We start from the raw sequence: 144,179 nt of genomic DNA on the forward strand, positions 1-144,179 counted from the left end.
AGGACATTCCTGGGCAAGAGAAGTCTTTAAGTAGCAAACAAAGGCCTCTTTCTGAGGAAGAAATTTCTTAAAATGTGCATTTGGAGCACAGCATTGTATGTGTAAGCTTTCTATAAAAATAGTCTGTCTATGAGTAAACGGAATATATTCATTTTAAAAATTTTATTCTCATGTAACACGTGCTGTAGGTATAGTGTACAGTTGCTGAATAAAACTAACCGTTGGTTAGCCGCAGGTATCGTGGAAGGCCCCCGGAGTAGACATTCCATTAGAACTACTTACAGCCTTGGGAGAGCCAGTCCTGACAAAACTCTACCATCTGGTGAACAAGACGTACGAGTCAGGCGAAATACTCTCAGACTTCAAGAAGAATATAATAATTCCAATCCAAAAGAAATGAGGTGTTGACAGATGTGAAAATTACCGAATTATCAGTTTAATAAGTCACAGCTGCAAAATACTGACGCGAATTCTTTACAGACGAATGGAAAAACTGATAGAAGCCGACCTCGGGTAAGATCAGTTTGGATTCCGTAGAAATGTTGGAACACGTGAGGCAATGCTGACCCTACGACTTGTCTTACAAGAAAAATTAAGGAAAGGCAAACCTACGTTTCTAGCATTTGTATACTTAGAGAAAGCTTTTGCAAATGTTGAGTGGAATACTATCTTTCAAATTCTGAAAGTGGCAGGGGTAAAATACAGGGAGCGAAAGGCTATTTACAATTTGTACAGAAAAGAGATGGTACTTATGAGAGTCGAGGGACATGAAAGGGAAGCAGTGGTTGGGAAGGGAGTGAGACAGGATTATAGCCTCTCCCCGATGCTATTCAATCTATATAATGAGCAAGCAGTAAAGGAAACAAAAGAAAAATCGGAGTAGGTATTAAAATCCATGGAGAAGAAATAAAAACTTTGGGGTTCGCCGATGACATTGTAATTGTGTCAGAGACAACAAAGGACTTGAAAGAGCAGTTGAACGGAATGGACAGTGTCTTGACAGGAGGGTATAAGATGAACATCAACAAAAGCAAAACGAGGATAATGGAATGTAGTCGAATTAAGTCGGGTGATGCTGAGGGAATTAGATTAGAAAATGAGACACTTACAGTAGTAAAGGAGTTTTGCTATTTGGGGAGCAAAATAACTGACGATGGTCGAAGTAGAGACGATATAAAGTGTAGACTGGCAATGGTAAGGAAAGCGCTACTGCTTGCTCAATATACAGATTGAACAACATCGGGGAGAGGCTACACCCCTATCTCACTCCCTTCCCAACCACTGCTTGCCTTTCATGTCCCTCGACTCTTATAACTGCCACCTGGTTTCTGTGCAAATTGTAAATAGCCTTTCGCTCCCTGTACTTTACCCTGCCACCTTCAGAATCTGAAAGAGAATATTCCAGTCAATATTGTCAAAAGCTTTCTCCAAGTCTACAAATGCTAGAAACGTAGGTTTGCCTTTTCTTAATGTACCTTCTAAGATAAGTCGTAGGGTCAGTATTGCCTCACGTGTTCCAACATTTCTACGGAATCTAAACTGATCTTCCCCGAGGTCGGCTCCTACCAGTTTTTCCATTCGTCTGTAAAGAATTCGTGTTAGTATTTTGCAGCTGTGACTTATAAAAATTACCGAACTATCAGTTTAATATCTGTCAACGCCTGCTTTCTTTGCTATTGGAATTATTACATTCCTCTTGAAGCCTGAAGGTATTTTGTCTGTGTCATACATTTTGGTCACCAGATGGTTGAGTTTTGTCAGGACTGGCTCTCCCAAGGCTGCCAGTAGTTCTAATGGAATGTTGTCTACTCCAGGGGCCCTGTTTCGACTTAGGTCTTTCAGTGCTCTATCAAATTCTCCACGTAGTATCATATCTCCCATTTCATCTTCATCTACATCCTCTTCCCCTTCTATAACATTGCCCTCAAGTACATCGCCCTTTTACAGTCCCTCTATATACTCCTTCCACCTTTCTGCTTTCCCTCCTTTGCTTAGAACTGGGTTACCATCTGAGCTCTCCATATTCATACAAGTGATTCTCTTTTCTCCAAAGGTCTCTTTAATTTTCCTGTAGGCAGTATCTATCTTACCCCTAGTGAGATAAGCCTCTACATCCTTACATTTGTCCTCTAGCCATCCCTGCTTAGCCATTTTGCACTTCCTGTCGATCTCATTTTTGAGACCTTTGTATTCCTTTTTGCCTGCTTCATTTACTGAAATTTTTATTCTCCTTTCATGAATTAAATTCAGTATTTCTTCTGTCACCCAAGGATTTCTACTAGCCCTCGTCTTTTTACCTACTTGATCCTCTGCTGCCTTCACTACTTCATCCCTCAAAGCTACCCATTCTTCTTCTAGTGCATTTGGTATGTACTGTGAAGTCTACCTACGATTATTTGCACTTAGCGATTGGGGGCCTTTTTCTCGTACAAGCAGTGTTGCAGAGTTCAATATTCAACTAGTCACAAAGATGAGTAAATCTTGACTGTTATTAATTTATTTGAGTGTTGTACGACCTTCATTCTCCTATCCTGTTACCTAACCCTGGGGCATAGCTGTGTAATAGCGGCTGGGAGAAATTGCCTTAGCTGTGTACTTCACCAGAAGCCGTTTCACGAACCCACAATCCCGGCCTGCCGTAACAACAGTGGCAACTCGCCCTCCACAGCAGTAGCGACGAGGCCTTCACAAAACTGACGACGAGGATTTATAAAACTTACCTCTTGCTCAGTTTCTGTGTCTGGAGCACCGAAGCTCTACAACGCAAATACCAATCAGCAGGTGCAGCAACTTGAGGTAAATAATCTACTCTAATTTATTTTCCTTGTCAGAATCAATCTGTGACTTCGTGTGGCGTAAGTTGCAATACACATACGACAAAATCATCACAACTTTACTACGAATCAGGACGTGGAAAAGAATCGTTCCTGAGAAACCAAACTCCAGTTATTTACACAAAGACGGCATAACATAAGAAGACTCTAACAATTACAAAATTTTCTTATCACAAAAATTGCAGACACCACAGTGAGTTGCATAATTTGTGACATAACGAAAAACAAAGAGATCGTGTTAACACTAATCATGACAGTTATTAGCTATCTGAGACACAAAGATTTACTGCAGTTAATAGTTCTGAAGTTCTGACAAACATTTCATTCGCTCCAAAGTGTTTTCTATTATTACAAATAACGAGAATGTATTATAAATGAGTTCTGATTTGATAATAAAGTATTCAAAATAGTTCTTATTCTCTGAAAAACTCAACTGTTCGCTGCTACGCTTCAAATAAGAATGGCCTAGGGCTGCACGAGGGGCTGACTAACGAATCAACCACAGGCAAAACTAAACAGAGTCAAGGATCTGATTCACTAATCGTACAGAGCGCTCATTCATCTTTGTCCCAGTGCAGTAAAGGTGACTTATTTACAACGGCACAAAAGATATGTGGACTTTACATATGAAGGGCTTATTTCAGTAGTGGTACAAGTGCATTTTTGTTTATATTGAGATACAGACTCCTAAAATGAGCGCAGAAAAATCTGCAGTTGAGATAGCAGAAATATACAAGCATATCGCTTCTTCTCGAGATGAACCTTTGTTACTGTTTGTTTGGTTCGTTAATTTCAGAGGCATTATAGACAGAAAAGTGAAGGTAATGCGCTTGTACCACTAGTGAAATAAGCCCTTCATATGATAGTGAATGGAAAAACTGGTAGAAACTGACCTCGGGGAAGATCAGTTTGGGTTCCGTAGAAATGTTGGAAGACATGAGGCAATACTGACCCTACGACTTATCTTAGAAGAAAGATTAAGGAAAGGCGAACCTACGTTTATAGTATTTGTAGACTTAGAGAAAGCTTTTGACAATGTTGACTGGAATACTCTCTTTCAAATTCTGAAGGAGGCAGGGGTGAAATACAGGGAGCGGAAGGCTATTTACAATTTGTACAGAAACCAAATGGCAGTTATAGGAGTCGAGGGACATGAAAGGGAAGCAGTGGTTGGGAAGGGAGTGAGACAGGGTTGTAGCCTCCCCCCGATGCTATTCAATGTGTATATTGAGCAAGCGGTAAAGGAAACAAAAGAAAAGTTCGGAGTAGGTATTAAAATCCATGAAGAAGAAATAAAAACTGTGAGGTTCGCCGATGACATTGTAATTCTGTCAGAGACAGCAAAGGACTTGGAAGAGCAGTTGAACGGAATGGACAGTGTCTTGAAAGGAGGGTATAAGATGAACATCAACAAAAGCAAAACGAGGATGATGGAATGTAGTCGAATTAAATCGGGTGATGCTGAGGGTTTAAATTAGGAAATGAGACACTTAAAGTAGTAAAGGAGTTTTGCTATTTGGGGAGCAAAATAACTGATGATGGTCGAAGTAGAGAGGATATAAAATGTAGACTGGCAATGGCAAGGAAAGCGTTTCTGAAGAAGAGAAATTTGTTAACATCGAGTATTGATTTAAGCGTCAGGAAGTCGTTTCCGAAAGTATTTCTATGTAGTGTAGCCATGTATGGAAGTGAAACATGGACGATAAACAGTTTGGAGAGGAAGAGAATAGAAGCTTTCGAAATGTGGTGCTACAGAAGAATGCTGAAGATTAGATGGGTAGATCACATAACTAATGAGGAGCTATTGAATAGAATTTGGGAGAAGAGGTGTTTGTGGCACAACTTGACGAGAAGAAGAGATCGGTTGGTAGGACATGTTCTGAGGCATCAAGCGATCACCAATTTAGTACTGGAGGGTGGCGTGGAGGGTAAAAACCGTAGAGGGAGACCAAGAGATGAATACACTAAGCAGATTCAGAAGGATGTAGGGTGCAGTAAGTACTGGGAGATGAAGAAGCTTGCACAGGATAGAGTAACATGGAGAGCTGCAGCAAACCAGTCTCAGGACTGAAGACCACAACAACAATGATAGTGAAACAAGGTCTGTGGGAAACCCCGAACAGCAGAGAAAAGAAGCATTTGATATGTGGTGCTACAGACGAATGTTGAAAATTAGGTGGACTGGTACTGTAAGGAATGAGGAGGTTCTCGGCTGAATCGACGAGGAAAGGAACGTATGGAAAACACTGGTAAGGAGGGACAGGGTGATAGAACATCTATTTAGACACCAAGGAATGACTTCCATGGTGCTAGAGTGGGCTGTAGGAGGTAAAAACTGTAGGGGAAGACAGAGATTGGAATACATCCAGCAAATAATTGAGGACGCAGGTTGCAAGTGCTACTCTGACACGAAGGGGTTGGCACAGGAGAGAAATTCGTGGCGGGCCGCAAAAAAGCAGTCAGAAGACTGATTACTCAAAATAACAAAAAAAAGTGCTGCCGGAGGAATCTGTGAGTGTCGCTCTGTGTTTGGTCCTTCGTACCGTTGACGCTATCAGAATTTTCTTTGGTCTAATAATTCCATGTCCCACACTGCCTAATGACACGCAACATTGCGCGTTCGTTACGTATTTACGACATCTGAAGGCTTTCTGTGTAATACGTTGCGTTTTCCTAGAATTTTACTCCTTCCAGAAACATTATCTTTTCACACAATGTAAGTGGGAAGTTTTACTCCTTCACTCTGGTTTTAGGGAATATTGTGCTCAATTTCGCACAGCCAGTAAAACGTCGCGTAATACGTCTACTGCCATACTGGCCGCACCGTCAGTAAATTTCTGTCCAGTTTATCGCTTGTTTCCTTATCTTTCAACTTTATCCACCCGACAGTATACTTAGAAAAGCCTACTGTTGCACTTTTTGCTCAAATATACACTTCTGAGAATAGCTCCCTACTTTGTTGATGGCTCGACTAGATGACCATTGACTAGATAAACTTTTTGTTTTGGCAGCCAAGTCCCAACTATGACGTCTTTACAGTCTGAATGGATACTTGTGCACTTTCTCAAGAGTTTTTGGGGTTTTTATCACGCTGTCTTTTCTGACTGAAATGAAAGTGATAAAACGTGCCAGCGAAGACTAGGAGAATAAGACTATAATCAGTTTTACTAGATTCACTTCTACATCTAACACTTCGTGGTTCGAATAACACTGAAATGCAACTACCTTACAGTTTGTGCAAAGGGAACTTGCGGTACCACTTTCTTCCGTCCTCAAATCAGAACTCAGTTTGCCTCTTTCTCACATGATGCCTGCGTATCATGTACGAGTATAAAGGGCAAGAAGCAGAGTCCAGATTCCTAGGTTTCCAGAAAGCCTGCAGACTGTTAACGAAGGTACGAGCATACGGAGTAGGTTCCCAGACATGAGAGTAGCTGAATGACTGCTTAAATAATACTAGGGCAGTTCAATAAGTAATGCAACACATTTTTTTCTGAAACAGGGGTTGTTTTATTCAGCATTGAAATACACCAGGTTATTCCCCAATCTTTTAGCTACACAACACTATTTTTCAACGTAATCTCCATTCATGCTACGGCCTTACGCCACCTTGAGATGAGGGCCTGTATGCCTGCACGGTACCATTCCACTGGTCGATGTCGGAGCCAACGTCGTACTGCATCAATAACTTCATCATCAGCGTAGTGCCTCCCACGGATTGCGTCCTTCATTGGGCCAAACATATGGAAATCCGACGGTGCGAGATCGGGGCTGTAGGGTGCATGAGGAAGAACAGTCCACTGAAGTTTTGTGAGCTCCTCTCGGGTGCGAAGACTTGTGTGAGGTCTTGCGTTGTCATGAAGAAGGAGAAGTTCGTTCAGATTTTTGTGCCTACGAACACGCTGAAGTCGTTTCTTCAATTTCTGAAGAGTAGCACAATACACTTCAGAGTTGATCGTTTGACCATGGGGAAGGACATCGAACAGAATAACCCCATCAGCATCCCAGAAGACTGTAACCATGACTTTACCGGCTGAGGGTATGACTTTAAACTTTTTCTTGGTAGGGGAGTGGGTGTGGCGCCACTCCATTGATTGCCGTTTTATTTCAGGTTCGAAGTGATGAACCCATGTTTCATCGCCTGTAGCAATCTTTGACAAGAAATTGTCACCCTCAGCCACATGACGAGCAAGCAATTCCGCACAGATGGTTCTCCTTTGCTCTTTATGGTGTTCGGTTAGACAACGAGGGACCCAGCGGGAACAAACCCTTGAATATCCCAACTGGTGAACAATTGTGACAGCACTACCAACAGAGATGTCAAGTTGAGCACTGAGTTGTTTGATGGTGATCCGTCGATCATCTCGAACGAGTGTGTTCGCACGCTCCGCCATTGCAGGAGTCACAGCTGTGCACGGCCGGCCCGCACGCGGGAGATCAGACAGTCTTGCTTGACCTTGCGGCGATGATGACACACGCTTTGCCCAACGACTCACCGTGCTTTTGTCCACTGCCAGATCACCGTAGACATTCTGCAAGCGCCTATGAATATCTGAGATGCCCTGGTTTTCCGCCAAAAGAAACTCGATCACTGCCCGTTGTTTGAAACGCACATCCGTTACAGACGCCATTTTAACAGCTCCGTACAGGGCTGCCACCTGTCGGAAGTCAATGAAACTATACGAGACGAAGCGGGAATGTTTGAAAATATTCCACAAGAAATTTCCGGTTTTTTCAACCAAAATTGGCCGAGAAAAAAAATGTGTTGCATTACTTATTGAACTGCCCTCGTAAAACCCTGTATGTTGTTCTCCATAGACAGGTATACGTGGAGGGAAGACCACATTCTTTTTCACAAAACACTACAGAAAAAAATCTGAAACTGGCTGCAGATACATCCTACTGCACCAACACACATTCGGCGAAAGTATCACGGAGATTAAAAAAAGAAAAAAACGGCCTCATACGGAGGCATACATATATTCGTATGCCTTGATTCACTACATTTGTGTGTTTTAGGTGCTCCTCTGGCTCACCTAGTTCTACATGTGATATCAGAGAAACACATACTAACCGTTTCTCCCATGTGTTACGGTACCTACAACTTTTGATACATCTCCTAAATGGCTAATGTATGATTAACGTAGTCAATTAATAGAGCATAATCAAATACAACCTCACCAAAGTCCACCCACGTTCCACAACTACACGTACTGCTCTCTGTTTGCCGTACAGCCTTTAACTGACGCCGTCGGTGTGAGTCTTCAAGCGTTTTTGAAGCTCCGAGCCCCGCGCCGTTCTGCGTCTAATATGCGACAGGCTTGTGACTGTTCTAATGTCTCTGTAGCTCTCAAGTTCTGGAGGACGTGAGATTTGTTTGTTGGATTCGAGTAACAGTCGTAGCTAAATCAGACGTTTGCATGGTTTATAGTAATAGTTTTAACTATGGTTCTCGGGCTTTTATTTTTGTGTCCTCACCAAAACTTAGTCTATGTCATTTGGTGTGGGAACTCAATATCAGCAACCACGCCCACAATAACACAGGAATAGCACTGTTGTTGTTGTTGTGGTCTTCAGTCTTGAGACTGGTTTGATGCAGCTCTCCATGCTACTCTATCCTGTGCAAGCCTCTTCATCTCCCAGTACCTACTGCAACCTACATCCTTCTGAATCTGCTTAGTGTATGCATCTCTTGGTCTCCCTCTAAGATTTTTACCCTCCACGCTACCCTCCAGTACTAAATTGGTGATCCCTTGATGCCTCAGAACATGTCCTACGACCCGGTCCCTTCTTCTTGTCAAGTTGTGCCACAAAGTCCTGTTCTTCCCAATTCTACTCAATACCTTCTCATTAGTTATGTGATCTACCAATCTAATCTTCAGCATTCTTCTGTAACATCACATTTCGAAAGCCTCTATTCTCTTCTTGTCCAAACTATTTATCGCCCATGTTTCACTTCCATACATGGCTACACTCCATACAAATGCTTTCATAAACCACTTCCTGACACTTAAATCTATACTAGATGTTAACAAATTTCTCTTCTTCAGAAACGCTTTCCTTGCCATTGCCAGTCTACATTTTATATCCTCTCTACTTCGACCATCATCTGTTATTTTGCTCCCCAAATAGCAAAACTCCTTTACTACTTTAAGTGCCTCATTTCCTAATCTAATTCCCTCAGCGTCACCCGACTTAATTCGACTACATTACATTATCCTCGTTTTGCTTTTGTTGATGTTCATCTTATACCCTCCTTTCAAGACACTGTCCATTCCGTTCAACTGCTCTTCCAAGTCCTTTGCTGTCTGTGACAGAATTACAATGTCTTCGGCGAACCTCAAAGTTTTTATTTCTTCTCCATGGATTTTAATACCAACTCCGAACTTTTCTTTTGTTCCCTTTACTGCTTGCTCAATATACAGATTGAACAACATCGGGGAGAGGCTACAACCCTGTCTCACTCCCTTCCCAACCACTGCTTCCCTTTCATGTCCGTCGACTCTTATAACTGCCATCTGGTTTCTGTACAAATTGTAAATAGCCTTTCGCTCCCTGTATTTTACCCCTGCCACCTTTAGAATTTGAAAGAGTATTCCAGTCAACATTGTCAAAAGTATCTCTAAGTCTACAAATGCTAGAAACGTAGGTTTGCCTTTCCTTAATAGCAGTGTCACGGAGTAATACGTAGACACAAAGAGCCGCCGATCATCGCTCCAGAATCGCGCGCACGCCACTCACGTACACCATATGCAAAAATGTTAGTAACACTCGAAGAGATACAGCTTTCTAAAGCACCATGTGGTGTTCCTCAGGGTACAAACTATCTGCATACCAAGGACCATCGGAATTGGTTCAGAGGTAGAGTGGTCAAAACGTAACAGAGTGAGTTACTTTCGCATTTAATAATAGCAGTGTTAGTATGAAAGTACAGTCCGCCCCCGGTAGCTGAGTGGTCAGCGCGGCAGACTGTAAATCCGAAGGGCCCGGGTTCGATTCCCGGCTGGATCGGAGATTTTCTCCGCTCAGGGACTGGGTGTTATGTTGTCCTAATCATCATCATTTCATCCCCATCGACGCGCAAGTCGCCGAAGTGGCGTCAAATCGAAAGACTTGCACCCGGCGTACTGTCTACCCGACGGGAGGCCCTCGTCACACGACATTTCATTTCATGGATGTATAGATTATACACGTTGAGATTGAACCTACATCTACATCTACATATATACTCTGCAAATCACATTTAAGTGCCTGTCAGAGGGTTCATCGAACCACCTCCTCAATTCTCTATTATTCCAATCTCGTATAGCGCGCGGAAATAGTGAAGACCTCTACCTTTCCGTACGAGCTCTGATTTCCCTTATTTTATCATGGTGATCGTTTCTCCCTATGTGGGTCGGTGTCAACAAAATATTTTCGCATTCGGAGGAGAAAGTTCGTGATTGGAATTTCGTGAGAAGATTCCGTGGCAATGGGAAATCTCCTTTGTATTAATGATGTCCATCCCAAATCCTCTATCATTTCTGTGACACTCTCTCCCATATTTCGCGATAATAGAAAAGTGCTACCTTTCTTTCAACTTTTTCGTATATTCCGCCAGTCCTGTCTGGCAAGGAACCCACACCGCGCAGCAGTATTCTAAAAGAGGACGGACAAGAGTAGTGTAGGCAGTCTCCTTAGTAGATCCGTTACATTTTCTAAGTGTCCTACCTTTGGTTGACCTTCCCCACAACATCTTATATGTGTTCCTTCCAAATTAAGTTGTTCGTAACTGTAATTCCTTGGTATTTAGTTGAATTTACTTCCTTTAGATTTGACTGACTTATCACGTAACCGAAGTTTAACGGATTCCTTTTAGCACTAATGTGGATGACCTCACACTTTTCGTTATTTAGGGTCAACTGCCAATTTTCGCACCATTTAGATATCTTTTCTAAATCGTTTTGCAATTTGTTTTGATTTTCTGATGACTTCATTAGTCGATAAACGACAGCGCCATCTGCAAACAACCTAAGACGGCTGCTCAGGTTGTCTTCCAAATCGTAACGAACAGCAAAGGACATATAACGCTACCTTGTGGAACGCCAGAAATCACTTCTGTTTCACTCGATGACTTTCCGTCAATTACTACGAACTGTGACCTCTCTGACAGAAAATCACAAATCGAGTCACATAACTGAGACTATATTCCATAGCACGCAATTTCACTAATAGCCGCTTGTGTGGTACAGTGTCAAGAGCCTTCCGGAGATCCAGAAATACGGAATCAATCTGAAATCCCCTGTCAATAGCACTCACCACTTCATGCGAATAAAGAGCTAGTTGTGTTTCACAGGAACGATGTTTTCTAAAACCACGTCGACTGTGTGTCAATAGACCGTTTTCTTCGAGGTAGTTCATAATGTTTGAGCACAATATATGTTCCAAAATCCTGCTGTAATTCGACGTTAACGATATGGACCTGTAATTTAGTGGATTACTCCTACTACCTTTCTTGAATATTGGTGTGCCCTGTGCAACTTTCCAGTCTTTGGGTACGGATCTTTCGTCGAGCGAACGGTTCTTTGTGATTGTTAAGTATGGAGCTAATGCATCAGCATACTCTGAAAGGAACCTAATTGATATACAGTCTGGACTAGAAGACTTGCTTTTATTAAGTGAGCCGGCCGAAGTGGCCGTGCGGTTAAAGGCGCTGCAGTCTGGAACCGCAAGACCGCTACGGTCGCAGGTTCGAATCCTGCCTCGGGCATGGATGTTTGTGATGTCCTTAGGTTAGTTAGGTTTAACTAGTTCTAAGTTCTAGGGGACTAATGACCTCAGAAGTTGAGTCCCATAGTGCTCAGAGCCATTTTTTTATTAAGTGATTTAAGCTGATTCACTACTATATTTACTTCGTCTTCTTTTGTGAAGGCATTTCGGAAGGCTGTGTTTAGAAACTCTGCTTTGCCAGCACTGTCTTCGATAGTATCTCCATTGCTACCGCGCAGATAATGCATTGATTGTTTCTATCCGCTGACAACCTCCACATACGACCAGCATCTCTTTGGATTTTCTGCGAGGTTTCGAGACAAAGTTTCGTCGTGGAAATTACTACAAGCATCTCGCATGGAAATCCACTAATCTTGGGGATTTTGCGTCTGTTTTAAATTTGGCATGTTTGTTCCGTTGTTTCTGTAACAGTGTTCTGACACATTTTTTGTACCAAAATCCGCATTGCATTGCTTACACTGAATCATATTACGTGGAATATATCAACCAATAATAGCATTTTCACAATTATGATACAGTACAGAAGTGCAAGAGTAAATAGCTTTATCAAAGAGTAAATATTTTCCCTTAATTTGCGTAATATTCATCAAATCAATAAATGACTTGTACTACACACTTTGTGAAGTAGCCTATCTTCTTCATCAGGGTTGATTGGTTGTTTTGGGGGAGGGGGTCAAACAGCAAGGTTGTCGATCCCATCGGATAAGGGAAGGATGGCGAAGGAATTCTGGCGTGCCCTTTCAAAGGAACCATCCCGACATTAGGATTCAAGCTATCTCACGCCATATTTCATGGACAGAAGTTCAGCGGTTTAGTCGTGAAAACAAAGCAGATTTTCGCATTTGTGATATTAGTATCCAAGTATGGCTCAAATGGCTCTGAGCAGTATGGGACTTAACTTCTGAGATCATCAGTCCCCTAGAACGTAGAACTACTTAAACCTAACTACGGAGTTTATACCTTGACCAAGAAGCCAGGGTGAGAACTATGTATGGAACAACGAAATGGATAAAGATTCAGAAAGGGGTCCGGCAAGGCTGCATACTGTCACCGTACATAATGTTGACTGGAATACTCTCTTTCAAATTCTGAAGGTGGCAGGGGTAAAATACAGGGAGCGAAAGGCTATTTACAATTTGTACAGAAACCAGATGGCAGTTATAAGAGTCGAGGGACACGAAAGGGAAGCAGTGGTTGGGAAGGGAGTGAGACAGGGTTGCAGCCTCTCCCCGATGTTATTCAATCTGTATATTGAGCAAGCAGTGAAGGAAACAAAAGAAAAATTCGGAGTAGGTATTAAAATCCGCGGAGAAGAAATAAAAACTTTGAGGTTTGCCGATGATATTGTAATTCTGTCAGAGACAGGAAAGGACTTGGAAGAGCAGTTGAACGGAATGGATGGTGTCTTGAAGGGAGGATATAAGATGAACATCAACAAAAGCAAAACGAGGTTAATGGAATGTAGTCGAATTAAGTCGGGTGATGCTGAGGGAATTATATTAGGAAATGAGAGACTTAAAATTGTAAAGGAGTTTTGGTATTTGGGGAGCAAAATAACTGATGGTCGAAGTAGAGAGGATATAAAATGTAGACTGGCAATGGCAAGGAAAGCGTTTCTGAAGAAGAGAAATTTGTTAACATCGAGTATAGATTTAAGTGTCAGGAAGTGGTTTCTGAAAGTATTTGTATGGAGTGTAGCAATGTATGGAAGTGAAGCATGGACGATAAATAGTTTAGACAAGAAGAGAATAGAAGCTTTCGAAATGTGGTGCTACAGAAGAATGCTGAAGATTAGATGGGTAGATCATATAACTAATGAGGAGGTATTGAACAGAATTGGGGAGAAGAGGAGTTTGTGGCACAACTTGACTAGAAGAAGGGATCGGTTGGTAGGACATGTTCTGAGGCATCAAGGGATTATCAGTTTGGTACTGGAGGGCAGCGTGGAGGGTAAAAATCGTAGAGGGAGACCAAGAGATGAATATACTAAGCAGATTCAGAAGGATGTAGGTTGCAGTAGGTTCTGGGAGATAAAGAAACTTGCACAGGATAGAGTAGCATGGAGAGCTGCATCAAACCAGTGTCAGGACTGAAGACCACAACAACAACAACTTATTCAATCTGTATGCAGAACATGTTATGAGGAATGCGAGCCTAGATAAAGGAGAAACAGGAATTAAAATAGCTGGAATAAATGTAAACAACCTCAGGTACGCGGATGATACGATCCTGCTGGCAGAAAGTGAAGAAGAATTGGGAACACTCTTACTGAAGGTGAAAGACGAAATTGAAAAGGCCGGTCTTATGCTGAATGTGAAGAAAACGAAAATTATGGCAACTACACCTACCAATTCGTGGGATATAGCAGGAGAAACCATGGAGGTAGTAAACACATTCAGTTATCTCGGTTCCCAGATCTCTGCTGATGGCGACTGCAGCCATGAAATCCGGAGACGCCTGTTGCTCGGTAGACAGGCGATGTCAAACCTTGACAAGGTTATAAGGTCCAGAGATATAACACTAGCAACAAAGATCCGTATTGTGAGGGCTATGGTCTTTCCAGTTGTGATGTATGGATATGAGACCTGGACCGTTAGAAAGGCTGAACGGCGTAGAATTGACTTCTTCGAGTTGTGGTGTTGCAGGAAACTTCTTAGAGTTCCATGGACTGCAAAGAGAACCAACAGATCAATATTGGAGCCAATAAAACCAGATTTCTCCCTGGAATGTCTAATGTTAAAACAAAAGCTGACCTACTTTGGACACACAATGCGAAGGCATGCCTCGCTGGAAAAAACATTAATGCTGGGGAAGATTGAAGGAACTAGAAGAAGAGGACGTCAGAGGATGAGATGGATCGATGGCATCACAGAAGCAATGTGTTCCAACCTGGAAGGTCTGCGGGAGAAAGTGCAAGACAGGAAAAAGTGGCGTGATTTGGTTCATGGGGTCACGAAGAGTCGGAACCGACTAAACGAATAGAGAGAGAGAGAGAGAGAGAAACCTAACTAACCTAAGGACATCACACACATCCATGCCCGAGGCAGGATTCGAACCTGCGACCGTAGCGGTCGCGCGGTTCCAAACTTTAGCGCCTAGAACCGCTCGGCCACCCTGGCCGGCATTCAAGTATGGATTGGTATGAATTAAACACATTCAAGATTGTACAAGCAGTGTATTGTAGTTGCCAACCAGCACTCGCGTACCAGTAAAGTGAAATGAAGTGTGCGCATAGCTTTATTGGCGGGGAGACCCCGGTGAGGATGCTCGGAAGCTTGGGGCAAGTCTTTTTATTTTTGACGTCGAATCGGCGAGTTGCACGACAGTGATGATAAAAGGATGATGAGGACAATGCACCCACCCAGACGCGAGCAAAAGAAAGAGGAAATGGCCCGGGTAGGAACTGAACCGAGGATCGGAGAACCGCAACGCTGATCGCATGACCACAAGCTAAGAATTTGTAAGAGACACACGACGCTCAGTGGCTAAAATGTGACGGGTTTGTGACTGATGTTAGTGTTGTGTTGGCAGAACAGCCAACACCGCGTTACTAGCGGAGGCCGAAATGCACCCGTATAAGCTCACGCAGGCTGGCGTGAGAAGGGAAGGACTATACTGACGTTAGGTCTGGAACATGACAAGGAATTAGAATTCAGAAAGCGGACGTAATTAGTTTGATACTTAGCTTTAATCCATTAATGATGAACGTCGCTCTTGACGGTACATTTCACAATATTATCTGTTCAGAATACATTCATAGTAAATGAATATGGCGCCTTGCTTGCTCGTAGCAAATGACGTAACTGAAGGCTATGCTAAACTGTCGTCTTTGCAAATGAGAGCGTATGTAGACAGTGAACCATCGCTAGCAAAGTCAGCTGTACAACTGGGGCGAGTGCTAGGGAGTCTCTCTAGACTAGACCTGCCGTCTGACGGCGCTCGGTCTACAATTACTGATAGTGGCGATACGCGGGTCCGACGTATACTAACGGACCGCGGCCGATTTAAAGGCTACCACCTAGCAAGTGTGGTGTCTGGCGGTGACACCCCAGTTAGTATCAAATGATTGTATTAACATTGGATTCATTAGGTTGAATCGTATTATGTAGAGAATATCAGACAATAAAAGCATTTTGACAAATATAATAGAGTTCAAAAGTCAAACAGTAAATACCTTTTTCAAAGAGTAATTATTACTCCATATTTCGCGTTATATTGTTCAAATCAATAAATATGTTATACCACACACTTTCTAAAGTCACGTATGTTCTTCCGCGGCGCTCAAGCTATATGCATGCCAAATTTTATCAAATTCACATCAGCGGTTTAGTCGTGAAAGCGTAACAGAGTTACTTTTGCATTTATAACATTAGTATGGATCCCATTTATAAGATTATTATGGATCATGGCGATGATCGGAAAACTGTGGCCTCTGCTGACAGCGCCCTGACAACTGAAGGAAATTCAGTGAAATTACGTTACACAGACTTCCACTGTCACTTATATTTTCTCGTGTAAATCTCGAAAACTACTGCCGCAGTTCCTCCAACGGGGTATGTGGGAGTAGCACCGGTGAGGAAACCGATTTAACTGTGTTACTCATACGTACCCCATGGGAGAATCTTCGGCTGCAGTGTTTAGCAGTAATAGTAGGAAACATGAGTGACAATGAAAGATCGATTCAAGACTAGAGGTGACGTCGGAGGGCCTAAATATTTAAGCGACTGCTCACGTTAGTCCTTGACCCCGGTTCGAGTCCCGGCATGGCGTAAGTGTCCCGCCATTTTCAACTAGGTGACAGTTTCCCATTTTAATTCGAGTTGCTAGGTCAGAGACGACACATTCTCACATTTTACATCACCGCTGTTACACGGGAGCAGGGCTGTGCAGAAGAATTATTCAACAGGTCAAAGTGACAGCGTGTTATTGGCCACTAAAAAATGGATTCTCCAGCGGAACTGCAGAACTATACTTCCACGGAAAACATGGTCGACCACAGGAATTTTTTCGAAAATTGACAAGATTCAAACCTTTTGATGTTATGTCTCCATACACGTCTTGCTTCAGCAAGATAATGGTCGCCCGCACACGGTGAGAATTTTTTTCTGCTTATCTTCGTGCTTACCTTCGTGCTTACCTTATCTTCGTGCAAAGCTTGGAGCAGTGTGGCCCGCCAACCAGTTGGGGATTTTGACAGTCTATCGCGCAGATTGGACAGAAGTTACCACGATATCCGTCAGGAGGGCATCAAATCTATTCCAAATTCGGGTAACTGCTTGCATAACGGCTAGAGTGGGCAATCATGTCATAGTAGTAGTAGCTTTATTCATCCGTAGATATCTTTTTACAACGATATAGCACACGCCAAAGTATTTACAAGTTTAGAACAATTTAAAATAAGCTAATTCCTATAACTTACATCTACAGATCTCTACACTACTGACCATTAAAATTGCTACACCAAGAAGAAATGATAAACGGGTATTCATTGGACAAATATACTAGAACTGACATGTGATTACGTTTTCACGCAATTCGGGTGCATAGATCCTGAGAAATCAGTACCCAGAACAACCACCTCTGACCGTAATAACGGCCTCGATACGACTGGACGTTGAGTCAAACAGAGCTTGGATGGCGCGTACAGCTTCAACACGATACCACAGTTCATCAAGAGTAGTGACTGGCGTATTGTGACGAGCCAGTTGCTCGGCCACCATTGACCAGACGTTTTCAATTGGTGAGAGATCTGGAGAATGTGCTGGCCAGAGCAGCAGTCGAACATTTTCTGTATCCAGAAAGGCCCGTACAGGACCTGCAACATGCGGTCGTGCATTATCCTGCTGAGGTGTAGGGTTTCGCAGGAATCGAATGAAGCGTAGAGCCACGGGTCGTGACACATCTGAAATGTAACGTCCACTGTTCAAAGTGCCGTCAATGCGGACAAGAGGTGACCGAGACGTGTAACCAATGGCACCCCAAACCATCGCGCCGGGTGATACGCCAGTAAGGCGATTACGAATACACGCTTCAAGTGTGCGTTCACCGCGATGTCGCCAAACACGGATGCGACCATCATGATACTGTAAACAGAACCTGGATTCATCCGAAAAAATGACGTTTTGCCATTCGTGCACCCAGGTTCGTCGTTGAGTACACCATCGCAGGCGCTCCTGTCTGTGATGCAGCGTCAAGGGTAACCGCAGCCATGGTCTCCGAGCTGATAGTCCATGCTGCTGCAAACGTCGTCGAACTGTTCGTGCAGATGGTTGTTGTCTTGCAAACGTCCCCATCTGTTAACTAAGGGATCGAGACGTTGCTGCACGATCCGTTACAGCTATGCGGATAAGGTCCCTGTCATCTCGACTGCTAGTGATACGAGGCCGTTGGGATCCAGCACGGCGTTCCGTATTACCCTCCTGAACCCACCGATTCCGTATTCTGCTAACAGTCATTGGATCTCGACCAACGCGAGCAGCAATGTCGCGATACGATAAACCGCAATCGCGATAGACTACAATCCGACCTTCATCAAAGTCGGATACGTGATGGTATGCATTTCTCCTCCTTGCACGGGGCATCACAACAAAGTTTCACCAGGAAACGCCGGTCAACTGCTGTTTGTGTATGAGAAATCGGTTGGAAACGTTGTAGGTGTCGCCACCGGCGCCAGCCTTGTGTGAATGCTCTGGAAAGCTAATCATTTGCATATCACAGCATCTTCTTCCTGTAGGTTAAATTTCGCGTCTGTAGCACGTCATCTCTGTGGTGTAGCAATTTTAATGGCAAGTAGTTTAAAACGAATATCGTACTAGACTAATTTGGTACCCCTCTACTGAATGGGTATGTAAAATACTCCTGGTATACAACACCTTTTTTACAAATAATTTATTAAGTGATGTAATGCCACACTGTTCACTCATATCTCACTGCCAGTCACTGCACACACTATACACACATTGTTTCACAACACTTCATTCACTACACATCCAAAAACACACAAACTGGTGATCTCTGGGCCTTTTTCCGTACCACACCTTCCCATTTGCTATCCTGAAAATCTGAAACAGCATGCCTCTATTATGAGTGAGATGTTGAGCTCATAAAGAGGAACAGCTGTTAGTATTGTACAATGCATAGTTTTGGGGTATGCTAGAAAAGGAAAAAAATAAGGAAAAAAATAGTGTGAAGGAGTTATGTGGAATGTTGGATGTTTTATAATCATTATTATTATTTATTTGTATAACTTTTTGTTACTAACTTGCTCAGTTTGTGAAGTTCTTTTTCTTGAATAAATCATCCAATTTTTTCTGAATTGTTTGTCTGTAAATGAACATCACATCTACCGACTTCCGTTCCATTCAGGTAATTTCTTCCTGGTGACTCATCTCTTATCGTCTTAGAGTGTATATGATTAATGCGAATGTGGATGCAACCTATTTGATTCAACAAGGTGAAGTTACATTGTCGTGTAATTAAATCTAGGTTATCTAACGAATTATGAAAGAAACAAAATATTCATGAAAATAATTTGCACTTACTTCCTTTAACGTTGCGATTCAAATTTAAAATTTCAACTAGACAATGAAGTCAGATTATTACAGACGATCCCGCTGGATATCAACAAAACTATCGCATGAAGACTTCTCCAAGTGCCGAAACAGGCACCAAATATTGATATAAGCTTATTCAACGCCGATTCCATCTACAAGACTTCGTTTGCTCATAAAACACCGGTGCTGTTCACGTTAATGGATTTATTGTATTACTGTCATGATGTCTGGTTCTTTAGTGGCAACGAGCATGGCTGAACTAGTACAAAATGTGTTTTGAAAGCTACATTTTTTTGCGTCGGTAAGATAAAGTGTAGCCCAGGGCCAATCTGTGAGGAGATGAATCTGGGAAAACTCCCCAAAACCATCCTTATATTCGGCAGTAGAATTAGCTTTTAGCGACCTAGAACTGCATCAAGGTAATATACGTCTCTCCAGTTCGTCACAGTATTGTGCGCCATGCCGACTGGAATGCAGAATTCGTAACTTCGAGACAGCACGTGGCACTCTTTTGCTGCCATAGACTTTGAGAAAGTCGCAGTCTGACGTCCCTTTCCGACTGGAAGATTTCTCTCCCTTCCCTCTCTTCTAGTCGGTGTGCTGACCACACGCCCCTCCTATCCGCATCCTCAACTGAGGATGAAACGGCGGTCGGATGGTCCCGATGGGCCACTTGTGGCCTGAAGACGGAGTGAGTGCCTCTCTTCTAGTGCTGAGAACTATACTTTCTTTTTTCGTATAATGTGTTTGGGGGTTGGTATAGGTGCACACACCTACACTATACCGGGTGGTTGTAATACCTTATACTGCAGGTGCAGTGTGGGTTGTAACTATCGTACATCGGCCAAACGTGCTAGATACGCTAATAAGTTACGCTGAAAAAAAATTTGTTTCAGTTGTGGAAGCCAGGGCCAAATCTGGCGCAGTAAAGCATCTCGTTGTTGTTCTTGTGGTCTTCAATCCTGACACTGGTTTGATGCAGCTTTCCATGCTACTATATCCTGTGCAAGCTTCTTTATTTCCCAGTACGTACTGCAATCTACATCCTTCTGAATCTGCTTAGTGTATTCATCTCTTGGTCTCCCTCTACGATTTTTACCCTTCACGCTAAATTGGTGGTCCCTCGACGTCTCAAAACATGTCCTACCAATCGATCCCTTCTTCTAGCCAAGTTGTGCCACAAACTCCTCTTCTCCCCAATCCTATTCAATACCTCCTCATTAGTTATGTTTATCTACCCATCTAATCTTCAGCATTCTTCTGTAGCACCACATTTCGAAAGCCTCTATTCTCTTCTTGTCCAAACTATTTATCGTCCATGTTTCACTTCCATACATGGCTACACTACATACAAATACTTTCAGAAATGACTTCCTGACACTTAAATCTATACTCGATGTTAACAAATTTCTCTTCTTCAGAAACTCTTTCCTTGCCATTGCCAGTCTACATTTTATATCCTCTCTACTTCGACCATCATCAGTTATTTTGCTCCCCAAATAGCAAAACTCCTTTACTGCTTTAAGTGTCTCATTTCCTAATCTAATTCCCTCAGCATCACCCGACTTAATTCGAATAAATCCCATTATCCTCGTTTGCTTTTGTTGATGTTCATCTTATACCCTCCTTTCAAGACACTGTCCATTCCGTTAAACTGCTCTTCCAATTCCTTTGCTGTCTATGACAGAATTACAATGTCATCGGCGAACCTCAAAGCTTTTATTTCTTCTCCATGGATTTTAATACCAACTCCGAATTTTTCTTTTGTTTCCTTTACAGCTTGCTCAATATACAGATTGAACAACAGCGGGGAGAGGCTACAATCCTGTCTCACTCCCTTCCCAACCACTGCTTCCCTTTCATGTCCCTCGACTCTTATGCCATCTGGTTTCTGTACAAATTGTAAATAGCCTTTCGCTCCCTGTATTTTACCCCTGCCACCTTCAGAATTTGAAAGAGAGTATTCCAGTCAACATTGTCAAGCTTTCTCCAAGTCTACAAATGCTAGAAACGTAGGTTTGTCTTTTCTTAGTCTAGCTTCTAAGATAAGTCGTAGGGTCAGTATTACCTCACGTGTTCCTACATTTCTACGGAATCCAAACTGATCTTCCCCGAGGTCGGCGTCTACCAGTTTTTCCATTCGTCTGTAAAGAATTCGCGTTAGTATTTTGCAGCCGTGACTTATTAAACTGATTGTTCGGTATTTTTCACATCTTTCAACACCTTTCTTTGGGATTGGAATTATTATATTCTTCTTGAAGTCTGGCGGTATTTCGCCTGTCTCGTACATCTTGCTCACCAGATGGTAGAGTTTTGTCAGGACTGCCTCTCCCAAGGCCGTCAGTAGTTCTAATGCAATGTTGTCTACTCCCGGGGCCTTGTTTCGACTCAGGTCTTTCAGTGCTCTGTCAAACTCTTCACGCAGTATCCTATCTCATCTTCATCTACATCCTGTTCCATTTCCATACTATTGTCCTCAAGTACATCGCCCTTGTATAGACCCTCTATATACTCCTTCCACCTATCTGCTTTCGCTTCTACGCATCTCGTATCTCGTCGATGTCGCCAGTCACCATTCTGAACAAACTGCATAACACTAAAATGAACATTATTCCTTTCTCACTTGTTTTATCTTCTGTTCTCACATCTCGTTCTTAATCCATTACATATGGAAACATTTCTATAGCTCTTTCTTGCATTCACAGCGCTAGAATTGCACTTGGTGGCCAAAATTAGGAAGAAATTTTTTCCGGCGTAACTCGGTTTCGCATTAATGCATTAGAACATCTACCCAAGTTTCATCGCCGTATGATAATTACGGCCCTCGCTGGACTTTTGTGAGTAGTCGCACTTTAATTATGACCACCCGGTAGCTACATTCTTCCGAATGTACTATAATAGCTCTGTCCCTTAAAATTGCACCCAAAATCTGCAAGGCATCAAAAGTTCTTTTTTTTTTTGCCATTGACAAATTGTAAATTACTGTAAAACCTTCCCGTCTCCTCTATACCTCTTTTGTTAATGATAACCTCCCCTTTTACAATAACCTATGTAACCTTCCCTTAGGAGTTCTACCTCTTGCTTAATAATAACAAATGAAATCTTCCCTTTGAAATTTATTCTCTTTCTCAATCTTCACATACAAATTTAATTGCTGCTTATTAAAAGTGATTTTCTGATTATTTCGACGAAACATAGAATGTGTCGTCGTCGTGGCCCTCAGTCGTTTTCTGCAATAACCCAAAACTCTACCTTACCTTTTGTACTGTTACTGGATCGCCATCTGACTGCTACATCGAACTGCGACATGAATATACTTACTCTGTTTTACTATACTCCATTAGCTGCTGATGGGCTGTCATAGTAAGTGGCTGTATTTATTACCAAAGCTGACGTTATTCTTTAATTAATTTGACTGAAGTTACGTAATTCATAGTTACACTTTTTCTTGACAACAATAAAAATTTTTTCAAAGTTTTATGTTGATGGTTTTTGGGATGGATTATAATCAGTAATGCGACATTGCTGGCAAAAATTAATTATATTATGAAAACGCTTCAAATATTTACTGTTGGCAATGAAAAGATTTTACAAACGTTCAAATGGGACTTACTTTTTACAATAATCTTACAACTAGCATTGCGCAAACATACCTTCAGTAGTCTTGAGTTTCGCAAAGAAAATAATTCAATAATATTAGTTCCTCTTATGATAATAGTTAGTTGATGTCTCTGTACTACTCCTCTCAACCTCTCGCTTCAGACCTGCTACCAACTCGCTTCACATCTCGCTTACAACTGACTTCCTACGAACGCTAAAGTGCGGTCTCTCCTGCCAACAATGCTTTCTGGTGCAGACAGTCCCTGCTACCATTACAAAATGTATCGATGCGCGGTCTATCCCGCTCTTTTCTTAAAATGTATCCATACGCGGTCTCTCCCGCCCTTTCTAAAATTATATCAATTTGCGGTCTCTCTTGCCAACAATACTTTGGTGCAGGCATTCCCTGCTACCACAATTATTTTCAACATGACAAATATTACTTATTCCTACTTAATCCTATTAATAAAATATAAACATCTTTCATAAATTGAGGTTTGACAATAGACAATAGAAATACACACGTCTTACAACTGTTTCGATGTGAATCAAGGGGAGTGGGAGTCCTTATGGAGGAAAAAAATAACGGTACGGCAGTTTAGGTTGGGAGAGCCCGTGTGAGACTCTTCGGCGACTTGCGAGTCTTTTTGTCATTATGATGACACGAAATGATTGGGGCAACTCAAATACCAGTCACCGACAGCAGAAAATCTCCGACTCGCAGGGAATCGAACCCAGGTCTCCGGGATACAGAGGTGGCGACGCAGACGACTAGACCACGAACTGCTGACCCCGTGTAGGAACTGGGGAATCAAGACTGGTATGCATATTACTGCCACGTTCGTGTGTTGGGAACTGGCGACGGAATACGTGCTACAGGGTGTCAGACCGCGTCCTATCCGCAGCTCGGTAAGAGCTGAAAGAGAAAGCGGCAGAAAAAGATGGAAGACGATATTAGGGCACACTTCTGTATCCATCTTTCACTGCACGTGAGAACCAAAACCGCAGCTGCACCAAGGAAGTGGCACAATCAGCGCTGATTTTCTGGAAAAAAGGTTATGTGGTACTCTGAGTGACCTATTGCCGAAGTCCAAAGCGTGCAAATTATTGCTGTAAGAAATTATACTTTTAACACGTACCACAAAGTAAATAAATAGCTTGGATTTATATATTCGGAGTAGGTATTAAAATCCATGGAAAAGAAATAAAAACTTTGAGGTTCGCCGATGACATTGTAATTCTGTCAGAGACAGCAAAGGACTTGGAAGAGCAGTTGAACGGAATGGATAGTGTCTTGAAAGGAGGATATAAGATGAACATCAACAAAAGCAAAACGAGGATAATGGAATGTAGTCGAATTAAGTCGGGTGATGCTGAGGGAATTAGATTAGGAAATGAGACACTTAATGTAGTAAATGAGTTTTGCTATTTGAGGAGCAAAATAACTGATGATGGTCGAAGTAGAGAGGACATAAAATGTAGACTGGCAATGGCAAGGAAAGCGTTTCTGGAGAAGAGAAATTTGTTAACATCGAGTATAGATTTCAGTGTCAGGAAGTCGTTTCCGAAAGTATTTGTATGGAGTGTAGCCATGTATGGAAGTGAAACGTGGGCGATAAATGGTTTGGACAAGAAGAAAATAGAAGCTTTCGAAATATGGTGCTACAAACGAATGGTGAAGATTAGATGGGTAGATCACATAACTAATGAGGAGGTATTGAATAGGATTGGGGAGAAGAGAAGTTTGTGGCACAACTTGACTAGAAGAAGGGACCGGTTGGTAGGACATGTTCTGAGGCATCAAGGGATCACCAATTTAGTATTGGAGGGCAGAATGGAAGGTAAAAATCGTAGAGTGAGACCGAGAGATGACTACATTAAGCAGATTCAGAAGGATGTAGGTTGCAGTAGGTACTGGGAGATGAAGAAGCTTGCACAGGTTAGAGTAGCGTGGAGAGCTGCATCAAACCAGTCTCAGGACTGAAGACCAAAACAACAACATCTAATATCTAGAATTAAGGTTAAATAAGGTACCTTACAGATGAACGTGATTCATTAAAGCAGGTTCCAAATAGGTACATTATGTGATCAAATGTGTCCGTACACCTGGCTGAAAATGACTTATAAATTCGTGGCGCCCTCCATCGCTAATGGTGGAATTCAGTATGGTGTTGGCCCACCCTTAGCCTTCATGACAGCATCCACTCTCGCAGGCATACGTTCAACCAGGTGCTGAAAGTTTTCTTGGGAATGGCAGCCCATTCTTCACGGAGTGCTGCACTGAGGAGAGGTATCGGAGTCGGTCGGTGGGGCCTGGCATGAAGTCGGCGTTCCAAAACATCGCAAAGGTGTTCCATAGGATTCAGGTCAGGACTCTGTGCAGACCAGTCCATTATTGCAGCGTAACCAACCCGCCTCAGGCCGTGCATTATGAACAGGTGCTCGATCGTGTTGAAAGATGCAATCGACATCCCGGAATTGCTCTTCAACAGTGGGAAGCAAGAATGTGCTTAAAATATCAAAGTAGGCCTGTTCTGTGATAGTGCCACGCAAAACAACAAGGGGTGCAAGCCACATCATAACACCACTGCCTCCGAATTTTACTGTTGACACTACACACGCTGGCAGATGACGTTCACCGCAAATTTGTCATAACCACACACTGCCATCGGATCGCCACATTGTGTACCATGATTCGTCACTCTACACAACGTTTTTCCACTGTTCAATCGTCCAATGTCTACGCTCCTTACGCCAGGCGAGGCGTCGTTTGGCATTTACCGGCGTGATGTGTGGCCAATGAGCAGCCGCTCGATGCTGAAATCCAAGTATTCTCACCTCCCGCCTAACTGTCATAGTACTTGCAGTGGATCCTGATGCAGTTTGGATTTCCTGTGTGATGGTCTGGATAGATGTCTGCCTATTACATATTACGACCCTCTTCAACTGTCGGTGGCCTCTGTCAGTCAACAGACGAGGTCGGCTTGTACGCTTCTGAGCTGCACGTGTCCCTTCACGTTTCCACAGCACTATCACATGGGAAACAGTGATCCTAGGTATGTTTAAAAGTGTGGAAATCTCTTGTACAGACGTATGACCCAAGTGACACCCAATCACCCGACCACGTTCAAAGTCAGTGAGTTACGTGGAGCGCCCCATTCTGCTCTCTCACGATGTCTAATGACTACTGAGGTCGCTGATATGGAGTACCTGGCAGTAGGTGGCAGCACAATGGACCTAATATGAAAAACGTATGTTTTTGGGTGTGTCCGAATACTTTTGATCACAAAGGTATCTTTCTGGTTATACATTTTCCTTCGCGGTGATGTCAGTCTCAAAAGCATGACACTGAAATTGTTGACCACTGTTGCGAAATATTCAATCATTGTTTATTTATTTCTGTCCCAGTGTCCCAACTTTTGTACGTTTTGTTCAGAAGTAGGCCCGCTCGTCAGTGACACATTTTCAGCACACACGACTCCATATCCACTGTTTTTGCTACTTTCATCACCTCTGTCATTCTCAAAGTTTTTATTCGCTGGGTATGAGAAACGCTGCAAAATATTAAGATTCATTTCGACTTTAAAAGTCTAATGGAATTTCTCACTTCACCTAAACGTCTTCACCGAGAACAGAAGTGAACAAAGCCCGTCACGACATCACTGCATAACAGTGAAAGCTGTGCCTTCTTGAAATATATTATAACATGTGACCGCATGAAACTATTATCAATTTCCGTGGTTCTTAACATTTACACGTGGAACGATATCAAAAATTTTATCCAGACACATATTCTCATCACGTTTCGAAAAGATTGTGAGATTGTTTGCTACCAATCGTTCCACATCTTTACGATTTATCGTGCAAAATGATACATCGAACATGAAATTTACTAAGTGACTATATAATCTGGAAGGAATATCAGTATACAAATGCTCCAGATATAGACGAAATTTAATATCATTATCTGCTTTTGCTAATAACGTCACTGATGTACGATTTTTCTATCTTTTGATATAAATTAAATATAACGTCTTCCCACTCTGAAGATTCAAAATGCTAAAAGGGACGCATCCACGAACGTACCCTAGCTAGCTCAGCACCGAGCATAATTTCCCCGCGAACAGAGCGACAACTAACAAAACTCAGCAGCGCGGTTTGAGGCGCCATGTCACGGATTGCGCGGCCCCTCCCGCCGGAGGTTCGAGTCCTCCCTCGGGCATGGGCATGTGTGTTGTTCTTAGCATAAATTAGTTTAAGTTAGTTTAAGTAGTGTGTAAGTCTAGGGATAGATGACCTCAGCAGTTTGGTCCCTCAGGCATTCACAAACACTTATTTGAATAAGAAAACGCAATATATACACTGTGTTCAGAGACAGCCTGAAAACCTGTAGGCTCTGCTGACAAATAACTGTTAACAAAAAAAATTCGATTTGTTGCGCCATTTCCGTTTTAATTATCACTGAAGTTATCGAATCAGTTAGTTGTGCGGACAAATTGGAGCAGCCTGCCAGGTAGTGTCGCCAAACATATTTTTCGCTTTGGTTCCCGACTTCTGACTTCCGAAAAAGGAACATTTATGCTGGTAATGACCGTTTCAAACAAGTGGTAACTCACGCACACGCAGACGTCTCTCCATTACCGCATTATAGTGCGCCCAAGTGTTTCAATTTACACCTGATTGGCTAACTTCAGTGCCAAATAATTCGGAAACGGAACAACGTATCGAATTATTTTCTTAACATTTATGTCTCCGTATAATCTCCCCTGCTACAACCTTACAAGCTTTCCAGACTGTTTCTGACCACCATGTATAGTGATTGCTAAAACTCAAGTATTTCTCGTTACTATCCGCATTGTTAAATCTACGGGTTAATGCGGTCGCAGTTAATGATTGCTAGAAGTTAGAGAGAATTCTGTAACGAAAAGAAGCGCTGCACCCATATTCCAGCAGTGCTCGAACTTGTTGCTGGACCTCCACCCTTCCCCGTCATTCTCTTGCGGCTATGATGGGAAGCAACGTCTAGTAACTAAAACAGAGCTAATCCGATGCTCCCAGGCAGACATTTCCAGTATAGAGGCAGATAAATCCGGCCCAAGGATTTTCTAACAGTTTCATCATTGTACCATTCCTCCGACAGAAAATAATCTATTGATTTCTGAATGTCATCTCGGAAAAGATACGATGAATACGGCAATGTCATTGTCACCGCCACTTTTTCGGCGCTTGTTTCAGTTCGGTCCTTTAGCGCCAGATATGGCTCGTTGAAGCACTGACAGTTAATCTAGAAAGGTTATCGAAGTAGTTCGTTTACGCTACAGAGGGTGCGATAGCATTACCGCACGGAGATAACCCCAGACTGACGAGGCATTTTTTGCTCATCAACTTTTAAATGCTGATAATGAAATAAGAAAGTAGTATTTTTTTGTCCGCGTGTGCAGATGTGAACTTTCCGCTAATGATGTCTCTTATTCGTTCGATTGGGCTGTTGTAGCTCCGCCCCTAGGCATGAGGCGGAGGGAAATTCACGCTCGTGAGAATATTTAAATAAAACGCTTCTGTGTCGCTTTGGGCACATATCGGTTTTTACTGTGATCGGTTCTGAACGTCCTGCACTTCATAATGGAGGTAAGAAACCTGTTTCTATTATCACTTCACTAAGAACAATAATTCATGTTTATTTTCAAAAAATGGGATGGCTCAGTGCCGTATGTGCTGTAACGCAATTGAACCCATAAAAATACATAATATGCAGCGTCAGTATACAGGCCTCCGATAAAAATGTGGTAACAATGCGAGGAAAGTATGCTTGAAAATAAACGCAAGTACTAGCCAAGTCTCCAGGTTGTGCTGTTGTATTTGACCACGAACGCCACCTGTGTGATATCCTCGATACGTTGTAAAAGTCAACCGGAGTCACAACAGTATTCTGTGTCGTCGCGTGTGCATTACGACGGAGCCAATTCCAAAGTGGGTAAATTGTTTGTCCCCGTACGGTGAGTGATTCCCTAGCCAAGGAAGGCTAAATGTTTAGTGTTTCAAAAAAATGGCTCTGAGCACTATGGGACTTAACTACGGAGGTCATCAGTCCCCTAGAACTTAGAACTACTTAAACCTAACTAACCTAAGGACATCACACACACCCGTGCCCGAGGCAGGATTCGAACCTGCGACCGTAGCAGTCACGCGGTTCCAAACTGAAGCGCTTAGAACCGCACGGCCACACCGGCCGGCGTTTAGTGTTTCAAGAAGCACCGTATGCAAGATTTGTACCGCATAGAAAAAAAAGTGAAAAAATATCACCAGCTAAGTCACAGCGCGAGCGAAAGTATATGTTGAGTGATCCCGACAGACGGTCATTGAAGAGGACTGTGCCGAAAAATAAGAGCAGCTGCAAAAGTGGCGAGCGGTCTAAGGCGTTGCAGTAATGGACTGTGCGGCTGGTCCCGGCGGAGATTAGAGTCCTCCTTCGGGCATGGGTGTGTGTGTTTGTCCTTAGGATAATTTGCGTTAAGTAGTGTGTAAGCTTAGGGACTGATGACCTTAGCAGTTCTCAGAGTACCTGACGTCTCAATACAAAAGTTTTGTCTCAAGTACAGATAGTGTTGAGGATCAGTGGACAAAGTTCAAAACCATCGTACAATATGTGTTAGATGAGTATGTGCCAAGCAAGATCGTATGAGATGGAAAAGAGCCACCTTGGTACAACAACCGAGTTAGAAAACTGCTGCGAAAGCAAAGGGAACTTCACAGCAAACATAAACATAGCCAAAGCCTTGCAGACAAACAAAAATTACGCGAAGTGAAATGTAGTGCGAGAGGGGTTCAATGAATTCGAAAGTAAAGTTCTATGTACTGACTTGGCAGAAAATCCTAAGAAATTTTGGTCTTATGTCCAGACACTCTGTGACCAAAATGGTACTGAAACAGAGGATGACAGACTAAACGCCGAAATACCAAATGTGTTTTTCCAAAGCTGTTTCACAGAGGAACATTGCACTCTAGTTCCTTCTCTAGATTGTTGCACAGATGACAAAATGGTAGATATCGAAATAGACGACAGAGGGACAGAGAAACAATTAAAATCGCTCAAAAGAGGAAAGGCCGCTGGACCTGATGGGATACCAGTTCGATTTTACACAGAGTACGCGAAGGAACTTGCCCCCTTCTTGCAGCGGAGTACCGTAGGTCTCTAGAAGAGCGTAGCGTTCCAAAGGATTGGAAAAGGGCACAGGTCATCCCCGTTTTCGAGAAGGGACGTCGAACAGATGTGCAGAACTATAACCCGATATATAATGAGTATAATGACTTTTCTGGAGACTAGAAATGTACTCTGTAGGAATCAGCATGGGTTTCGAAAAAGACGATCGTGTGAAACCCAGCTCGCGCTATTCGTCCACGAGACTCAGAGGGCCATAGACACGGGTTCCCAGGTAGATGCCGTTCGATACAATTCCCCATAGTCGTTTAATGAACAAAGTAAGAGCATATGGACTATCAGAACAATTGTGTGATTGGATTGAAGAGTTCCTAGACAAAAGAACGCAACATGTCATTCTCAATGGAGAGAAGTCTTCCGAAGTAAGAGTGATTTCAGGTGTGCCGCAGGGGAGTGTCGTAGGACCGTTGCTGTTCACAATATACATAAGTGACCTTGTGGATGACATCGGAAGTTCACTGACGTTTTTTTGCGGATGATGCTGTGGTATATCGAGAGGTTCTAACAATGGATGAATCCTAAGGAAATGCAATCCGAAAACAAAGGAAGTAGGTTACAGTACGCTTGTTCGCCCACTGCTTGAATACTGCTCAGCAGTGTGGGATCAGTACCAGGAAGGGTTGATAGAAGAGATAGAGAAGATCCAACGGAGAGCAGCGCGCTTCGTTACAGGATCATTTAGTAATCGCGAAAGCGTTACGGAGATGATAGATAAACTCCAGTGCAAGACTCTGCACGAGAGACGCTCAGTAGGTCGGTACGGGCTTTTGTTGAAATTTCGAGATCATACCTTCACCGAGGAGTCAAGCAGTATATTGCTCCCTCCTACGTATATCTCGCGAAGAAACGATGAGGATAAAATCAGAGAGATTAGAGCCCACACAGAGGCATACCGACACTCCTTCTTTCCACGAACAATACGAGACTGGAATAGAAGGGAGAACCGATAGAGGTACTCAAGGTACCCTCCGCCACACACCGTCAGGTGTCTTGCGGAGTATGGATGTAGATGTAGATGTAGAAGTCCCATAATATTTCACACACATTTGAACATTTTGCAGAAGTGAATACGGAACTGAACGTCGCATTCACGAACCCTGTCGACACCGAAAGAACACGAAGGAGCTCCCCAAGCAGGGAACTGCAGCGCGAGTTGGAACTCCAAAACCACTCACTCACCAGTGACACAAATTTCCGTAACGTGGTGCCGAAGCCATAAAACCTGCGCTATGGAGCAATGGAAGGAAATCATTTGATCAAAGGAGTCTCTTTCACACTTTTTCCAACTCCTGGCCTACTTTACTTCCCAAGGGGTACTCAACAGAGGAAAGTCCACTGGAGCTGACGGGATACCAATTCGATTCTACACAGAGTACGCGAAAGAACTTGCCCCCCCCCCCCCCTTCTAACAGCCGTGTACCCCAAGTCTCTAGAGGATCGGAAGGTTCCAAATGATTCGAAAAGAACACAGGTAGTCCCAATCTTCAAGAAGGGTCGTCGAGCAGATGCGTAAAACTATAGGCCTATATCTCTGACGTCGATCTCTTGTAAAATTTTAGAACATGTTTTCTGCTCGCGTATCGTGTCGCTTCTGGAAACACAGAATCTTTTCTGTAGGAATCAACATGGATTCCGGAAACAGCGATCGTGTAAGACCCAACTCGCTTTATTTGTTCGTGAGACCCACAAAATATTAGATACTGACTCCCAGGTAGATGCTACTTTCCTTGACTTCCGGAAGGCGTTCGATACAGTTCCGCACTGTCACCTGATAAACAAAGTAAAAGCCTACGGAATATCAGACCAGCTGTGTGGCTGGATTGAAGAGTTTTTAGCAAACAGAACACAGCATGTTGTTCTCAATGGAGAGACGTCTACAGACGTTAAAGTAACCTCTAGCGTGCTACAGGGGAGTGTTATGGGACCATTGCTTTTCACAATATATATAAATGAGCTAGTAGATAGTGTCGGAAGTTCCATGCGGCTTTTCGCGTATGATGCTGTAGTATACAGAGAAGTTGCAGCATTAGAAAATTCCAGCGAAATGCAGGAAGATCTGCAGCGGATAGGCGCTTGGTGCAGGGAGTGGTAACTGACCCTTCACATAGACAAATGTAATGTATTGCGAATACATAGAAAGAAGGATCCTGTATTGTATGATTATATGATAGCGGAACAAACACTGGTAGCAGTTACTTCTGTAAAATATCTGGGAGTACGCGTGCGGAACGATTTGAAGTGGAATGATCATATAAAATTAATTGTTGGTAAGGCGGGTACCAGGTTGAGATTGATTGGGATAGAAAATGTAGTCGATCAACAAAGGAGGTGGTTTACAAAACACTCGTTCGACCTATACTTGAGTATTGCTCAATAGTGTGGGATCCGTACCAGGTCGGGTTGACGGAGGAGACAGAGAAGATCCAAAGAAGAGCGGCGCGTTTCGTCACAGGGTTATTTGGTAAGCGTGATAGCGTTACGGAGATGTTTAGCAAACTCAAGTGGCAGAGTCTTCAAGAGAGGCGCTCTGCATCGCGGTGTAGCTTGCTGTCCAGGTTTCGAGAGGGTGCGTTTCTGGCTGAGGTATCGAATATATTGCTTCCCCCTATTTATACCTCCCGAGGAGATGGCGAATGTAAAATTAAAGAGATTCGAGCGCGCACGGAGGCTTTCCGGCAGTCGTTCTTCGAGCGAACCATACGCGAGTGGAACAGGAAAGGGAGGTAATGAATGTGGCACGTAAAGTGCCCTCCACCACACACCGTTGGGTGGCTTGCGGAGTATACATGTAGATGTAGATGTAGGTGATGGTTTGGTCAGTCATCTCCTGGTTATTCTGCTAGGTCGCATTACCGACGAGAATTATGCGACCATTTTGGTTCATTCCATCTATGCCTCAACACATTGTTTCTTCTTCAGTTGTGATGCCATGCCTTGTTCACGCAGCTCACATAGTCCAGGACTGGCTTTGTGGGCACCAGGAAGTATTGGCGCGTCTCCCCTGGCCACTCAGTGTTACCGAGACTTGGGAGAGATAGATACGTGATCGGTATCTACATCGATCATCGTTAGCAGAACTTGCCACTATATTGCAGAAAGAATGTTTATAGAATGAAATTTTCACTCTACAGCGGAGTGTGCGCTCATATGAAACTTACTGGGAGATTATAACTGTGTGCCGGACCGAGACTCGAACTCGGAACCTTTGCCTTTCGCGGGCAAGTGCTCTACCGACTGAGCTACCCAAGCACGACTCACGCCCCGTCCTCAGATCTTCATTTCCGCCAGTACCTTGTCTCCTACCTTCCAAACTTCACAGAAGGTTCGCAGGAGAGCTTCTGTGAAGTTTGGAAGGTAGGAGACGAGGTACTGCCAGAGGTAAAGCTGTGAGTACGGGGCGTGAGTCGTGCACGAGTAGCTCAGTTGGTAGAGCACTTGCCCGCGAAAGGCAAAGGTCCTGAGTTCGAGTCTCGGTCCGACACACAGTTTTAATCTGCCAGAAAGTTTCATATCAGCGCACACTCCGCTGCAGAGTGAAAATCTCATTCTGGAAATATCCCCCAGGCTGTGGCTAAGCCATGTCGCCGCAATATCCTTTCTTTCAGGAGTGCTAATTCTGCAAGGTTCGCAGGAGAGCTTCTATAAAGTTTGGAAGGTAGGAGACGAGGTAATGGCAGAAGTAAAGCTGTGAGGAGCTGGCGTGAGTCGTGCTTGGGTAGCCCAGATGATAGAGCACTTGCCCGCAGAAGGCAAAGGTCCCGAATTCGAGTCTCGGTCCGGCACACAGTTTTAATTTGCCAGGAAGTTTCACATCAGCGCACACTCCGCTGCAGAGTGAAAATCTCATTCTGGAAACATCCCAAGGCTGTGGCTAAGCCATGTCTCCGCAATATCCTTTCTTTCAGGAGTGCTAGTTCTGCAAGGTTCGCAGGAGAGCTTCTGTTGGAAGGTAGGAGACGAGATACTGGCAGAAGTAAAGCTGTGAGTACCGGGCGTGAGTCGTGCTTGGGTAGCTCAGTGGTAGAGCACTTGCCCGCGAAAGGCAAAGGTCCCGAATTCGAGTCTCGGTCCGGCACACAGTTTTAATCTGCCAGGAAGTTTCAGAAAGAATGTTATTAATTTTCCCTTTAAAATCACACTGGAACTGTATCCACCCCTTTCCTTTCCCTTTAAAATCACACAGGAACAGTATCCACCCCTTCGGAGACGACTGAAAGCTGTTTTGAACACCAACAATTTCCCGGCACCCTGTTTGTGGCAATACCATTTTTTTTTTCACGCCTTGTATTAGTTTCCTTTCTGCTGTAACATTAAAGTGCTTGAAGTATTTATACTGTGCGTGTGCTTTAGCAATATGTGTTACTTTCATGTGAGAAGCTAGTGCAAAACAGCAAGATGATGCACACTGAAGCGCCAAAGAAACTGGTATAGCATCCGCATTCAAATTCAGAAGATATGTAAGCAAGCAGAATGCGGCGCTGTGTTCGGCAACGCCCATACAGGACAAGAAGAGTCTGGCTCAGTTGTTAGTGCGGTTACTGCTGCTACAATGGCAAGTTATCAAGATTTAAGTGCGTGGTGTTGTAGTCGACCCACGAGCCAAGGGACACAGCATCTCCGAGGTAGCGATGAAGTGGGGATTTTCCCGTACGACCGTTTCACGAGTGTCCGTCAATATCAGGAATCAGGTAAAACATGACATCTCCGACATTGCTGCGGCCGAAAAAATATCCTGCAGTAACGGGACAGACAGCTGAAGAGAATCGATCAGCGTGACAGAAGTGCAGCCCTTCCGCAGATTATGGCAGATTTCAGTCCTGGGATGTCAACGCGCCAACCATACATCGAAACATCATCGATATCTGCTTTGGGAGGCGAAGGCCTACCCGTCTACCCTTGACGATTGCACGACACAAAGCTTTACGCCTCGCTTGGGTCCGTCGACACCGACACTGAACTGTTGATGACTGGAAACATGTTGCCTGATTGGACGAGTCTCGTTTCAAATTGTATCGAGTGGATGGACGTGTATATTTACGGAGACAGCCTCATGAATCCATGGATCCTGCATGTCTGCAATTGACTGGTCAAGCTGGTGAAGGCTCTGTAATGGTGTGGGCATGTGCAGTTGGAGTGATATGGGACCCCTGATACACCTAGATACGACTGTGACAGATGACACTGTAAGTAGGCTGTTTAGGTTTTTGTGTTGGTTACGCCACGTAGGGCTCTGTATGAAAATCACTGACTGTGCTGTGTGCAGTATGTGGCTGGTTGGCATTGTTGGAATAGTTGCTATTGTAGTGTTGGGCAGTTGGATGTGAACAGCGCGTAGCGTTGCGCAGTTGGAGGTGAGCCGCCAGCAGTGGTGGATGTGGAGAGAGAAATGGTAGAATTTTGAGAGCGGACGATCTGGACGTGTGTCCATCAGAAAGAGTAAATTTGTAATGTTGGATATCATGAACTGATATATATATATATATATATGATGACTTTGGAACATTATTAAGGTAAATACATTGTTTGTTCTCTATCAAAATCTTCCATTTGCTGACTATGCCTATCAGTAGTTAGTGCCTTCAGTAGTTAGAATCCTTTATTTAGCTGGCAGTATTGGCGCTCGCTGTATTGCTGTAGTTCGAGTAACGAAGAGTTTTGTGAGGTAAGTGATTCATGAAAGGTATACGTTATTGTCAGTCAGGGCCATTATTTTGTAGGGATTTTTGAAAGTCAGATTGCGTTGCGCTAAAAATATTGTGTGTCAGTTTAGTGTTGATCAGAGTAGGTAAAGAGCGAAATGTCTGAGTACATTCAGTACTGCACAGCTGCTTGAAAATCAAATAATGTAAGAGGTTTATCAGCACAGTCATTCATAAATTTTTCTAAGGGGACGTTTCAACAGGTACTTAAGCATCCTGTCACCTGCATCCATTCATGTCCATTGTGCATTTGAACGGTCTTGTGCAATTGTAACAGAACAATGCGACACCCCACAAGTCCAGAATTGCTACAAACTGGCTCCAGGAACACTCTTCTGAGTTTGAACACTTCCGCTGCCCACCACATTCCCCAAACATGAACATTATTGACCAAATTTGGGATGCCTTGCAACGTGCTGTTCTGAAGAGGTCCACCTCCTCGTAGTCTTGCGCATTTGTGGACAGCCCTGCAGGATTCATGGTGCCAATTCCCTCCAGCACTACTTCAGATATTAGTCGAGTCCATGCCAGGTCGTGTTGCGGCACTTTTACGTGCTCGCGGGGGCCCTACACGATGTTAGTGAAGTTTACCAGTTACTTTGGCTCTTCACTGTATGTGTATTACAGAACCATGTGACTGTTAACCTTTTCATCTGCTGAGACACCTTGATAGTGAGGCATTAGCTACAGAATCTCTACGATCCAACCAGAAGTCTCATTACGGCATGTAATTGATACGTATCAAGAAAGCCCATTTTCAAGTTGTCAGGAAGTGGTTTGTTAGACTGATAATAAAGTTAATTGCACTCTTTCTCTTTCTTTGCAGAATTCCCAGAACAGGATACTTATCAAACATGGGAAGATTGTCAATGTGGATTCTGTGATAGATGGAGATGTTTACATTGAAGCTGGAGTAATAAAGTGAGTTTCGTCAATCTGAAGTGCACTATCTTAGTACTGTCAAAAAGTCTCCATCGAAGTTCACAGTTTGTTTTCCGCAGGCAAGTTGGCAGCAATCTGACCGTTCCTGGTGGTACGAGAACAATTGATGCTCGTGGAAAGTATGTGATACCTGGTAAGTAGCAAAACACTTAGCCCTTCCTTGCTAAGAATCAGGAATTTTTACTTCATGGCCATGGCTACTTTTCTGATGACTAATATTTAGTTTTTCATTAACCGTTCTGTAGCTTGATTGGAAAAGGAGCAATCTCAGATTTTGCTTTAATAAGGTGAAATACAGCATGAAGCTATTGTGTGGTTGGGTGTCTTAAGTGACTGAGATGCTTCGAGTGCAGAATTATTGGCTTGAATCATGTTCATTCATAGTCTGCGTGTTCCGGCTCTGCATAGCCGAAAGCGCACATTCTGATGTCGTCAGTAACCACAGAGCTTGACAGTATTTTTAAAACACTTAAAAGAATTCTAAAATTTCAGTTGTAAATGAAAGCCGGCCGCTAGTGGCCGAGAGGTTCTGGCGCTACAGTCTGGAACCGCGCGACCGCTACGGTCGCAGGTTCGAATCCTGCCTCGGGCATGGATGTGTGTGTTGTCCTTAGGTTAGTTAGGTTTAAGTAGTTCTAAGTTCTAGGGGACTTATGACCTCAGCAGTTGAGTCCCATAGTGCTCAGAGCCATTTGAACCATTTTTGTAAATGAAACTGTCGTTTCATTTTATGAAACCCAATCGGATTGGAAATTTTCTCCGCTCAGGGACCGGCTGTTTCTGTCGTCTTGGTCATCCTCATTTCATCCCCATCGACGCGCAAGTCGCCGAAGGGGCGTCACCTCAAAAGTCGAGCACCAGACGATGAGGTCTCCCCCCACACGACATTTACAACTGAAATTTTAGCTCTATCGGTTCTCCCCTCTATTCCAGTCTCGTATTGTTGGTGGAAACAAAGATTGTCGGTATGCCTCTCTGTGGGCTCTAATCTCTCTTACTTTATCCTCATGGTGTCTTCGCGAGACATACATAGGAGGGAGCAATATACTGCTTGACTCCTCGGTGAAGGTATGTTCTCGAAAGTTCAACAGAAGCTCGTACCGAACTACTGAGCGTCTCTCCCGCAGAGTCTTCCATTGGAGTTTATCTACCATCTCCGTAACGCTTTCGCGATTACTAAATGATCCTGTAACGAAGCGCGCTGCTCTCCGTTGGATCTTCTCTCTTTCTTCTATCAACCCTTCCTGGTACTGATCCCACACTGCTGAGCAGTATTCAAGCAGTGGGCGAACAAGCGTACTGTAACCTACTTCCTTTGTTTTCGGATTGCATTTCCTTAGGATTATTCCAATGAATCTGTCTGGCATTTGCTTTACCGACGATCAACTTTATATGATCATTTCATTGTAAATCACTCCTAATGCATACTCCCAGATAATTTATGGAATTAACTGCTTCCAGTTGCTGACCTGCTATATTGTAGCTAAATGATAAGGGAACTTTCTTTCTATGTATTCCCAGCACAGCATCATCCGCAAAAAGCATCAGTAAACTTCCGATGTCATCCACAAGGTCATTTATGTATATCGTGAATAGCAACGGTCCTACGACACTCCCCTGCGGCACACCTGAAATCACTCTTACTTCGGAAGACTTCTCTCCATTGAGAATGACATGCTGCGTTCTGTTACCTAGGAACTGTTCAATCCAATCACACAATCGGTCTGATAGTCCATATGCTCCTACTTTGCTCATTAAACGACTGTGGGGCACTGTATCGAACGCCTTGCGGAAGTCAAGAAATCCTGCATCTATCTGGGAACCAGTGTTTATGGCCCTCTGAGTCTCGTGGACCAATAGGGCTAACTGGGTTTCACACAATCGTCTTTTTCGAAACCCATGCTGATTCCTACACAGTAGATTTCTAGTCTCCAGAAATTTTAAAAATACTGTCCAACTTTATAAGCTCTCCAGACGAAAAAAATTGTGGCCCCTAGGGAAATCATAATCATCTTTTAATACTATATAATTCGGCCCCTGGATTTGTTAACCGCCTGGATTCCGTTAGGAAGCGACACTACAAGCTTGCGCAGATACGTCGCACACAGTTTAAGCCACTCACTGCAGAATCTGACCGAACAATTTCACCAAACTTCGGGGTGATGATGTCAGCGCCTGACCCGTCATTCCAACATGTCCCATAGATTTTCTGTGAGATTCCAGTCAAGTGATTTTGGCGGGCCAATCGAAATGGAAAAAGGTAGGGAAGTGTTCAGAAAACCAATGACACATTCTTTCAGTCCGCTGAACTTTGTTGTTGTCGTGCTTTGTGTGACAGACTCCAAATGTTGATTACATGCAGTTCCCATCGAAATGTTCTCTGACTAGCAGGATGGGATGGACCATCAATCATTGCTTGCAGCAACTCGATTTTGATTCTCAAGTCGTTAAACGCGTCTCCGGACACTCTCGGTCTGTATCTTTTTGCGACCGCAATTCTGAGGTCGTGTTTCGTGACCATGAGTATTACGTCACTGCTTCTACACACGTTGAACAGCCCGCCGCGAAAGACCAACAAATCCCGCAATTTCATACACACTATATCCATATTTGTGCATTGGCAAGCGCTAAAGGAAACCAAAGAGAAATTTCGAACATAAAGTTCAAGGAGAAAAAATAAAAACTTTGAGGTGTGCCGACGTCATTGTAATTCAGTCAGAGACAGCAAAGGATTTGGGAAATTAGTTGAACGGATTAGATAGCATCCTGAAAGGAGGATATAAGATGAGCATCAACAAAACCAAAACGAGGATAGTGGAAAGTAGTCGAATTAAATCAGGGGAAGCTAAGGCAATCAGATCAGGAATGGAGACACTTCAATCAGTAGATGAGTTTTGTTATTAGGAAGCAAAATAACTGATGATGGTCGATGTAGAGAGGATATAAAAGTAGACTGGCAATGGCAACAAAAGCATTTCTGAAAAAGAGAAGTTTGTTAAAATCGAATATAGATTTAAGTTTTAGGAAGTCTTTTCCGAAGGTATTTCAATGGAGTGTAGCCATGTATGGAAGTGAAACATGAACGATAAACAGTTAAGACAAGAAAATAATAGAAGCTTTTTACGTGTGCCGCTACAAACCAATGCCGAAGGTCAGATGGGTAGATCACATTACTAATGAGAAGGTACTGAATAGAATTGGGAAGAAATTTGTGGAACAACCTGACTAGAAGAAGGGATTGGTTGGTAGGACACATTCTCAGGCGTGAAGAAACCACCAGTTTAGTACTGGAGCAATTGTAGACCGTAGAGTGAGACCGACAGATGAATACTGTAAGCAGATTCAGGTTGTAGGTTGCAGTAGTTACTCGGAGACGAAGAGGCTTGCACCTTCTTGCACCTAGTTGCAGGAAAATTCTGCGTCTCCCTGGAGTATCTGTTGCAAGGGAAATGCTCAGTACAGAAGACCTTTATGAATTTCTGATAGTATAAGCACATTCTGGAAAAATATCTCACATTACACTCTCACCGAGCAGTGGGAGAATGTGTAACTGGCCTCATTTTCTTTGGATCAGGACTGACCCCATCGCTACTAACTAGGTGCCACAAGATTATTTTTTCTTGGCCAATGAAGAGGAACTTTGTCAGATTCAGATGAGGCTTGCAGTACGAACACAATGCAGCACTGTTCTCAGGTCACTTGGGCGTCTTCGAAAATCGACAATGTCATCCAGATAGCAAAGTGTCGAAGTGCCAAAGCAGGTTGCCATGGAACGTTCGAAAGTGACTGGACGATTACACAAGCCAAACGACATAACTTAGAATTTGTAGACGCCAACAGATGTTATAATGGCAGTCTTTTCCTGGACTCCATCGTCAACCTCGACTTGCCAGTTTGCTATCTGCATGTCCATAGTTGAAATATATTGTGCTCCTTTCAAGCAGTATAGGGGTTCGTCAATTCTTGGCAACAGGTAGACATCTTTTTTCTTGATTTTGTTCAGTCAAAGGTAGTCGAGGCAGAAACACGATGAGCCATCATTCTTCTTCAGAAAGACCACAGGACCAAGGAAAGAACTAAGGATTTCCTGAAAAATTCTGTGATATTGCTGTGGCCTTGGCTGTTGGCTTCATTGCAGGCACCAAACATACAGCAGTGCATAACAGGTTGCTGTCTTGCCGACCCACCAGCTACACGATTCGGGTGTTCACGAGGAAACAATCTGGTAGCCATGTAAGCATGCCAGGTTGCTTCCCTTTGCAGCGCTTTTGTTGTTGGCAGGAGCTCGCAGTTACAAGACGTGGACCACCTGAAGGTCTTGCCTGTGTCCTTCCGCCAGGAAGCTTTGTATGTCGCTGCCTTTTCGCTCTCCTGCAGCAGTTAACACTAAGGAACACTTCAGGCTTTACCTCGACTACACCAAGTGGTTCCTCAATCAGAATTCACTCATCACAGCTGACTCTGTACTGAGATACACCAGTGTAGTGGCACTACCCAGTCTTTTAGCAAAAGTAGCAAGGAGTACACCCATGTTCAGAAAAAACAAAACAGCTTGAAAAACTAGAGATAGGAGGTTTATATTCACAGGACATGTAGACTCGTATGTTCTGCAGAAATGATTAGCATTTGAGCCATGTCGAGGTGTGGCTTGAAAGTCAACATCAATATCATCGTGCAACACCACCTACCGGTATACTGCGCCTGCAGCTCTGAGACACTGATGATCATCTGGGACGAAATGTTTGGCAGTGCAACGCCTGTGTGCAGACTGGTTCATGGAAGGCCATAGAACACGGCGAGATGGATCGGGTCACACCACCCATACCCCTGCTCCACCCCCCCCCCCCCTCCTCGAGAAGATCGACACCTGATCAGAATGGCTTTGTGGGACAGATCTGTGTCCTCCTCACCACTGGTGCAACTGTGGGACAGTGTAACACATCGCACACTATCAGGGGTGACAGTCCATCGCCTTTTATTACGGCATGTCGTCCACTTCTCCACTTACCTTTGACGAATGTTCAGAAACATGCCAGATGGCGATGGTGTATGTAACGACATCACTTGGGGAAGAAATGGCATCAGATAGTGTTTTCGGATAAATTCAGGTTCTGTCACAGACAGGGGAGAGGCATCACAGTGACTGCACCTGTGCAGACGTACAACGCCAACTCAAGGCCTTATGAGTTGTAGAGCAAACTATGTACGAGCGCAATTTGTTAGTGCGGGTTGCCTATATCAGAGGCAGGTATGCACCCTGCTTTGATTGACAGGTACTTAAACTATTGTTCTCCTTTTATTGACAGGTACTTAACCTATTGTTCTCCTTTTATTGACAGGTACTTAACCTATTGTTCTGTTGAGTGCTGAGTGCATACCTGCCCCTGATGTAGCCAACCCGCACTAACAAAATGGGTTAATACATAGTTTGCTCCACTACTCTTATGTCGTGGGGTGGTACTGGGTACAACCACAAATCGCAGCTGGTATGTGTCCTGGCTACTGTGACCAGTGTGACCTATATGAATGACATCCTGCAACCCGTAAGCCAAACCCTTTCTGCGCAACACTTCAGAAACAATTATTCTGCGAGACGATGCATGTCCACATGTTGCTGCACAAACACGTGCCTTCCTGGTGTCACAGGATGTTGGCCTTTTGCCCTGGCCCACCAGATCACCAGACTTGTCACCAATCTAAACTATGTGGGATATGGTGAAATGACAGGTGCAGCGCCTTGACCCAGTGTCAACCATGACAGATGAACTTTGGAACCAGGTGATTGCAGCATGGATGGCTAACCACAGGATGCCACTCGCACCTTATATGCGTCGATGCCATCACGCGTGGAACAAGTTATCAGGACCCGTGGCAGAATGTGTGCCTACTATGCAACAGGACACATGCTGAACCGAGGTGACTGAAATGCTAGTCATTTCTGCATAACATACTAGTGTACATGTCCTGTGAATGTGAATGTTCACTCTCTAGTCGTTCAAGGTGTTTTGTGTTCTATGAACATGACAGTAGTAAAAAAGACACTGCAAAGTACTGCATTAGCAGCTGGTATACAGTATGGCGACATATGAGTTGCAAAAACATGCATTTAAGGTGATTGCAGGATAAAGCTAGCCGCTCTCAGCTGAAAACTGCACTGTGCAACAGTGATGACCGTAGCAGGTATGCACTAGGGCGGAAGCCACCGCCCATACGTATGTGGCACTCAGGGACAACAGAGCGAAGCGTGTTTTGCGTAACTCGCGAAAGACAAAGGTTGTACCAAAGTTCAGCAATGCATTCTTTACTGTCAGAAATATTATAAAATGTAAACTTTCACTGCCAGAATTGTCACAATTAATAAAATATTCTGTGCTATTATATCGTGGTCTAAGGGATTTCACTTCAAAACCCGACGTTTCACACCAACTTGCGCAGGACATTTTCAAGTGGGTCGTTGTTGTTGTTGTGATCTTCAGTTCTGAGACTCGTTTGATGCAGCTCTCCATGCTACTCTATCCTGTGCAAGCTTCTTCATCTCCCAGTACTTACTGCAACCTACATCCTTCTGAATCTGCTTAGTGTATTCATCTCTTGGTCTCCCTCTATGATTTTTACCCTCCATGCTGCCCTCCAATACTAAATTCGTGATCCCTCGATGTCTCAGAACATGTACTACCAACTGATCCCTTCTTCTAGTCAAGTTATGCCACAAGCTCCTCTTCTCCCCAATTCTATTCAATACCTCCTCATTAGTAAAGTGATCTACCCATCTAATCTTTAGCATTCTTCTGTAGCACCACATTTCGAAAGCTTCTATTCTCTTCTTGTCCAAACTATTTATCGTCCACGTTTCACTTCCATACATGGCTACACTCCATACAAATACTTTCAGAAACGACTTCCTGACATTTAAATCTATACTCGATGTTAACAAATTTCTCTTCTTCAGAAACGCTTTCCTTGCCATTGCCAGTCTACATTTTATATCCTCTCTACTTCAACCATCATCAGTTATTTTGCTCCCCAAATAGCAAAACTTCTTTACTACTTTAAGTGTCTCATTTCCTAATCTAATTCCCTCAGCATCACCTGACAATTCAACTACATTCCATTATCCTCGTTTTGCTTTTGTTGATGTTCATCATATACCCTCCCTTCAAGACACTGTCCATTCCGTTAAACTGCTCTACCAAGTTCTTTGCTGTCTCTGACAGAATTACTATGTCATCGGCGAACCTCAAAGATTTTATTTCTTCTCCTTGGATTTTAATACCTACTCCGAACTTTTCTTTTGTTTCCTTTACTGCTTGCTCAATATACAGATTGAATAGCATCGGGGAGAGGCTACAACCCTGTCTCACTCCTTTCCCAACCCCTGCTTCCCTTTCATGTCCCTCCACTCTTATAGCTGCCATCTTGTTTCTGTACAAATTGTAAATAGCCTTTCGCTCCCTGTATTTTACCCCTGCCACCTTCAGAATTTGGAAGAGAGTACTCCAGTCAACATTGTCAAAAGCTTTCTCTAAGTCTGCAAATGCTAGAAACGTAGGTTTGCCTTTCCTTAATCTTTCTTCTAAGATAAGTCGTAGGGTAAGTATTGCGTCGGGTGTTCCAACATTTCTACGGAATCCAAACTGATCTTCCCCGAGGTCGGCTTCTATCAGTTTTTCCATTCGTCTGTTAAGAATTCGCGTCGTAGCTTTGTTGAACTGGTCAGTAGCGAGACAGGGTGTGAATCGAAAGTTCAACGAAGCTAAGATCCCCCTTGAAAATGTGCTGCGCAGATGGGGACGAAACGTCGGGCCTTGAAGTGAAATCCCTTTAGACCACGGCATTTTTATTTAGTTATTTTTGGTCATCAGTCTACTGACTGGTTTTATGCGGCCCGCCACGAATTCCTTTCCTGTGCTAACCTCTTCATCTCAGAGTAGCACTTGCAACCTACGTCCTCAATTATTTGCTTGACGTATTCCAATCTGTCTTCCTCGACAGTTTTTGTCCTCTACAGCTCCCTCTAGTACCATGGAAGTCATTCCCTCATGTCTTAGCAGATGTCCTATTATCCTGTCCCTTCTCCTTATCAGTGTTTTCCACATATTCCTTTCCTCTCCGATTCTGCGTAGAACCTCCTCATTCCTTACCTTATCAGTCCACCTAATTTTCAACATTCGTCTATAGCACCACATCTCAAATGCTTCGATTCCTTTCTGTTCCGGTTTTCCCACAGTCCATGTTTCACTATCATACAATGCTGTACTCCAGACGTACATCCTCAGAAATTTCTTCCTCAAATTAAGGCCGGTATTTGATATTAGTAGACTTCTCTTGACCAGAAATGCCTTTTTTGCCATAGCGAGTCTGCTTTTGATGTCCTCCTTGCTCCGTCCGTCATTGGTTATTTTACTGCCTAGATAGCAGAATTCCTTAACTTCATTGACTTCGTGACCATCAATCCTGATGTTAAGTTTATCGCTGTTCTCATTTTTACTACTTGTCATTACCTTCGTCTTTCTCCGATTTACTCTCAGACCATACTGTGTACTCATTAGACTGTTCATTCCGTTCAGCAGATCATTTAATTCTTCTTCACTTTCACTCAGGATAGCAATGTCATCAGCGAATCGTATCATTGATATCCTTTCACCTTGTATTTTAATTCCACTCCTGAACCTTTCTTTTATTTCCATCATTGCTTCCTCGATGTACAGATTGAAGAGTAGGGGCGAAAGGCTACAGCCTTGTCTTACACCCTTCTTAATACGAGCACTTCGTTTTTGATCGTCCACTCTTATTATTCCCTCTTGGTTGTTGTTCATATTGTATATGACCTGTCTCTCCCTATGGTTCAAATGGTTCAAATGGCTCTGAGCACTATGGGACTCAACTGCTGAGGTCATTAGTCCCCTAGAACTTAGAACTAGTTAAACCTAACTAACCTAAGGACATCACACACATCCATGCCCGAGGCAGGATTCGAACCTGCGACCGTAGCGGTCTCGCGGTTCCAGACTGCAGCGCCAGAACCGCGCGGCCACTTCGGCCGGCGACTTCTCCCTATGGCTTACCCCTACTTTTTTCAGAATCTCGAACAGCTTGCACCATTTTATATTGTCGAACGCTTTTTCCAGGTCGACAAATCCTATGAAAGTGTCTTGATTTTTCTTTAGCCTTGCTTCCATTATTAGCCGTAACGTCAGAATTGCCTCTCTCGTCCCTTTACTTTTCCTAAAGCCAAACTGATCGTCACCTAGCGCATTCTCAATTTTCTTTTCCATTCTGGATCCCCTATCTCTTCTAAATCGACTCCTGTTTCTTCTTCTATCACATCAGACAAATCTTCACCCTCATAGAGGCTTTCAATGTATTCTTTCCACCTATCTGCTCTCACGGCATAATCGCTCGGAATATTTTATTACTTGTGTCAAAGGTAGGTCCACTGGATCCTCTGACCCCTCACCACCAGCACTCAGGCCACCAAACGTATCTGCAGTCTTCAGGGTGGCGTCAGTGGCCTCGAGAGAATTAGTGGGAAGGAGGCACTGGAGCTCACCACGTTACAAGCTGCACACAGTGATATAGGACTACTGGGATCGGTAATGATGAATTTATAGTTGGAGACAACCATTTTAGGCAATGTGTGGAAGTGGTGTAAGCCAGGGCTACACCACGATCCTAGAATTTGACTTTCTGCCATAATTGACCTTTGATGGCATGTAGTGGAGCTTAGTGGGCAGACATTCCGGCTAGGGAAAGCCGTTGTCAATGTTGATGTGTCGTGGGGAGCATCTAGAGAACAGGACAATCCAGATGAACCACAAACGTTAACTGGCGTGATCGCGTGTCGAGTGGGTGAATGTGTAGCCAGCCTTACCGAGTGATACACTGTGTATAGTGGAGCCGCTGGAGAATAGTGAAGTATTTGAGGCATCATGTCGTTTGGTGAGACGTAGTACTGCACACGTGCAGGAGAAGGACACAGGCATGGTAGCACCCGTCAGTGTCGATAATTTTGGCGTCAAGGAGGTTAAACTGGTGAAGGAAACATCGTTGGCTACATTGGAGATTCTGGGTGAACAACATTGCCAAACAGGAGGTGTAGGCGGTAGGAGGGCATATAATGCTGCTGGGACTGCATCTCGTGAAAAACTGAAGTGTGTGAAGGGGACAGACGGAGGATCTGTTGCTAGAATCTCAAGACTTGTTTTTTCCACATGGGCCATTGCCTGCTTCACCGGTAACATGACACAGGATTCTGACAGGGAATGCAGCACCAATGTATTGGACGCCATACAGAATACCACGACCACTGCAACCAGTTTCAGAGGAATTTATTAATCAACAATTGATTGAAAGTATAGCAGAAGAAAGTAGTAGAACCTGGGGACGGGGGTGAGGGAATTGTAACAGTACTGAAGAATACGAACAGTTCGAAGAAACGCCGATTCTGTTGCGACTATCACTATTTAAATATTAAAACTACGAAAAATATCTACCCTACTCCAAACACAGAAACGATTGATAATCTGGGGCAATGCCGGAACAGTTTGACAGTAGACGTCAAGAGTGGATACCAACAGTCAGAACTGGCTCCAGAGGAGTGAAAACTGCATTTTCAGCCCCTTGGGGTTGCTATCAGTGAAGAAGGATACTATTTGGATTAAGAATGCGCTAGAAAAATTCCATCCGTTACTGGACAGAGTACTAAAAGGATTACAACAGCATCAGCGTCTGGTGTCCCTAGATGACATACTAGCCTTTTTCAGAGATTTGCAGGGACATTGGCATTGACTGAGAGACATATTCAAAAGGTTATGGGCAGCTAATTTAACACTAACTACTGAAAAATGTCGCTTTGCATTGGAAGAAATCAACTATTTAGGCAATTTAATTTGTAAGTATGGTGCAAGAACTGATCCTAGATTAGTGCAAGGAACAACCAGTCTTTCATGGCTCAGACAAATTATTATAGAAAGTTCATGAAGGGATTTGTGGATATTGCACGATCGCTTACACAGTTCGGAAAGAACGTTGGCGCAGTCATAGGAATGTCATGGAGCGTTGTCGAATTTAAGTTGTTGTTTAACTCGAGTCCTGTGTTCATGTTTTGGGACTTTCAGAAGGAGTTCGTGTGGTCACGTGATGCTTCAAACCATGCCCTTGGGTGCGTTTTAAAACCAGAAGATCGATGTCAAGAACGTCCTACTACCTTTGCGTCAAGACAGTCGAACATAGCTCATTCTGGAAACATCCCCCAGGCTGTGGCTAAGCCATGTCTCCGCTATATCCTTTCTTTCAGGAGTGCTAGTTCTGCAAGGGTCGCAGGAGAGCTTCTGTCAAGTTTGGAAGGTAGGAGACGAGATACTGGCAGAAGTAAAGCTGTGAGTACCGGGCGTGAGTCGTGCTTCGGTAGCTCAGATGGTAGAGCACTTGCCCGCGAAAGGCAAAGGTCCCGAGTTCGAGTCTCGGTCGGGCACACAGTTTTAATCTGCCAGGAAGTTTCATATCAGCGCACACTCCGCTGCAGAGTGAAAATCTCATTCTGGATAGCAGAGAAGAATTATTCTGCAATGGAGAGAGAGATGCTAGCTTAGCTTCAAGGTAGTGACGGACCATGTTGCTTTGAAGTGGTTACTAGGTTTGAAAGACCCATCCAGTAGACGAAATGGGCATTTAAAACCAGTGAATTCGAGTACCAAATAATCCATAAATCAGGGAAGAAGCGTAGAAATGCAGACGAGTGAAGCAGGAATACAGCAGTAGTACAAGCACTGGGTCAGCACCTTGCTGAGTAGTAAACAGCACAGAGCATCGATGAGAAATGTGAAGAGTATAGCAAGCCACATCCGTCAGATCACCGAAGTTAAGCGCTGCTGGGCTTGGCTAGTATTTGGATGGTCCATGTCTGCCAAGTAGCAAGCAGTGTGCACTCGCACTTGTGAAGCCAATTGAGGAGCTACGTGACTGAGACATGACACTCCCGCATCCACATCCGGTGACGCCTAAGGGATGAGGATGACACGGCGGCCGGTAGGTACCGTCGGACCTTCGAAGCCTGTTCGCACGGTGTTTATGTAGCAAGCAACAGCAGACTAGCATGAGTACCAAATGTGGCTGTGGCAGCCGATTTGAAGCAAAACTAGTACGGGGAATGCACGTCACATCTTATGAGGCCATGGGGGATGCAGGGCGACGAGTCGGTGAGTGGCGGAAAAGCACTGGTGGATGGAAGGAAGAACGATGTGAATCATCAGAAACTGTGTAGAAGGTGAACAGCGTGTGGAATCAGAAGCAGGTGCTGTTGCTGAGGCTGCCAGAAGCAACGAAACCCTTTAATTCCATTGGGATGGGAGTGTTTGGATCATTAAACTGAACACCAGCTGACCATAATAGGTCGTTTCTTTTTTTTCTATTTTTGGTTACATTGATATGGTGCTGATGCCGCACCAGCAGGCAATCAAACTTGCGCAAGTGTTAGGTAATATGCAGATTTTGAAGTTCGGGTGTCAGACACAATAATTACACACAAAGGGACGGGCTTCATGTCAGACATAATGAAGGAGTTGAGTCATTCGTTAGAAGTAAAGATGTTGAGAACTAGTCCACTTCATTCTCAAGCTAAAAGAGGGACGGAACGAGTTCATCAGACAATTGGTAAAATACTTAGTACGTGAGACATCATAAAAATATCTGACTGCGGCCCCAAAAATCTTGCATTGTCGATCTCAGCTATGAGGTACGTAACGGGTGGTCACATCATAAGGAAATTCCGCCATCTACTCAATCGATGGAAGCTTTCGTAAGTAGAGTCTTCCTTAGGCTATCTCGGCCAGTCAGTCAGCACAGAAAGATCATTAGTGAGTGAACACCAGTGACAGAAATCCAGATGACTCACAAAGAAAATAAGTGAATAGGAGGCGAAATGGCAAGTAGGTGAATAGGTGACAATTCACTTATCTTCTGTGTGCTGGAATTTTGTTTCTAAGGTGTCCCATTGTCTGTGCCATCTAAGACACTAGGATTCATTAGTCTTGTGGGTAGTTTTTCCGCCAGTGGTTGACGTTATCACTAGTGTTCGTTTTATCCGTGTCTCCCCAGGTCCTTGGCGATTCTGTCTCACCTCCCTCAGCTTTCACCTCTGCATCTAATTAGCACTCTAGGCTGCATCCGGAAGTTGCTGATCCTCCGTTTACAAAGCAGTTCCGGGGCCCTTGGCTGTTCCAGCTGAGCCATTTGAATGTAGCAAAGGTTTCAAACTCTTTAACACTGGCCTCCATGAGAGATCATGTACTGTTTCGAATGCATCAGGTATTTGGAACTACACTCCTGGAAATTGAAATAAGAACACCGTGAATTCATTGTCCCAGGAAGGGGAAACTTTATTGACACATTCCTGGGGTCAGATACATCACATGATCACACTGACAGAACCACAGGCACATAGACACAGGCAACAGAGCATGAACAATGTCGGCACTAGTACAGTGTATATCCACCTTTAGCAGCAATGCAGGCTGCTATTCTCCCATGGAGACGATCGTAGAGATGCTGGATGTAGTCCTGTGGAACGGCTTGCCATGCCATTTCCACCTGGCGCCTCAGTTGGACCAGCGTTCGTGCTGGACGTGCAGACCGCGTGAGACGACGCTTCATCCAGTCCCAAACATGCTCAATGGGGGACATATCCAGAGATCTTGCTGGCCAGGGTAGTTGACTTACACCTTCTAGAGCACGTTGGGTGGCACGGGATACATGCGGACGTGCATTGTCCTGTTGGAACAGCAAGTTCCCTTGCCGGTCTAGGAATGGTAGAACGATGGGTTCGATGACGGTTTGGATGTACCGTGCACTATTCAGTGTCCCCTCGACGATCACCAGTGGTGTACGGCCAGTGTAGGAGATCGCTCCCCACACCATGATGCCAGGTGTTGGCCCTGTGTGCCTCGGTCGTATGCAGTCCTGATTGTGGCACTCACCTGCACGGCGCCAAACACGCATACGACCATCATTGGCACCAAGGCAGAAGCGACTCTCATCGCTGAAGACGACACGTCTCCATTCGTCCCTCCATTCACGCCTGTCGCGACACCACTGGAGGCGGGCTGCACGATGTTGGGGCGTGAGCGGAAGACGGCCTAACGGTGTGCGGGACCGTAGCCCAGCTTCATGGAGACGGTTGCGAATGGTCCTCGCCGATACCCCAGGAGCAACAGTGTCCCTAATTTGCTGGGAAGTGGCGGTGCGGTCCCCTACGGCACTGCGTAGGATCCTACGGTCTTGGCGTGCATCCGTGCGTCGCTGCGGTCCGGTCCCAGGTCGACGGGCACGTGCACCTTCCGCCGACCACTGGCGACAACATCGATGTAGTGTGGAGACCTCGCGCCCCACGTGTTGAGCAGTTCGGCGGTACGTCCACCCGGCCTCCCGCATGCCCACTATACGCCCTCGCTCAAAGTCCGTCAACTGCACATACGGTTCACGTCCACGCTGTCGCGGCATGCTACCAGTGTTAAAGACTGCGATGGAGCTCCGTATGCCACGGCAAACTGGCTGACACTGACGGCGGCGGTGCACAAATGCTGCGCAGCTAGCGCCATTCGACGGCCAACACCGCGGTTCCTGGTGTGTCCGCTGTGCCGTGCGTGTGATCATTGCTTGTACAGCCCTCTCGCAGTGTCCGGAGCAAGTAGGGTTGGTCTGACACACCGGTGTCAATGTGTTCTTTTTTCCATTTCCAGGAGTGTATGTACCAGGGCACAACATATACGCTCACTCTCAGTTGGTGGTTGTTCATTGCCAGTCTTGGCATATGGTGTTAACAGGTTTTTATCATAAGCTCAAACATCTAGTGTTCATCAGATTTGTGATTTCTACCTTTCGGTAAGGATTATGATAATAATGGTGAACCACACACGGAAAAATTATGGAACAGTCATTCTACTATAGGCAGCATAAAAATCACCAGCTCCTTACTGTAGGTTCAATTTAGTTCCATGTGCCTATAATATGAAATAACACATTTCCACCGAGCGAGGTGGCGCAGTGGTTAGACACTGGACTCGCATTCGGGAGGACGACGGTTCAATCCCGCGTCCGGCCATCCTGATTTAGGTTTCCGTGATTTCCCTAAATCACTCCAGGCAAATGCCGGGATGGTTACTCTGAAAGGGCACGGCCGACTTCCTTCCCCATCCTTCCCTAATCCGATGAGACCGATGACCTCGCTGTCTGGTCTCCTTCCCCAAAACAACCAACCAACCAACACATTTCCAGCTCCATCTTCTAGGATAAGAAAACTTGGTGTTCTGTCCGCTGGAAAGAAAGTGTGAGTGCGAATGTAAAGGCTGGCTTACAGAGATTATTGCAAATTTTAATAGAGCTTTCCAGGCAAATACCAGGAATTTGAGAACATGACTTCTTATTACTTTACAGGTGGCATCGATCCCCACACACACCTAGAATTTCAGTTTATGGATGCAGTAACGGTTGATGATTTCTACCGAGGCACAAAGGCTGCTATAGCTGGAGGAACTACTATGATAAGTAAGTGAACTGACAGTTCATTATGCATTGTGGATTTTGAAACACAGCGCTGACTAAGCACTTTGTATTTACAGTTGATTTTGCTGTGCCCAAGAAAGGCCAGTCACTTCTCGAAATCTACCAGAAATACAGAAAGTTAGCAGATGGAAAAGTCTGTTGTGACTACGGCCTACACGTCGGAGTCACCTGGTGGTCGGACAAGGTATAACGTGGAGTACTTCTACTTACTTTCAGCGTTTATCGCATTGTTATGTACTGTAATACTGCATAATTGTGATATATTTTGTAACGTATCATCATCTGTAGCAACAACTGACCTAAAATGAGGAATATCTTACATGAGATAGTTGTTGAAGGTCCCATAATGGTGAAACTTCCTGGCAGATTAAAACTGTATCCTGCACTTGGGACTTTTCGTTTCGCAAGTCCTCTACTGAGCTATCCAGTCTCCTCAACAGAACTTGTGTGAAGCTTGGAAGGTAGGAGATGAGACACTGGCGGAAGCGAAGCTGTGAGGATGGGTCATGAGTCATACTTGGATCATTTAGCCAGTGGAGCACTTGCCCACTGAAGTCAATGATCCAAGGTTCGCATCCCAGTGCAGAAAGAGTTTTAATCCGCCAATAAGTTTCAAATCAGTGCACACTCAGCTGAAGAGTGCGAATTCATTCTGGTCCCATAATTATGCTATGCTACCAAAACGACTTAGTGGGTTTTCTTCTAGAGTTGCATATCTGAATCTCTTCCAACCAGCTTACCCTATTAGTCATATACTTGTCATTGATCAAAGGCATGTTCCACGTATCCGTATTCTTTTGCTTCCATTAGTATATTACACTTGATCAAAAAAGTGATACATTTGTGGAGGCATGTTTACAGTAATGGGTATTATCGAATCTATTTATCCATTCGACGAATATCAACAGTCACCTCTAGACTAATGAATGGCTACTATAAAAAGGTTCCCTCAAGGTAAACTGATCCATGAGGTTGCTGAACACAATGGTTAACTAATTGCACATATTGTTTCAGGATTTGAATTCTTTACCTATGTTGCGCACTATAGTTAAGATCTGGACTCACATTCAGGAAGAGCAGAGTTCAAATTCCTTCCTAGCCATCCAAATTTAGTTTTTCCTTGAATCAATTAAGGTGAATGACAGAAAATGTTAAAAAAAATGACAGAATGGTTTCTTTGTAAAGAATACACCAGATATCCTATCTCAGTCATCCTTCCTTCCGTCTTTCCAATTTTCCAATCTTTCTTCCTTTCAGTCTTCTTCCCTTCCTTCCAGTTTTCCATCCTTTTAATCTTTCTGCCTTCCAATCTTTCTGCCTTCCAATCTTCCTTCCTTCCAGTCTTCCTTCTTTCTTTCCTTGCTTCCTTTTAGTCTTCCTGCTTTCCTTTTTTCCTTCCTTCCAGATCTTTCTTCCTCCCTTTCTTTTTCTGTTCTATCTGAATTCTTATCTAGATCAGTTCTCTTGAACCACTGGAACGATATTCTGCCTATTTCACTGCGTTTCCGTAATCCTCATAACCTTAAAATCTGATAATCCAACAGTGTTGTCATTGTATACAGGTGAGTCAGGAGAAAAGGTATATGTTTTGAGGGGGGTATAGTACTTCTTATTATGAACAAAAAATGCAAATGAACAAATGTCATTTTCTTAATCGTATCCAACATAGAGCTGTGTGAAAATCATGGACACCATTCGCATGTCCTCCTTCACCAGCACTCAGATGCGAATATAACAAAAGCAACATCAGGCTACGTAGTGTTGCCTTAATGACCATTTCAATGCACACTTAATTTGCACTTAGTGGTTCCTTGATTTGCTTCAGCATGCATTACCAGAATACTTGAAGGATATTCCTTTGCCAACACGACGTCGTATGTACTTTCAGCACGACACGGAAATGTATCCTGGGCTTTGGATCAGACACTGTGGAGTCATTTCTTGGACACTGAGGTCACCTGACCTTACACCATTACATTTCTTTCTGGGGCCTGGCTTAAGAGCGAAGTCTACGAGCAAAGGGTGGACACAAAGGAAGCACTTATCGCTCGCATTTTACATGTGTGTGCTCAAGTTAAACACTGTACTAATGAGCTCACATCAACAACACAGCAGCTGTCTGTAAGAACTGCAAAAGGTATTGCAGTTGATGGCGGACTTTTTGAACACCTTTTGCGAGGAAATTGAACGACGTCTTACACCGTAATGTTTCATTTACTATCAATCATATTTATCCTGTTCCCCATCGTTTTCATTAGTTCCCTCGGAAATGATTAAGAACAGCACAAATGTTCAAACTACTTTTTTGTTCAGAATCACTAATAGTATCACACCTCAAAGCATGTACCTTTCTTCCTAACTCACACTGTATACTCTTTCCCATTTTCTTTCTATACTCTTCATTTATACATTATCTTCATTCATTTATTTGCCTTGTTATGTACTTCACCATTGCTTTTACTTTTTGGATAATCTTTCCTCCTCACTCTGCTTCATTACAATTTTCCCCTTAAGTTTAGTTGTTTTTGCCCCACATTTTTTTCAGGTGGATTATATGACTATGAGAACTGGTAGCATGTTCACATAACCAACACTTATGATATGAATTTTATTTATTAGTACTTGGCAAAAACACTTAATCAGTCGAACACTTTGCATGGTATACTGTTTACACACGATATCTCTCATATGTAAGGTTTTGGAGAGTATGGTGAATTGCCGTTTAGGCTTTTCACACTTGCCCAATGCGGTTTCCGAAAGCATCGTTCTGCACTTGACGATCTTGTTGCTCTCTCCACTTACATAACGAACAATTTTCTCAGGAAACGCCAAACGGTAGCAATATTATTTGATCTGGAGAGAGCATACGATACCTGTTGGAAGACAGGCATCCTCCGCACACTGTTCTCTTGGGGCTTTCGAGGTCGGCTTCCCCTTTTTATTCGTGAATTTATGACAGAGTGCAAATTTAAAGTGCGGGTGAACACTACTCTCTACCGTACTTTCTCCCAAGAAAACGGGGTGTCCCAGGGCTCCGTGCTAAATGTTGTACTGTTTGCCATCGCCATAAATCTAATTATGGATTGTCTCCTTCCCGATGTCTCGGGCTCCCTCTTTGTCGACGATTTTGCGATCTACTACAGCTCTCAACGGACCAGCCTTCTTGAACGACTTCTTCAAGGATGTCTCGATCGCCTCCACTCTTGGAGCATCGAAACCGGCTTCGGCTTTTTTCCCAGTAAGACTGTCTGTGTAAATTTTTGGCGTCGTACTAAGTTTCTTCCGCCGTCCCTACATCTAGGCCCTGTCGACCTTCGTTCGCGGACGTCACTAAATTATTGGGACTTATGTTTGACAGAAAACTGTGCTGGTCCTCCCACGTTTCCTATCTTTGGGCTCGCTGTCTGCGATCCCTCAACACCCTCCGTGTCTTGAATGGCACCTCCTGGGGAGCGGACCGAGTGGTCCTTCTCCGCCCATATCGCGCCTTTGAGCGCTCGAAATTTGACTATGGAAGCAAAGTTTACTCCTCTGCTCGGCCGTCTATTCTTCGGCGTCTCGACTCTGTCCACCACCGTGGATTGCGTTTAGCGTCTGGAGCTTTTTACACCGACCCCGTGGAAAGCCTTTGTGCTGAGACTGCTGAACCTCCGCTGACCAATCGGCGAGCTGTCCTTCTGAGTCGTTACGCTAGCCATCTGTCTTCCATGACCTTTTTCTGCACTCCTCCTTGGATTTAGGGTATGCAGGCTGCCCTTCCTCTCTACTACCACCGGGAGTCCGCTTCCGTCAACTGCTACGTTCTCTTTCCTTCCACTTTCCTATAACTTTCTTGACAACTGAGGGTACAGCACCACCTTGGCTTCGCCCACGGACGTGCCTGCTCCGAGACCTTTGTCAGCTTCCCAAGAATGGTACCCCCTTCTCTCGTTTATCGTCGGGCATTTGCTGCTCTATGCGCACAAATGAAGGATGCCACATTTATTTACACTGATGGCTCAAAAACATCATTTGGTGTTAGGAGTGCCTATAATGTTGGCGACACCCCAAATCGATTTCGGCTTCCCGACCAGTGTTCGGTTTATACTGTGGAGCTTTACGCTGTTCTCCAGGCTGTTCAATACATCCATTGCCATCAGCGGATGCAGTATATTATATGCTCAGATTCGCTCAGGTCTCTCCTCAGCCTCCAAGCTCTTTATCCTGTCCTTCCTCTGGTCCACCGTATTCAGAACTGCCTCCACTTGCTCTACTTGGAGGGTGTCTCTGTGCCATTCCTCTGGATCCCAGGACATGTTGGTATCCGTGGTAACGAGGCGGTCAATATAGCGGCCAAGGCTGCAGTCTCTCTCCTTCAGCCTGCTGTTCACATGGTTCCCTTCACCGTTCTAGAGAGTGTTTTATGTGGTCGTGTTGCTCTTTTATGGCACGCACATTGCTCTACACTTCCCAATAATAAACTGCGGGATGTGAAACCTCTTCCCTGTGCTTGGACCTTTTCCTCCCGAACTCGTCGGGAGGAGGAAATTTTAACTAGACTCCGGCTAGGGCAGTGTCTTGTTTGCCATCGACATCTTTCAAGTGGCGATCGACCCCACTTTGTCCCCACTGCTCTCAGCTGTGGACGGTAAGACACCTTTCACTTCAGTGCCCCTATTTTACTCCGCTACGCGCCCGTCCACAGCTGTCGCCTGATATATCTCCATTTTAGCACACGACACGCGCTCAGCCGATCGCGTCCTTGAGTTTATCAGTGTCAGTGAGATGACGTCAGTCATTCTAAGCTCTTTTTGGGAAAACAACCCCCCCCCTTTCTATAGTGGTTTTCTAAGCTTTCCTTCTGTTTTTTAGTTTCCCCACTTTTTGAGTTTCGCTTCCATTGCTGCTGATTTCCGATTCGTTTTTTTTTTCTTTTTACCCTTCCCTAAGCCACAGAACGGGCGCTAATGACCTTAGCAGTTTTGCGCCCTAAAACCATAAAAAATCAAATTTAGTCAGCCAGCGACTCTGTTTTCTGATCACTGTGACATCACAATCCACTATCGATATGATGCTGCATGAGTCTCTCCCTTTTCGAAGATCTGATGTCCGGTAATGTGCTGGACTTCTTTCGTGGATGGCGACCAGCTGCGTTGCTGCTAGCCATGTGAGTGGGAAATAACTGGGCTTTTTCTTGGTTTGGTGGAAGTACATCTACACCACACACGGTGAAAGGGCTTGTGCAAGTGTGTTAGTTGGCTGTCCACCAACAGATAACAGTTGGCATGTCGCAGTCAACTGATCTCTGACCACCTTCATTAAGCTGGTTCCTTGTGTGAATGAAAGAGTTCTTGGTGTGTGCACCGGGCTTCTGAAGTCCCGCTGGTTGTGCACTTCTTGTATCCATGTGTCCATGTGCTCTGATATACGTCGGTGTGAGTCGTTCCGTAGAACTGCTGTCTGGCTTACTGTTTGTAGAGCTCGGACTTGGGTGCCGAGGAAGGGGGAGGGGGGCGGGGGGGGGGGTTACTGACATCCCAACCAGAACAACACTCCTGCCTGTCGCATCCAGTGGCAGGACACTGCTGTTCTGGGTGCCTCCAGATATGTCTTTGACTGTCACCAGGGCTCAGTTTTAAGTGGGTTTCACCACAGAAGGTAATTATAGTCCAGTTAATGAGATTCCAGGCCCAAGATGTGTCTTGTAGGCGTCCCGGTGATCCCGGTCGCCTATGGTGGACTCGAAGCCGAGCGGTGACCTCTCCAGTTGACAGAATGCTAGGAAATGACTGTGGACATGTCAGTAACGCCAAAGAAACATTATTATTTCATAACACCTTTATTCCTGCCGAGTACAATGTGGCCCGCGTAACACAGGCTGGCTGAGCTTGATGATATCAACGACCTTCCCCGAGTCCTCGCTGACTCGGAGCGATGACACCAGCTCTGGGCCGCACCAGTCTTGCTAGCGCAGCACCGCGTGCTGTCACGTAGCGCTGGAGTGCCCTTACTTCGGCCGTGCGTGGCTGGCGGTGCCCGGCTGGTCAGCCGGCTCGGTGGCGGACAGCAGGCCGTTGGGCTTAGGAGGCTCCGGGTTGGAGTGCCAGCGCTGTCGGCACAAGAGGCATTCTCGCAGTGCGGAGTGTACTCTATCCCACCCCGTCTTCTTCCCTGCTCCTCCTGGTGACTCGTCCGCGGTGGACAGGCGGAACGGGCTGCAGTCCCCCAGCGTCGTCGGCTCACCCGGTTGTGACGGCGGATGCACAGGGCCTAGGCCCCGCACGATCTGGACGGCGGCTCACTGGTGTGGTCAGCATTGGCGGCGAGCGAGTCTGCCGCGATGTCTGCCAATCCTGGGTTGATGATTGACAGCGGCAGCAGAGAGGAACAGAGCTGGTACTGCCCCCTCACGTCTGCTGCTGGATGGGCCGCCCTTACTGCAACATCTCCTTAATAAAGATTAACATGCCGACCACCGAGCTGAGCACTATGCAGCGACCCAGTACACATCTAACTGCAAGTCTAACTGCGAGTGCCTTGTTGCTATCAAAGCTGGCGTATTTAAAGGAAGCACGAGCGACGTCCTGACGTCATGCTCGCTTGTAATGAACGCATTCGTTCCACTTATACTGCTGATTTATCTGTCGTACTCACCCCTTAGGTGTTCTTGTGACAGAATTACGTGTTGTTACGGCAGACTTACGCGAAGTTGTGAAATGCAGTACAGCTGACGCTATACTTCTGTCTTACACTCCACGAAAGTCTCCGTCTAACACAAACCCGCGTGCTAAGCAATCTCTCTCGCCTATTGTGTGTAACCAGGTCGCTGCCCCTGCGTGACGACACATTCCGATACATGTGCAATCCTCTTACCTCTTGGCTAACCTGCTGCCTCTGGCTCTCGGCATAGGCAACGAAACTTTGACAACATTCCACGTTTCCAACTCTTTACTATTCCACGACACTACAGTCTGCAGACGCCCAGGACCGTGGTGGGCTACCAAGTCGACTGTTGCCCACCACACGGCACGACAGTTAGGAGTGATTGTCTGGGACGCCATTTCTTTTCGTTGCGCGACCTCTCTGATTGTCATCCGTGACTTCCTTACACCACCTCAGTACCGTACGTCGACGATACTCTATCCCCCTTTACATTGCACTTCATGACAAGCCATACTGAGCTTACTTTTCAGCAAGATGATGCCTACCGGCACATGACGAGAGTTTCTACCTCTTGTCCTAGTGCCTGCCAAAACCTACTGAGCCGTGTATCGACTCGTGCTACACCTTGTGTTTAAACTGCATTGTTTTTTTCTTTTCTTCCCCTGACATGTTTGTTTGATATGTTGTCTGTCATTAAGTGGCTGCTTGGTTGTCTTTTCTCTCTGCTATCGATATCTGCGTTTTTGCTTCCGGGAAACTGCTATGCAGGAAGTGAGATCTTTGGCCGGTGGTAACTTCGTGTGGTGGCGCGGAAGTAGGGGCCCTGAGAGAGTCTGGTGGACACTGGAGGGCAGTGTGGCTCTCCAGCGCGAAGCAGGCGTGGTCGGTTGTACCGAGTCGCCACTTGCTGTATGTCGGTTGTGTGTAACGAGCGGGTCGAGTTGACGGAAGAGCTCCCCGCGTGTTGGTCGTATACAGAATCGCCCCACGAGTAGCTGCTGTTCATTTCGCCATGGTGGGACGTTAACAAGCTTCTTTAAGTCCTCCGTTTAAACACTGGAGTTTAAAAAGGAGACACCTAACATGCAGGAGTGATCACTTCGCGTCAACGTTGCAGATAAGACGTGAACTCCGGTGACAGAGCGTGTTGTCGCGTGACCGTGGCGTGTTGGGTACGCTGGCGACGCGTGCGCGGTCGGATGTGTGGATTCTTGCCATCGGAGATCGTTTGTTCGAGCATAATTGCAAGTTAGTGGAAGGTTTAATCATTAAGTAATAAGTATGCGTAACCAGTGTCTCTTCTGCCTTGTGGCCTCCGGCGATCGGGTTTCCTGTCCCTGGATCCGGTGTAATTGAAGGCAGTGATCTTTCCTCCTCCTCTCGTTACTGCCCAATGGGAGCTGTAGTTTTGCCAGTTTAATTGTTTCGCTATTCTGTCGTGTGCTATGAGTACATTCATGCTTCTTGTTGGTTGATCATGTGGTCGCTCATTCAGGACTGTGTGGTGTAATGTTTCCTTGCACGAGGTTAGCTCTAACTCTGTCAGCAAGTTAAGCCATCTTATAACAAGTTTTCGCTGGCTAAAAGTCGGTGCAGTGACCAGCCTGAGAGTGGCAATTGTGTTTACGGGCGTATTTAAATTAATCAGTATTCTGCCTAGCCTGAGCATCCCTGAGTGGGTGATTTGTGGTCGCCTTACACGGGTCCGAAATATCTGTTATGTTCTAATTATATTCCACGACACTTTTGTTTAAAAACTTTTTTTAAATTCCACTATTCCCTTATTGCCATTAATCGTGTGTTTGATGAGACCTTTGTTTTTTTTTTTAATGGCGGTGTTGCAAGCTTCACTACCTCACCTACTTTATTAACAAAGTTCTGTATTTACTTTAGTAGCCTGTCCACTAAGGTTCTTTAAATTTTTTTAAACTGTTGTATTGCTATAAATTACTTGATTCCCGTTAGCGGCGTGTTCTGAAAGGCTGTTATTGCCGTACTGTTAGCTTCTGTGTTTGCTTTTTTTTAATTTTTAAATGTTGTATTTCTATAAATGACTTGATTGCCGTTTTTAAAAGACATTTTTAAACAGTTGCATTGCTGTAAATTATTTGATTGCCGTTAGCGCCGTGCTGAAATTTTGTTGATTCCCGTACTTTTACTTCCATTTTTTTTAAAAGAATTTTTTTTTAAATTGTTGTATTGCTATGAATGATTTGATTGCAGTTAGCGGCGTGTTTAAAATGCCGTTTATTGCCGTACTGCTAGTTTCTGTAAGATATGAATAAAACATTTCTGTGTGAAAATCTCAACTCGACAGTAAACTACTAGAAATTTGGCCCCGTTTCCCAACTTGTGGTGTGGCTTGTAGTAACCGTCACCACTGTGTGTGTCACCTACCTTGGACAACAAGGTCGCTGGACCACTCCCCAGCTGAGAACGTTTGGAGCATTATAGGCAGGGCCTTCCAACAAGCTCAGGATTTGACGATCTAACGCACCAGTTGGACAAAATTTGGAATCGATAGCCCTCAGGAGGACATTATAATTCCCTCATTCAGTTCCTAACCAAATAACTGGTTACATAAGGGCCTGATATCGAGCAATGCATTATTGACTCGCTCATTTTGTGAAGCTCTTGCTTCCTCTGCTTCTTCTTCTTCTTCTTCTTCTTCTTCCTCTTCTCCTCCTCCTCCTCCTCCTCCTCTCCAGGTATTAGGCAAAAGTGCATGTTACGGTGCCCATCGTTGCTGAGATCTTCCTTTATCTCTTCTTCCTTGGTACTTATAATTTCTAGCCTTTAAGGCAGTCTGTCACTCTTCATTCTTTCTAGGTGTTCATTCCACACTCTACAACTTTATTAATTAGACTAAAATTTTTTTGTTGTTCACTAATGTCTTTATTCCTTAGTATGTCTTCTATTGTGCAATCTTTAACTCGTTTCTGGAATTTCATTTCTTGCACCTGAACACGGCTTTCTTGATTTTTGCTAACCACCCAGTTTTCGCTTCCGTGTGGGGACTGCAACTGTTTTGTAGAATTTAATTGGAGTATCTTTACTTGTTTCGTTTTCAAAGTTTCTGTTAATTTTTCCACATACCCAGCTAAATTTACTATGCTTAATTTCTATACCTTTGCTGTAACCATATGTCACTTGACATTCCAGGGAGCTGAAGTGGTTTACTTGCTGTAAGATCTTTTGACCTGCGATTGTTTTGGTTTCAATATATGTTCTTTTCCCATGAAGGCCACAGTCTTAGTTTTTTCTGTTCAGATCTTCATGCCAAATTTCGCACTTGTTAGTTTCAGTAAGTAAATTCCTTTCTGAAGGTCTTCTTCCTTATCTGCTGTGATCACTGCATCGTCAGCAAATAGTAAGATATGTAAAAGAGTCGTCCTGTCTAGGTGTACGGTATACCTTTCCGAAATACTGTTTTCCATACATGCATTACTTCATGTACGTAAATGTTGAACAAAGTTGGGGAGATACAGCAGCCTTGTTGTACTGCTTTGCTAGTCAATATCTCATTAGTCATCTTTCCGTTGAGATCTATACTGTTCTGGTACATACTTTTTATCGCATTTATTAGATCTTTTAGATATCCAAAATTCGTCATTATCTTCCAAAGTGTATGTCTATTAACATTGTCAAAAGCTTTTTTAAAAATCAATAAAAGCAATATCTGTTTCTTTATTATATTCTCTGCGTTTTTTGTATTCTCTGTTGTAAAATAAAAACTGCACCTATCGTAGAACACCCTTTCCTAAAACCCATTTGTTGCTCATGCGGTACTGCTTCCGCTATGTTTTGAAGTCTTGTATTTAAAATCTTAGCATACATCTTGTATGCTAAGTCTAGTATACTTATTCCTCTATAGTTTCTGCACAGATTTTTGTCTCATTTTTTTTTTAAAACTGATGTCACTCTAGCAATCTTCCAGTCTTTGGAGATAATTTTGCTCTTCCAAGATTCGTTTAAGAGACGTAACAGTCGTAGATGTAGCACCATTCCTCTATATTTTAGCAGTTCAGCATTAAGACAATCTCTTCCTGTCGCTATTTTGTTCTTAAGTGATGTCAAGGCAGATTGTTGTTGCGTCAGGATGTATTTCAGCTAAGCCCTTGCCATCTATTGTTTCAATTACAGTTTCTTGTACTGTATCGTCACACCATAATGCTTTGTAATAATTTACTCCTCCTCTTTTTCAATATTGCTTATTTGTATCTTCTTTTGAAAAAGGACAAAATAAAATGGGCCAACGGATATATCAAATTAGCAACCGGGGATGTCAGAGGAACTTTCCAAAAGAGACAGAACTAGCAAATATACTCAAAGACATGAATGCAGATGCTGTAGCGATCACAGAAAAGAAAAGAAAAATGAGGAGTACTAAATATCTAGGTGATTACGTTGTGTTCTGTTGTGGAGTCGAACAAAATCAAAATGCAAGCAAAGGTGAGGCATTACTCTTGCGTAAGAAATCAAAGATTGCACATACATAAGCGAAAGAATACTCTTAGTCAGACTGAAGCTGAGAAGAGGCAACGCTACCACTATAAAAGTATATGCACCAGAAGAAGGAAAAAAGGGATGGATCTAGAACCATGAATCTAGAACCTCCTATGAACTACAGGAGACTCTGAATAAATACAGTGCTACTGATCAGATTATTATGATGGGGGATTTAAGTGCCAGATTAGGAAATATCCCAGTAGCGATTATAGGGCATTTGGGAGAACCGGCATGTAATGAAAATGAAAAGATACAAAAAGACTTTGCCACTTACAATAAATCTAAAAATAATGAAATCACTTTTTAAGGAAAGAGATATGCATAAGTATACTTGGCCAGTAGAGGTCTTAGCTCAGTAATTGACTACATTTTAGTAAATGTTTAGCTAGCGAGTCAAGTAAGGGATAAAAGAGTTTACGGAGGTAGAGATACAGAGCCAGATCATTTTCTACTAATCTACAAAATAGATCTTTCATCAAAATGGAAGAAAATTACAAAACAAATGAGTAACCAACGATATCAAAGCGTTCATAAAGTATACTTGCTGGAAGAGGACAGCATCAAACGTCTTTCCCAAAGCAGTTTGAATAAGAGCTAATTAACTTTCAAACTAAAGATAATATAGAAGAAAAATAACTAAGTCTAAAGAACGTGATACATACAGCAGTAGGAGAAGCTCTCGGTAAAAAGAAAAAAATAAGGAAAAAAAAGTGCCTCAAAATTGGAAGGAGCATACAAGAAAAGCTGTTAAAGATAAACAGGATGCATGTATAAAACTCATAACCAACACCATAGATGAAAAGATGAGAACATGCAGTCTTACATGGAGAGAAGAAATGTTCCTAAATGTGTAGTAAGAGAGGCACACCAAGATCATTGGGACTGATTTATTACTAATATCAAGAATGATGTTCAAGGGAGACAGCATATAGCTTATAAGGTTTTAAAAACTTTAAACACATCAGGGAACGAGAATTGAAGCTCTTTCTGTTGAGTAAATCATCCAATTTTTTCTGAAATTGTGGTCATTTGATTGTCTATGCATCTGTACTACGTCTACCAATTTCCGTTCTATTCGAATAATTCCTTCGTTGTGCGTCATTTTCTTTTTCTTAGAGTGTATTTACATATAGTAGTAGGCTTCTTGACAGTACTGACTTTCTTCAAGCTCTCCACATTTATGTAACATATTACAGGGGGCAACACATTTGTGTAAATTACGGTAATGTATAAGTGTAGTCCCTACAAATATAATCTCGAAAATATTATGTTATTAGTGGCACAATGTGTGAGTGTTTATCTATTGCAGGTTAGAGAAGAAATGGAACTTCTTTGTAAACATCATGGAATAAACTCTTTCAAAACATTTATGGCTTACAAAGATTTTTTTATGGTGGATGATTCCGAATTATTTGAAATATTCAAAAGATGTAACGAACTTGGAGCAGTAGCACTAGTTCACGCCGAAAATGGTTCCATCATAGCTAAGGTAACTGACTTATTTCCATAATTTTAATTTTCGGTTATATTTCTGGATGTTTCACTATGGTAATAAAAATTTTCACAGGTAATAGTATATGATGACCAACGGAGTTTGATAATTTTATCTGTATAGTACACACTTATTATTGAACTGTACACATACTAATGAATTTATTCTGATTTACTGGGATTTTATAGAGAAACATTCAATGTATGATGTAGCAGAAAAAAACTGTCTTAATTTCTTGCTATAACATCAAACTCTGATTAATGAAAGTGTAGCTGTAGCATAGGTTGCTTATGAGCACAACAAAGTTATTATTTGAAACAATTCTTTTAGAATCAATTAATTTTTTATTTACATTAAAATGTGTCACTTAAGACAGCCTAGAGCTAGGATATCATAAGTATTACTTTGCAGTAACACTGTGACAATATAGCCGTGTGTGTGTGTGTGTGTGTGTGTGTGTGTGTGTGTGTGTGTGTGTGTGTGTGCCTTTGTTAATTAGTTAGCTCCAACAAATGTCACTATCCGAAATCTCACTAACAATGTCTATCCTGTCTGTGTGCCTTTAGACAACTCAAAGCCACATCTACACTAGTGTTTAAATTTATTTTTTTCCGTTACTTATTTTCTCTGAATAAAAATATTTGTGTGAGAAACAGAATTACAAAACTGTTATTACAAAACTTTTATTAGATATGCGAAGCAACCAAATGTCCTTGGAAACATCACAGAATACAAGCTGTTCATTGGAGGGTATACTAGATTAGACACAGTGTGTCAACATCACAGACATGTTCTGTCCAAGCACAACAATGAAAAGGATAGGTAATTTGATTGAGATGTGATTATAAGACCCCAAGAATTTGAGCTGCTCATCAGAGAATCTTCACAGCATCCAAGTGTGTCTGTGCCTGCTGTTAAAGATGTTACTGTGAAGTGAAGATATTGAGGAAATACTAAAGCCAATAATCACTTTTTTAGGCATAAAAATTAGTTGCTGTGGACTGACAATGCGTATTTTGTATTGCACAAACAGTTTTCTGGGTATCTCTGTCAATTACTTTTAGATAAATTGTGCTGCAGCCGAGATACAGTGGCTATCAGCAGCAAATATCATATTAAGATGTGATAGAACTCAGTTTTCAGTAAGTAATTTGGAGAATGAGTATTTGATATCACTTAGCCGCTTAAAGAGCGTTATTGTTTGTCTGTGTTGCAACAGAATAACTATTTATGGAGTGATTAGCCACCATACATTGATTTGGTATTCAGATGTGCTCATGTTGACCAAGCAGATGCAATGCATAGTGGTTTTACCGGAGTGTGTTGTGACAGTGAAACTCGGAGTGACTGATGTGATATTCTGGAACTGTTTATTGTGATTTCACTTGAACCATTCGCTTTGGTTAATAGTAAAATGAATGCAGGCATTTACATGCCTGAAAGACCATCACCATTTTTATGTTGTGGCAACAATTTGGACCTGAACCTTTTCTGTGTCATTATGATGATGCTCCTGGTCACAAAATAAGAGTCATCCCCTAAGGGCCTAATGAACATTGGGTGAATATGATGGACCAGCCTACTAAAATCTCTGACCAGGAACTTCTATTGATCATCTTCAACTAGTATCAGAATGTCAGTTAATTTAATTGCAATGGACCCAGAAACCCATTATAATGTAAGCACTATTCTTAAATTACAATTAAATACATACTGCTTTCAAAGCATCATAACTAATGGAAAGCTTTCCCCAAAGATTAAGAGCAGTAACTGTAACGGAAGATAGTCTATAGGCTAGTAGTTACTTTGTCAGCATCTTCAAAATGAGCAATGATTTGTGTCTGGAAGTCTGGAATCTTGAGGTCACATTCTAATATATGTCTTTTGATTTAATGACTCTTTAACACACGCATGTCAAGCACTCTGTTTTTCGATGCAAGCAGCTCCTTGTTTCCCATAATTATTCTATATGCACAATTCCATACAACTATAAGTAGAGAAATTCAAATCGTTACTATGTTTGAAGTATTTAGTGTTTTATTGTTCAGTTTGCGATAGGCCTATTTTGCCTACAGCGCCATTTTCTAGCTTCCTACCAATGATACATAAACTTGTTAACTTTTTATTCTATTCCTTTGCACAGTTACTGAAAATATTGTGTGATTACACAATACTACTTATGTCTTGCTGCTTTTGACGTCCACAAAACATCGATTGGTGCTTTCACTGTCTAATGATTTGATTGCTGTGTCTTAAAGGTGATTGTGGTGGCTATACTGTCATATCCCAATCGTTAATATTCTTGTAGGTAAGGGTTTTTTTGTTGGCCAAGGCCTTTTCGTTCTGTTTACTACTATTTGTACTTTTGACGAATTTACTTGATAGGACACCAGCGATTTTCTGTAGTTAGCATTTTGTTTTAATTTATTAATCTCTGAGTTTCTTTGTATTAGAGATTTATCTTTGCTGTTAATTTTACCTTTGCTTGAAAAGGTTTTGGCTGTGTATGTTCATCCATTTTCTATATTTATTATGTCAATAAAATTTTCAATATAGTGTTTCCATTTACGACCTGTTTGGTCATTTAATATGCTCGAAGGGTTGATATACATACACAAAAATTTCTATCTCTTCTGAGATATTCATGATTAGCCCTTTCGGTATTATGTGTAATATTTGCATTGCTCGTTCGGTTTGGTTCTATTTTGTTGTTTTCTGTTTTCATGTGACTGAAAAAAGTGAATGGATTTCTATAGCTATTTCTGATGTGTTCTCGGAATCTAATACATAGAAACTAATAGATTAAGTCATTAAACCGAAATTTTAACCTTATAAAATCGTGGTGTCGCATTAAATAAAGCTGTCAAAAGAACAAAAGCTAGTAAACAGAACAAAGATGCTATAGCCAACAAAAAATCTCGTCTACAACTGTATTAACGATAGAGATATGGCACTACAGTTGCCACAATCATATAATCATGCTACCTATAAGACATAACAATAAAATAATCAGACAGTGACAGCAACAATCGATGTTTCGTTGACGTCAAAAAACTAGATTATATTGTATAATCACCCAAAATTATCAATAGTGGCGCATAAGAATAGAAACCAAGGGCAACAAAGTAATGTATAATTGCAGAGAGCTGAAAAATGGCACTGTAGCTGAAATCGGCCTATCGCAAAACCAAAAAATAAAGCAATATACAAAGGGTTTAAGCCATTATCTGCAAGTGGGAATTGATATATATGAAAGGGGCGAGTTGAAATTTGTGCCATATGGGGTTCGAACCCGTGTCTCCTGTTTATTAGCCAGGTGTGCTGACCACTAAACCATCTGGACACGGTGGTCACCACAACAGTATGGACTACCCTAGATGCCTTCCATCAGACCCAGAGTCTGAACTTGTATCACACATTACTGATGTAGTGTCTCTTCTTATTAGTCTCATTACATGTGGCATCTCGCCAATTACTACAATAATTCGAGCTTGGTGTGCATCTGCACTAAGGGGATCATTGTCTGTCGTCACCTCATATATATATATATATATATATATATATATATATATTTGTGTGTGTGTCCTTTTGAACATGTTTGCAAGAGGCATGCTAGAGTAGTCTTTGCAGTTATGGTGACCACTGTGTCCAAATGGAACAGTGGTTAGCGCATCTGCCTTCTGCCTAGTAAGTGGGAGACCTAAGTTCGAATCCTGGTCTGACATAAACTTTCAACATGCCCCATTTATATAAATCAGTGCACACTGGTAGCTAATGTTTTTAATTCCTTTATGTGTGATTTATGGTATCTACAGGATCAAAATGGTGTCTGTTGTTTTAGACATGTCTGAAAGAACAGACACCACATATACACAAACAATAAAGCACTACATACTTTAAACATAGCAGCGATTTGGGTTTTTGTACTTGCAATGGCTCTGCAACACATACATCGTGCCATGAGCCATCAAGAACACAAATTATGTTCAAAATAAATTTGGAGCAGTCCAAGAATCAAATCAGGCATCCATACTGTCAATCATTATACCATAGAGACTTTTCTATTTCAACATATTCCCCCAATGGCCTAGTCCTACCTTTGTCTCATAGGTCAGCTTTTCTTAATTTCTCCACACTATTTCCATTTGGAAGCAATATCCATCTAATACATTTTATACTGGAATCTTTAGCCTGTCCTCAGTGACTTTTTTGCCACAAATATATCACATAGAAAAAGTTAATTGCCAAATGGCTTACATGAAATGTAACTCTGTCAATAATTTTGAGTGTTATTAATAAACACAGATGTCTGACAATCACATTTTTTGATTGTGATACATGCACAACTCTGATGCTTAATAACAGAAGACCACACCCATTACAGAAAGCAGAACAGTTGTTAGCTGCTGGCATTACTGGTCCTGAGGGGCACCAGCTATCAAGGCCAGAACCAATTGAAGCAGAAGCCGTTGGAAGAGCATGTATCATTGCAAACCAGGTATTGTTATCACTTTTGATGTCATGTACATAAATAATATAAGCTCACAATTTGAATCCAATATGAGATTTCGCATAGTACTAGAACACAGTGATTGCTAGCTATTACTGAGTTTCAATTGTATAAAGTGAAACAAGTAATTTTATGCAAATCTAAAACTGGCGACACCATACATGTTTGTCACTGTCTGCTTTTCTGTGTTAGTATTTATAGGTATTTAACTGTTGTTCAGGACCTGCAAAGAATAATGAAAACATATTTTATTGTTCTTCTAGAAGGTCCTAGAAAGAATAACTGTACTGCTGCTGTTCGTATCATTTTGCTGTCTACAAAGTCAGTTATGTTGTTGAGACACTGTAGAAGTAAATAGTCAAACCATGAGGACTCAAATGCAGAATAAATATGACTTCTATGAGTAGTAGCAGTTTGTCCAGTCTCTCAGAAGCAAACAAATGTAATTAACTCAGACTTTCCATTATACATATGGCTTTTATGAGGATGTATTTTCACCTTATGTAAGTGTTTTTTGTGAAATAAATTAGTCAACATTAAAACATTGTGCTAGAAAAAAATTGGTTCCATCAGGATGCTGAAGTGTATAGCTCCTCCATCCCCCCCCTCACTCTCATACTATGAAATAATTTTCAAAAACTGAAATGTTACAAACTTCTCATCTACTGTCTGGAGATGATAGGGAAGAGTTAGTAGGTTATTTGCACTAATAATGGCGAAAATGATTTTAACCTGAGTTCTTTTCTTATGTCCATTTTAATTTCTTCAATTTTTGTCACAGCAGCCTTGAAGCATGTTATTCTGCTACATGGTTCACAACTCCAACCACATTCAACTCACAACAACTAACTTGACAAGAAGCATGAATATATTGCATATCAAAGTAACTCTTTAACTTAACAAAATACTTACATATTAACAGTGTTTTCTGCATTACCTTTTCAGAATTCATAATTACCTATTCCAACATAAGTAACTTCAAATGTAATGATAATTTTGAAATATATAGAACATACAAAAAGGTAATTATGTTTCTGAAAGGTAATAAATCTTACATTAAAGTCATGTTTTATCACATTTGTTTTTCATAAATACAGAAGATCACTTTAGCTTTGTCATCTCACCAAATCTACACTATATGCAAAATTGCTATTTGTACATTGTTGGATTGTATTGTGAATTTATTGTATACCTCAGATGCCCAGAATGTGACAAAGAATGTTCACTGATGAGTTTCATTATAATAGCCCCCAAACCCAAGATGTTTTTTAAGCAAAGCCTCAAAATATATAGATAGATAGATAGACAGAAAGTCTAGTGATGTTGGTTGAGTTCAGTCAAAACATCCCTCATCAAAAGAAAAATTAAGAAAGAACAGCAACAGTGACAAGGCAAGAGGGTGAGAATATGAATGAGTGTACTCAAAAAATATATATGAGTAGCATCCAATGGCATCTGTCCACCAATGTAAATTCACAACACATAATGGCGAAATGGATGATTGTGATAGTAGCCTTACAGCATTGTAAAGAACCTTATCACTGAGAAATTTTTTCTGAGACACTATTTCGGATACCAAGGAAGATGTAAAAATGAATATATGATTCTATACAGATTTAAAAAGTATGTAAACATAATACTATTCAAAACTATACAAATGATAAAATTTCAGAAAATCGTTTTGTTACTATATTGAAGGTGACTCAAAATACTTCAACCTGTAAAACGCATATGAATTATTGATAATGCTAGGTAGTAACAGAAGATTTAAAAAATTCATAAATTTATAATACTAACTTTCAAATACTTGAGAGGTAGTATGGACAGAAAAAATAGCATTGATAGATTTGCAGGACCTAGAAGAAGAAGACACACCAGGCACATAACATATTAATTTTGTATATTCCTTTGAGGAGTTCCATATACATTTTTCAGACAAAATTCACATATTTAGGTCAAAATAATAATAATCATGTTGTATACACATATCTTACAACATATACATGTATTTTTCAATATTCAATTAATTCAGAACATTCAGTTTCTTTTTTCCAGTGAATAAACTTCTCCTTTTATTCAAATTTTTTATGAATCATCTCTACCCTTCTGCTTATATGGTTTCAGAGAAGTTATGTTTCTCAGCCAAATAAGTTCCTTAGATTTGAGATTAATCAATTGATTTGCACAAGGATGGGATATTCAAGTATTTTTCAGTTTAGCAGTTAAGAGTTTTTTTTGCCGAGTTTTAACAAATGTATAATCTCCATCCACCAGGTAGGATGTGCACGGTTCGATAGCGTCCGCATTGTTGCTTTCTGCCAGGAAGAGCTCTCAACAAGGGAAGTGTCCAGGCGTCTCACAGTGAACCAAAGTGATGTTAGGACATGGAGGAGATACAGAGAGACAGGAACTGTCGATGACATGCCTCGCTCAGGTCGCCCAAGGGCTACTACTGCAGTGGATGACCGCTACCTACATGTTATGCCTCAGAGGAAACCAGACAGCAACGCCACCATGTTGAATAATGCTCTTCGTGCAGCCCCACTACGTCATGTTACGACTCAAACTGTGCGGAATAGGCTGCATGATGCGCAACTTCATTCCCGACGTCCATGGCGAGGTCCATCTTTGCAACCATGACGCCATGCAGTTATATACAGATGGACCCAACAACATGCCTAATGGACCGCTCAGGATTGACATCGCGTTCTCTTCACCGACGAGTGTCGCATATACTTCAACCAAACAATCGTCGGAGACGTGTTTGGAGGCAACCCGGTCAGGCTGAACGCCTTAGACACACTGTCCAGCGAGTGCAGCAAGATGGAGGTTCTCTGCTGTTTTGGGGTGGCATTATGTGGGACCGACGTACGCCGTTGGTGGTCAGGGAAGGCGCAGTAACGGCTGTAAGATACGTGAACGCCATCCTCCGACCGATAGTGCAACCCGAGCATATTGGCGAGGTATTCGTCTTCATGGACGACAACTCGCGCCCCCATCGTGCACATCTTATGAATGACTTCCTTCAGGATGACGCCATCGCTCGACTAGAGTGGCCAGCATGTTCAGAGATGAACACTATCGAGCGTGCCTTGGGTAGATTGAAAAGGGCTATTTAGGGACAACGTGACCCGCCAACCACTCTGAGGGATCGACGCCGAATCGCCGTAGAGGAATGGGCCAATCTGGACCAACAGTGCCTTGATGAACTTGAAAGTTACGAGCTCTATCTTCTTATCTCGTGTTTACTACTGAAAATCTCTTGCTTGTACTCTTGTTAACTTTACTATTACAGAGATCGCGTAAACTCTATTTTTTATTGGTCCTGTGCGCAACAAACAACTTACTTGGTCTTTCTTCTGCCACTGCTTGATCTGCTGCATTCCATTATTTAACAAAAACATAAAAAAACCTATTATTCATGCTCAGTGCAATGCATGTTCTGTATGGCGGCTCCTGCTGTTGCTGCGGCTGCTGCTGCTTACTACAACTACACATAATTCAAGAGAAAGGGTTTGGTCAAATCTAAACTCGATAAATGATAACCCAAACAAGTAATTCCTTTTTTCAAAAACTATATTCTGAAAGCGATTCTTTCTGATTCAATTAACAACATGCTAGAAGCTCTTTGAACAATCGCTTCGTGTGTAAATATACCTCCAGTGGCATTACAAATTACTCAAACTCTTGAGACAGACTGAAATACTTCTCAATTAAATAAATAGTGAAACAATTCCCTGACAATTACAAAAGAAATCAATGACAAAAATCAATACTTAATCTATTCGCCTAACAATGGCTTCCCTTAAGAATTCAACTCCTATCATTATCAAAGTTACCGTCTGCTGCTACGCACATAGACGAACCCTTTTCTTTAAATTAATAAGCGCGCTGTAAATTATAAAAAATATCAACTCACTACCAGATGTTGTGTCGCTGCTGGCGGACACGGCAGTACGGCAGCTCGGCGACGATCCCTCGCCCAACACACGTGCGCACCACAGCAGGCGGGCAGGCGGGCTCCTACACTGGCTTCCAAACTGCCACTAGTTAATCCGTGTGATGCGAAGCACGACAACAATATCTTAGATTCCAGAGCTTGTGTATGCACGCTGTAGCCAACCTTTAAATCCTAAGAGAGTATTGCCAACTCTCAAACTTGTGGATGGTAATGCCACGACGAATAGAGGCATGTATCAATGCAAGAGGAAGTGCTACTGGGTATTACAGGTACCAGTGTGTACAGCAATTCTGAACCATCGCCTCTGAAGGTCTCACTGTATGGTGGTACAACATGCAATTTGTGGTCTTCATGAGCAATAAAAATAGCGGAAAAGATGTTTATGTTGATCTCTATTCCAATTTTCTGTACAGGTTCCGGAACTCTCGGAACCGAGGCGATACAAAAAGTTTTTTGACGTGTGTATTTCTACTTCTCGTTATTGTAGTTGTTTTTGTTTACCTTAAATCGCAAATTATTATCCCGTAAGGTATGGTGGTTTGTTGTAAATTTACACTAGTCACATCCTGACTTCACATTCTGTCATATGGTCAAACTTGATTTTTTACACGTGTGATACACTTTCCCCTGTAGGTGAACTGCCCGCTGTACGTGGTGCACGTAATGAGCAAGCCTGCAGCAGACGCACTGGCGCACGCACGCAGTATCGCCTCTGCTACCGGGGGGAGCCCAGTGTTTGGAGAGACGCTGGCGGCTGCCCTGGGCTCTGACGGCAAGCAGTGCCTCCACAGGTGCTGGTACCACGCCGCGGCGCACATAGTCAGCCCCCCACTCTCTCCTGACGTCACTGCCAAGAGCTACCTCATTCGTCTGCTGGCAGAGTAAGTACGGCCGAGGACGCGCGACTTTCTCTTGTGAAAAAAGGCTCACTGTTGGTGATGGTTCGGTTTGTGTGCACATTCAAGAGTAGCTGCATTCAGCAGATTGTGAAACTAAGTGATATATACGCTACTCGCCACTAAAATTGCTACACCAAGAAGAATGCAGATGATAAACGGGTATTCATTGGACAAATATATTATACTAGAACTGACATGTGATTACATTTTCACGCAATTTGGGTGCATAGATCCTGAGAAATCAGTACCCAGAACAACCACCTCTGGCCGTAATAACGGCCTTGATACTCCTTGGCATTGAGTCAAACAGAGCTTGGAAGGCGTGTACAGGTACAGTTGCCCATGCAGCTTCAGCACGATACCACGGTTCATCAAGAGTAGTGACTGGCGTTTTGTGACGAGCCAGTTGCTCGGCCACCACTGACCAGACGTTTTCAATTGGTGAGAGATCTGGAGAATGTGCCGGCCAGGGCAGCAGTCGAACATTTTCTGTATCCAGAAAAGCCCGTACAGGACCTGCAACATGCGGCCGTGTATTATCCTGCTGAAATGTAGGGTTTCGCAGGGATCGAATGAAGGGTAGAGCCACGCGTCGTAACACATGTGAAATGTAACGTCCACTGTTCAAAGTGCCGTCAATCCGAACAAGAGGTGAGCGAGACGTGTAACCAGTGGCACCCCATACCATCAAGCCGGGTGATACGCCAGTATGGCGATGATGAATATACGCTTCCAATGGGCATTCACCGCGATGTCGCCAAACACGGATGCGACCATCATGATCCTGTAAACAGAACCTGGATTCATCCGAAAAAATGACCTTTTGCCACTCGCGCACCCAGGTTCGTCGTTGAGTACACCATTGCAGGCGCTCCTGTCTGTGATGCAGCGTCAAGGGTAACCGCATCCATTGTCTCCGAGCTGATAGTTCATGCTACTGCAAACGTCGTCGAACTGTTCGTGCAGATGGTTGTTGTCTTGCAAACGTCCTCATCTGATGACTCGGGGATAGAGACGTGGCTGCACGATCCGTCACAGCCATGCAGATAAGGTGCCTGTCATCTCGACTGCTAGTGATACGCGGCCGTTGCGATCCAGCACGGCGTTCCGTATTACCCTCCTGAACCCACCGATTCCATATTCTGCTAACAGTCATTGGATCTCGACCAACGCGAGCAGCAGTGTCGCGATACGATAAACCGCATTCGCGATAGGCTATAATCCGACCTTTATCAAAGTCGGAAATGTGATGGTACGCATTTCCCCTCCTTACACGAGGCATCACAACAACGTTTCACCAGGCAACGCCGCTCAATTGCTGTTTGTGTATAAGAAATCGGTTGGAAACTTTCGTCATGTCAACACGTTGTAGGTGTCGCCACCGGCGCCAACCTTGTGTGAATGCTCTGAAAAGCTAATCATTTGCATATCACAGCATCTTCTTCCTGTCGGTTAAGTTTCGCGTCTGTGGCACGTCATCTTCGTGGTATAGCAATTTTAATGGCCAGTAGTGTTTGTCCTAGCAATCGTAATGAACAATTTTCTAAGGCTGAAAATGTGAATGGCATGATTTGAAATTGATTAGCTCTAAAACCTGCTTTCCTAGGCGGTGAGTAATGAACGATGTGACACACATCTTGTTGGAGTGATACACCCCTTGTAGACGAGACAAAAACATTTCAAAAAAATTGTTCAAATGGCTCTCAGCACTATAGGACTTAACTTCTGAGGTCATCAGTCCCCTAGGACTTAGAACTACTTAAACCTAAATAACCTAAGGACATCACACACATCCATGCCCGAGGCAGGATTCGAACCTGCGACCGTAGCGGTCACACGGTTCCAGACTGAAGCGCCTAGAACCGCACGGCCACACCGGCCGGCTTCCAGTCTCATATCATCATTATTATATAACCTGTCAAGACATGTTCCAGCGGAGCTATTTCATCCACAGTGCCCTTTCCTTTAGCGTTCGTGATGATATTCCTGACGTCAAAACTGTCAGTAAACCTTACCTCTGTGTCTTTGCCCTTCTCCTTTTCTTTCAATGACATCTTTTTGCTAACGGCGTTTTCTTACACTGTTTGCAACTCGTCTCACTATCCTTCTTTTTATGTGCTTTAGGAGGGTTCCAGTTTCCTTTATTCTCTTGTGAACTTCATCATTCTTAACTGTACCTATTTAATTATTCGTAGAACTCCACTGACAGTTTTCAAACCTTTTAAAAGATTGCTCTTCTAGTATTCCTCAGGGTCAAGTTTGGGCTCCGTATGTGACAACATTCCACAAATTAAGCTATTTGCAAGTATCTCTTAGTTAAATTCTATTGCTTTTGTCTCTAATTCATGTATTCCTCTGAAAAATTACTTGCTGTATTTTATCCTACTTGTTCGTCTGGTACTGCTTCCATCGGTATTAAGCATACTGCCTAAGTGAAAGAGTTCACTTGTTTAATTATTTCACCCTGTAGTGTTATATTTATTGAGCTATATATGTTTGTCGTTTTCATTAAGTCTGTCTTGGGAATACTGAGACACTCTGAAGATGTTTCTCTTACTGCTTGCATGATTTTCTGAAAATCATCTTCATCTTCTGGGAGGGCTGCTTCATCATTTGCATATGTAGTAGCATTCTCTTGCCCTGGTAATCTAACTCTGTGTACATTATTCAAGGCTACGTCAGCAAAGTCGGTCAGAACAGATATCAAACAGAGCTAGAGGTATGTAGCAACCTTGTCTCACACCTCTCTTTACAGGCATTTCATCTGGTTTTTTTTCCTTTGGCCTATCCCCATTGCTCTCAAAATAGTCATGACAGAATATCTTTCTGCTGTCTGTGTTTGCGGCAGCTGACAAAATACACATTGCAAAGCCTAAGCTGTTGAGTTTACTTGCTAAGTAGTCTATGTGTACCTTCTAATTTTAATTTTTATAGTTATTTAGGCCTATCAACATTGCATAACTTGCTTCTGTGATATCCTGTTCACTGCAAGTAATTTTTATTTCATCGTATTGCCGCACGGAGTGGCCGCGTGGTTTAAGGCGCCATGTCACGGATTGTGCGGCCGGAGGTTCGAGTCCTCCCTCGGGCATGAGTGTGTGTGTTGTTCTTAGCATAAGTTAGTTTAAGTACTGTATAAGTCTAGGGACCAATGAACTCAGCAGTTTTGCCCCTTAGGAATTCACACACATTTGAACATATATTCATCCTGTTCCATTTAATTAACTTCAGATTCAATCATTCTGATTTTAATTTCGTTTAATGTTAGTGCATTTTGAGGGAATGAAGATTCAAGTTTGTCTAAAGTATTTGTGACACTTTCTGGAATCCTTCAGCAAATAAAAGTGAATGAACATAAATAGCATGTGGTAAATCGTTTACGAACAAAGGTAGCAGATAGGGACCCATTATAGAACCTTGTGGGACTTCTTGGGGAATTTTTTTTCAGTTTTATGGAGTATTTGCTTGAATTTGAAGTTACATTTATTCTTTGTTTCCTATCTGTTACATGACAATTGAATGATTGTAAAGCAGTATCCTTGATTTCGTAACTCTATAATTTGTAGCGAAGTAAGGAGGGGTTCACCGGACTGAATGCTTTTGTCAGATCACCGAATATTCCTGTGGCCTTCTAACCCTTATCTAACGTGGGGCATATTTTTGAGTAAATCACTGACGACATTTACTTTGCTTTTAAAAGTGGTGTTTAAAAATTATGTCATCCACTGATTTGTAATCAGAATTTTTTTAAATTTATTTTGCTAAAATCATTGCAAACCCTTTGGAGAATATCGGGAGAAGAGAGACAGTGCGGTAATTGGCCATATCTTCTGTCGATTCCTTTTTGAATACTGATCACATCTCTCGTATTTCAGTACATCTGAAAAATATCCCTGCTCAAAAGATTTTTTTATAATAACTTGTCAGTAATGTGGACTATCTTTCTCGTGAACTCTGAATTAACCATAGTTTGTCCTTTTGATATGAGATATTGTAAAAATCGATCTGCATTTACTTTAAAATAAATGTTTTCTCTCAACTGTGATATGCTGTGCGTTTTGTATGTGCTTCTTGCCGTTCTTCTAAGGATGATTCACGGGCTATGGGCCCGGGATCGCCAATCCAAAGCAACAAGAAGTGTAGACTAAATAACAAGGCAGACTGGAAGATGGTTCGAAACGCTGAGAAATTGTGATTACTGAAAGTATTTGCCTTTCGAGGGTTCCGTAGAGGGTTCGTATGCGATATTACGAAATCATTGTGAAAGTGATAACGTGATTGCATTCCGGGAAAATGATCAGGAAAGTGTCCGTGGTTCTCGATATAGTTGCAGTACACAAATAAATGATAGGACATGGCGGTCGAACGAAAATTGAACTGTTGATTAAAGATAATTACCGCCGCCTGTCACAAAGAATTAAGAGGATTCCCATAAATAAACAGTGCTGTGATAGATTGTGGCATGGTAAATATACACACAGCGGACAGACAAAGCAATGACAGAAATGATTTATTCCTTTTTCAAATGTTCTTTTACAAAAGGAAAAGCAAGGAGAATTGACCTACCACTGAAAAGGTGACTGAAATAAGTGTTAATGTTAGTCGTGTTGAGAAACACCTAAAACCGATCGAATCCCTATCAGATTCTATACTGAGTTTTCGGTTGAGTTAGCCCTCTCTTCACTATAATCTATCGTAGATTCTTCGAACAAGAAACCCTGCCCAGTGGGTGCAAGAAAGCACACGTCACACCTGTTCACAAGAAGGGTTGTTGAAGTGACCCACAAAATTACCGTCCGATAACCTTGACATCGATTTGTTGTAGACTCTTAGAACATATTCTGAGCCCAAACATAATGAGATATCTCCATGCTTCCACTCATACTGGTGGAACCGCGTGATTAAATGACTTGTGGACTCGCGTCATAACCGAGTCCGGGCCGTTGTCAAGTCCAGGGTCGGATTTACACGGTGTTAAGGTTTTAGAATGATTTCCGTAGAAGTGGCGAAGGTTTTTTCCGGTGACAATACGAAGAAGGCATTGGAAGCCTGTGCTGGGACTGCGAAACATGCCTGGAAGACGTACAAATGTGAAAACTGCAAGTGACAGTCTCAATGCAGTTGCAAGTGAGTCATTATTATAATAAAACTGGGATTAGCTCAACATTATTTTTTGTAATAAAACAGTATTCCTGTAGGTATGCAATCTTGGATTTTTCTTATGCAATAACCCTATCCAAAATTAGGAACTACACAACCCGAAAGTACGCGCTATTTTAGTACACTCATCAAAATGCCCAACATCCTCTGACATAAATTATAAAATTAATCTGTTGACTTTCGCTATGTTGTTGTTGTTGTGGTCTTCAGTCCTGAGACTGGTTTGATGCAGCTCTCCATGCTACTCTATCGTGTGTAAGCTTCTTCTCTCCCAGTGCCTACTGCAGCCTACATTTTCCTCCTTAGTGTATTCATCTCTTGGTCTCCCTCTACGATTTTTATCCTCCACGCCGCCCTCTGATACCAAATTAGTGATCCCTTGATACCTCAGAACATGTCCTACCAAACGATCCCTTCTTCTAGTCAAGTTGTGCCACAAACTCCTCTTCTCCCCAATTCTGTTCAGTACCTCCACATTAGTTATGTGATCTGCCCATCTAATCTTCAGCATTCTTCTGTGGCACCACATTTCGAAAGCTTCTATTCTCTTCTTGTCCAAATTATTTATCGTCCATGTTTCGCTTCCATACATGGCTACACTCCATACAAATACTTTCAGAAACGACTTCCTTACACTTAAATCTATACTCCCTGTTAACAAATTTTTCTTCTTCAGAAACGCTTTCCTTGCCATTGCCAGTCCACATTTTATATCCTCTCTACTTGGACCGCCATCAGTTGTTTTGCTTCCCAAATAGCAAAACTCCTTTACTACTTTAAGTGTCTCATTTCATAATCTAATTCGCTCAGCATCACCTGACTTAAATGGACTACATTCCATATCTTCGTTTTGCTTTTGTTGATATTCATCTTATATCCTCCTTTCAAGACGCTGTCCGTTGCGTTCAACTGCTCTTCCAAGTCCTTTGCTGTCTCTGACAGAATTACAATGTCATCGGCGAACCTCAAAGTTTTTATTTCTTCTCCATGGATTTTAATACCTACTCCGAATTTTTCTTTTGTTTCCTTTACTGCTTGCTCAATATACAGATTGAATAACATGGGGGAGAGGCCACAACCCTGTTTCACTCCCTTCCCAACCACTGCTCCCCTTTCATGTCCCTCGACTCTTATAACTGCCATCTGGTTTGTGTACAAACTGTAAATAGCCTTTCGCTCCCTGTATTTTACCCCTGCCACCTTTAAAATTTGAAAGAGACTATTCCAGTGAACATTGTCAAAAGCTTTCTCTACAAATGTAGAAACGTAGGTTTGTCTTTCCTTAATTTATCTTCTAAGATAAGTCGTAGGGTCAGCATTGCCTCACGTGTTCCTTTATTTCTACGAAATCCAAACTGATCTTCCCCGCGGTCGGCTTCTACCAGTTTTTCCATTCGTCTGTAAAGAATCCGCGCTAGTATTTTGCAGCCGTGACTTATTAAGCTGATATTTGGTAATTTTCACATCTGTCAACACCTGCTTTCTTCGGGATTGGAATTATTATATTCTTCTTGAAGTCTGAGGGTATTTCGCCTGTCTCATACATCTTGCTCACCAGATGGTAGAGTTTTGTCAGGACTGGCTCTGCCATTTCATCTTCATCGTCTTTCCTTACTATAATAGGTTATATACAGGGTGAGGCAGCTAAATCATAACACCCCTTGCATCTCCCCAACCGTAACAGGTACAAAGTTGCCGTTTGGACAGTGAATTGCAGGAACAGGGGCTACTTGAATACATCACATTTCATGTTTGTGCTATTTTTTATTACAGAGATACGAGGCCATCTTTGGTGTTTTTAAATGGAACCCTATGTTACATTTTTGGGTAACATGATGGGATTAAAAAGGTGGTTTCAAATATGTGTATATCATACTATTTAGGCGAATAGTTTTTAAGACACAGACATATTCTCGTATCGTATTCGTCCTTCGAAGCGGCGTTGTCCAATGTGACCTTTCCTGCTGACCACTAAGGAACTTAACTGGGAAGGCGTTGTTTTCCTGCTTCTCGATAACGCCGTAAGGTGACGCACGAGGTAGCTGGAGAGAAAGGTATAAATGTGCTGCTGGAGTAATGAGACATCGCATTTCCCGCACAGGCTTCGCGGTCTGCCTCACAGAGGGCAGCACGCATGCGCGAGACGTATAGAATCAAACACTTATTACGCACGCGTCAGATAACATTTTTGATATGAATTAATTTTATACTTTACTATTGTAAGTTAATTACAGTATCCAGCACGACTACGTTTTACATTCTACCACAGAGCCTTATAAACTGACCAACAAATCTCGTATGAACATCTGTAGGAAAGGTTCTATTATTACAGAAACTGTAATGGTCACATGCATTACGAATTATTGTAAACCTAATATAGGCTGGAAGCCTTCGAAGTATGCCTTTTTTTTTTTTAGATGCAGTTGATCGTTCAGTAGATTGCTTCTGTCTGTAATTAGGTGTGCATAAGTTTGTAGTTGCTCAAGCGTGTCGAGTCTATAGCCCTTAACTTCACAATGTAGTAGCTCTATGTCACATAAAGGTTTAGGTGCATGAGCCATTTGCACCAGATGTTCCGCAAAGGCTGACCCCCGTGTTCCTACGCCCTTTATTGGAAGATGTTCTTTAAACCTTACTGCTATAGCTCTGCCTGTTTGACCTGTGACATGGGCAAACATCACACATAATCTTATATACGCCTGATTTCGCTGACTTATCAGTCTTTCTCAAGGGTATGAACCAAATTTCGCTTTAAACTATTATTCGTTGAGAAGGAAATTTTAAAACCTGAACTTTTCAACAGGGGCCCTATCTTACAGGAGACATTACCCATATAAGGAAACGACAACCATTTCTCGGTCTGATCTTGGGTTTGAGTATTTGTGTTTACAAAAGTCGTTGTCCTTTTTCGCGTTTTCTTATGATATAATTGCCTCACTATCTTTGGATCATAGCCATTATTCTGTGCAATACTCTCGAGAATTTGTAATTCTTTTTCGAGGTTGACATCTGACAACGGGATAGAAATCGCCCGATGGATATTAGAATAGAAAAACGCCATTTTATGCGCTTGGGGGTGGGTTGAATCGGCTGGGATGATGTTGTCTGAATAAGTTGCCTTCCGGGATATGTTGAACTCTATTTTAGCATCTTTAATAGTCAACGTTAAATCAAGATAATTTAGTAATCTATCAGCTCATTCCATCTCTTGTGTGAATTTTATTTTTTCATGTAGACTGTTAAAGGTTGCAAAAATTTGCTTTATTCCTTCTGGAGAGTTATTAACCAGTAGAAGAATGTCATCCACGTATCTCCCATAAAAGATGATGATGTTCACTAACTCACTAATTCCGGGTAATTTCGGAAAAAAACCAATTCCAGAGAATTTATAAAAATTTCAGACGTGATACATGCAAGTGGACTCCCCATAGCTAGGCCACATGGCTGTGAATATAACTAATAATAATGTTAAAAATTATGGAATTCCGTATTAATATTGGTATTATATGAAACACTACAAACCACCTGTGAACTGTTCAGTTTAAATGTGTCGTACATACATATGTAGTATTTTACTTTATTTTAGTTCACATCTTTTGTTGTACTTTCTCGCATTTAAAGTTAGCAGTTTTTCACACAGTTGCTCTTCCTCTTTATTAAGGCTTGTCACGGGATAAGTATGCATTTTTCATTTGATGTGGTTGCTTCTTGCCACTGAGTATGCTTTGTAGTAGTATGACAGAGTACATAGTTATTGTGCTAGATCAGGGCTTAACAACTGGCCGGTTTTGAGCGCGAGTACTCGCGTCTGCTCAGGCGCCTGCTCGCGAGCAGCTGCAACGTCGTGGAGTAGGGTGGGAGGGGAGGGATGGGAAATGCGCGCGTACGTTTGAATAGGGCTGCAGCGTGCCTATTGAATTCGCGCCGACTGTGTAACGTTTAAAGTTCTACGATCAGCTCTTAACAGTCACTTCGCTGCTTAAGAATCATGTGAAGTCGCCGTTGTGTAACCCCAACCATGCTTTCGCAGTTCAACCCCCATTGGGGGGAATTGTATCTGTTTACAGAAAAAGATGGTGTTGCAAAATGTTTAGTATGTCACAAAACGCTGAATTCTTTTACGAAATTTAATTTGCAGCGACATTATATGTCGTACCACGCGAAAGACTACGGGCGTGGAAAATGTGATTGACCAGATCGTGCACAGGAAGTTATTAAACTTAAAAGGAAGCTATCCGAAGAAGATCTGGACGACGAAGAAAAATCAACTGAGGCAGCTCTCAGAGTGGGTTACAAAATTGCTTTGCTTTTAGCAAAATCCCTGCGCCCCTTAACTGATGGCGATTTAATAAAGGAATGTTTGGTAGTTGCAGCGGAACGTTTGTGTCCATCTCAAGTTGAACAGTTTCGGATTGTGCCATTATCTAACATGACCATTATGCGTCACATACAGGACATGACAGACGACGTCCAGAGCCAGCTTGCAAATATCTGTAAAGATTTTATGGCGTATTCTCTAGCTCTGGACGAAAGTTTTGATATCACTGGAACAGCGCAGCTTGCCATATTTATTAGAGGTGTTAAAAGAGATCTTCAGGTGAGAGAGGAGCTCCTCGATGTAGTAGCCACGAAGAACACTACAACCGGAGGTGATATTTTAAGTAGTGTTGAAGAAAGTGTTGAAAATATAGGATTGTCGTGGAATTCTTAGTTTCAGTATCTACAGATGGTAGAGGCATACACTAAGCTAATAAAATTATGTGGCACGTGTACATTCTCCTTTATTTTTTTCATTTGTCGCAGTAATAATTCGTGAGTGATATCCCTGCAGGTGGCCGCGGATTTACATCGACTGGCGGCAGCTGTTATGTACCCCACGTGACTCTCCCCACTCTCCGCTCTGGTCCGGTAGTGGGGGTAGCGTGCTCGCGCTGCTCCGTGCTCGCGCCTTGCTGCTCACAGCTTGCTCCGCGAGCACGTATGTTGTGAAGCCCTGTGCTAGATACTACCATTCAACAAAAATATTCTCCATCGAAAGGAATAATTGTACATGGGATTGTGGTTTAGAGAGAAAGAAGAGAGAAAAACAAAGTACACGCTAACGAGATGACATTTTTGAGAAACAGTATTGGAGTGACAAAGACAAACAGGTTACAGAACCCAGTACGTTGTCCTCGATGGTGAGTGTCAATCGGAGGTGAGGTCCGCTGTTGTTTTCTATCTACATAAATGATCTTTTGGATAGGGTGGATAGCAATGTGCGACTGTTTGCTGGTGATGATGTTGTGGTTTCTCTGCCTCGTGATGGCTGGGTGTTGTGTGATGTCCTTAGGTTAGTTAGGTTTAACTAGTTCTAAGTTCTAGGGGACTGATGACCATAGATGTTAAGTCCCATAGTGCTCAGAGCCATTTGAACCATTTTTGCCATGATGTTGTGGTGTACGGGAAGGTGTCGTCGTTGAGTGACTGTAGGAGGATACAAGATGACTTGGACAGGATTTGTGATTGGTGTAAAGAATGGCAGCTAACTCTAAACGTAGATAAATGTAAATTAATGCAGGTGAATAGGAAAAAGAATCCTGTAATGTTTCAATACTCGATTAGTAGTGTAGCGCTTGACACAGTCACGTCGATTAAATATTTGGGCGTAACATTGCGGAGCGATCTGAAGTGGGACAAGCATGTAATGGCAGTTGTGGGGAAGGCGGATAGTCGTCTTCGGTTCATTGGTAGAATTTTGGGAAGATGTGGTTCATCTGTAAAGGAGACCGCTTATAAAGCACTAATACGACCTATTCTTGAGTACTGCTCGAGCGTTTGGGATCCCTATCAGGTCGGATTGAGGGAGGACATAGAAGCAATTCAGAGGCGGGCTGCTAGATTTGTTACTGGTAGGTTTGATCATCACGCGAGTGTTACGAAAATGCATCAGGAACTCGGGAAGGAGTCTCTAGAGGAAAGGAGGCGTTCTTTTCGTGAATCGCTAGTTAGGAAATTTAGAGAACCCGCATTTGAGGTTGACTGCAGTACAATTTTACTGGCGCCAACTTACATTTCGCGGAAAGACCACAAATATAAGAAAGATTAGGGCTCGTACAGAGGCATATAGGCAGTCATTTTTCCCTCGTTCTGTTTGGGAGTGGAACAGGGAGAGATGGTGCTAGTTGTGGTACGAGGTAGCCTCCGCCACGCACCGTATGGTGGATTGCGGAGTATGTATGTAGATGTAGATGTAGAAGAAATGAGAGGATCAAAAAAAAATGGTTCAAATGGCTCTGAGCACTATGGGACTCAACTGCTGTGGTCATAAGTCCCCTAGAACTTAGAACTACTTAAACCTAACTAACCTAAGGACAGCACACAACACCCAGCCATCACGAGGCAGAGAAAATCCCTGACCCCGCCGGGAATCGAACCCGGGAACCCGGGCGTGGGAAGCGAGAACGCTACCGCACGACCACGAGATGCGGGCGAGAGGATCAGAGAGCTAATTACAGGAGGAGATAGAGAAATCAAAGCTGAGATGGTATGGACACGTTACGATAATGGAGGAGAAGAGTATACCCTGGAGGATACCCCAGATGAAATTGAAAGGAAAGAGACCAAGAGGAAGACCGAGAGACAGATGGCTGAAAGGACGTGCTTCCACCGTACTGAATGTAAACTAAATTTAGTAAATACGATATCCCACTGCCCTGTGTTGTTCAGAAGTACTATGCAATTAATGAATCATTAATTAAAACTTCCGGGCTGAATTGCCGTGGTCCATATACAAAACTTCTCCTTCCTGACGTTGCGAACAGCTTTCAAGAGAAATGGGTACACTGACAAGGAAATAGATCGAGCACTCCACCCTAGAAGAAAAGTGTCCGAAAATACACGACAACAACAACCGGCGGCTGGAAAAGTTTTTCTTCCATTTATTCATAACATCACTGACCGTATTGGTAAAGTTTTGGCCAAGTTTCAAGTGGAGACAATCTTTCGACCTACCAAGAAAATTAGTGAAAGTTTAAGATCGGTGAAAGACGCACGATACCCCTTAGCCACCCCAGGTGTGTATAAAATTCCGTGTAGCTGTGGCATGGTTTATATTGGAACGACTAAAAGGAGTGTTAACACCCGCCTAACGGAACACAAAAGGAACTGTAGACTGGGACAGATTGACAAATCAGCTGTAGCGGAAAACGTTTTCAAAGACGGTGATCACGAAATAAAATTTAGTGAGACAAACGTGATAACTAGGTCCTCACATTATTATACCCGCATGTATAGAGGAGCTATAGAGATCTACAAGCACGGAAATAATTTTAATAGAAAAGAAGAAGGATTAAAACTAGACAAGATATGGCGGTCGACTTTGTACCAACGAAGTGACAATCGATTACCTGTAATCGAGAGAGATGGCACTAGCCAGAGAGAGTTTTAAAGTCGAAAGCACGTGACGAGTGGTGGCGCCATCTAAGCGCTCTGTATAAGCGGGACCTCCAGCGCGTAACAGCCAGTTGCCGACTCACCTCAGAAGATGTTGCCCGCAGTAGGCAACGAAACGTCAGGAAGGAGAAGTAGTTTTATATATGGACCACGGCAAGTCAGCCTGGAAGTTTTAATTTATGAAGACGCCGGCCGTGAATGCTTACGTGTTACAGTGCATGAATGTCCGAAGGAACAGGCACTGCGGCGATTACGGCCGTTACGAAATACATGAAATGTGTCAGCAGCTGCGAATATCGGTAACCATCAGGTGTATAACCGAATGACGACAGTGAAAATTTGTACCAGACTGGGACTCGAACCCCATTCCCTGCTTCAGAATAAATTCTAAATGTTTCAGTATTAACGACAAGAAAGGAAGTTTAAGGTTATGTGATCCTATGAGCACGGGCCCTATGAACCTGTGTCCGCAAATGCAGCGTTGGCATGGTAGGTGGAGCTGACGGATGAAAGTTCCTCTGACCACGTGCCGTGGGTTCCTCGTGTGTTGCAGGCTGTGTGATTGACGCAGTGTACTGTAAGCCGCAGAATCGTCCGATATTCACGACTGGAACAAACCGAGATCTTGTTTGTGTAGGGTCAAAAAGATGGAAACGGACGAGAGGCGGTACGGCTATACCAAAAATATCTTCACAGACACCAATCACATCACACAACTTTTCAAGCCCTTTTTGAGCGTTTGTATGACCGTGGGTCCTTTCAGACAGGCGAACGTGCAGGGAGAATGCGGACTGTGCGTACACCAGAATCGGAGGAGCGGATTGTACAGGATAGAGATGGCCAAACTCGTTCATCCTTGGGAACTAGTTCACTGCTGATCGTTCTTGTTTGGGAACCGTTCATTTTTACTCGTCCACCGTTCATTTGTGCTTGCTATATGGTTCTTATGAAAAACTGAAAACCAATAGTGTAGGTGACTGAAGGATGAAGGGCGCCAAGACGGGGCACTTGCCTCCCCCCTTGGAGTATAGAGTTTTTATTCATTACAGAATTCTTACACACTTTTAGAAGTAATTTCTGTGATTCTGCAGAACCTCTCGTTCAGCCAACTGTAGCGTTGTGTGGCTGACCGCACGGAAATAATACAGGGTGGCGCACGGAAAACCGGCCCCGAGTACAGACTGCTCGCCAATTACGGACGATGTGTTGCCCGTTGCGAGCAGATACAACAAACAGACACACATGTAATAATTAGGCAGTGAAGAAATAACAAGCTAATGCTAGCAACAATGGCGAAACAATCGATGACGATGTGTAGAGAGCTGGAGAGGAGAACATGAAAATCTCACGCGACGCGCATAGGCTGTAGCTCATGCAGTCTTGTAAACCTGTTGGTGGCTCTTTCCCAACTTAATAGACCACAAGTGTCTCGTATAGAGTTCTTCGTTTCGACTTCCACTACATTGCTGTACTACGTTGTAAACAATAATCGTTTACACCCTATATATACTTCACGTTGTCTCTGAGTTCGTAGGCGAAGTAGACTTTATATAAGTATGAAATAAAATGTGGTTTTGTCTTCATACTTGCGTAACACGCTTAGTAAAAATTAGGTTTTTATGTTGCATGTTATTAAAGTTAATGCAGCAATAATAATAATAATTAATTTCGCACTAATAAAGTTTTTCGTTTGAAAGCTCCTTCTGAACAAATGTTTTTGAGATAATAAGTAAATACGATTTTATAACAATCTATGTCTTTTCAAATGGAGAGGCACTGCTTTTCCTACTGAGCCAAAATGACCCACAACCCACACTTCTTTTTTTCAAAGAAACCAAACTAGCAGGTAATGAAAATTGGAAACAACCAAACTCAAAAATAATTAGAGCCTTCCCAAATGTAAAGTTTTGTATATGAAAGATACACGAAAATCTTTTTATACGAATTTTCTTACACTAAAAATCAGGCAAATTATTGAAAGTTAGTTGCTAAATCAAATCGATGAAACCAATAAATATATGAGTAACAAAAAAAACTTGTCTTGATATAAGTATGTTTTGCTGCTGTTCATCGATGTAATGAAGTGGGTTGATATGCCCTTTTGTTACCTGAAATGACGTTCCTATTGGATACAACGTAATTTTTATGTAATTTACGTAACTATAAAATAATTTTTGATTACCGGTCGTGGACGCTGAATAGGCAGAACCAAGTGCAAGAACAGTTTGGAACACATGTAAAATGGGCGAGCGCAGTCAACGAAACGAACAACTGGATACTGAACTAACTAGGAGCAGTCGGCAGTGGAACTGAGACAGGTGGTCATGCGAAGAACGACGAGTGCGGCCGAGGGAGACCGAGACTGAGACGAGCACGCGACCGAGGCTGGAACGAGAACTGCCGAAGTGACCGCCGCGACCGAAGGGAACTAGTGAACTATGAACCGATCGTTCCTTGGAATTCGTTCCTCGGTCCTTTCGTTCATCTTGGTGAACCGTTCCTTTGCACCCGTTCGTTCTTGAACTACCCATCTCTACTACAGGATACTTGACGGATCGTAGTACAAGCTCCAGGCAAGTGACCCGTTAAGCCAAAGGGCGACCAAGTGTGTCCCTCATGACAACCGCTACTATGACTATCCCCTGCAACGAGTGCAAGGATTATCAGCAATGAATTTTCCTGTACAGAAAGGATTTTGTGGATGTTTCTTGCACCAGACCATCACAATCATGGTATTTCTGTCAGCAGTCCTCTTTACCGTCGAAGCAACCTTTACAGGAACTGGCATCACCAATCTGCATAATCGTCGTATGTTCAAAATTGTGTGAATTCCCAAGGGACCAAACGGCGGAGGTTATCGGTCCCTAGACTTATACACTACTTAAAGTAACTTAAACTAAGAACAACACACACGCGCATTCCCGAGGGAGGACTCGAACCTCCGGCGACAGTGGCCGCGCAATCCGTGACATTGCACATCTAACCGCGCGGCTACTCCGCGCGACAATCGTCATATATTGTGACGTGGATGTTGTGCGCTCTCTCTCTCTCTCTCTCTCTCTCTCTCTCTCTCTCTCTGTCTCTCTGTCTCTCTGTCTCCCCGTGTGTGTGTGTGTGTGTGTGTGTGTGTGTGTGTGTGTGTGTGTGTGTGTGTTGAGAGAGAGAGAGAGAGAGAGCGATAAAATAAATGTATTTAAAAATAAACAATTTTTTCAGCCTTCAGTTGCAAGGTAATTTTTACTCGTTTACCTAGGTTTCGATTCCAGTAATGGAATCTTCTTCAGAACAAAAAATTAAATTATTTTGAGAGCCAAACACTGGCCATGTCACAGATTAAAAATTAAAACAATAAAGACGCACAATCATAAGATTATGTCTGTCAAGATTAAAACCATTAAGGCGAACGTAGACGGAGCTACGCCGGCCAGAAATCTTATGCGTCTTCATTGTTTTAATTTTTAATCTGTGACATGGCCAGTGTTTGGCTCTCAAAATAATTTATTTTTGTTCTGAAGAAGATTCCATTACTGGAATCGAAACCTAGGTAAACGAGTAAAAATTACCTTGCAACTGAAGACTGGAAAAAAATTGTTTATTTTCTATACATATACGGTTGCTGACGCGCTGCATGATGTTAAAGATTTGTAAAAATGTATTTAACACAATGACTGTGCTCTCTAAAAAATTTTACTGCACAATTGTGTGTCGTCTTTTGTTTTGCTTTCCTGCGTTGCTTATGTCAAATACTTCCATATTTGACAATCTGAACGGCTTAATAATTTTTATATTTCAGAGACAAACTGCAGCTTGTTGGCAGCGACAACTGTACATTCAGTCAGGACCAGAAAGCTCTGGGTAAAGACGATTTCACCAAAATTCCAAATGGTGTGAATGGTGTTGAAGACAGGATGTCGGTAGTGTGGGAGAAGGGTGTGCACGCTGGCGTCATGGATGTAAGACGTTTTGTTGCTGTCACCAGCACAAACGCAGCAAAAATATTTAATATTTATCCTAAGAAGGTGAGAGTCGGTCTTCTACGCAACATAGATTGTAGAATAGGTATTGACTTATAAAAGCAGTAACTTTAATTCCCTCGCATAATTTTTCGCTTTAAACAAATATCTTACACGTAAAACAATACGTTTTTAATTTCTCATTGAACATTTAATATAGGGATGTATCGCTGTTGGTTCTGATGCTGACATTGTTGTTTGGGATCCAGTGAAGACAAGAGTTATTTCTGCTAAAACTCATAATCAGGCTGTTGAATTCAACATTTTTGAGGTACGTATATATTCATAACACCATACATGACCTAAATGATTAAATGTGTTGCATATCTTACCTTACATGATGATATAAAATTATTGTAAGCTGTCTCTGGTGTTAAAGCGATGATTAAGAGAGAGTCTTCCCAGAAACTACTTGGAAAACGGGGTGCTAAAGGTTTATCTTGTTGTTACAAGCAGCGTTGTGACTGAATAGGTGCTGGAAACACGCCTATGGGTTATGGAGAGTTCCCAGCTGGGTAACGAGCTCTAGAAAATTCCACTTGAACATTTCTCGCCTTTGTAGAGCTGTGAGTAGCTTATTCCATCTGTAACTGCTTAAATTTCAGCACCGATCTCCAGAACTAAGGGTATTTTATTTATTTATTCATTTTACGTTTCATGGATCCATGTTGTAAGGATATCCCTTGGACATGAACTTGTTACACATGACAGATACATTATACATTTACGTTTCATGAATCCATGTTGAAAGAGTATCACTTGCACATAAACATGTTACACATTGCAGATACATTATACGTTATCAGAGGGGTAGAGGTAACAACTCGATGGATAATGGAGGCATTAAGTGAGTCAATTGAAACTACAAGTTTTCTGTTATCACCCACAATTTCTTTTATTTGTATTACATGACTCAGAGATTTAAACCTTAATCAATAGGTGGATTTATATGAATGAGTGGTACATGTGTCCGTTGTGTGTACGACTTCGTGGTAGGCTTTGGCACTGTCTAGTTGCAGAAGACAAAAAATAAAGCATATTTTTAAACTGAGACCTTTTTTTGCTTTCAGTCGATTTCTTTTTCAGAGTATACACACACACACACACACACACACACACACACACACACACACACACATACACACACACACACACACACACACACACGCTGTGTGGCCGCCTTGTGTCCTCTGACTAGGCTCTGCAACTCATCTGGGGTGTGAGGGGATTGTGTCAAGTGGAGGGGAGAGGTTGGGAAAAGTGACTAACAGCTGGGATGGAGAGCCAGCATGTGCACATCAAACAGAAGTGGTGCATGAACACCACACTGGGTGGTCTCGTGTGTCGTGTAGTGATGTGAAAGGGGGGGTTTGGAAAGGGCAGACAGAACAGCGGAAGGGGAGACTATGGGCAAGAGGGTTGGCTGCAGGATGGGTGAAGTCAGGGCCTTGGGACAGGGTAATGGTGAAAGTGGGGTGGGGTCTACCAGAGATTTCGGCCAGAAGGATTACAGGAAAGAAAGATGTGTTGCAAGGCCAATTCCACCTATGTAGCTCAAAAAAGCTGGTATTGGGAGGAAGGATCCAGATGGCTAGGTTTGTGAAGCAGCGCCGAGTTATGTGTTACACTAGTGGGTGGTCATTTTTGCCCTTTGCCACTGTTCAGCAGTGGCTGTTCATTCAGATGGACAGCTGTCTGGTGGCCATGCCCACATTTAGTGTTCTGCAGAAGTTTCAACACAGCTGATATATCACATGAATGCCTCCACAGGTGGCCCTCCTCTGATAGCATAGAATACGATGAGTCAGTACCAGGACAGCAGAGGAACGTTTAGAGTGGGGCTATCTGACAGGTATTTCACTGGGCTCCTGGCAAGCGTTTGGGAATAAATGTGGGTTAAGTATGGACACGATATTTGCAGACTGGGTGAGCAACTGAATACAACTTTGGAAGTTATTGGAAGGACTGTGGGTAGAATGATACTCGTTTGTGGGCAGAATGATAAATACTTGTAGCCCTGGTGAATAAGATGCAATGTGCAAATATGCAAATGTTGCAGTATCGATATCGGTTATTGAAGTAGATGTTCCTTTGCAGTGGTTCTTGGGAGTGGTCAGACGATGTAATGATATGGTGCAGGATATCGATCTGCAGACTAGGTTTGGGGGTTGGTGCCTGTCTCAGAAGGCTTTCATAAGATCCTCAGCTTACTGAGCAAGGGATTTCTCGACACTGCAAATGCGCCATCCATGGTTGGCCAAATTATTTGGGATTGGTTCCGTTGGTGCAGTATTTGAAGTGACAAGAAATATATTGCTGAATTTGCTAACTAAGATCTTCACAGACAGGCACTACCCCCAAACTTCCCACACCGTATCCTCAACACCTCTAATCCTCAGACCAGTTACAAAGTAGAACCCTCCTCATCACCCAGTGTCATCATGCACTGGAACAACTAGACCATATACTTTGCCAGGACTTCAACTATTTATCTTTGTGACCATTTATCACTTCCAAAGTTCTTGGAGAAAGTACAGCTGAACTTAATCTCTAACCTTTCTCTCTCTCTCTCTCTCTCTCTCTCTCTCTCTCTCTCTCTCTCCCCCCCCCCTCTCCCTCTCCCTCTCCCTCTCCCTCTCCCTCTCCCTCTCCCTCTCCCTCTCCCTCTCCCTCTCCCTCTCCCTCTCCCTCTCCCTCTCCCCCTCCCCCTCCCTCCCTCCCTCTAAGTGGTGATGATGGGCAGATGAGGGGGAGGGGGGAGGGGGGAGGGGATGAGATTGCACTTTCTGTCCTTTGTATACGCAGTTACTAACAAACCTAGCAATGCTTTTCAATTGCCAAATACATGTAGGAACTGGATGTACTTTTCTCACCCCCTCTTTCAGTCCACCTCTTCTTCCCTCTCTCTCTCTGTCCATCTCCTCCTCCTCATCTCCTCTCTCTCTGTACATCACCTCCTCCCCCTCTCTCTCTACTCATCTCCTCCTCCCCTCTATGTCCGTTTCCTCTTGCCCCTCCCCCCCTCTGTCCACTTTATCTTTTCCCACTCTACCACCATGAGTCTTTCTTATTCACTTTGCAAGCAAGACCTTGACTGGGAACTGGAGTCGCTTAAAATGAATGATTAAATCGGTTTTGATCGTTGGTATCTGAAGTATGAGAGAGACTCCAGCTGCTGGATGTTTGAGTACAGTAGCTTCAATGACAATATCTCACATATTTTTAGTTTGTGAATGGGCATGATTATAAAGTTTTGCATTTACAGATAATATTCTGATCATAAGCCGAAAACCTACAAATAAAACTTTCTTTTTTTGTGTAAAATCGATGGTGAGGGAGAAAACAAAACAGCGCATTGTTATGTATACATTTTTTTTAATTATGTAGAAGGAGAAAGAACATATATGTGGGAGAAACAATTTGAATCTAATATTGTTGAAACCAGTAGCTCTAAAAATGCTTTCACAATGAAATATTTTCATACAACATTCCACCCCACCTACTTCACCTCCGCAGAGATTGAGAGCAAAAAAAAAAATGTGCTAGGTGTTTTTTTTTCTAACAGAGAAGTGAAATACCAATTTTCATAGATATAGCTTTAAACTACTTTAGTAGTCTTTAATAATCATTTATTTCCACTATTTTAGCCCCTTAGGGCTTGAATCTCAAGAAATACTGATACGCATATTTCTTTATTTCTGGCCAAGAAACCAAATATCTATTTTGGTAGGTCTACCTTCAAAATTGCCTTAATAGTGACCGGTTTTCGAAAAACATTTTATCCCCTATTTCTTCACCCTAGGGATGGAATTTCAAAAAATCCCTTCTTAAAACGACGCCTATAGTATAAGAACAACACTCTCTGCAAATTTCAAGTTTCTATCGCTAGTGTTTCCGTCTGCCGAGTAACAAGTCAATCAATTTGGACATGGTCTTTTATATCTAGATATTACTTTCATATCTCCACTTACACTGTGCAGTGTACAGTAGAAATAGCTTTACTAAATTTGTTTGACATATTGACGTCCCTAATGAAATGAGGGGACTATCAGTGCCCTAATGCCCCTATTGTGTGTTCTAACTCCTCTTAGTATAACTTCATGATCCCTACAAAAGCTATACTCGAGCTATAATTTTACACACCACACATTTATGAGTGTATCACCATTATTTCAACAATTCTCAATTAAATTATTTAAGTACTTCTGTTATGCTTTGATATGGACTACACTTACCTGTCACAAGAGACACTGGTCAGCCAGAACGTTATGACCATCGACATAAAGCCGCAGCGTCACCTGGCGAGGCATCTGCTGGTGAGGTACGCGCACGTTGCATGCAGTAGCAGCGAGCGTGCTGTTCGTCTGTAGGATGGGCGAGGCGCGCCATCTGTCTGAGTTTCACCCGATAAGTCGTACACTGCCACATTCTGTCCTCGGTGAAACTCGGACAGATGGGGCGCCTTCCCCATTCTACAGACGAACAGCACGCTCGCTGATGCTACATGCAACCACCTCGCCAGGTGGTGCTGCTATCGCCTGGTCATAACGTTCTGGCTGATCAGTATCTCTTGTGACAGGTTAGTGTAGTCCATATCAAAGCATAACAGAGGTACTTAAATAATTTAAATTGTTGAAATAATTGTATTACTATCATAAATGCGTGCTGTGTAAAATTATAGCTCGAGTATAGCTTTTGTAGGGATCGTGAAGTTATGCTAACAAGGGGAGGTCACCAATTGTGAAATTCAGATTCGATTCATACTGCGCATAATAAAAGCTCATGGCCAGAGGTGTAATGTGGCAAAGCACCAAGATGCACTTCTCAGCCGTTGTCAAGAAAATCGACAGTTAAAAGAAACCGTTGCGGTGAAATACTCTCTACGACTAAAAATTTTCTACAGCGTGGTGGCGCAGCGGTAAGCGCTCGGGTTCGTAATCCGAAGGTCGCCGGATCGAATTTCGCACCATGCAACATTTTTTTATTATTAGTTTTTTGTAATTCGATTTATATATATATATATATATATATATATATATATATATATATATATATATATATATATAATCTTATGCATGTTGGTGAAGGCGGATCCATTTTTCCGTTTGTTTAACAGGGTGTACCAAAGCTCTCACGTCCGCACTGATTTTCGACGATGTTATAAGTTGCGCTAGGGACCACATCTACCTTCTTCCGAAGTTAGCAGGCAACTACGCTGTTATGCGGCGGCTCGTTTCGGCCCATTCAACATCTGTCCTTCAAGTGTAACGAGCGAGTAACGGAGTTTATATTTCATACCTGCCACAGCAAATTTGCGTTCGTGGGGTTTCTATTCTAATTCGAACGTTTGACTTACGCTATACGTATTCGTTTCGGAATATCGTTTCTACGTCTTCCGTTAACTATACGTGGTTAACATTATGAAGACAATTAACAACATTTGTGAAATACAACTTTGTTTGCGGAAAACATAATGATGTTCGAGGTCGCCAGTTTTTCCACGACAAACGACTTTCAACAACTTATTATATGCATAATTGTTCCAACTGATTAGCCGGCCGAAGTGGCCGTGCGGTTAAAGGCGCTGCAGTCTGGAACCGCAAGACCGCTACGGTCGCAGGTTCGAGTCCTGCCTCGGGCATGGATGTTTGTGATGTCCTTAGGTTAGTTAGGTTTAACTAGTTCTAAGTTCTAGGGGACTAATGACCTTAGCAGTTAAGTCCCATAGTGCTCAGAGCCATTTGTTCCAACTGATTGCCGGGAATATATATATATATATATATATATATATTACAAAAGCAAATACTAAAAAAAAGGGTTGCATGGCGCGAGATTCGATCCGGCGACCTTCGGATTACGAACCCGAGCGCTTACCGCTGCGCCACGACGCCGTAGAAAATTATTAATCGTAGAGAGTATTTCACCGCAACGGTTTCTTTTAACTGTCGATTTTCTCGACAACGGCTGAGATGTGCGTCTTGGTGCTTTGCCACATTACACCTTTGGCCACGATCTTTTATTATGCGCAGTATGAATCGAATCTGAATTTCACAATTGGCGGTCTCCCCTTGTAAGAGGAATTTACGGGAATTAGGTGACTTGTGGGTCACTCCTGTGACCTACCAGAGCCTCACTGCTTCCACGCCACGACGCGTCGCCGCTGTTATCCGTACCAAAGGTGGACATACCGTCTATTAAGTTGTTGTTGTTGTGGTCTTCAGTCCTGAGACTCCTTTGATGCAGCTCTCAATGCTACTCTATGCTGTGCAAGCTTCTTCATCTCCCAGTACTTACTGCAAACTACATCCTTCTGAATCTGCTTAGTGTATTCATCTCTTGGTCTCCCTTTACGATTTTTACCCTTCCACGCTGCCCTCCAATGCTAAATTTGTGATCCCCTGATGCCTCAGAACATGTGCTACCAACCGGTCCCTTCTTCTTGTCAAGTTGTGCCACAAACTCCTCTCCAATTCGATTCAATACCTCCTCATTAGTTATGTGATCTACCCATCTGATCTTCAGCATTCTTCTGTAGCACCACATTTCGAAAGGTTCTATTCTCTTGTTGTCCAAACTATTTATCGTCCACGTTTCACTTCCATACATGCCTACACTCCATACAAATACTTTCAGAAACGACTTCCTGACACTTAAATCTATACTCGATGTTAACAAATTTCTCTTCTCCAGAAACGCTTTCCTTGCCATTGCCAGTCTACATTTCATATCCTCTCTACTTCGACCATCATCAGTTATTTTGCTCCTCAAATAGCAAAACTCCTTTACTACTTTAAGTGTCTCATTTCCTAATTAATTCCCTCAGCATGACCCGACTTAATTCGACTACATTCCATTATCAAAAATGGCTCTGAGCACTATGGGACTTAACATCTGAGGTCATCAGTCTCCTAGAACTTAGAACTACTTAAACCTAACAAACCTAAGAACATCACACACATCCATGCCCGAGGCAGGATTCGAACCTGCGACCGTAGCGGTCTCGCGGTTCCTGACTGTAGCGCCTAGAACCGCTCGGCCATCCCGGCCGGCATTCCATTATCCTCGTTTTGCTTTTGTTGATGTTCATCTTATATCCTCCTTTCAAGACACTGTCCATTCCGTTCAACTGCTCTTCCGAGTCCTTTGCTGTCTCTGACAGAATTACAATGTCATCGGCGAACCTCAAAGTTTTTATTTCTTCTCCATGGATTTTAATACCTACTCCGAATTTTTGCTTTGTTGCCTTTACTGCTTCCTCAATATATATTTGGTGCTCGTAATGTTCTGGCTGATCAGTGTACTGGCAAATCTTTGTACTCCTGCAATTTCATCCATAGAGATGACTTTATATGGACTCCAGACACTGAAACAATTCTCTAGAATAGAAATATATATGAACATCCAACATCAACAAATTAGCGATTAAAACAGTTTCTTGAGTTATAATATTGAAACAGTTCTGGTTGACTGTGAAAATAGCAGATACAGAGTCCCAGAAGTAGTCTCTATTCAAGAAAGCAGCCATCCTCACACGGTACTAGGAAGTAAGAGCTGACATCAGTAAAAGGGGTCGTAACCGGAAGAACAAGTTTAAGGGTAGAATTCTGGTGAAGTGCATTGCACCTCTTAAGGAAAAGTTGACTCCAGACTCATGACTGTATTAGGCATTGGAATAACACTTCTCATCAGCGTTGAGATCTTGTGAGAGAGCCTGGCTTTTTTCTCGGAATAGTCCCAGATACGACTACTATTTTTGGTGTTAAGTAACCGTCATCAGTGCCGGCTATTCCTTCTGTACCATTTCTTTTCACTAATTATGATTTGACTGTAGCCACGTATGCCGCCATGACATTGAGTACTGTTGTTCTTAATACATGCAGTATGTTGAGGATTGTGAAGCTAATAAACATTTTGACCTCATTTAGCCACAACGTGTGTCTGACACGTTCCACAGAAGAGGATGTAATATACTACTGCCTGTTGCGCTGCTGATCACTTACCGCCATCATCACATATTTAGAGAAAACTGATCATTATGTTGTTTCATTAATACACTCCTGGAAATTGAAATAAGAACACCGTGAATTCATTGTCCCAGGAAGGGGAAACTTTATTGACACATTCCTGGGGTCAGATACATCACATGATCACACTGACAGAACCACAGGCACATAGACACAGGCAACAGAGCATGCACAATGTCGGCACTAGTACAGTGTATATCCACCTTTCGCAGCAATGCAGGCTGCTATTCTCCCATGGAGACGATCGTAGAGATGCTGGATGTAGTCCTGTGGAACGGCTTGCCATGCCATTTCCACCTGGCGCCTCAGTTGGACCAGCGTTCGTGCTGGACGTGCAGACCGCGTGAGACGACGCTTCATCCAGTCCCAAACATGCTCAATGGGGGACAGATCCGGAGATCTTGCTGGCCAGGGTAGTTGACTTACACCTTCTAGAGCACGTTGGGTGGCACGGGATACATGCGGACGTGCATTGTCCTGTTGGAACAGCAAGTTCCCTTGCCGGTCTAGGAATGGTAGAACGATGGGTTCGATGACGGTTTGGATGTACCGTGCACTATTCAGTGTCCCCTCGACGATCACCAGTGGTGTACGGCCAGTGTAGGAGATCGCTCCCCACACCATGATGCCGGGTGTTGGCCCTGTGTGCCTCGGTCGTATGCAGTCCTGATTGTGGCGCTCACCTGCACGGCGCAAAACACGCATACGACCATCATTGGCACCAAGGCAGAAGCGACTCTCATCGCTGAAGACGACACGTCTCCATTCGTCCCTCCATTCACGCCTGTCGCGACACCACTGGAGGCGGGCTGCACGATGTTGGGGCGTGAGCGGAAGACGGCCTAACGGTGTGCGGGACCGTAGCCCAGCTTCATGGAGACGGTTGCGAATGGTCCTCGCCGATACCCCAGGAGCAACAGTGTCCCTAATTTGCTGGGAAGTGGCGGTGCGGTCCCCTACGGCACTGCGTAGGATCCTACGGTCTTGGCGTGCATCCGTGCGTCGCTGCGGTCCGGTCCCAGGTCGACGGGCACGTGCACCTTCCGCCGACCACTGGCGACAACATCGATGTACTGTGGAGACCTCACGCCCCACGTGTTGAGCAATTCGGCGGTACGTCCACCCGGCCTCCCGCATGCCCACTATACGCCCTCGCTCAAAGTCCGTCAACTGCACATACGGTTCACGTCCACGCTGTCGCGGCATGCTACCAGTGTTAAAGACTGCGATGGAGCTCCGTATGCCACGGCAAAGTGGCTGACACTGACGGCGGCGGTGCACAAATGCTGCGCAGCTAGCGCCATTCGACGGCCAACACCGCGGTTCCTGGTGTGTCCGCTGTGCCGTGCGTGTGATCATTGCTTGTACAGCCCTCTCGCAGTGTCCGGAGCAAGTATGGTGGGTCTGACACACCGGTGTCAATGTGTTCTTTTTTCCATTTCCAGGAGTGTATAGGCTATCGACTTCTTTTAATCACAGAACATGAAATTCATGCAATTTTGTCATATGATGACATGGTTCGAGACCGTGGCTGTTATTTGAAGACAAATGTTGATGGTGTTGGGATAGCAAAAAAAAAAAAAAAAGGAATAACTTTATAATTAATGTAACAGTATCAACTCAAAAAAATCAATGTCTCTGTACTAGCGTAAAATGCATTTCAGTTGCGTAAGTGAAAATATGATCCTTTCCAAACATAGGACATCTTCAAATGTTACGATATATCATAGCATCTCTGTTACTCGTATGTTTGTAAGCTCTTTGTTTGTATCTAAATATGTGGTGCGTGGTAGAAATCTTCTCTGTGACAAATCTAAAGTGTTCAGTGAGAAAAATTTACGTGTGCAACAATAAGAATGCACTGGGAATGTATTCACATCTGTTGGACGAATGTTATGAAAACAAACACTCCAAACCGACATCTCACGTAAGTCATATGCAACGAAAATCTGTAACGCAATCATGTGTGTGTGGAGTGCTTATAATTATGTGTTATTTGTATTTTAGGACAATTAATCTGTAAAAAAAAACACGCCACATATTATAAGGAGAGCGTGTAAACCGTCTGAAGACGAATCACAACGATTCGAAACCGGTAACGGTACCCTTTGAATAAAGGAACTGAAAGTAAATTTGTGGCTGGTTGCTGTCCCAACACCATCAACATGATATTCAATCTATGACAAAAAGCGACACATCGCGATGGAATTATCCTGAAATCGGCAGCTGTGATGTACATCTACAGTCAAAGAAATGATTACAATTTCAGACAAATTGTACGGTTTATTCGAGAGAAAAAGCTTCCACCTCTGGACATTATGTAAGCAGTTATTCGACTTGGTACTGATTGAGAGAGAGTTGTCGTATGTCCTCCTGGACGATACGGTGCCAAATTCTATCCAACTGGGGCGTTACATCGTGAAAATCAGGAGCGCATTGGATGGCCCTCCCGTTAATGCTATAGACGTTTTGAGTTGGTGACCTCGCTAGCCAGGGTAGGGTTTGGCAAGCTGAAAACAAGCAGCTGAAACTACATCTACATACATACTCCGCAATCCACCATACGGTGCGTGGCGGAGGGTACCTCGTACCACAACTAGCATCTTCTCTTCCTGTTCCACTCCCAGACAGAACGAGGGAAAAATGACTGCCTGTACGAGCCCTAATCTCTCTGATCTTATCTTTGTGGTCTTTCCGCGAAATGTAAGTTGGCGGCAGTAAAATTGTACTGCAGTCAACCTCGAATGCCGGTTCTCTAAATTTCCTCAGTAGCGATTCACGAAAAGAACGCCTCCTTTCCTCTAGAGACTCCTTCCCGAGTTCCTGAAGCATTTCCGTAACACTCGCGTGATGATCAAACCTACCAGTAACAAATCTAGCAGCCCGCCTCTGAATTGCTTCTATGGCCTCCCTCAATCCGACCTGATAGGGATCCCAAACGCTCGAGCAGTACTCAAGAATACGTAGTATTAGTGCTTTATAAGCGGTCTCCTTTACAGATGAACCACATCTTCCCAAAATTCTACCAATGAACCGAAGACGACTATCCGCCTTCCCCACAACTGCCATTACATGCTTGTCCCACTTCATATCGCTCTGCAATGTTACGCCCAAATATTTAATCGACGTGACTGTGTCAAGCGCTACTCTACTAATGGAGTATTCAAACATTACAGGATTCTTTTTCCTATTCATCTCCATTAATTTACATTTACCTATGTTTAGAGTTAGCTGCCATTTTTTACACCAGTCACACATCCTGTCCAAGTCATCTTGTATCCTCCTACAGTCACTCAACGACGACACCTTCCCGTACACCACAGCATCACCAGCAAACAGCCGCACATTGATATCCACCCTATCCAAAAGATCATTTATGTAGATAGAAAACAACAGCTGACCTACCACACTTCCCTGGGGCACTCCAGATGATACCCTCACCTCCGATGAACACTCACCATCGAGGACAACGTACTGGTTTCTATTACTCAAGAAGTCTTCGAGTCACTCACATACTTGGGAACCAATCCCATATGCTCCTACCTTAGTTAGGAGTCTGCAGTGGGGCACCCAGTCAAACGCTTTCCGGAAGTCAAGGAATATGGCATCCGTCTGATATCTTTCATCCATGGTTCGCAAGATATCATGTGAAAAAAGGGCGAGTTGCGTTTCGCAGGAGCGATGCTTTCTAAAGCCGTGCTGATGCATGGACAGCAGCTTCTCTGTCTCAAGGAAATTCACTATATTCGAACTGAGAATATGTTCGAGAATCCTGCAACAAACCGATGTTAAGGATATTCGTCTGTAATTTTGAGGGTCCGTCCTTCTATCCTTCTTATATACAGGCGTCACCTGCGCTTTTTTCCAGTCGCTCGGGACTTTACGTTGGGCAAGAGATTCGCGATAAATGCAAGCTAAATAAGGAGCCAATGCAGTAGAGTACTCTCTGTAAAACTGAATTGGGATCCCATCAGGACCTAGCGATTTATTTATTTTCAACCTATTCAGCTGCTTCACAACCCCAGGGATGTCTATCACTATGTCCTCCATATGGGAATCTGTAAGAGACTCGAACGGCGGTATGTTTGTACGATCCTCCTGCGTGAAAGATTTCTCAAATGCTAAATTTAAAATTTCAGCTTTCGTTTTGCTGTCTTCCGTTTCCAGGCCAGACTGATCAGTGAGTGACTGGATGGAAGCCTTCGATCCGCTTACCGAGACCAGAATTTCCTTGGGTTTTCAGCAAGACCTTTGCTAAGGTATGACGGTGGTAGTGGTTGAATGCCTCGCGCATCGCTCTTTTTACAGCAGCCCGATTCTCTACTAACTTTTGCATGTCCTCATTCTCCCGATCTTTCTTGTACCGCGAGTGCAACTGTCTTTGCTTCCTGAGCATTCTCCGAATTGCGCTGTTAAACCACGGTGGGTCTTTTCCGTCCGTAACCCACTTTTTCGGCGCATACTTGTCCAATGCGTCATTTACAATGTGTTTAAAATCTGTCCATAATTCTTCCACGTCCGTCGTACCAGAAGTAAATGAAGTCGATTCATTTACTAAGTCGGATGCTAACGACTGCTTATGTGCTCTTTCAAGTAAGAATACTTTCCTAGCCTTCTTGACCGACTTTTTAACTTTCGTAATCATAGTCGTAATGACAACATCATGATCACTAATCCCTGTCCCAACACTGACACCGTCGATGAGGTCTGGTCTGTTCGTGGCTACCAGATCTAAAATATGTCCATTACGCGTTGGCTCGTCGTGTGTGGGCGAGCATTATCTTGTGAAACATAATCCCAGAACACATTGCCATGAAGGACAACAAACCAGGCTGCAGAATATCTCGACATACTGTCGTGCTGTAAGAGCGACGCGGGTGACAAACAAAGGGATCCTGCTATGAAATCAAATGACACTCCAGGTCTTCGCTTCTGGTTGTCAGGTCGCATGGCGGGTGGACAGTCAGCTTGGAATCCGACGGCTGTCCAGGGCAGCTTCAGAGCTCAGTTGGAAGCGGGAGTCATCCCTGAATACAGTTCTACTCCAGGCGATGAGATTTCAGAGCGAAGGCGTGTCCAGAGACTGCAGAGTCACTGGTGGGATACCATACTGCCTGTAGCCCACTGTACCGGCCGACAAGGAATGATGGTCCGGGGTGTCATTTCATTTCATAGGAGGATACCTCGTCATCTACATCTACATCTATATCCATACTCCTCAAGCCACCTGGCGGTGTGTGGCGGAGGGTACCTTGAGTACCTCTATCGGTTCTCCCTTCTATTCCAGTCTCGTATTCTTCGTGGAAAGAAGGATTGTCGGTATGCTTCTGTGTGGGCTCTCTCTGATTTTATCCTCGCAGTTTCTTCGCGAGATATACGTAGGAGAGAGCAATATACTGCTTGACTCCTCGGTGAAGGTATGTTCTCGAAACTTCAACAAAAGCCCGTACCGAGCTACTGAGCGTCTCTCCTGCAGAGTCTTCCACTGGAGTTTATCTATCATCTCCGTAACGCTTCCGCGATTACTAAATGATCCTGTAACGAAGCGCGCTGCTCTCCGTTGGATCTATTCTATCTCTTCTATCAACCCTATCTGGTACGGATCCCACACTGCTGACCAGTATTCAAGCAGTGGGCGAACAAGCGTACTGTAACCTACTTCCTTTTTTTCGGATTGCATTTCCTTAGGATTCTTCCAATGAATCTGTCTGGCATCTGCTTTACCGACGATCAACTTTATACGATCATTCCATTTTAAATCACTCCTAATTCGTACTCCCAGATAATTTATGGAATTAACTGCTTCCAGTTGCTGGCATGCTATATTGTAGCTAAATGACAAGGGATCTTTCTTTCTGTGTGTTCGCAGCACATTACACTTGTCTACATTGAGATTCAATTGCTTTTCCCTGCACCATGCGTCAATTCGCTGCAGATCCTCCTGCATTTCAGTACAATTTTCCATTGTTACAACCTCTCGATACACCACAGCATCATCCGCAAAAAGCCTCAGTGAACTTCCGATGTCATCCACAAGGTCAGTTATGCATATTGTCAATAGCAACGGTCCTACGACACTCCCCTGCGGCACACATGAAATCACTCTTACATCGGAAGACTTCTCTCCATTGAGAACGACATGCTGCGTTCTGTTATCTAGGAACTCTTCAATCACACAATTGGTCTGATAGTCCATATGCTCTTACTTTGTTCACTAAACGACTGTGGGGAACTGTATCGAACGCCTTGCGGAAGTCAAGAAACACGGCATCTACCTGGGAACGCGTGTCCATGGCCCTCTGAGTCTCCGCGACACCCTTATAGCACAGCTCCGTTTGTCCTTTATGGCAAGTCGTCCGGGGCTTACATTTCGGGGTCAGGGATTTTCTCTGCCTCGTGATGACTGGGTGTTGTGTGATGTCCTTAGGTTACTTAGGTTGAAGTAGTTCTATGTTCTAGGGGACTGATGACCTCATATGTTAAGTCCCATAGTGCTCAGAGCCATTCTACTGCCTGTGTTTCTGTTTCCAAACCCTACCTCGGCCAGCAAGGCCGCCGGACCTTTCCCCATTGCGAACGTTTGGAGCATTATGGGCAGCGCCCTCCAACCAGCTCTGCGTTCTGACGATCTAACGCACCAGTCGGATAGAATTTGGCACTGTAGCCCTCAAAACGAGATCCAACAGCTCTGTCAATTAATGCTAATCCGAATAACTCCTTGCATTAGAGCCAGAGATGTACCAATGCGTTACAAACTAGCTCAATCTGTGAAGCTCTTTCTCTTAAATAAATCATCCAATTGTTCTGAAATTGTAATAATTTATTTGTGCGTACATTTACCGGGAGATCAAAAAGTCAGTATAAATTTGAAAACTTAATAAACCACGGAGTAATGTAGATAGAGAGATAAAAATTGACACACACGCTTGGAATGACATGGGGTTTTATTAGAACAAAAAAAAAAGACACCCCATATTCCTAGACGCGTGAAAGATCTCTTGTGCGCGCGTTTGGTGATGATCGTGTGCTCAGCCGCCACTTTCGTCATGCTTGGCGTCCCCGGCGACTGTTGGCTTTGGGGTTACCTGAAGTCGCAAGTGTATCGTGATCGACCGACATCTCTAGGGATGCTGAAAGACAACATCCGACGCCAATGCCTCACCATAACTCCGGACATGCTGTACAGTGCTGTTCACAACATTATTCCTCGACTACAGCTATTGTTGAGAAATGATGGTGGACATATTGAGCATTTCCTGTAAAGAACATCATCTTTGCTTTGTCTTACTTTGTTATGCTAATTATTGCTATTCTGATCACATGAAGCGCCATCTATCGGAGATTTTTTGAACGTTTGTATTTTTTTTTGTTCTAATAAAACCCCATGTCATTCCAAGCATGTGTGTCAATTTGTACCTCTCTATCTACATTATTCCGTGATTTATTCACTTTTCAAATTTATACTGACTTTTTGATCACCCGGTACATCACATCCACTGATTTCCGTCCCATTCGGATAATTAGTTCGTGGTGGGTGGTTTTTATTCATCTACATCTACATGGAGACTCTGCAAATCATATTTAAGTTCCAGGCTCAGGGTTCATCAAACCACCTTCACAATTTTCTATTATACCAATCTAGTATACCGCGCGGAAACAATGAACACCTATATCTTTCCGTACGACCTCTGATTTCCCTTATTTTATCGTGGTGATCGTTTCTCCCTATGTGGGTCGGTGTCAACCAAATATTTTCGCATTCGGAGGAGAAAGTTGGTGACTGGAATGTCGTGAGAAGATTCCTTCGCAACGAAAAACTCCTTTCTTTTAATGATGTCCAGCCCAAATCCTGTATCATATCTGTGACACTCTCCCATATTCCGCGATAATACAAAATGTGCTCCCCTTCTTTGAACTTTTTCGATGTATTCCGTCAGTCCTATCTGGTAAGGATCCCACATCGCGCAGCAGTATTCTAAAAGAGGACGGACAAGAGTAGTGTAGGCAGTCTCCTTAGTAGGTCTGTTACATTTTCTAAGTGTCCTGCCAATACAACACAGTCTTTGGTTAGCCTTCCCCACAACATTTTCTGTGTGTTCCTTCCAATTTAAGTTTTTCGTAATTGTAATACCTAGGCATTTAGTTGAATTTACGGCTTTTAGATTAGACCGAAGTTTAGCAAGTTCCTTTTAGCACTCATGTGGATGTCCTCATACTTTTCGTTATTTAGGGTCAACTGCCACTTTTCGTACCATTCAGATATCTTTTCTAGATCGTTTTGCAGTTTGTTTTGATCTTCTGATGACTTTATTAGTCGATAAACTACAGCGTCATCTGCGAACAAGCTATGACGGCTGCTCAGACTGTCCCCAAAATCGTTTATATAGCAAAAGGCCTACAACACTACCTTGAGGAACGCCAGAAATCACTTGTTTTACTCGATGACTTTCCATCAATTAATACGAACTGTTAACTCTCTGACAGGAAGTCACAAATCCAGTCACATAACTGAGACGATATTCCATAAGCACGCAATTTCTCTACAAGCCGCTTGTGTGGTACAGTGCGAAAAGCCTTCCAGAAATACGGAGTCGATCTGAAATCCCTTGTTAATAGCACTGTTCATGTGAATAAAGAGCTAGTTGCGTTTCACAGGAACGATGTTTTCTAAACCCATGTTGACTGTGTGTCAATAGACAGTTTTCTTCGAGGTAATTCATAATGTTTGAACACAACATATGTTCTAAAATCCTGCTGCATATCGACGTTAACGATATGGGCCTGTAATTTAGTGGATTACTCCTACTACCTTTCTTTAATATTGATGTAACTTCTTAGATTGTATGCCTAAATATTGTTTACACAATAAAGACTTAACATTTATTGAAAGAAGTCATTTTCCTGTATGATGCTGTCCGTTATTTGAAACAGAAACTTTGTTTTTTGAGCTATTAGCTAATGTCTCGCACCTGTGGAGACTTGTCAAACAATGTCATACAAAACCTATGTCATACACTCCCATCTGTCAGTATGCCATGCTTCGCAAAGCAGAATGCAAGGGTAAATATTAAATGATGCTCCATATTCCTGTCGAAGGGCATGAAATTGTAAAAGAGACTTACCAGACTTTGTCCTTACACAGTTAATAAGAAACAGATATTTTGTGCACATTTTTATTACATTTAGTACTTTTGAGAGCGAAATGTCATTGACTGTGTAACTAAAAATAATAATATTTTCAGGGAATGGAATGTCATGGTGTTCCAGAATATGTAATAGTTAATGGGAGAGTGTGTGTTGATGCAGGTGTTTTGAAGGCTGTTCAAGGTTTTGGAAAATTTGTTCCAACACCAGTGTATTCAGAATATGTATATGAGAAGGTGAAACAAGCCAAAGTAAGTACTATTAATTTTATGTGACTGTTTGTATGAATATACTCCTCTTTTTTAACTTGCATTTATTGAAACTTGGATGCTACTGTATCAATATGTAGACCTTAAACTGCCCAGTGTGTTCACATACCTTTTGCACTGGTGATATTGCGACAGTGTCTTCTTGATAAATGCAAATAATTTTGTAATTGTATAGCTTAATACCTTCTTTTGCAATTGGAATGAAAGATCAGACGCGTTTCCCATCTTCAGTGACCCAACAATATGGTTTTTACAGTGACCACTGAAGATGCTCAAGCATAAAGCGAAACGCGTATGGTCTTAACAAGACTGTCATTACAGCTGCAAAAGACGGTAATTAAAATACATGACTTGTATATCTGCAACTGCGGAAAAAGGGGCGGGAAAACAGAGATGACAACACGTATAATTTTTCAGTGTTTACTTATCCAGTGGCGCAGCGTGAATTTCTGTCACCCGGTGCGAGACCTAAATTTGCTGTTGTCTATTTGTGCAATTAGGCAAAAAGCAATAGATGCTTCGACAATGCGTAGCCATATTAGGTTAATGCTTATCAATACGGAAGTTATAGGCCTAATTCATCATCCCTGCATAATTTTTTGGTGGCTTCCATGCTTTTCGTTACCCTGAACAAGTCGTTTGCAAAAACTATTTATATGACTTATTTGTGTGAATTGTCGGCAACAGCAAAGAAAAACATCATATATTTAAGACAGTTTCAACAAAGAAAATAGACGTATTCATGCTATAAGAAGTTAATAATTCGTAACATCAGAATCTACAGGGAAACGGGATTTCATAGGCTCAATTATGTTCTGATTTAATTTTAGAGAGTACTTTCATGCATATTATGCCGAAAATAATTCCTTGTCAACAGGAAGTCAGTAGATATTTCGACTGTTCGTTACACGAGGTGCATCCAGTCTGCGTATGGAAAGACACGCCCCATTTTTCGGCTTACCACTAGCTTCAGGGTTGAATTCTGTTAAACCAGGCGCTGTTATATTCAGGAGAATCCCATTACTCGCAGGGGCTTACCTTGACATACAAAATTTTCGTAATGTTAGAAAGAGAATAATAGTAACGAACAGCCGCACCAGAAAGCAATGTCAAGTAGGACAGTGGTGTCAGCAGGAAAGGAAGAACTAGTAACAGAGGAGGACGCTGGGACAGAAGCCAGTCAATGAGTTACCGCAGCACTTGTTAGCTGAAACATTTAATCTAAAACTGACGTCCTCCAGACTAGAAATGTAGAGGTCTCAATAACAATCTAGAGGACAGGTAGACATCCAGCACGGTATGGGGAACAGATGGTAGATATTTTGCCAGTCCTGACGTTCGAGACGAGTGATTACGTATCAACTGAATCATGTCGTTATCTTTCGGCGCCCATAGACATTCTGTGACATCAAGAAGGCACGTTTTCTTAGAGCAATATGCGGCCGTTCATTATCGTAGAGGAAACAGATAATTGGAGAAGATTTTCAGTGGAGAAACTAGACACACTTATTGCTAACACTAAAATCTGTCACATAATAGTGGTGACGGAATATCCTTGTCCAACAATTTGAATTGAAACTTTAAATACGTCTAGAACTGTCGATTGAAATTCACTTAACGTTTCGTTTAGCGATCGTGATGTACACTCATGTTCAGAAAAACAGAACACCTTCAACGACATGGGATAGGATGTTCATATTCACATGTACAGGTACATTTACGTTATCAGCATTTCACTCATTTTAGTTCAACATGTGTTCTGTTGCCCACCATGGTTCCTGATAACCTTTCCCATGCGTGACGCCATGTACACGCATAAGGCGCGAATGGCATCCTGTCGTATAACCACCCATAAATGAAGATCAACTGAAACCCTCAGCTGCTGACAGATGTTGATATACCTCGATGTGGACAGCTGAAAATGTGTACCCCGACCGGGCCTCGAACCCGGGATCTCCTGCTTACATGGCAGACGCTCTATCCATCTGAGTCACCGAGGACAAAGATGAATAGCGCGACTGCAGGGACTTATCCCTTGCACGCTTCCCGTGAGACTCACATTCCCAACTATCCACAATTCTACATATGCATTGTACGTTATAGACATTTGCCGATTCACCCATTACTCGCGCACGCTTTAGCGATTCCCGTAAGAGTTTGGGCAACCTGTGCACATTCGCACAGACGAAGGTCAATGGCTGGGTAGCTTTTAACTAAATATATGTCAAGACAGTAACTGTTCTCGAAAGAACAGAATACTGTTGATGACCGTGCAGCTTTTCCCTGGAATAAATGATGACTAACTGAAACCCTCAGCTGCCAACAGTTGTTGTTGATATACCTCGATGTGGACAGCTGAAAATGTGTGCCCCGACCGGGACTCGAACCCGGGATCTCCTGCTTACATGGCAAACGCTCTATCCATCTGAGCCACCGAGGACACAGGTGAATAGCGCGACTGCAGGGACTTATCCCTTGCACGCTTCCCGTGAGACCCACATTCCCAACTGCCATGTAAGCAGGAGATCCCGGGTTCGAGTCCCACTCGGGGCACACATTTTCAGCTGTCCACATCGAGGTATATCAACAACACCTGTCGGCAGCTGAGGGTTTCAGTTAGTCATCATTTATTCCAGGGAAAAGCTGTACGGTCATCACCAGGACCTGTTCCTTCGAAAACAGTTACTGTCTTCATATATAACCACCCATGCTGCGTTCATCTTGTTCCAAAGTTCATCTGTGGTGGCTGGCATTGGATCACAGCGCTTCAGTCGTCGTATCACCACATCCCGTAATTTTTCGATTGGCGACATGTCTAGTGATCTGGCGTACCAGGGCAAAAGGTAGACATCCGGTGACATCAAGAAGGCACGTGTTCTTGGAGCGATGTGCGGTCGTGCATTGTCTTGCTGAAAAATGGCGTGTGGGGTGTTTGTAGAAAGGGTATGGCTACGGTTCGCAGAATGTCATTCACTGGTCACCGTGCGCTGGACACGCACCAGATGTGATTCGTGGTTGTACCACATGGCACCCCACACCATAGGGCCTTGAGCTGGCGCTGTATGTCTTGTGTGAATGAAATCACTGTGTTGCCGCTCCCCCTGTCTTCGGCGAACCAAAATGCGACGTGTTCCAACATTTCTACGGAGTTTTTCCATCCGTCTGTAAAGAATTCGCGTTAGTATTTTGCAGCTGTCACTTATTAAACTGATAGTTCGGTAATTTTCACATCTGTCAACACCTGCTTCCTTTGGGATTGGAATTATTATATTATTCTTGAAGTCTGAGGGTATTTCGCCTGTCTCATACATCTTGCTCACCAGATGGTAGAGTTTTGTCAGGACTGGCTCTCCCAAGGCCGTCAGTAGTTCTAATGGAATGTTGTCTACTTCCGCAGCCTTGTTTCGACTTAGGTCTTTCAGTGCTCTGTCAAACTATTCACGCAGTATCGTATCTCCCATTTCATCTTCATCTACATCCTCTTCCATTTCAATAATATTGTCCTCAAGTACATCGCCCTTGTATAAACCCTCTATATACTCCTTCCACCTTTCCCCTCTTTGCTTAGAACTGGGTTTAACTGCTTAATTTACTGCATTTTTATATTTTCTCCTTTCATCAATTGAATTCAATACTTCGTCTGTTACCCAAGGATGCTGGGTGCGTTAGATTGTAAAAATCCCGAGATAGTTACAGGGCTCTGCCAATAATGCTCCAAACATTTTCAACCGGACAAAACATTTGGCAACCTTTCTGGGCAACGCAGGGTCTGACAAAGACGAAGACGAGCAGTAGAGACGCTCGTCGTGTGCGGGTGGGCATTATCTTGCCGAAATGTAAGTCCAGGATGGCTTGCCATGAAGGGCAACAAAACAGGGCGTAGAGTATCGTCGATGTACAGCTGTGCTGTGAGAGTGCTGCGGATGACAACCAAAGGGGTCCTGCTGTGAAACAAAATGGCCCCCCAGACTGTCACTCCTGGGTGTCGTGCCCTGTGGTGGGTGGCAGCAGGATCAGTGTCCCACTGCTGTCCGGGGTATCTCCAGACTCGTCTTTGGCCAGTAATTTCATTGACTGGACTACAGGGTGAAAAGTATTTAAACCGACAAAGTCTGGGAGGCTGTAGGGGACAACAAAACAGATATTTTTCTCTAATGTCATTTTTTTCCTATGGGGATTATTTAAACCAGTGAAGGACGTTTTACGCTCTTCAGTTTTTGGAGGCCGTATTACGATCTTTAGTCGTTAGAGGATGTATTACGCTTTTCAGGTGTAGGTGCCGGCCGATGATGGCCGAGCGGTTCTGGCGCTACAGTCTGGAACCGCGCGACCGCTACGGTCGCGGGTTCGAATCCTGCCTCGGGCATGGATGTGTGTGTTGTCCTTAGGTTAGTTAGGTTTAAGTAGTTCTAAGTTCTAGGGGACTTATGACCTCAGCAGTTGAGTCCCATAGTGCTCAGAGCCATTTGAACCATCAGGTGTAGGTAACTGTTGCCCACCAGTGTAGTATTGCATTGTCTCTGTTTACTAATGGAGAGATACACCTGGAGTGAGTACACTGATATGGTTGGTGCGTACTACGTAGCGCACCACAACGGACGAGCTGCACAGCGGGTTTATCAACAACAATATCCTAATCGCCGCATCCCGCATCATGCGATCTTTGCTGCTGTGTACCAACGTCTGCGTGAGACCGGGTCATTTAGCAGATTACCTGGACAGGGACGCCGTCGCACGGTAAGAACGCTGCAATTTGAGGAAGCTGTCTTGCAGCATGTGGAGCGGGATCCTTTAATCAGCACTCGTGCAATTGCACGTAACATGGGGACGAATCAGACGAATGTAAGAACAGTCCTTTGAGAGCAATTGTTACGTCCATTTCACTTACAGCGTGTCCACAACCTGGAACCAGTTGTTTATCCATCCAGAGCACAGTTTTCGCAGTGGTACCTGGAACAGTGTGAAATGCATCCTACATTTCCATCCGCTGTGTTCTTTACCGATGAATCAACGTTCGGGCGTGATGGAGTCTTCAACATGCACAATTGACATGTTTGGAGTGAGGATAACCCACATGCCACAGTTACTAGCGCTCTTCAAGTGCGGTTCTTCGTTAATGTGTGGGTCGGTGTTGTTGGGGGCTGTTTAACTGGGCCGTATCTCCTACCTAGGCCATTAAATGGCAGGCACTATCACAATTTTCTCGCCCGATCACTGCCAGAATTGCTGGATGACGTCCCGCTGCCTACAAGACAACGCATGTGGATCCAATATGACGGGGTGCTGGAACATTTCAATCGTCGTGTGCGTCGATTCCTGGACCGACGGTTCCCAGAAACGTCGATTGCCAGAGGTGGTCCTGTACCATGGTTGCTCGATCCCAGATATGTCCCCTCTGGACTTTTTTGTGTGGGGAGAGATGCGCAACCTTGTTTAACGCAAGTCCTGTTGCATCAGAAGACGATCTGCGTGCCCGGATAGAAGCAGCAGCGGGAACAATTCAGGATACTCCTGGGCTTTTTGCCCGTGTCAGACAAAACATGATCCGACGGTGTAACCTTTGTTTACGCGTCAATGGAGGCATTTTTGAAAATCTACTGTAATTGAAATTGGGGTGTGTTAATGTGTTGTCTGTTGGTCGTAAAAAAATGGAAATTTTTAATTTTCCGCCAGAGAAATCTTCTTCTACCGGTTTAAATACTCCTCATAGGAAAAAATGACATTAGAGTAAAATATTTGTTTTGATTTCCCCTACAGCTTCCCAGAGATTGTCGGTTTAACTACTTTTCACCCTGTGGAATTGTCTTCAGTGATAAGTCCCGATAACTAGATGAACATTACCCTTAGGGGTCAAGCAGCCTTAGTCTACTGTAAATAGGCTAAGGACAAACTCTATTGCCGGCGGCGGTGGCCGAGCGGTTCTAGGCACTTATCGCAGGTTCGAATCCTGCCTCGAGCAGGTAGTAGTAACTTTTGATGTCCTTAGGTTAGTTAGGTTTAAGGAGTTCTATGTTCTAGAGGACTGATGACCTCAGATGTTAAGTCCCACGTTGCTCACAGCCAGCCATATTCTATTTTGAACAGCTTTCACTTGTGCAACTGCCTTGAAATTCTGAATAATACTTACGAAGCCCCAGTGGTAATACAGTTATCTGATCTAATCACGATGCAGATGTCCGGCTTGACCGCAAGCTGCCCTGCCTCTTCGCGTTTGTGCCACTTGGAGCGATGCCGCCCCCACTCGTTGGCCACACCTCCATGCAACGCCACTCGTGTACTAATCACAAAGGTGTGTGTGTGTGTGTGTGTGTGTGTGTGTGTGTGTGTGTGTGTGTGTGTGTGTGTGTACACACATTGACACCGGTGTGTCAGACCCACCATACTTGCTCCGGACACTGCGAGAGGGCTGTACAAGCAATGATCACACGCACGGCACAGCGGACACACCAGGAACCGCGGTGTTGGCCGTCGAATGGCGCTAGCTGCGCAGCATTTGTGCACCGCCGTCGTCAGTGTCAGCCAGTTTGCCGTGGCATACGGAGCTCCATCGCAGTCTTTAACATTGGTAGCATGCCGCGACAGCGTGGACGTGAACCGTATGTGCAGTTGACGGACTTTGAGCGAGGGCGTATAGTGGGCATGCGGGAGGCCGGGTGGACCTACCGCCGAATTGCTCAACACGTGGGGCGTGAGGTCTCCACAGTACATCGATGTTGTCGCCAGTGGTCGGCGGAAGGTGCACGTGCCCGTCGACCTGGGACCGGACCGCAGCGACGCACGGATGCACGCCAAGACCGTAGGATCCTACGCAGTGCCGTAGGGGACCGCACCGCCACTTCCCAGCAAATTAGGGACACTGTTGCTCCTGGGGTATCGGCGAGGACCATTCGCAACCGTCTCCATGAAGCTGGGCTACGGTCCCGCACACCGTTAGGCCGTCTTCCGCTCACGCCCCAACATCGTGCAGCCCGCCTCCAGTGGTGTCGCGACAGGCGTGAATGGAGGGACGAATGGAGACGTGTCGTCTTCAGCGATGAGAGTCGCTTCTGCCTTGGTGCCAATGATGGTCGTATGCGTGTTTGGCGCCGTGCAGGTGAGCGCCACAATCAGCATACGACTGCATACGACCGAGGCACACAGGGCCAACACCCGGCATCATGGTGTGGGGAGCGATCTCCTACACTGGCCGTACACCACTGGTGATCGTCGAGGGGACACTGAATAGTGCACGGTACATCCAAACCGTCATCGAACCCATCGTTCTACCATTCCTAGACCGGCAAGGGAACGTGCTGTTCCGACAGGACAATGCACGTCCGCATGTATCCCGTGCCACCCAACGTGCTCTAGAAGGTGTAAGTCAACTATCCTGGCCAGCAAGATCTCCGGATCTGTCCGCCATTGAGCATGTTTGGGACTGGATGAAGCGTCGTCTCACGCGGTCTGCACGTCCAGCACGAACGCTGGTCCAACTGAGGCGCCAGGTGGAAATGGCATGGCAAGCCGTTCCACAGGACTACATCCAGCATCTCTACGATCGTCTCCATGGGAGAATAGCAGCCTGCATTGCTGCGAAAGGTGGATATACACTGTACTAGTGCCGACATTGTGCATGCTCTGTTGCCTGTGTCTATGTGCCTGTGGTTCTGTCAGTGTGATCATGTGATGTATCTGACCCCAGGAATGTGTCAATAAAGTTTCCCCTTCCTGGGACAATGAATTCACGGTGTTCTTATTTCAATTTCTAGGAGTGTATATATATATATATAATGTGTTATACATTTTTCTTCCTCATTATATCAGATAATGACCCCCGAAACTGAGTGCAATACTTAGCTATAAACATTGAATTACAGCACATTATAGTTATTAACTGAACTAATTATTCTCTCATCGGTATTGTAACCTCCCACCAGTAAAAAATATATAATTATAGCATTCACATTCTGTGTAGCGTACAAACAGATAAATTCCGTTACGTACCAATAATACAATGTGACTAATCTCTCAACAGAATTGTGGCTCACTTATAACGTTTCAATAATTATCTGATTGTGAATCTAAACTGGTAAATTTGGACGTCAGCAGTGCTGCGTCATGGCCCTGGAAGATCATTCTGAATAAATTGAAAATTCTTACCTCAATAAGGTCGCCGGATAACGCGTATGTATCTGCTCCTTTAAGAAATTTTTCTGGCACAGCCCAGTGCGATGCTGGCCGATATATTTGCCATGTATAAAAGGAAACAACTGATTTTTCTTTACAATAATCGTGATGACCATGTATTGGAGAGATTAGTAAATTCTTTAAATTGAGATGAATGATTGTCAAAAAGTTACTTTTTATAAAAAAAGATTATTATTAAGAGATTTCTTTTTAAAAGCATTTACATGGGACTTGATATAACAATACTACATATGCGTGAGGCTGCTTTTACATTATACTACAACGCTAAGGCACCGCCATCGCTCCCCACGACCAGCCCAGCCAACTCCATACACACGACTGCTAGCTACTACTTACTCCTACTACTACACAGTTCCTACTGCAGCCAACACTGCTCTCTGGTCTGAGATCCTCTTACAGCTCACATATCGCAGGCAGCGCGTGAGCAATCGATCGAAATTACATCTGCTCGAGTGCGCTAGCAACAAATTCCTTAATCATGGACCTCTTATAGTATTAAATATAGCTTTATAATGCATTATGCAAGTAACATTGCAGAAATAAACGTCAGTGCAGATAACTTATGAGGTGGTAATTGCAGCATAGCGGGGTGATCACTCGTGCTATATTGTAGTAGTAAATTGTGCATAAAAAGAACGCAAACTGCACAGTGATTTGGAGTCTGTCAAATGTAGTTAAGAAAGGCAGGGATACAAGACATGTAATAGCAGCCTTTTGATAAACTTGGATGCTGAAGTGACTCCACTATATAATCACAGCTTATAATGTGGTGTAAAGGAGTAATGCATAGGTTTTTTAAGTTAATGAACTCAGGACTAATGCATGCTTATCATCCGTACCGCTTAAGTTTTTCCATTATTTTCCAATGCTCAGTTTTTGATAAACACAAGAATTCCGTCAAGGTTATCATGTTACAGCGGAGCTAGACAACATCACAAAGAAGTTCTCTGTGCGAGAGAAGAGCCCCTCTTGCAGGTAGCCATCGAGTGGGTTTCGATAAAGCATCGCCTGGCAGCTCAAGTTCGGCTATGAGGTGCACCAGCGTCTGTCAGCTGCGACTGATAACCGTTCGGATACTTCATGTGAATAATTGTATGTCACTGCTTTTTAAAATTTTAAATTGTAAAGAGATGTTATAGCTATATCTAGTTCCAGCTGTGCTACAGAAGAAGGAAGTTAACTGCAGTAAGGGTACATTACAATAGTGGCCATTTGAAGAAAAGTTTAATATTGCTGGTTTTCTAATAAATGTTGTTAATAGTCTGTCCAAAAGTATTGTACCAATTAAAAGATCATTATTCTGTCTTATGCAGAGAATCTACTTTTTTATTTCATCCAGGACTTTCCACTCTTTTATTTTAATTAGTATAGAACCTTATATTCCACTTGGACTTGGAAGAGCAGTTGAACGGAATGGACAGTGTCTTGAAAGGAGGGTATAAGATGAACATCAACAAAAGCAAAACGAGGATAATGGAATATAGTCGATTTAAGTCGGGTCATGCTGAGGGAATTAGGTTAGGAAATGAGACACTTAAAGTAGTAAAGGAGTTTTGCTATTTGGGGAGCAAAATAACTGATGATGGTCGAAGTAGAGAGGATATAAAATGTACACTGGCAATGGCAAGGAAATCGTTTCTGAAGAAGAGAAATTTGTTGACATCGAGTATTGATTTGTCAGGAAGTCGTTTCTGAAAGTATTTGTATGGAGTGTAGCTATGTATGGAGGTATTGAACAGAATTGGGGAGGAGTTTTTGGCACAACTTGACTAGAAGAAGGGATCGGTTGGTAGGACATGTTCTGAGGCATCAAGCGATCACCAATTTGGTACTGGAGGGCAGCGTGGAGGGTAAAAATCGTAGAGGGAGACCAAGAGATGAATACACTAAGCAGATTCAGAAGGATGTAGGCTGCGATAGGTACTGGGAGATGAAGAAGCTTGCACAGGATAGAGTAGCATGGAGAGCTGCATCAAACCAGTCTCAGGACTGAAGACCACAACAACAACAACAACAACAACAACATTCCACTTTTGCGTGTGAAGCTGATACAATTTCAGAACCTAAAAACATTGTTGCAGTACTCTTTAAGTACTGATTTTTCAATGCTAGTGAACAGTTCTTCTGCCTAGAACTCGGAGATACTTTGTGAAAATCACCACAGTCATGGCTCGGCAATACTCGTGAGTTTCCATGGCCAAGACAAGTATCAAACACAAGCCTTAATTTGACCTCATATCGCTGAGAGGTGAATGCTGGTTTAAAACGAAAACTGAATAATGCGCGGTCCAGCCGAGATTCGATCCCGCCACCTCTCGGTTTCCAGTCACATATTTACCGCTAGATAATTCTTCTACAGATTTCGATGAGTGAGTTTGCGAGTATCAAGATGTGACATATAGGACCGTATCTTTTGGCTGCACTGACTTAGAGGCATCACTATTTACACCGCCAAAGGACAGCAGATCTTAGTACTTGACATAAATTTCAACTTGATACCCCTAGACTTAGGACTATATGGAATGTAGTAAATCGAGAGACAGGACAACAAGCCACGGAAGAGGATAACATCACCATACATTTAAATTGAAGAGCTATAATTATTAGCCACGGATAGCAGATGTTTTTAATATCAATTTCTTAAATGTAATACAAATGTATGGGGCCAAATATTCGAAGAGATGAGCCAAAAGGTTTTGATGAGCAGTTCAAAAACCCGGATGCCTCACCCACTTCTCCTTGTGAAATTAAGATATATCAAAAATAAGAGCTCATCTGGATTTGATGGGGTTTAAGTGTATTAAAGTCTTGTTCCCATATAATAAGCACAATCTTTTCTGAAATATGCAAGGCAGCACTAGCTCAGGACGCTTTTTCAGAAAGACTGAAATATGCCTTTGTAAAACTCCTTTTCAGGAAAAGTAATTAGAGATATGTCGATAACTACTGACCCATTTCACTACTGACGTCATTTTCCAAATACCTGAGGTCATGTATTCCACAATACATATTCTCAGTAAGCCACACTTTGGATTACAGAAGAGTTGCTCAACTGGCAATGGATACTCACGAAATGTTACAGACAATAACATTTGGTATTTTCTGTGACTTTTTACGATGCTTGACTGTGTGAATCATAATATCTGCTGCATAAACTGAGGCTTAATGGGATTTATGGTATAGTTAAGCAATGATAAGCCCATATCTAACTAAAAGAATGCAGGAAATTATACTTAAGAAATCAGTCAATGTAAGCAGAGGAGATTCTTCTGAGAAATAGCTTATGAGGTTCCACACGGCTCGATCTCAGATCCACTATTCTTAGATATGTAAACGACCTCCTATCTAACACACAAGATGCAGAAATAGTACTTCTTGCTGATGACACTCACATTGTAATCAATGAAAAACACGCAGACAGCAACAGAAGAAATGGTACATAATGTTGTTAAAAGTATTATTTCGTGGTTTTCTGCGAATGATCTGACTGACAGTTTCAAAAAGACACAACATATACAGTTCTGCGCGTTTGGAGGTGGTACGCAAATGACAAGTGTAACTCGTGGCGGGGAAAAAACTACGGAGAAACATCAATGAAACGCCCAGCTTAACCTGCAGGACAGGACAGGTAGTTTACATTGTGGAAAGGGGCCAAAGTAAGGGACTGTCAGTTACACTCGAACATACAGCTTTATTATTTGCTCCATTAAGTTTCGGGAATGCAGCCGCATGTATTCTGCTTCTTCTTCTAATATTTCGGCTGTATACCTTTCAGCCATCTTCAGAGAGAGCCGTACGACTGACGCTCCAGCGCTCGCTCCATCCTTTTAAACTCGCGGACCGCGCCACTGCGCATGCGGCCACAGATAAACAAGGCGCCAGTGATGTTGATTGGCGGCAAAGACGTACAATATGCATGAGTTACGTCTGTGACTGCGCATTCGATCCATGCTGGGAGGTCGATATATTACTGGGAGCTGAACTGTAGCGACGTCTTTGTAAGTTCAATATTGAAAGTGCCGGATTCCATGATTTATCTAATGTGAAACCGCTGTCTCTATTAATTAAATTCTTTGTCAAGCGGATTTCAATGGCCTCTTTTACTACGGAGTCCCAGAAAGATGAAACAGAAGCCAGAATTTCGACATTTTCATATACCATAGAGTGACCAGAATCAATACAATGCTCTGCCACAGCCGATTTACTGGGTTGTAAGAGCCGAGTGTACCTGCGATGTTCCGTACACCTCTCTTGGACTGTACGATTCGTTTGTCCGATGTATGAAAGGCCACATTCACATGGTATCTTGTAAACTCCAGGCTTGCGGAGTAGTAAGTCATCTTTAACGGAACCCAGGAGTGCAGCCGTCTTCGCCGGTGGACGAAAAATCACTTTTACTTTATGTTTAGTGAGGATCCGTCCTATTTTGGATGAAAGGCTTCCCACATACGGCAGGAAAGCCATGGATTTAAATGTTTCCTCATCTTCTGCATTCCTTATGGACACCTTAGGTTTTATTTGTAGTGCCTTACGTATCTGTTGTGGAGAATACCCGTTGTCCTCAAAAACTCTCTTCAGATGTAAAAGTTCGTCTTTTAAACTACTTTCATCAGATATGACGTGTGCTCGGTGTACCAAAGTTCTTAGAACACTACTCGTCTGCGAAGGATGGTGACAGCTATTTGCATGTAAATATAAGTCCGTATGGGTCGGTTTCCGATATACTGCATGACCCAAAGTGCCATCTTCTTTGCGCCGAACCAAGACATCCAAAAATGGAAGACATCCCTCCTTTTCCACTTCCATTGTGAACTGAATTTGTCCAAAATGTCGAAATTCTGGCTTCTGTTTCATCTTTCTGGGACTCCGTAGTAAAAGAGGCCATTGAAATCCGCTTGACAAAGAATTTAATTAATAGAGACAGCGGTTTCACATTAGATAAATCATGGAATCCGGCACTTTCAATATTGAACTTACAAAGACGTCGCTACAGTTCAGCTCCCAGTAATATATCGACCTCCCAGCATGGATCGAATGCGCAGTCACAGACGTAACTCATGCATATTGTACGTCTTTGCCGCCAATCAACATCACTGGCGCCTTGTTTATCTGTGGCCGCATGCGCAGTGGCGCGGTCCGCGAGTTTAAAAGGATGGAGCGAGCGCTGGAGCGTCAGTCGTACGGCTCTCTCTGAAGATGGCTGAAAGGTATACAGCCGAAATATTAGAAGAAGAAGCAGAATACATGCGGCTGCATTCCCGAAACTTAATGGAGCAGTCATTGCGCCGCGAAAACCTGAAGACAACTTTATTATTTGATCAAACATTACAAGATCCCAAAAACAAATTTCTTTTAAACACACAATTTTAATCATTGGAACTTAATTACCGGCTGAAAGCCGGGATCACATAAAGATAGCTAGAACAATAGTGTCTCCCGCCAAGTACAAGGGCCTGGTGAGAAATTTCGCCTGAAGCTATGCAGCCAACATTACACAACTGTCATGCGGTTTCTTCTTCAAGACAATTCTCAGCCGCATTTTGCAGGGGCGATGGAGATGCTCCTGCATCGTTTTCAATCGGAAATGTTTGATTACTTACAAACCTACAATACAGCCCGTAATTGTCTCCCTCTGAGTTTCACCTGTGCTCACATGAACCGCTGGCTATGTAGCACAGACAACGAGCTGTAGGCCAGCGTAGACAGTAGGCGGAAAGCACTGGCGGCTGTATTCTATAACAAGGGTACTGGAAAGTTGGTTTTAACGCTACGACAAACGTCTAAGTCGGATCGGCGACTATTGAGACAAGTAGCTGGAAGATGTAGCTAACTGTTGCAAATAAAACAGTTTTGATTTTCACTGTAGTTTCCATTTCGTAACCTATCGTTCCTTACTTTTCGAATAGCCCTAGTATAAGCACAAATAGAATGAAACCAGCAAAATAAAATTATAAGAATTAAGTCCCTTGCTCAATTAAATTAGTTTCTCAAGAATGACTTCAAGAAATTTTAAATTTAATACTGAACAGAGCAAGCACACCAGAATCTAAATACTGAAGCTTAATTTTCAACTTCTGACAATTATCGCCGAGCTTGCCAAGTATTCTTGCTAAACAGTAATAGGATAACGATTGGATCTACATTTGAAACGAGCCCGACTGTAGCCGGAGACACTAATTTAAGGTAAAGGTTAATATACCGAAATTTGCAACAAACACTTCTTATTAGCAACATAATCACATTAAATATTCGTTACTTGCCGAGCAGTTAAGAGGCCCACCTTAGACAGACAGCTATTGAAATAAGGGGAACACTAACTCTACTACTTAATAACAAAGCAGGATGGCGTGCGTGATCGGCAACACTCAAGACTAAGCACACTGCTACACCACGTTAAACCATTAAACACAATAATGTTAGTGAATGCTGTCGTTCTTACAGCACTAGCAGACAACTGTTTGCCTGCCCAGTCCACAGATAGTAATGCCACTGGCCCCACACAAACCAAATCCCCAGGAAGCAATTTAGTCCTTGTCATATTTTTCTTTTTTCGTTCCCCTTACATACACGTGGCCGCCGCGGTATGCACATAAGAGAAATCGAAGCCTGCAAAATCAACCCGCAGCTCGATGGGCACGCATCAGCAACATTTCGGCATATGTACAGAAGAAAGCACTGGGACGGGATGCTGGGATGACTTGCAGTGGACGAGACAAATGGTTCAAATGGCTCTGAGCACTATGCGACTTAATATATGAGGTCATCAGTCTCCTAGAACCACTTAAACCTAACTAAGGACATCACACACATTCGTGCCCGAGGCAGAACTCGAATCTGCGACAGTAGCGGTCGCGCGGTTCCAGACTGAAGCGCCTAGAACCGCTCGGCCATGAGGACCGGTTGGACGAGACATTCCGTACTGGGTTGGAACAGAAGAAAGCAGCCTGTGGATACAAATGCTCTATATTGTTTATTACTTACTACGCTACTGACCATTAAAATTGCTACACCACGAAGATGACGTGCTACAGACGCGAAATTTAACAGACAGGAAGAAGATGCTGTGATATGCAAATGATTAACTTTTCAGAGAATTCGCAGAAGGTTGGCGCCGGTGGCGACACCTACATCTTGCTGACACGAGGAAAGTTTCCAACAGATTTCTCATACACAAACGGCAGTTGACCGGCGTTGCCTGATGAAACGTTGTTGTGATGCCTCGTGTAAGGAGGGGAAATGCGGACCATCACATTTCCGACTTTCACAAAGGTCGGATTGTAGCCTATCGCGATTGCGGTTTACCGTATCGCGACATTGCTGCTCGCATCGGTCGAGATCCAATGACTGTTAGCAGAATATGGAATCGGTGGGTTCAGGAGGGTAATACGGAACGCCGTGCTGGATCCCAACGGCCTCGTATCACTAGCAGTCAAGATGACAGGCATCTTATCCTCATGGCTGTAACGGATCGTGCAGCCACGTCTCGATCCCTGAGTCAACAGATTGGGATGTTTGTAAGACAACAACCATCTGCACGAACAATTCGACGACGTTTGCAGCAGCATGGACTATCAGCTCGGAGACCATAGCTGCGGTTAACCTTGACGCTGCATCACAGACCGGAGCGCCTGCGATGGTGTACTCAACGACGAACCAGGGTGCACGAATGGCAAAACGTCATTTTTTTCGGATGAATCCAGGTTCTGTTTACAGCATCATGATGGTCATATCCGTCTTCGGCGACATCGCGGTGAACGCACATCGGAAGCGTGTATTCATCATCGCCATACTGGCATATCACCCGGCGTGATGGTATCGGTGCCATTGGTTACACGTCTCGGTCACCTCTTGTTCGCATTGACGGCACTTTGAACAGTAGACGTTACATTTCAGATGTGTTACGACCCTTGGCTCTACCCTTCATTCGATCCCTGCGAAACCCTACATTTCAGCAGAATAATGCACACCGCATGTTGCAGGTTGCAGGTCCTGTACGGGCCTTTCTGGATACTGAAAATGTTCGACTGTTGCCCTGGTAAGCACACTCTCCAGATCTCTCACCAATTGAAAACGTCTGTTCAATGGTGGCCGAGCAACTGGCTCGTCACAATACGCCAGTCACTACTCTTGATGAACTGTGGTATCGTGTTGAAGCTGCATGAGCAGCTGTACCTGGACACGCCATCCAAGCTCTGTTTGACTGAATGACCAGGCGTATCAAGGCCGTTATTACGGCCAGAGGTTGTTGTTCTGGGTACTGATTTCTAAGGATCTATGCACCCAAATTGCGTGAAAATGTAATAACATGTCAGTTCTAGTTTAATATATTTGTCCGATGAATACCCGTTGCCGGCCGGGGTGGCCGAGCGGTTGTAGGCGCTACAGTCTGGAATCGCGCGACCTCTACGGTCGCAGATTCGAATCCTGCCTCGGGCATGGATGTGTGTGATGTCCTTCGGTTAGTTAGGTTTAAGTAGTTCTAAGTTCTAGGGGACTGATGACCTCAGAAGTTGAGTCCCATAGTGGAGCCATTTGAACCATTTTTGATTACCCGTTTATCATCTGCATTTCTTCCTGGTGTAGCAGTTTTAATGGCCAGTAGTGTATCATTCAGTCTTCGTGGCGATGGGTGTTGGTAACTGGGATTTTCGATCTCAGAAAGTATGGCAAATACGGCACCACAGCATCTGCCAGTGCAGCTGTTCTTTGAGCGGCGCCGTCGTCGCCAGCAGCACGTATCGAGAGTCTGCTGATGCTGCGTCAGACCCCGTGGACGTCCATAGCAGATCCGGCCGTGGCATCTGCTGTTGTACTGGGGAAGGCGGCCAAGAGTTGGTAGGGCGATACAGAGCCCCGAACTCCACGCTGGAGGATGAAGGACTACGACTTGTTGCCTTCAGCCGCTGCAATCCATGGCTGGGGAGACCTTAGAAGAGACCTCAGAGAGTACTTGCAGTAGAGACAGACTGCAGGGCTGCCAAGAGCCTGGCCAGTCAGGCAGGCATCGAGGGTTCGAGGTCAAATGACGATGTTGGCAGCTGCATCACGGGCACATTACCATCAAGGCAGCACGCGTCTGGACCCCGGCGAGAAGACCGGAAGTGGCAGTGCAATGCAAGGTGACCAAGAGCGCAGGAAGGCAGTATTTGATGGTTCAAAATTCAGTGACTGTGTTGGCATGTAGTCATAGGTTGTTGTGTTCACGACAGCCTCCGACACAGTGTGGGCATCATAACTTATCCCAGTTGTCTGATTAGGATTGGCTGGCCACAGGGGATATAAATACTGCTGCAGGAGGTAGAGACAGCACTGCTGCATTCTTCCATCTTGTGGAGGCTTCTCAAAGGGAGGCCAGTCTTCGAGGACATGGTCATTGCAAGGGAAGCATTGGGATGGTAAACTTCATTTTCAGTGTCACTGTTCCTTTTCCATATTTACATTTTTATCACTGTTTGATTTGTCTCAGGCTCAGACACAGGCTCTTAGTACGTGATTTGCACTGTCCTATGTCACTCAGTCCTTCGTTGGTGCTGATATTACTGATATGAATCTGTAGGTTGAAGAATGGTAGGGATGGAATTTAGGGAACTGTGCGCTTGGTGACGATGTTCTGTGGGACATGGTTGAAATGGCTCTAAGCACTATGGGACTTAACATCTGAGGTCATCAGTCCCCTAGACTTAGAACTACTTAAACCTAACTAACCTAAGGACATCACACACATCCATGACTGAGGCGGGATTCGAACCTGCGACCGTAGCGGTCGCGCGGTTCCAGATTGAAGCGCCTAGAACCGCTCGGCCACTCCGGCCGGCTACTTTTTGTGACTTAGTAGGATAGGCAGAGTGTTGGGATCACCTGCTGATCTAAGGAGGAGGGAGGTGCATGAACACAATCTGGCGACCTACCTCCCCTTGCGCTTCTACCCCGCGCAGCCCCACCACCCTGTTACACCTGGAAAACAATTTATCCCTTAATACAGCTCTATTGCACTTAGACGTAGTAATCACATTTAATATTTGTTGTTAATCCACTTCAACTGAAGATAAACATCGATTTCAGAATTTTGAAACTATATTTTCAGTAGGTTGCCCTCAATGGGGTGGGTGCACGCAACGACTGTGGTTATATTGGCTTAGATAGAGCAGCAATGGGTCGTGGAATTGAGTTGCTTTAATATGACATTTATAGTCACAACGCAGACCAGATTTCGACCTGTGTCAGGTCATTATCAATGCAGTGCGGAATTGTAGCAGTTGTTCGTGCTCAAGTGAATGTTTACACAGTTCAACCATGGTTGCTACAATTCCTCACTGCATTGATAATGATCTGACACAGGTCGAAATCTGATCTGCGCTGTGACTATAAATGTCATATTAAAGCAACTTAATTCCACGACTGATTGCTGCTCTACCTAACCCCATATTTTCAATAATCTGCCATTTTTCCATCCCCTGCAACACGGAAACTATTAGTCCTAAAGGAAAAGTGAATGGGTCATTTTTTGTAGGAAACTACACAGATCAGCCAGAACATTAAGATCAACGACCTACTATCGATATAACCCCGTCAACGATAGCGGCGTCACGTGGCCAGGAATGACTGCTAGTCAAACACACGCACGGTGCGTGTAGTATCAGTGGGCGTCGTGTCCGTGAATGGGGAAGGCTTGCGATCTATCTGAGTTTGACCGAGGGCAGATTGTGATGGCCCAGGGGATCGGCACGAGCGTTTCGGAAAATGCACGACGACTTGTCTGGTGTTGGGGGCGAGCTGTGCTGAGTGTCTTCAACACGTGGCGAAACCGAGGTGAAGCCGCGTCTAGGCGTCGTGGGGTTAGGAGGCCTCTCCTCATTACAGATGACGGACATCGTAGCCTGGCCATACTGGTGAAACGAGACAGGATGCGACCTGTGGCGGAACTAACATCAGACAAGTGTCTGAACAAGCAGTGCACCCAACACTCATAGCAATGGGCATCCCCATCCAACGACTCGTGCATCTGCCTATGTTAACATCTACATATACATTTATACTCCGCAAGCCACCCAACGGTGTGTGGCGGGGGGCACTTTACGTGCCACTGTCACTACCTCCCTTTCCTGTTCCAGTCGCGTATGGTTCGCGGGAAGAACGACTGCCGGAGAGCCTCCGTGCGCGCTCGAATCTCTCTAATTTCACATTCGTGATCTCTTCGGGATGTAGAAGTAGGGGGAAGCAATATATTCGATACCTCATCCAGAAACGCACCCTCTCGAAACCTGGACAGCAAGCTACACCGCGATACAGAGCGCCTCTCTTGCAGAGCCTGCCAATTGAGTTTGCTAAACATCTCCGTAACGCTATCACGCTTACCAAATAACCCTGTGACGAAACGCGCCGCTCTTCTTTGGATCTTCTCTATCTCCTCTGTCAACCCGACCTGGTACAGATCCCACACTGATGAGCAATACTCCAGTATAGGTCGAACTGGCGTTTTGTAAACCACCTCCTTTGTTGATGGACTACATTTTCTAAGGACTCTCCCAATGAATCTCAACCTGGCACCAGCCTTACCAACAATTAATTTTATATGATCATTCCACTTCAAATCGTTCCGCACGCATACTCCCAGATATTTTACAGAAGTAACTGCTACCAGTGTTTGGTCCGCAATCATATAATCATACAATAAAGGATCCTTCTTTCTATGTATTCGCAATACATTACATTTGTCTATGTTAAGGGTCAGTTGCCACTCCCTGCACCAAGTGCCTATCCGCTGCAGATCTTCCTGCATTTCGCTGCAATTTTCTAATGCTGCAACTTCTCTGTATACTACAGCATCATCCGCGAAAAGCCGCATGGAACTTCCGACGCCCGCATCTCGTGGTCGTGCGGTAGCGTTCTCGCTTCCCACGCCCGGGTTCCCGGGTTCGATTCCCGGCGGGGTCAGGGATTTTCTCTGCCTCGTGATGGCTGGGTGTTGTGTGCTGTCCTTAGGTTAGTTAGGTTTAAGTAGTTCTAAGTTCTAGGGGACTGATAACCATAGATGTTAAGTCCCATGGTGCTCAGAGCCATTTTGAACTTCCGACACTATGTACTAGGTCATTTGTATATATTGTGAAAAGCAATGGTCCCATAACACTCCCTTGTGGCACGCCAGAGGTTACTTTAACGTATGTAGACGTCTCTCCATTGAGAACAACATGCTGTGTTCTGTTTGCTAAAAACTCTTCAATCCAGCCACACGGCTGGTCTGATATTCCGTAGGCTCTTACTTTGTTTATCAGGCGACAGTGCGGAACTGTATCGAAAGCCTTCCGGAAGTCAAGGAAAACGGCACCTACCTGGTAGCCTGTATTTAATATCTTCTGGGTCTCATGAACAAATAAAGCGAGTTGGGTCTCACACGATCGCTGTTTCCGGAATCCATCTTGATTCCTACAGAGTAGATTCTGGGTTTCCAGAAATGACACTATACGCGAGCAAAAAACATGTTCTAAAATTCTACAACAGTTCGATGTCAGAGATATAGGTCTATAGTTTTGCGCATCTGCTCGACGACCCTTCTTGAAAACTGGGACTACCTGTGCTCTTTTCCAATCATTTGGACGTCCGCAACTACGACTGACCAGGGCACGTGATCTGCTCTGGACGTTGGCGCAGTGGCAGAGCGTCGCGTGGTCTGATGAATCTTGGGACCTTCTTCATCGTGCCGATGGGAGAACGTGAATCCATCGTCGTCCAAGACAACAGGTCCGTGACATCTGTACTACAGTACTGAGGCAAGCTGGCGGCGGCTGCACTATGGTCTGGGGAACATCCATGTGGGCATCTGTCGGTCCAGCGGAGCTCGTAAAAGACACCAAGACGGCCGAGGAGTATCGTACGCTGCTTGCAGAACACGTATACACCTTCATGACGACCGTGTCTCACGACTGCAGTGGCATTTTTCAACGAGATAATGCGACATGTCATAAGGCCAGGAGTGTTACGGAGTGATTCGAGGAACACAGTGACGAATTCCAATAATGTATTGCCCCCCCCCCCCCAACTCCCCAAATCTGAAACCGACGGAACACGTGACGTCAGAGCTCATCCCTCTCCTTACGGTAATTAGGTGGCTTTTTTGTGCAGATCTGGTGCCAACCCCCTCCCCTCCATTAACCATTTCGTGGGCCAAATTATTGAGCAGTTTTGTTTAATGAATGGAGAGCAGATAGTAGTAGGTATATTTATCATACAGAATATCAGATTTGCTCCAACTGTGAAAGACAAAAACAACTTTTTCAATGTATGTCATATTTATTTGATACATTTACTTCTCTTGTTCCAATGATTGTCACCATTACTTGCCAAGAAATTTTCTGAAACATGGGTCTATGCAAAGTGGTATTTGACAATATGTGCAAACACAGCGAGTGCTCTTCTCCGCAGCTTTGGTACTACAATGACGGCACGTCCAGTAGGTTTCTCCTATAGTTGAATTCTTTTATCTTGTCGGCTCGCGCATGCCCGCCCAGACGCGGGAGATTGCTGCGTTGCCAGTTGCAAACGACGCACGCGCCAAGAGAAGCAGCGCCATAGTATAGCATAGTTCGCAAGCTTGCGTTTAGCGGGGAGCGCGAAGTTCGTGAAGTGAAGCCACCACGGCCGCATTAACCCTTTCGCTGCTACAAAGACGTGCTCCCCGCATTCCGCGATGTGCGCGATTTTGTCACTGCACTGCTCGCCTGTGCAGACACATTGTGTTCCGACTGCTTTGACACTCTTCACCATTCGATTCCACAAAAACTATTTGGCTCAAAAATTAGATTTTTACCTATCTTCTTGACTGATACCTTCCCCCCATAAATGACTTAATTTTGTTTCGATGTTCAACGCAGTTATTATGCAGCATTAAATATAGTAAACCATTGCACGAAATTTTGAAGAGTTTGCAGAGGTAAAGTCCATAGAGTATACTTTCCGGATGGTCGATTTTAGTTGCCACAGTGTTGAGAATGAAATGTGGACAAGATACCTATATATTTCATTTAATTTAAGTACCACATAAGTGTCGTATGTAATATTCAGAAATATTCCACCTTTCGCGACTGTAACAAAAGTTTTACTTACACTGGGCACGTTTGGCTTTACTTTAAAGCACTTCAATCAATCAAAAGGAAGTAGACAAAATACATTAAACAAAACTGTGGACTTACAAAAACATTAGGACTTGAATATACCGTCTGTCAGTGAAGTGCTCAGAGCTATTTCAAATATAATTTTGTGTGTGGCACACACAAACAGCATTTATTTGCTAAAACACTGATGAGCCAACACAAACGTTGAATATTGTGCTACCGCAGCACAAAACTACGAAAGGTGACTTGGCAATGGAGGACACAAAATACAGTCCTCTTATGATGCTTCAAAAGAGAGAAACGCATCTGGTCTAAATAAGTCGCTTATTACAGTTGCAGAAGAGGGATATATTTCAATACCATTGGTAAAACTGCGACTGTGGGACAAAAACAAGAAATAGAACATGAATACCATTGTGTATGTGCCATACCTTTTCACCTTTCACTTTAAAATAAAGCCAAACGCGCCCTGTGTAAATAAAACTTTTATTACAGTCGCGAAAGACGGAATATTTCTCAATATTACATACGACACCTATGTGGTACTTAAATTAAATGAGATATTGTTATACAGTAAATATTATATGAAATTTAGGTATCTTGTCCACATTTCATTCTCAACATTGTGGCAACTAAAATCGACCATACGGAAAGTATACGCTATGGACTTTTACCTCTGCAAACTCTTCAAAATTTCGTGCAATGGTTTACTACATTTAATGCTACACATCAAAACAAAATTAAGTCATTTATGGGGGGAAGGTATCAGTCAAGAAGACGTGTAAAAATCAAATTTTTTGGCCAAATAGTTTTTGTGAAATCGAATGATAAGTGTGTCAAAGCAGTGGGAACACCATGTGTCTGCACAGGCGAGAAGTGCAGTGATGACAAAATCGCGCACAGCGTGGAGTGCGGGGAGCACGTGTCTGCAGCAGCGAAAAAGTTAATGAAGAGGCAAAGCACTAGAAATTTCATTCAAACGAATAAAAATCGTGAAGTAAGGCACTCCAATATTGTTTTTAAACAAATAAAATTTTAAGCACCGCACAGGGTTTGAACTCGTAACCTTTCGCTAGGCAGCCCAACACCTTAACCGTTCCGCTACATCGGCTCATCGAACAGAGTAACTCCATAAGGACTCTTAACACCTCACGCAACTACTTTTAAACACTGTTGGTATGACTATGAATTACTCACGCTTCGTCGAAGTACAATAGGAAATAAACAATTACCGCTGTTCTTTATTGTGAAAAAGCAGTTCGTGAGATTCAAACAAACACCTTTCCTTGCTATCGCCTGAATTAGGAGTCTTATTGCTTGTTTGGTTTAATTAATTAATAGAATATGAAGCAACTGGTATAAAGAATGCTTTTTCCAAACTTTTTATAAAATAAAGTCTGCTATCAAGACATTGCTTTTGTTCTATTACTGTATTTATGACTGAAAGTTTCTAAAACTGAAGAGACTCGTCCGTGCTCAGCACTGCAGTCGAGATCTGGCAACGTCGTTCTCTGTTCATTGGCTGACTGTGTTTTCTGACGTCAGATGCGCAGAACGAACCTAAACTCGGCCGCCAAGATATATGACGCGCACTGTAAAATGGGTTGATGCTCCCCTACAGCCACATGACGAAAATCTTCAGGTACTTTACCCCTTTTTGCCAGAAAGACAGGTTTTTGTCCACGCCTTTTTTGGGATGAGAAGCCAGCGATCAATTGTCTTGGCTAGATGGATCGTGTATGTGAGCTGATCCTGCTGTCCACTTCCTCTTTTACTTATTTTCCACAGGATAAAACTGTTCACTGCAGCAACGTCCACCAGGAAATAAAATATTCTGCGCCACCATTTTACAGAACGACTGCCAATAGCATACCTTTCTCCTAATTGATCAACCTTGTCGACACCACCCATTATTTTGTTGTATTCTGCCACAACTTCAGGACAATAAATCTCTGTACAAGTACCATCCTTGTTTTTACTTTTCACTGTGGCTGTTTCTCATGGGTCATGAATTGAGGACAGGAAAGTGACTGAATGGTTATCCATCCATTTTACTACAGAAATGGCTCCTTTTGTTTCAAACTGGAATCCTCCTCGTTCCAATTTTACGTTCTCCTTCATAAATTTGGGTAAATCAAAAGTATTTACCTTATACTGTAGCTTTGAGCAAAAAAATCACAAAATGTCACGCAAACAGCACTGAAATGCTCCTCTACAGACCAACACTCAGCTATACAATGCCTCTGCGCGAAGGTACAGCAACAACGGCGGGAACTTCCGATTGGAAGTAGTACCCTATACTGTTCACTAGGTGGTAGCACCGTACAGAGGTGAGAACTGTGAATCCCACGGGACTAGGAACGAGTTCACTGTAGTGGGAAGCGTGTTTCCCACGGCCCACGAAAGGGTTAACCTACCGAGATCTTATTGCTTCCGTGCCACATCCCGTCGCCGCTGTTATCCGTGCCAAAGGTGAACATATTAGGCTGGTGGTCGTGATTTTCTGGCTCATCAGCGTATAAAGCTAAAAGAGAAATTTGAACGAATACGAGGCACCTCGTCCACTAAACGTAAGCAAAGCGTGGAGCGCACCGGCTAATAAGTCTGGAAGGGTTTTAGAAATTAGGACCGTTATCCATCTATAGGCATTGAAATTAATCAGGAATGAAGGTTGAAAATTTGTGCCAGACTGGAACTCGAACCGCTTCTCTAGAACGGTCGCCTCGAACATCCGGACACGTTTCTCAACCTGCTATGCCCAAGTGGCGCCTCACTGCACATACAGTTGAGCTGAGGGGTTTCGAAATTAAGGTGCATCAGCACAGGAAGTACCAAGAGCCGTCCACGCTCATAGATACACAGTTGTGGAGTCTGTTGTGGTGTTCTATAATACACTACTGGCAATTAAAATTGCTGCACCACGAAGATGACGTGCTACAGACGCGAAATTTAACCGACAGGAAGAAGATGCTGTGATATGCAAAGGATTACCTTTTCAGAGCATTCACACATGGTTGGCGCCGGTGGCGACACCTACAACGTGCTGACACGAGGAAAGTTTCCAACCGATTTCTCATACACAAACAGCAGTTCACCGGCGTTGCCTGGTGAAAAGTCACGTTTCCGACTTTGATTAAGGGCGGATTGTAGCCTGTCGCGATTGCGGTTTATCGTATCGCGACATTGCTGCTCGCGTTGGTCGAGATCCACTGACTGTTAGCAGAATATGGAATCAGTGGGTTCAAGAGGGTAATACGGAACGCCGTGCTGGATCCCAACGGCCTCGCATCACTAGCAGTCGAGATGACAGGCATCTTATCCTCATGGCTGTAACGGATCGTGCAGCCACGTCTCGATCCCTGAGTCAACAGATGGGGATGTTTGTTAGACAACAACCATCTGCACGAACAATTCGACGACGTTTCCAGCAGCATGGACTATCAGCTCGGAGACCGTGCTGCGGTTAGCCTTGACGCTGCACCACAGACAGGAGCGCCTGCGATGATGTACTCAACGACGACCCTGGGTGCACGAATGGGAAAACATTTTTTCGGATGAATCGACGTTCTGTTTACAGCATGATGATGGTCGCATCCGTGTTTGGCGACATCGCAGTGAACGCACATTGGAAGCGTGTATTCGTCATCACCATACTGGCGTATCACCCGACGTGAAGGTATGGGGTGCATTGGTTACAAGTCTCGGTCACCTCTTGTTCGCATTGACGGCAGTTTGAACAGTGGACGTTACATTTCAGACGTGTCACGACCCGTCGTTCTACCCTTCATTCGATTCCTGCGAAACCCTACATTTCAGCAGGATAATGCACGACCGCATGTTGCAGGTCCTGTACGGGGCTTTCTGGATACAGAAAATGTTCGACTGCTGCCCTGGTCAGCACATTCTCCAGATCTCTCACCAATTGAAAACGTCTGGTCAATGGTGGCCGAGCAACTGGCTCTTCACAATACGCCAGTCACTATTCTTGATGAACTGTGGTATCGTGTTGAAGCAGCATGGGCAGCTGTACCCGTACACGCCATCCAAGCTCTGTTTGACTCAATGCCCAGGCGTATCAAGGCCGATATTACGGCCAGAGGTGGTTGTTCTGGGTACTGAATTCTCAGGATCTATGCACCCATATTGCGTGAAAATGTAATCACATGTCAGTTCTAGTATAATATATTTGCATTTCTTCTTGGTGTAGCAATTTTAATGGCCAGTAGTGTAGGTCCCGACTCCACGACGGACGAAAATAAACTGATGGACCGACACTTTGGCAGTATTAAAACATTCGACTACAAGACAAAAACTGAAGATTACTGATGGCTATCCCTTTCTCCACAGCAAACAAATTGGCGAAGTCTGATCTGTGACATTTGTGGTAAAGAAGAGAAAATAATTCAACTGCATTTATCTCAAACGTTACAGTTAACTTCATTGCACAGCTGGTGGTATAGTGTATAATGTCGCTGGTTCTGGATCGAGGGATCCCGGTTTCATTCCTGCCTCAAGTGGCGGTTTTCTTCAGTCAGATACTGTGTATTTGCATTCTCCTCGTAATTTCATCTCATCTTCCAAAACGTGCAACTCGCCGTATTGGCGTCATATGGAAAGACTTGCACCAAGCAGCCGAACAATTCTAGAGCGGGAGTCCCAGCCAGTATTGCCGTACGATCATTTCATTTCAGTCCACATATTCAATTCAAATTGTTAAGACGACTGTGAAAACACGATACTTTTGAACAGAATCCGTCTCTACTAGCAATATGATGACAAGCATTAACAACCCCCCCCTTCCCCCCCCCCCCCCCCCCGCATCTTACTTTTCTCCGTAGTTCTGTCAAACCCGTCAGGAAAGTCCTTGGACGTATTTTTACATCTCAATGTTCAACAAACGGGTGTGGCGGTGACACGTATAACATGTGAGATTTTCTTAGGTTTTGACATGTGCTGAAGCACAATTACTAGGGCGTGCTCAGAAGTACTATCCCTCAGAATTTTTTCACGTGAAAAATCTTCAAGCCTTTTAAATAAAACAAGCTTTATTAACATTCTGCACCTTTATTCTTTATGCCTATATATTTTCTCGTTCTTCTAAGTATAGACTGGCGACAAACACATTCCTCCCAACGAGAGCCGCTCCCCTCTCACACAAACAGAAGCTAAACGATGTCAAAGTCAGCGTAAGGAGGGCTATGCGTGAAGCGTTCATTGAATTCGAAAGTAAAATTCTATGTACCGACTTGACAGAAAATCCTAGGAAGTTCTGGTCTTACGTTAAATCAGTAAGTGGATCGAAACAGCATATCCAGGCACTCTGGGATGATGATGGCATTGAAACAGAGGATGACACGAGTAAAGCTGAAATACTAAACACCTTTTTCCAAAGCTGTTTCACAGAGGAAGACCGCACTGCAGTTCCTTCTCTAAATCCTCGCACAAACGAAAAAATGGCTGACATCGAAATAAGTGTCCAAGGAATAGAAAAGGAACTGAAATCACTCAACAGAGGAAAGTCCACTGGACCTGACGGGATACCAATTCGATTCTACACAGAGTACGCGAAAGAACTTGTCCCCCTTCTAACAGTCGTGTACCGCAACTCTCTAGAGTAACGGAAGGCTCCAAATGATTGGAAAAGAGGACAGTTTTCAAGAAGGGTCGTCGAGCACATGCGCAAAACTATAGACCTATATCTCTGACATCTACCTGTTGTAGAATTTTAGAACATTTTTTTGCTAGCGTATCATGTCGTTTCTGGAAACCCAGAATCTACTCTGTAGGAATCAACATGGATACCGGAAACAGCGATCGTGTGACACCCAACTCGCTTTATTTGTTCAGGAGAACCAGAAAATATTAGATAAAGGCTCCCAGGTAGATGCCATTTTCCTTGACTACCGGAAGGGTTCGATACAGTTCCGCACTGTCGCCTGATAAACAAAGTAAGAGCCTACGGAATATCAGACCAGCTGTGTGGCTGGATTGAAGAGTTTTTAGCAAACACAACTCAGCATGTTGTTATCAATAGAGAGACGTCTACAGACGTTAAAGTAACCTCTGGCGTGCCACAGGGGAGTGTTATGGGACCATTGCTTTTCACAATATACACTCCTGGAAATTGAAATAAGAACACCGTGAATTCATTGTCCCAGAAAGGGGAAACTTTATTGACACATTCCTGGGGTCAGATACATCACATGATCACACTGACAGAACCACAGGCACATAGACACAGGCAACAGAGCATGCTCAATGTCGGCACTAGTACAGTGTATATCCACCTTTCGCAGCAATGCAGGCTGCTATTCTCCCATGGAGACGATCGTAGAGATGCTGGATGTAGTCCTGTGGAACGGCTTGCCATGCCATTTCCACCTGGCGCCTCAGTTGGACCAGCGTTCGTGCTGGACGTGCAGACCGCGTGAGACGACGCTTCATCCAGTCCCAAACATGCTCAATGGGGGACAGATCCGGAGATCTTGCTGGCCAGGGTAGTTGACTTACACCTTCTAGAGCACGTTGGGTGGCACGGGATACATGCGGACGTGCATTGTCCTGTTGGAACAGCAAGTTCCCTTGCCGGTCTAGGAATGGTAGAACGATGGGTTCGATGACGGTTTGGATGTACCGTGCACTATTCAGTGTCCCCTCGACGATCACCAGTGGTGTACGGCCAGTGTAGGAGATCGCTCCCCACACCATGATGCCGGGTGTTGGCCCTGTGTGCCTCGGTCGTATGCAGTCCTGATTGTGGCGCTCACCTGCACGGCGCCAAACACGCATACGACCATCATTGGCACCAAGGCAGAAGCGACTCTCATCGCTGAAGACGACACGTCCCCATTCGTCCCTCCATTCACGCCTGTCGCGACACCACTGGAGGCGGGCTGCACGATGTTGGGGCGTGAGCGGAAGACGGCCTAACGGTGTGCGGGACCGTAGCCCAGCTTCATGGAGACTGTTGCGAATGGTCCTCGCCGATACCCCAGGAGCAACAGTCTCCCTAATTTGCTGGGAAGTGGCGGTGCGGTCCCCTACGGCACTGCGTAGGATCCTACGGTCTTGGCGTGCATCCGTGCGTCGCTGCGGTCCGGTCCCAGGTCGACGGGCACGTGCACCTTCCGCCGACCACTGGCGACAACATCGATGTACTGTGGAGACCTCACGCCCCACGTGTTGAGCAATTCGGCGGTACGTCCACCCGGCCTCCCGCATGCCCACTATACGCCCTCGCTCAAAGTCCGTCAACTGCACATACGGTTCACGTCCACGCTGTCGCGGCATGCTACCAGTGTTAAAGACTGCGATGGAGCTCCGTATGCCACGGCAAACTGGCTGACACTGACGGCGGCGGTGGACAAATGCTGCGCAGCTAGCACCATTCGACGGCCAACACCGCGGTTCCTGGTGTGTCCGCTGTGCCGTGCGTGTGATCATCGCTTGTACAGCCCTCTCGCAGTGTCCAGAGCAAGTATGGTGGGTCTGACACACCGGTGTCAATGTGTTCTTTTTTCCATTTCCAGGAGTGTATATATGACGGTAGTATCTGTTCCCGAAAGAATAGTTACCGTGGATGACCATGCAGCTTTGCTAGAAATGAAATGATAATTAAATAGACACCCTAGCTGCATACAGGCGTTGATGTACTTCATTGGGGACATGTTGAAAATGTGTGCCCCGACCGGGACTCGAACCCGGGATCTCCTGCTTATATGGCAGACGCTCTATCCATCTGAGCCACCGCGGGCACAGAGTATAGTGCGTCTGCAGGGACTTATCCCTTGCACGCTCCCCGTGAGGTCCACATTCCCAACATGTCCACACCACTACATTCGTAGTGCGCCTAATAGATCTTTGCCCATCATACTCATTACTCGTGGCAGATTAATCTACCAAGTCCCGTACGAGTTCGGGCACAGCGTGTGCGTTCGCACAAGAAGGTCAATGGCCGGGAAGCCATATTTTAACTATATATGACGGTAGTATCTGTTCCCGAAAGAACAGTTACCGTGGATGACCATGCAGCTTTGCTAGAAATGAAATGATAATTAAATAGACACCATAGCTGCCTACAGGCGTTGATGTACTTCATTGGGGACATGTAATGAGTATGATGGGCAAAAATCTATTAGGCGCACTACGAATGTTGTGGTGTGGACATGTTGGGAATGTGGACCTCACGGGGAGCGTGCAAAGGATAAGTCCCTGCAGACGCAGTATCCTCTGTGCCCGCGGTGGCTCAGATGGATAGAGCGTCTGCCATGTGAGCAGGAGATCCCGGGTTCGAGTCCCGGTCGGGGCACACATTTTCAACATGTCCCCAATGAAGTAGATCAACGCCTGTATGCAGCTAGGGTGTCTATTTAATTATCATTTCAAATGTAATGTATTGCGAATACATAGAAAGAAGGATCCTTTATTGTTTCTGTAAAATATCTGGGAGTATGCGTACGGAAGGATTTGAAGTGGAATGATTATATAAAATTAATTGTTGGTGAGGCTGGTGCCAGGTTGAGATTCAATGGGGGAGTCCTTAGAAATTGTAGTCCATCAACAAAGGAGGTGGTTTACAAAACGCCCGTTCGACCTATACTTGAGTATTGCTCATCAGTGTGGGATCTGTACCAGGTCGGGTTGACAGAGGAGATAGAGAAGATCCAAAGAAGAGCGGCGCGTTTCGTCACAGGGTTATTTGGTAAGCGTGATAGCGTTACGGAGATGTTTAGCAAACTCAAGTGGCAGACGCTGCAAGAGAGGCGCTCTGCATCGCGGTGTAGCTTGCTGTCCAGGTTTCGAGGGGGCGCGTTTCTGGATGAGGTATCGAATATATTGCTTCCCCCTACTTATACATCCCGAGGAGATCACGAATGTAAAATTATAGAGATTCGAGCGCGCACGGAGGCTTTCCGGCAGTCATTCTTCCCGCGAACCATACGCGAGTGGAACAGGAAAGGGAGGTAATGACAGTGGCACGTAAAGTGCCCTCCGCCACACACCGCTGGGTGGCTCGCGGAGTATAAATGTAGATGTAGCTGTAGAGATCAGATAGTTGATGCAGTCACTGTAAAGTGTTTGGCTTTGTTGGCGGCGCCACATCGTCACCTGTGCTTGCCGCGCTTCATCGGTATCAAAGTCAAGTCCTCGAAGGTTTTCTTTAAGATTCTGAAACGTGTGAAAGTCGGTGGGAGCCAAGTCGGACTGTGCGAAAGATGTAGATGACAGTGAATCCGAGGCGTCGGATTGTTGCAAACGCACCGCTCGTGTGTGGTGTGAGAGGGTGCTCCGTGTGTGGACGAACTCTTTCTGTGGTTAGAAACTCGATTACAGCACGCTGTTCTAGTTACGTTACACACAGCCACGTTACACGCTAAATTCGGAGATTTCTGGTGGCACAGGGTTGCAACTTTCTTCAGCGAAGCGGAAAAGTCGACAGAGTAATAAGCGTGGCAGCTTTAATGGGATTCTGTCTGTTTTAATTATTCGGGAGTTTGTAAGTAGGCTGTTTAGGTTTCCTTATTGGTAACGCCACGTAGCGCTCTGTATGAAAAATCACTGGCTGTGCTGTGTGCAGTCTGTGGCTAGTTTGCATTGTTGTCTGCCATTGTAGTGTTGGGCAGCTGGATGTGAACAGCGCGTAGCGTTGCGCAGTTGGAGGTGAGCCGCCAGCAGTGGTGGATGTGGGGAGAGAAATGGCGGAGTTTTGAAATTTGTAAGACTGGATGTCATGAACTGCTATATATGTTATGGCTATTAAGGTAAATACTCTATTAAAATCTTTCATTTGCTAACTATGCCTGTCAGTAGTTAGTGCCTTCCGTAGTTTGAATCTTTTGTTTAGCTGGCAGTAGTGGCGCTCGCTGTATTGCAGTAGTTCAAGTAACCAAGATTTTTGTGAGGTAAGTGATTTGTGAAACGTATAGGTTAATGTTAGTCAGGGCCATTCTTTTGTAGGGATTTTTGAAAGTCAGATTGCGTTGCGCCAAAAATATTGTGTGTCAGTTTAAGCACAGTCTTGTACAATTTTTCTAAGGGGACGTTTCATATGTCGACCCTTAGGCGAGGATACCTCACTAGAATCTTCTGATTTTTTCTTGTAGTTTGTGTAATTAGTGTAGCTTTTGTTTATTGCTAGCGCGTAATTGCAGAGAGAATCTCCTTTGTAGTTGCAGTCTTTCACTGTTGTACAGTAAAACAGTTGTGGCATGCATGTAGATTTGCACCAAGTATTTCGCAGCTGCAATTAACTAGGTATTGTTTTCAATGCTATGTTAATGTGTTTTCTTATTTTGCTCTTCAAATTGTGTTTTTCTGTGTTGCCGTGTGAAATATTGTGACAATAATGACGTGTGAAAAACGTAACAAATGGTTCAAATGGCTCTGAGCACTATGGGACTCAACTGCTGAGGTCATTAGTCCCCTAGAACTTAGAACTAGTTAAACCTAACTAACCTAAGGACATCACAAACATCCATGCCCGAGGCAGGATTCGAACCTGCGACCGTAGCGGTCTTGCGGTTCCAGGCTGCAGCGCCTTTACCCGCACGGCCACTTCGGCCGGCAAAAACATAACACTAGGCTCCAAAGTAAACTGAGAAATAATAGTGACGACGAGCGTAGCTTATCAGCACCACTGTGTAATGAAGTAACAGACATTCGAAGTAGTAATTTGGTAACTGTGCATAGGGAAATGGAGCGGGCGTCAAATAGTGGTGCAGACAGTGAAACAGGTAGTGAACAGGGAAGCATTATCGATCGATCGGTTGGCAACAGCTCGCCTCAGGAATCAGGAATGACAGAACACAATATTGCAAATACTGTAGACTCAGATTTTGGGTTCTCACCGTTTTCTCAAATGAGTCAGGACACATTTTCCGCTTGTCAAAATGTGAATGTTGCCGGTGCAAATTCACTGCCGAAAAGCACTCAGGAACATGTTTCAGACACCAGTGCATTGTTATTACAATTAATACAACAAATGGGACAAAAGCTTCAAAAGTTAGACAACAATGCAAACTAGCCACAGACTGCACACAGCACAGCCAGTGATTTTTCATACAGAGCGCTACGTGGCGTTACCAATAAGAAAACCTAAACAGCCTACTTACAAGTTGACCGTCTGGTTTTAAACTTTCTTTCCTTTTTGCGTTTAATTTGATTGGGAAATCGTTGAGATTGAATGTGGTGTCACCGCCAGACACCACACTTGCTAGGTGGTAGCCTTTAAATCGGCCGCGGTCCGTTAGTATACGTCGGACCCGCGTGTCGCCACTATCAGTGATTGCAGACGGAGCGCCGCCACACGGCAGGTCTAGTCTAGAGAGACTCCGTAGCAGTCGCCCCAGTTGTACAACCGACTTTGCTAGCGATGGTTCACTGACAAAATACGCTCTCATTTGCCGAGACTATAGTTAGCATAGCCTTCAGCTACGTCATTTGGTACGACCTAGCAAGGCGCCATTACCAGTTACTATTGATACTGTGAATCATGTACCGTCAAGAGCGACGTTCACCACTAATGGATTAAAGTTAAGTATTCCACCAGCTACGTCCGTTTTTTCTAAATTCTAATTTCCTTGTCCTGTTCCAGACCTCACGCCAGCCTGCGTGAGGTAAAACGCGTGCCTTTCGGCTTCCTCTAGTAACACGGTGTTGGCTCTCCTGCCAACCACAACATTGAACTTAACATATACCCGGCTATCAAAAAGTGCGTATAATTTTGAAAACTGAACAAATCACGGAGTAATGTAGATAGAGAGGTAAAAATTGACACACGTGCTTGGAATGACATGGGGTTTTCTTAGAACCAAAAAAAAAAAATATAAACGTTCAAAAAATTTCCGACAGATGGCGCTTCATCTGATCAGAATAGCAATAATTAGCATAACAAAGTAATACAAAGCAAAGATGATGTTCTTTACAGGAAATGCTCAATATGTCCACCATCATTCCTCAACAATAGCTGTAGTCGAGGAATAATGTTGTGAACAGCACTGTGAAGCATGTCCGGAGTTATGGTGAGGCATTGGCGTCGGATGTTGTCTTTCAGCATCCCTAGAGATGTCGGTCGATCACGATACACTTGCGACTTCAGGTAACCCCAAAGCCAATAATAGCACGGACTGAGGTCTGGGGACCTGGGAGGCCAAGCATCACGAAAGTGGCGGCTGAGCACACGATCATCACCAAACGAGGGGCGCAAGAGATCTTTCACGGGTCTAGCAATACTTTTTTGGTTCTAATAAAACCCCATGTCATTCCAAGCATGTGTGTCAATTTTTAGCTCTCTATCTACATTATTCCGTGGTTTATTAAGTTTTCAAATTTACTCTTTTTGATCACCCGGTAGATGGATTGACATGAGAAATGAAAGGTTGCAATAAATTTTTCATCTTTGATTATTACTTTACGTATGAAATATTCTGTTACAGATTAATAAAGCCGCGGTGGTCTTGCGGTTCTAGGCGCTGCAGTCCGGAACTGCGATACTGCTACAGTCGCAGGTTCGAATCCTGCCTCGGGCATGGATGTGTGTGATGACCTTAGGTTAGTTAGGTTTAAGTAGTTCTAAGTTCTAGCGGACTGATGACCTAAGATGTTAAGTCCCATAGTGCTCAGAGCCATTTGAACCGAGATTAATGAAGATGAATTTCTTTGGCTATTCCAAAATAATTATTCAAGTTTTACTAAAGCTGTTTGTGCAACAATGAAAATATTATTGTCCATCGAACTTAGCAAACATTCTCACGTTGCAGTGTTATTTTGTTTAAATGGATATACACCAACTAGCTTTGAAGCATAAGACTACCTTTACCATATGAAAATGCTTTTTTTTTTTTTTTTTTAATATTGCTAAGCTCTCATGAAAATTATCCAGTTTTAAATACACTTTACGATATGTTCAGAATTTATCACTTTTTTTAATCAAAATTTACAAAAGTTGCAGCTTGTATCCACCTGTGAATGCACAAGATAGAATCTAGTATCTCTTTTTAATGTGTGTCTCGAATGCTGTACCCTTTTTAGGATGTGGTCGTTATTGCGATCGTATATTTAAATCTGCTGCTGCTGCAGACTGCTCGCTCGCGGCGCAGCTCCGCACCGCCAGCGATCTTTAATAACATGCTGAAATTTCCTAAATAAAATGGGTAATGTCCGGTGCGAACTTTGCAGTAATTGTGACAAACAGATTTTACTAGATAAATATATTTTAACAGAAACAATTAAATTCTTAATCACCTTTTACAATCCCAGCTACAAATGGCGTCGATCAGCGACTTATGACAAATGAAGACTATGTAAGATCCTAATGCAACGACACGGGTTCCTCTCCCATTCAGTCCGTGCAGAAGACAAGCGATTCTATTACAATATATTGCCTGTTTATATCTTAACTAATTCTTGTACAGTCTTTGTTATTTTTAATTACATATCGTTTCTTCTGTGGCGGTTTTCACATCCTCCGCCACAGATGGTATTTCACACTCTTTGAATAATCATTTATAATAGCAAAATTCATAATTATCTTTTTCCTCACAAAATTAAGTGTCCCTTTGAAATTCAATTAACAGAAATACATATAAATTATTTGTTACAGTGAGCATTATACACCGAAATGTTCTTTTCACTTTGGATGCGTGCTGCCAGAGA

The 144,179-nt window shown here is 43.6% G+C and overlaps 1 protein-coding gene and 2 non-coding genes across 4 annotated transcripts; 2 read left to right on the plus strand and 1 right to left on the minus strand.

The window, feature by feature from the left end:
- Window positions 1-28,266: 28,266 nt before the first annotated feature.
- LOC126210391 (dihydropyrimidinase-like) lies at window positions 28,267-117,735 on the plus strand. Of its 2 annotated transcripts, none has more exons than XM_049939620.1 (12): window positions 28,267-28,384; window positions 36,501-36,595; window positions 36,676-36,749; window positions 52,046-52,156; window positions 52,231-52,358; window positions 64,635-64,814; window positions 69,202-69,315; window positions 73,922-74,169; window positions 90,575-90,800; window positions 90,955-91,065; window positions 108,061-108,213; window positions 117,321-117,735. In XM_049939620.1, the coding sequence occupies exons 1-12, from the start codon at window positions 28,379-28,381 to the stop codon at window positions 117,342-117,344; spliced, it is 1,470 nt and encodes a 489-aa protein (XP_049795577.1). In that variant the 5' UTR covers window positions 28,267-28,378; the 3' UTR covers window positions 117,345-117,735. The 2 variants fall into 2 exon arrangements, with proteins under 2 accessions (XP_049795577.1, XP_049795578.1); XM_049939621.1 differs by having other exon boundaries at window positions 28,271-28,384; window positions 117,336-117,735.
- Window positions 117,736-138,205: 20,470 nt separating this feature from the next.
- Window positions 138,206-138,280, minus strand: Trnai-uau (transfer RNA isoleucine (anticodon UAU)). The gene has a single exon. It is a non-coding gene; the product is annotated as a tRNA-Ile (tRNA).
- Window positions 138,281-138,759: 479 nt separating this feature from the next.
- Trnat-ugu (transfer RNA threonine (anticodon UGU)) lies at window positions 138,760-138,834 on the plus strand. Its single transcript has one exon. It is a non-coding gene; the product is annotated as a tRNA-Thr (tRNA).
- The last annotated feature ends 5,345 nt before the right edge of the window (window positions 138,835-144,179 follow it).

Source organism: Schistocerca nitens, chromosome 10 (genome assembly GCF_023898315.1).
Source record: "Schistocerca nitens isolate TAMUIC-IGC-003100 chromosome 10, iqSchNite1.1, whole genome shotgun sequence".
Taxonomy (NCBI): Eukaryota; Metazoa; Arthropoda; class Insecta; order Orthoptera; family Acrididae; genus Schistocerca; species Schistocerca nitens.

Bases quoted from the DNA above. Each gene is read 5' to 3' on its own strand.
- LOC126210391 (XM_049939620.1), top strand. The intron at 36,750-52,045 runs GTAAGTAGCAAA...ATTACTTTACAG, and splicing joins TGGAAAGTATGTGATACCTG to GTGGCATCGATCCCCACACA. The intron at 64,815-69,201 runs GTAACTGACTTA...CACCCATTACAG, and splicing joins ATGGTTCCATCATAGCTAAG to AAAGCAGAACAGTTGTTAGC.